Below are 129,139 nucleotides of genomic sequence, written 5' to 3'. Positions count from 1 at the left end.
GTCCTGGGATCCAGTTCATTAAGGTACAGAGCTCAACCCTCACAGCTTCCAGTGTGTCCCCTGCAAAGACATTCCACAAGCTGAGTGCTCTGAATCATGAAGCTCTTTTTAAATCCCAGTTATTTTTATTTGTAGCCAATTTTTCTCCCCGTTGGTTTCATGCCAACATTGTCCTTATGTTTAAATCAATGTCTCAGCTCCCTCTTGGGTGCTTTCCTGTGTAGCAATCCTACCCCTTCTGGCCTTTGTTTTGTTAGGCTAAGTAAACTGAGATTTGTCTTCTGCAAAAGCTGCTTTTCTCCTTGTTATGCTTCTTGTCAAGGAAGCATCTTAGCCATCCATAATCTTTGCCCCACAAGCTCTGTGTGTAAAGCCTAAATGTGGCCACCTAAATGCCATCAACCCCAATGCCATCAACCCCACCTATTTATGAATGTATGGGCTGGATGTTGGGAAAGAAGAAAAATCACAGACATCCAAGTGAAAAGCTTGGCTGATCTACCTGGGAGGGTTATAATTCTCCAGGGATGTTAGGGCTTTGCCTGTTGTGCTTCACAAAAGGGCTCTTGGAGCCTCAGCACTGGATCCTGTGATTCATTTGGGTCTCTGCTTTGATGTTTTGTTGAAAGCCTTCTTCAGTGGTCTGGCAAAGGGATACAAACCAGCATGGGTCTGAACCACTGGCTCAGGAGTATCTAGGTGGAAGGAGTTTGGCAAAACCTTTCTCTGCACCACAAAAATGTTGCTTCAAGATCTCCCACCAGTCTGGGCCTGAGTCTGTTTAGCTCCTACTTGCTGATCTTTGATAAGGAACTAAGAAAATATTTTGTGTGTGTGAAAATTGGTCGCTTTTCATCTTACCCTGCACACCAAGCTGGGGGTCCTCTTGCCATGATTCCCACAAGACCAGTGGTATTCCCGTCAGCCCTGCATGTTCCCAGGGAGCAGCAGCTCTCTGAGGGTGGGGGGTTTAGTGGGCACCATTCAGGGAAGAGGTGTCAGAAAGAGCTCAGAAACAGTGCTGGGACTTGATGGGCAAACGTGCACCCTGCTGACCTGCAGGTCCTGGAAATGGGCCTATAAAAAGTCTTCTTGTTGCAGGAGCCTGGAGCTCTTATTCTGGGCAGATCTGTGTTATAAAAAACAGTTGTGCTTTTCATAGCCATGTGTGTGTTTGACACCTGGGCAGGAGATATCTGAGGGCTCAGACCCTGTCCTTATCCATCCTGAGGGGGCTGTGGGTGATGCTCAGAGCCAAGGAGCTCCCTGACAAGAACCGAAGTATGTTCCTCCATCTGAAAGGAGATGGGAAGGGAACTGAGGACAAAGAGGGAAAAGAGTTGTGGTGAGGCTTTGTTCAACTTGGGGGTCACCCTGCTGTGCCTTAGGGCTTGGTCTCATGCCCCCAGCCACGCTAAGCCCCCTTTGGGCTCTGCTGCTGGAGAGATGGCCCTGAGGATGCCCAGATCCCCTTGCTCCCCTCTGAAGCCTCTCAGCACAACCCTGGCACCAGCACCCATCCTCAGCACGGACAAACCCTCCTCTCCCTGGGAGCAATCCTGCACCAAGGATGGGGAAGGTTCTGCAATGCCTGTGGGGTTTTTGGAGACCCCCAGGGATCCCAAGAGAAGCTGGGCTGGCAGCAAGAGGCTGAGGCAAGACCTGTGAAGTGCTGTGGCCTCTTTCCTCAGCCCCCCATCTATGTGCAGGAAGGACAGTGCCACACCAGCACCACTCAGCCCTCTCCCTCCTAAACCCACAAGCTCCTTTTCTCCTTCCCAAAGCTGCCCCATCCCCTTTCCCCCTCCCCAAACCATCCTACGTACCTGGGCACGGTTGGGGCTGAGTAAGGCTGACTCAGAGCTGGGTTCTGCCATCCCCTGCCCGTGCAGGGAGAGGACCTGGAGCGGCTCCCACCCCGTGGCATTCGCATCTCTCCCCCCCGACTCCTCCTTCCCCATCACCCCGCACCTCCGACTCCTCAGCCCCGCCGGGAGCAGCAAGACCGAACTGGTCTCTGCATGCAGATCGCCTTTGTCTGCTGTGGATGAACGTAAACTGCTGGAGGGAAGCATTTTAACGATGAAAACCATGCGGGGCTCAATTGTTCCCTGCATCCCGTGGAAAATTACTCCTGCTCACTTTCCCCTTTGCTTGAGCAGCTCCAAAACATGCTTGTTGGGGAGGGTGAGGAGGAGGAGGAGGGAGGTGTGTGTGCCTGTGGGGTCAGAGGTGCTGCTGGTTGGTTTTTGTTTTTTTTCTTTCCCACCTCTAAATGATTTATTCTGAAAGCCTCTCTTGCCTCTATGTCATTGGGGAAAATACGCAGCAATCAGCAAGCATTTTGGGGCCAGCCATTTAAATGTCACTGGGAAAAGAATAGAAATAACGAATCCCTGACATCCCAGGGATGCGGCTCCCTCCCCCATCCCTTCCCCCCCCCCTTCCCATCTGGCACAAACAAAAGCAGATGGGAGAGGTGGCCGTGGTGGAGGGTGCTGGTCCTGTGGCCCCCGTGGGCTTTGGTTCAGCACTGCCAGTCCTGGGCACCTTCCAGACAATGGGGACACTTCCAGGGGGAATGGGCAGGGATTTGGAGGAACATGCTGGGCACTGGGCAAGGTGGGGGCTGTGGGCACTGCACTGGTGCTGCCAATCTCCATCCCATGAACCCACCCTGGGAGCTCTGCAGTGCTCTCCATCCATCTGTCCCCTCCCTGGCTCTTATCCTTCAGTGCTGCACTCTCCTCCTGCCCCCGCCCCATGGATTGGCCTTGCCATGGTGCTCCATTTGCCTTTTTTTTGCCTTTTTTGTACCTGAAATTCTGGCTCTTTTTCTCGATCCACATCCTCGATCCTTTTCCTTCTCCCTTTATGTTTTCCCCCTCCCTCCACCCCCAGCACTTCCCAGCTTCCCTCTGGATCTCCAGCTCTTGCTCTCACTTCTTCATGGTCCTGACAGGAAGGTTTCCAGGTATGAGAAAGGAAAATCCCAGCAATATGTGGCTGCCATTGGTGATCAGGGCTCACCGAGCCAACAATTCTGTTCCCTGTGCAAATCCCCAGCTTCAGTTATCTGCTCTGCAAGAATGGAGGTGGGAAGGATCTGGGCAGAAACCTTCCTAGGAGTTGTCTCTGTGCTAGGTCTGGATTTGTCCCCAAAAACCAGGGAAGATGAGAGCAGATGTTGTAGGTCAGCTGAGCAGTGGGGAGGATCTAAAGGAGGAAGGCAGGGACACAGGTGATGTGTTGTGAAAGGGATGAAGCTAAATAATGGAAATTACAGGCTGGGTGTCAAGGATGATTTCTGGCTGTGGGATGTGGATCATATCTTGAAATGAGGAACACAAAAAACAGCCATTTGGAAGCTGGAAGCTGAAACTGAACAAAACTCTGGAAGTTGAATAGGTGGGGATGGTGGGTTTAGGGTTAAACCTTGCAACAAAAATGCAAAGTATTCTAGTAAACTCATCTAGGATCTTCTGGTGAATTTATTTATCTTTCTGTGATGTGGGGAGCATGGCAAATATTATTCCCAGAAGCTGCAGCACTGGGAGGTGGTGGGATTGTCCCCATCAGAGCCAAAAGCAGGTCCAGACTTGGTGCTCAGCCTTGGTCAGCCTTTGGCTCTACCCCCAGACCCTCCAGCACGATTTTCTCCACCCTCTGCACTTCAGCCCCATCCTGTTGCAGCCTGACAGGCTGATCTTCCCTTGCCCGTGCTGTGAGCATGTGATTATCTTCAAACATTCTCATTGCATAGGTGTTCCTGGCACCTGCAATTCTTTTCGCACCAGAGAGTCTTGGGTTGGGCTTTTTTGCATATATTTTTGCCTTTTCAATTTGTTTTCTTCTGCTTTGAAATCCCTCTTGTGCAGCTGGTGTCTTTCTAAAAGCTGGTGAGAGCCATTTCCCCCAGAGGGGTGGAAGGGAGGCTGCTTTTTACTCCTGGTACTTCGCAGCCTGGGTCTGCCTGTGGGACACATCAGGGATTGACATAATCCTAGACTGGTTTGGGTGGGAAGGGACCTTAAAGTTCATCCAGTCCCCTGCCATGGTCAGGGACACCTCCCACCAGCCCAGGGTGCTCCAAGCCCCATCCAACCTTCAACACTGCCAGGGATGGGGCAGCCACAGCTTCTGGGGGCAACCTGGGCCAGGGGCTCACTAGTCTCACACCAAAGAATTTCTTCCTAATGTTTCTTCCCTTCTTCCAGTTGAAAGCCATCACCTTTCATTCCATCATTCCAAAGTGTCCAAAGTCCCTCCCCAGCTTTCCTGTAGGGCCCCTTCACATGAGCTGCATCACTGCCCCTCCAGCTCCTTTCTCTCTCCAGCACCCAAATTCAGGTTTGTTGAAAAGTCCTGATTCCTACAGGGACTGAGGGAAGGAAAGGAGGTGACATCATCTCCTGGTACTATCAGGGAGCTGATCCTGTTCTCCTCTATTTGTTCACCTTTTTTTTCTCCAAGACCTTGAGCTGTTTCAGCTTTTTCCACCCTGGCCAGGCCTGGCCAGGACAGCAGGGAGCAATATCTAAAGGGTTTATGAAACTGCAGGTGAACCTGAGTGGCTCTGCAGTGACATCCTCTCCCTTCTTAGTTCTGAATTCTTCTGAATTTCTCTTTCTATTCAGAGACTCCATCAAAGATGTCTCCAGCCACAGGTTTCCATGGCTTTTAGGTACTCCTCAGGGTCTCAAACCTCTGGTTTTCTCACAGTTGTTCATGAGGCACCATAGTGATGGTGTGGGGAGGGAGGGCTGGAACCAACCTCATCTTAGGTGTGGCTCCCAAGATGAAGATGATGCCTTTTTTGCAAGGAGTTGCTCACTGTAGCCTCCCTGCTGCCTTCCCCACAAACCTAGCAGCCTCTCCCTTCTTGGTATTGGAAATTATTTCACTCAGAAATCAAGAATCATGAAACTGAGGTCATGGGACCAATTAGTTATATGAAGGGAAGCAATCCCACAGCATTTTTTCCATATGAATAATACCAAGATTCCCTTCTTGGGCACACATTGCATCCTGCCATGGGCACAGTTACACTGAGAGGGATGCAGAAAGTAGGAGCCCCAGGGAAATGGAGAAATATTCCCCAGCAGCAGGTGGGGTGCAGGGGGCTTGGTATGGGTGTAAATCCAAAGTAATTCTGTCAGTTCTGGGGTTAGACCAGAAGTTTAGTCCATATCACTGACATAGCAGCCTGGACAGCTTGACATCTTGGGTTAGAAACCTGCTGGCCATGTGGAATTTAAGCCAATAAATAATTTCAGGGGTGTACAGGACCAGGGACCTTTCCTCCAGGAGGCAGGGAGCAGGACAGGAGCAAAAAGTTGCAGCTGGAGCAGAGTGTAGGTTAGATCCTCCCATCCTCCACTACCCAGGAGTTTGTTCACTGTTTTCTTAGCACATCTCCACCTTCATCTCCTGTAGTTTGTAAATCACCCTCCTTTTGCACAGCCGTTGTATCCCGAGTTGGCAAAAGTTCCACAACTTCACTGCTTCTGCCATTTCCTGGCCTGTTTATGTCCCGTAAATTATGTCAGTGATGAGCCTGGCATGAGATCTGGAAGGTTTTCACAGCAGGATCAGTTTCACCCCTTTAATTAAACATTACAGGTTCCTCATGAATCATACTTCACGCTGTTAAACTTTTATGAAAAGCCTTAACGTAGTAATTTATGGGGAATCTGTTTTGATGTGCAGAGCTGGGCCCTGCTTCTAACCTTGGACACGACAGCAAAGCTCCTGTAAATCATCAGCCTTGGCCAGAGCCACAGCCACCCCGTGCCTGCCCCGTGGCTACCAGCTCCCTCCACTTGGCTCCCCAGCCTTAACCTTGGCTTTCCAGTCTAAACCTTGGTTTTCCAGTTTTCACCTGGGCTCTTCAATCTAAACTTTGACTTTCCACTCTAAATCTTGGCTTTCCGGGCTAAACCTGGGCTCTCCATCCTAAATCTGGGTTCTCCAGTATAAACCTGAGCTCTCCAGTCCAATAGCATGGACTCATACTCCAAGAGGGTTTTTAAAGCCTTTTCTAAATTTTCTCTTCTCTTGGCTCCAGCTGCATGCTGTGACACTGAGAGCCATGACTCTCTGCAGGGAGACCTTTGCTGGGTTTCAGCTTCTGCTTCTGGAATCCCAGTTTTTGTGCTTTCTGAATTGGAAGGTGACCATTCCCTCTACAGCAGCTCTCTCAGGTTTTGGTTTCTCTTCCATGCTGACATTTTCCTCTCTTCCTCCTTCCACTCTGCCTCACACAGTGCCTGCTCCCACGCCCAACCCTTTTCCTCCCTCATCTCTGTCTTTTTTATAGGTGGCAGTGATTGAGGTGTGGGTGCAGAGGGGATTTCTGCAAACATGGGATGGGTTTTTCTAGCATCATCTCTGCAGCACTCACAGCAATGCCTTTGTACTGCTGTAAGCCCCAAGCTGACATTTGCACAGTTACATCCACAGAGACTCCAAGGTCTCTGAGCTTTCTGAGCTCACTTCCAGTCTGGTACTGCAGATGCTTTTTAAAGAATGAAGGGATGTGTGGTGATGTGTCCTGCCACCTCACCCCTCCTTCTAACAGCACTGACCACCAAGAGGTAAACTGGCAGGAGGGATAAATGTCCCCAGGGTGGATGTTGTTGCTCCTGTTTGAGGGGAAGAGGGAGGTGCACATGTATGTGCAGAGGCAGCAGAGCTCCTTGTGCAGTGTCCCTGCCAAAGATATCCCTGTCCACCAGTTCTCCTGCTGCTCCTTGTCCCTGCCAAGGGACACACGGGGTGGTGGGGATGGGGACCATAGACAGAAATGTGTAGGAAAGCTCCTCTGGTACCTTTGGGCACAGCAGGAATTGTCTCACTTTCTGGTTTGAGCGATACCAAATTCTAGCTGCTGTCCTGGTGCCTTGGCCCACATCTGTCCCTGTCCCCTGTCACTGGGCTGGTTTCAGACAGATCACTGCTCTCATCAGGCCCACGGGCCAACAGGCTGAGCTCCCAGAGGGGTGTCCAGAAGGTGGTATTAAAAACAAAACAAAAAACCCTCTTTGTAATGTAAAACATCTGCTCAGCAGGGACAACCACACGTGTCCAGTCCCATGCAGGTGTCAGATCATTCCCACCCATTTTCCACATTGGGGTTTTTTTGCCTGTTATTCCCACAGCCTACTTAGTCCTATTTATAGAGCTCCTTTCATCGGAGTCTCTAGGTTTTTAACCTTTATTCTTGGAAAATTATTCACTTCTTGGACCTGCAGTGGAGCAATTACTCACCAAGGCTCCTCCCCAGCCTGGCTTTAAAAGAAATTCCCACGAGGCAGCCCAGAACCTCAAACCTCCCTGCAGCCAAACCCCGGCTCTGCCTTGTGCCACAACCAGTCTCAGCTTGTCCCAGCCTGGCTCTGTGGTTCATTCACCTGCAGAAATGGTTTGCTGCCTTCAATGCTTCTCTGATGAGATCACTCATCCCTGAGTATGGGAGAAAAACACTCCAAAAGGGATTCTGGCAAGGGCTGATTGGTTTCTCCAGGCTTCTTCCTCATTCTCTTGCCCATCACCTGCTGGGCCATCACATCTGTCTCTGGGCACTGTAGGACAGATGCTCACCAAAGAGTGAGCTGGTCCCCAGCTGGGCAGAGCTTCTGCAGGTGTGATATCAACATTCCTGTAGCACCCTCCTTACCTTAGGTAGGGTCAGAAACAATCATAAGATCATGGAATGGTTTGGGTGTGAAAGAACCTTAAAGATCATCCAGTTCCAACCACCCTGCAAGGGCAGGGACACCTCCCACTAGCCCAGGTTGCTTCAAGCTCCGTTCAACCTGGTCTTGAACAATTCCAGTGTTAAAGTAGTTATTAGAGGTGGGAGTCGCTGCCTGGTGGGGTGTGGGATCCATCTGACATTGCACGTGGGTGATGGTGACGGAGGGGGCTCATCCATCCCAGAGATGGGTGCTGAAGAGATGTCTTGTGCTCTTCTTGCTTTTGCTGTTAAAATCCCTGTGCTGTGCCAAGGAGACCTGGAGCTCCTTCCTGAGCCTGGCAAACACCACGAGGGAGGACAGGGGCTGCTGCTGCCTCAGCCTCCTGCAGCATTTCCTATGGAAAGAAAATCCTCTCGTGGTTTTGATCGGCTAATTTGGGGCCTGACTCGGGCCTTGAGGAGGAAATTCCTTCAGGCTGTTGTTTGCATTTCACTGGAACAAAAAATAAAACAAACAGGGAAAGGATTCAGCTGCCTTTCCTTTCCTACAGCCCAGCGTGAGGCAGGCTGGGCACATGTGGGGTGAGGAGGAGGGAGGGGAACTGATGAAACCCTGGGGTTGTCCTATTTAAACATTTTTCTCAGGACATCCCTTAAATGGGCTTCACTCATGCCCTGAGGCACCACTCGAGGGCAGCCACGCTTCAACCTCCGACGCCTGCCCCAGAGGTGGGAAAGGACAAAGCAAATCCTGCCCAGTGCCCTGCTGAAAGCCCTCTGCTAGCTGCTGGGACAGGATTTCTTCCCAGAATGGAGCCTGCACCTGGATCCAGGTCCCTGGTCCCTCGGGATGTGCAGCCAAAGCCACAAAATCTTCAGAGGTCGCTTGAGGAGTCCTTGGGCAAAAGAGAGGGGATGGAGCCTGGCTGGCGGGATGCTGAGCCCCATCCTGCTGGGAAAAGGCCATGGAGCAACTCATCTCCTCCTTTTCTGCCCGGTTCTGCACTCGGTGTTGCCATTTTTTAATAATTCCATCATCACTTTAAATAGCTGTTACTACCAGAGCCCATGGGCCCCTGCCCGGAGTCCTCACCGGCTGCGCACGCACGCACGCAGCCAGCGGCACGCTGCCATCTCCAGTGCCTGTCTCTGCACCTCCCTGCCCCGTCCCGGGGCACATTTCATTACTTTGTGCCTTTTTTGCCAAGAAATACCAGACGGGTGTCGTAGGCAATCATGGGAACTAAGTCAGTCTGTGCCGAGCTCTGCGGCTGTGATCCAAGGCATGATCACAGAGGGATAGGTCCTGCCCCAAAATACGGCACAGGCTGAGAAAAACTGAGGGAAAGTGAGGCTTGGATTCTTCAGGAGGGAAAAGAGAAGGGTCAGGAGTCAAAATAATCCTTGGCGCTCTCATTACCATGGAGTACTGGGGAGAAAACAGCATAAAAACTGTGGACAAGGACACCTCCCACCTGCCCAGGTGCTCCAAGCCCCATCCAAACTTCAACACTGCCAGGGATGGGGCGGCCACAGCTTCTGGGGGCAGCCTGGGCCAGGGGCTCAGCACCCTCACACTAAATCACTCTCTAGACATGGGCTGATTGCTTTTGGAACAGCTGCTCAGCCCCACAGGGGCTTCAGTGTTATTAATGCAGCCTGCAGCCCTGGGTCCTGCTAAGCTGGGCAGGACCTGCTCTCCCCGAGCCTCAGGCACAGTGCAGGTCCAGCAGCAGAGCTTTCTCCCTCTGGGTGCCCTGTATTGGTTGCTTGGAGCAGAGGGAAGTGTCTCCATCACTGAGTGGAGTTTGGAAAAGGAGAAACGGGGTAATCTCTGCAGCATTGGGGGGGGACCAAACCTCACTCAGTAAAGGCACTAAGGAACCTATTGCTGCCCTCGCACAGGAAAGTCAGACCAGGGAAGATTTGTGTTCATGGGGATGTAATCCTCAGACTGCCCCTTACCCAAAACTTTACTTTCCCCATGACCTTCTTTTGGCTCAGTTTCCCCTGATGTGGCTGTTTCAGATTGATCAAGGGACAAACACCATGGCTGCTTCCCCCAGCCCCAAATGGCACTTCCAAGGGCAGATGGTTTGAGATGTCGTGTTTCAAGCACAGTCGAGTACTTGCATTCTCCCCGGAGGCACCAACAGCTGTAAATCTTCAAAGAGAATAATGATCAGCCCTATGTGGAGCTGGGCTGTGAGAAAATGGATCATGGAACAATTACTGAAAGCAGCCGAGACCAAAAGTAGCATTTAATGGGATCCAGCATCTTCTGTTCCCCCTGACCTGAATGCTGCTCCTTCTGCCAGGCAAAGAGAGTGAAAACCTTGGAGATTTGTAAATCAGAGTATTTAGGTCACACGTGGATCAGAGTGTGACCAGATTGACTTTAATGTGGAGCTGCCCGTGGAGCCATGGATCACACAGCACTCTGCAGGATCAGTCCTTAGAGACTGCTGAAGGCACCAGGGGGGTTGTACCAGCTGCCAGCAGTGCAGGCCCATGGGGGGGTGAGCCAGGGCTGGAGACCTCCCCATGCCCTGCTCAGCCCTGCTCAGACAGTGGCACCGTGCAGGAGGAGGTGCAGGGCAGAAGGAGCTTCCCATGTCCTCTCTGTTGCCTCTTCTTCTTTTCACAGAGACCCAACAAGCTCATTTCATTTAGGAGCTCACCTGCACAGCTCTCAGCCAGGGACAAACACATTGGACAGGGTGTTTTCTGCCCCTGCCAGTCTGATCTCTTGGCATTATGCTGAGTGACCCAAGCTCCATCCAGTCCTGGGGCTGAGGTCTGTAACAGGACCATGGCCACCTGCTGGGACCAGAACCTCAGGACTGAGGTTGCTTCTTGTCCTGTTCAGCTCTGCCAAGCACTGTCCCCAGAGCAATTCCTCCATCACCACTGAGTGATGGATGGTGACCCCAAACCCTGAATGTGACACTGCTGCCAGGTGGGTCTATGTGTCCAGCATGGCTGTTGCTCTGTCCCTGATGGACATCTGACCAGCTTCAGCTCAGGTCCCACACTGGAGTGACGTGGGAGAGTTTCTCTGATGAATGTGATCACCTTTGCTGGCCTCAGCTGAAGTGCCCACAAGCTGGTGCTTGGTCTGCAGCACCATGGTGCTGTGTTCACCCAGCCTGCTCCACAGCCAGGATGTCCACTTGCCTTCAAACAGAGACCCGTGGTGTTCCTGGCTCTCTCTCCCACCGTGTTCATCCACAGACAAAGCTCAGGGTAAGAGGAAGAGGAAGATCATCAAAGATGCTCCAAGCTGTGATTCCTTAAACCAGGAGCTGGCCTGAGGTAGGACCTCTCCTGCATTGCTCCTTTCTTCTCCCTTGCCCATTCCACACCACATCAAACCCTCACACCAGGAGAGGAGGCAGAAGATGCCCTCTGCTATGTTTTCCTAGCTAACCACATTGTTCAAGCTACAGAAAAGGGCCCAGGTCTGACTCCTTGTAGCCATTCTCTGCTCTCAGATGCTTCTCCTTAGCTGAGCAGAGCTGGGTAGTGACCTGCAGGCATCTGGAGCATCTCACCAGGGCCACAGAGCCTGTCCAGGTACACAGAGGATGCTCCATCTCTCACTGGCTCTGACCAACACCACCCAACCCCACTGCAATGCCTGCTGGCATGAAGCCACAGGACCATCCAGCTTCCAGAATGCTCCAGGCTCTCAAGGAGCTGCACCTCCACAAGGAGATTGCTCAGCTCAACGTTATCTAAATGCATGATTTGACAGGAGAAGCAGAGCTGGCAAAGACAAAACATCTCTTCATTTCCTGCAACTTCCTGAGCACTTCTCCATGATGCCAGTGCCTGTAAAGCTCTGTGGTTCCTGCAATCTCCCCAGCTGACACTGGTGTGTTGCCACCTCAGGGGAAGGAGGCAGCAGCTGTGTTTCGGCACCCAGACCTTGCGCAAAACGGTGAGGATGGGAAGAGCTGATGTGTGCTGGAATTTTAGGTCAGCAGAATATTGTCAGTGCTGGGACATGGCCAGGTTGCCATGGGGACACCCATGTCTTTAGGTTTTTAGTGGCACGAGGGATCGGGATGCCCTTTCACCTCATTTCTCCATGAAATCACCATCCTGTGATCCTCCTCTCCAGCCGCCAGCCCCGCTCCCCCTCCAACCACATCTCAGCCCAGTGGCATCCTCCAACCACATCTAAGGAAGGGTGGAGGGCTCTGAGACACAAAGCACCTACAAGCCTGTGCAGCACCTGGTCCGAGCACCACGTGCATCTCGGGCAGGTCTTTGTTTGGTGCCAGCAGCTGCCAGGCAGCACATTGAGGGGGGGGCACTCACCTATCTACCCCCTCTCAGCTGGCACCCATGGCTGATGTAAAGGTGACAAAGCTCTTGTGGGAGCAGGGGACAGACTTACAGAGCTGCTCTTGGCCCAGGAGATGTGGCCTTGGCAGACAACATCTAAATGGCTTTAGACTGGAAGAGGGGAGGTTTAGGTTAGAAGGGAGGAAAAAAATCTCTGATGTGAGGGTGCTGAGCCCCAGGTTGTCCCCAGAAGCTGTGGCTGCCCCATCCCTGGCAGCGCTGAAGGTTGGATGGGGCTTGGAGCACCCTGGGCTGGTGGGAGGTGTCCCTGCCCATGGCAGGGGGGAGGGACTGGATTGTCTTTAGGGTGCCTTCCAGCCCAAACCAGTCTGGGATTCTATGAAATTCTTTGGGCAGGAGCCCAACCCTTCCTACGTGAGGGGCTGGAGGATAAACACTGCAAGGGCTGGAAGAATATTTTAGATTCCCAGGCCTTGGGAACCCAGTCGGATGGGTCTGGTGGAGCCAGAGATAAAATCCAGTGGGAAGACCTGCAGCCAGCCCAGTGAGCCAGGGAAGTTGGGCTGAGAGCAGGGGCAGCAGGAAACCCACCTGCACAACCAGCCCCAGCATCTGCTTCCCCTGGTACCTGGGGCAGGAGGAGCTGGGGTCAGGCTGGGGCTCCATGGAGGGGGGGAATTGCAGGGAGAAAAGGCAAATTCTTCCCCAAAACTAACCTGTGCCAAAAATAATCAGTGACTAATTTGTGTCTTTATGATTGCCTTTTAACTGTGAGTTATTAAAGACAGGGAGAAAGAAGATTATGTCCTGGTGGGAGGATAAATGAGCGTTGCCATGGAAGCAAGGAGATGCTGCAGCACAACTGGACCACAAACCACAAAGCCATGGCAGAGACTCAGGGGTGGCCAACGTGGCCAGAGACACACTCAGGTGAAATTGAGGCAACCTGAGAGCTTGGCAAGTCAGAGAAGAGAGATTTCTGTTATCAAGCCAAAGGCAGAGAGTCAATATTTAGCCTGGACATGGAGCTCAGCCTGCGTGCAGCCGGGCCCCCATCCATCATTCTGCTCCATTGCCCTGCCCAGCCCCTCCACCAGCAGCTTTCTCTCTGCCTGGTCTCACATCCAGATCGAGTTTCCCCCCTTCTCTCTCCCCTGTCCCAGAGATACTTTTCTCAGTCCTAGAGCAAAGGAGAAACCAGGATTTGGGGGGTTGTGGGATTAGGAAAGAATTTGCCTCTGGGAATCTCTTTCCTCCATCTGCCTGGGATAAATTGTCTGATGGAGGTGGAGGCTTTGCAGCTCAGTGGGGAACTGCTCAGAGCTAAACATGTGGAGGCAAAAACACTCCCAGTCGCTCCCCACTTCAGGAGTTGGGTGTTGAAAGGTCCTGGGAAGGGTGGGGAGAGCTCTGGCCTCTGGATCCACACTGGGACAGAGTGGGAGGATGCTTTGCCTGGGCTCTGTGCCTGCAGACCTTGCCCCACCAACCCCTGGGTTTTTTCCTGGGAGGACCAGCTTGCCCACGGGAGGCAGGAGCAAGCTGATGAAACTGCAAGCACCAAGAGCAACGGGATTAACTGTAAGAAGAAAGGATTTTTATTTACTCTGCTTATTATTTTCTGCTTTCATTATGTCCTTACAAAGCAAACATGCCTGAATAACAGCCCTGAATAAAAGGGAGGAAAGGACCCTTGGCACGTGCGCCTGCAGCCCTGGCACAGCGTGGGGGCTGTTTCCAGCTCCATCCCTCCCTCCATCTGTGTTCAGCATTATTTATACCACAGCAGGGCTTGCAGCGTGCTCGGTCCTGTTTCTGCCAAAGAGGGGAAATCCCTGTCCTGGAAAGCAGTCAACTGTTCTTGAGTTCATTTGTTGCTCAGTCCTAAAGCAGGACCCTGACCCAGTCTCACCAGGTGCCCTGGAAAAAGCCCCCTCTGGTATGCCTTTCACCAGATCCTTTAGATCTTGCACTCAAAGACCTTTCACACTTCTGCTACAGAAAAATGCCAATACTGCAGAAATGAGACGTCACATTTTCAGGGTTTTTATTAAACCTGGAGCTTTTCAGAAGCTGTTCTCTGTAAGAGAGAACTCCTCAAAGCAGGATGCCTGCAAGATATGCCATGGCTGGCACCACGTTCCACCTGAGGCTGGACCTACCTGCACTGAGCTGGGAGCTCTGGGTGACCTTGAACAGGCAGGGCCAGAGCCCAAGGTTGGGCCCTTTTGGTTCCTCAAATGAGAGATGCTTCATCTCCTTGCTACCTCCTGGGCACTGTGCTGTGGTGAGGACCAGATCCTTCATCAGGAGGTGCCCTGATGTGGAGCTGTGATTGCAGGAACAGAGAGCACAGGGGAATCCAAGGGCTCCCATGGTGAAGGACCTGCTCTAAACGATGGCAAAAAGAGGTTTTCAAGAGGGTTGTCAAAGCACTGGTGGTCCCAGCACTGGATGCTCCTCTGTCTTGCTCCATCCATTCCTGGAAGGGACTCTGCCCCTTCACATCCCAGGCCCCCACATCCCTTCCTCCACTCCACCACTTGCCCACAGCTCCCGGCTTGGGGAGTGAAGCTCTCCCTCCCCTCCTCATGATCCCTTGAGACCGGTGTCCCCCTGCACCCACCTTGTTTGGGGCAGCCCCTGCTGTGGGTGCCCGGGGCTCAGCTGCCTTTTCGGCTCCCGGTGATTGGGCGCTATTTTGCTCCGCACGCTGGGGCAGCTGTTGCTGTTTATTACCCCGCAGAGCCGGAGCCAGCCGGGGACTGGAGACGAGGCAGCGGCAGTCGAGCCCCAGGTACGACTTTCTGTGGCTTTTTAACCCTTTCCTTCAGCTGCAGGGCAGCCCACGGGCACGGCCCACGAGGGAAAGCTCAGCAGGCTGTGGGCTGGCAGCGGGTCAGGGGCCGCTGGACCCGTCCCGGTTCTGCCGTCTGAGCACACACAGGGGGAGCCGGGCGAGCAAGGGAACTATTTTTGGAAGTTTCTTTGATGTGAGCCAGTGGTAGAGGCAACCTCGGGAGCTGGTGCAGGAAAAATCCCGGAGGCAGCAGAGGGGAGATGGTTTTTCATTGAGCAGTTTTGTGTCTGTAAAAGCAGATCTGGCCCGTGGAGGCTGCATCCCAGGGAGCAGGAGCCCCGAGAGGGGATGGGGCTGAGCAGATGCACACAGAAGGTCTCTGGTGGGGGGATCAGAGTGAGGGAGGGCTGGAGCTGGACTCTGGGGTGCTGGGTGACCAGCCGGCCATGGGCAAGCATTACCTGGGATGAGCAGCCACCCCTGGGCTCAGTGGCTGGCCTTGGTGTGCTGGGCCTGGGCAGTGGCTGTGCACTTGGTCCATTGGTGCTGGAGCCGGTCCGATAGGAACCAGCTGTAGGAAACATGGTCCTGCAGGTGACACAACACATCCTGGAGGGGGATGAGAGCCCCCAGAATGCCTCATCTCTGATGTGGGGAGAACAGCCCCAGACATGGATCTGGTCAGCTCTTGGGATGGGGTTAACACCCTTGGGTGTTGGGGGAGGGTGGGTGTCTGCCCACCCGTGGCACGGCTGTCACACAGCCCAGCAGCAGCCATGGCCAAGCCTGGACATGTGCCCAGGGGATAGAGGTGGTTTGGGCTCATTTGTCTGGGCAAAACCCAAGGGAAGGAGGTGTGGGAACAGCCCAGCACCCCCCAGCAGGGTGCTGAGGTCAGCCAGGGACCACAGCCAGGACTTTGTATCCATGGGGCACTGCTGCCCACCTGGTGTTTGCTTTATCCTTCTGGGTTTAGTGAGAGTGTCTTGAAGTGACATGGCAGCAGGTCCCTGTGAGGTGTTGGAGAGAGACTTGGGATGCCATGAGGCCACCGAGGAGCTGCCCAGGCAGGTGGGGAGCGCTCAGAGGCAGCCAAGGAAAGGTGACAGAGAAGGTACCTTGTCCTCAGCATGAGCTGGTGGCCAGGAGGTACCAACTGTGGCTGTGCCAGAGCTGCTGCTGTGGGGCCTGGGGTCCCAGCAGAGGTGACTCTTGGTGGTGCAGTGAACTCACAGGGTGACCTTGGACACCAAGGGGCTCCCATGTGGCACCAACCCTGTGGGGACATCAGCCATGGCTCAGGCAAGACGAATGGAGACTTGTGTCCTCCTCTTTCTTCTTTGTGTTCCTCTCTGATCAAAGAAAAAGTATGAATAACTGTGTACCTCAAAACCATGACAAGCACTTGGAGAAAACACTTTTCAAGGAAAAATTCTCCATCTTTGTGTTATCCTTGGGGCTGGGAATCTCCCCCAAGACAATTCCAGAGCTTGGGGCAGCTCCTTTGCTTCCCAGCAGGGAATGGACAAGACTCACCATCACTGCAACAAAACCAAAGACTTTCTTTTGATTTACAGTTGAAAGCCAAGACCTTTCAAGGCACAGTTCCCCAGCCAGAAGCTTCCTCTTATTTACTTGCTTTGCTTCTACTCTCAAGTCTTATATTTCATTCTAAGAACTGGCATTTTTTCTCAGCATCCATTCTTCCATGGAGAGAAAATGAACCAAATCCAGCTCAAAGGAGATGGAAAACCCTCCTGCTGATGAGAACTTACAAACATGCAGCATCCAGAGCCCTGCACAGTAAGGGTTGTGCTCAGAGGGGATGAAAGCTGAGATCACTTGGCACAAAGATTGTGCTGAGCATCCTCACCCCCACAGCTCCTCCCAGACCCAGGGGCACAGAACCCCCCGACACTCTCCCCAGCCCTTCACTGGGTCAAACTGCTGCAGAGCCCTGGGGTCCTTTGGTTTTCTCTCCCACTTCACAACTGGGAAAAGCCCTGGGAGTCACTCCTGAGGTTCATGGTCCTCTGGGGTGGCTTGAGGTCTTCCTGGAGGTCTGGCTGCTCTTTGAGGTCTGGGTACCATGGCACCCAGATCTTGTCTTGTTGTCTAGGCTACAGCCTGAGCTACCTCCAGCCTTCCATACATGCACATCCTGGGCTGTTCATCCCCCTGTGCACCTTGGCAGGGAGGTCACTGTCCCCCTTGGCTGCAGCTCCACAGGGGTATCCATGATGGCACCATGGCAGCCCCCAGCATGCACAGTGATGCTCTTCCACCCTGACCTTCCCAGGGGCTTCCAAAAACGCTCCCCTGGGGTGACCTGGCTGTGCTGGCCACAAAGTGCTCCATGAGGGGGTGGGTAGCAGTGGAATGACCACGTGCATCCAGCCCCTTGTGATTCCCACCTCTGTGGATTTGTCACCCACCAGCCTGTGCTGTGTTTGCCTTTCACAGATGCTGACGCCCCGGTGAGCAGCAAGAGGGACAGCACAGAGCCCATGTAAGAGTGCAGCATCCCGGGGGCTGTCGTGGTGTGGGGACTCAGTGGGGTGAGTGTTCAACCCAGGAAGGCTCCACGGGGCATTGCACCCTGCCTGGCCCCAGGGGAGGAGAAGGCCATGTCCTTCAGCTGTCACTGTCACTGATCCCTGGTGGCACCGATCCGGTGGCACTGACGCAGGCCAGCAGCCAGCCCAGCCCCAACAACCCCGTGTCCAGCAGCACCCAGCCCAGACTCTGCAGGATGCATCCTGTGTCCTCCCTCTCCCCCCAGCACCCTCACCTCACCAGTGAGCAAGGCTGTGGAATCCCTTGTGAATCCATCCCTGAGGGTTACTCTGTGGTGGGATTGCCCAAATGCAGCCCAGAGGTCACAGCCCACAGCCCATCTGCTCTAGGGCTGCACCCCAACACCAGCTCTGCAGCATGGAGCCAGCTAGTGGAGAAATCCATTTTAGCAGGGAAAAAACCCAAAAAAACCCACAACACCCTAATGTGTTTTTTAAAAAAATCTGTGCTGTGAGAGTGGTGAGACTCCAGAACAGGTTGCTCAGGGAAGTTGTGGCTGCCCCATCCCTGGGTAAAGGTTGGATGGGGCTTGGAGCACCCTGGGCTGGTGGGAGGTGTCCCTGACCATGTCAGGGGAGCGGAACAGGATGAGCTTTAGGGTGTCTTCCAACCCAAATAATTCTGTGATTAAAGCTGAGGATACAAATGCACTCCCTAGGGTTGTGTGCTCAAGGAACCTGGTTTGTGCTTCTGGTCATCCCTGGGATCCTGGGGAGCATGAGCACAGATTGTGGGGTGCATGGTCTGAGTCCCTCCATGGCTGCTCTGAGCACCCTTTGTTTTGGGAGGGGACACAGATGTGCCCCATGTCCCCCATCCCCACCCATGCTGCTGGCTTTCCCCTGGGGGACATGCGATGCTCTTGCACCCCAGCCACCCCCCTGGCTGTCCTCCCCACAGGGACTAGAGGAGGTGAGGACCTGGCTGGGCATCTCTGAGCAGGACCCAAACAAGCTGGAGCTGAGGATGCCAGAGCCAGCAGCGCTCAGCGGGGACAAGAAAGTGGTGGAGAAGAAGCGGGCGGAGGCAGTGGGAGCCAAAGGGAGCACGGCCGGGGCTGCAGGTAAGGGTGCAGGAAAGGTTTGCTCTGCCCCAAACCCCCCAGCATGGCCCCAGGTGGCTGCAGACCCTTTTCTATGTTGTTGGGCAGCCTGGGAGGCATCATCTGACCATGGAGAAGTGACAGGATATCTGGTCTCCACAGTGCCCTGGGAGCTCAGTGACACGGAGATGAGGTTTCTCATCCACCTGCCAAATCCCTCTCCTCCTGCTCTCCTCCCTGCCCAGATCTGCTGGGGGGGGGAGCAGCAGAGCTGGGGTACAGGCAGAGGTTCCCCCCCTTGAGCCCCGGGATGCTAAAACACCATCGTGGCCCAAACACCTTGGACTCAGCCCCATGTGTCTCTCTTTTCCCCACCTCTGTGGTGCAGACACCTTCATCTGCAGCTCCTGCCCCATCCCCTGCCCTGGTGGGTGGGTGTGGGTGTGGGTGTGGTGTGGGTGTGGGTGTCCCAGAACCCTTTTGCCACTTCCCCTGGTAACACTGTTTTCCTTGGGGGTCTCCAGTCCCCAAGAGCCTCCCCGTGCAGAAGAAGGTGGAGCCCTCCAGCCTGGACCCTGCAGAGGAGCCTCTCCTCTGGGAAGGGCTCACCCTCAACAAGTGCATCCTGGTGGCCTCCATCGTTGCCCTGCTCAGTGTCACTTTCCAGGTGCTCCAAGGTGAGCCAGGGGCCAGCAGAGGGGGATGGGTTGGACAGACCCTGTGGCCACCTCCAGTGTCCTCTCCCCTCCTCTCTTCCAGCACCATGCTCCAAGGAGGGAGTCAGCCGTGGCAGGCAGGAGCCTCCACCACCTCCCATTCACGGTGGGTTGGGATGCTCTGAGTTGTCCCATTACCCCAAACCCATCATGAGACAGGGCCACATCCCAGAGTGGGATGGCCCTGGGATCCCATGGCTGGGATGTAACACCCAAACAGCCTTGTCCCTGCTGATGGTGGCCTCTCTCTCTCTCCTCCCCCCAGAGGTGGTCAGTACCAAGGAGGAGGTCCCAGAAGTGGTGACAGCTCAGCCAGCGCAGCCCAAGAGCACCATGGTCAAGGACGATGGTGGTAACCATGGTGATGACAAAAGTGATGACAACGAGTATGGCAATGGTGATGACGACAGTGATGATGACAGAACTGCTGACAGCAACCTGGTATGGGGTCCAGGGTTGGGGGAGAAAGAGCATCCTGGGAGATCTTGTTCAGGGAGGAGAATCTTGTCCACAGGGGGGGAGGGATAGAAAGGGGTCTTGGTCCCTTGGGCTGTGTCACTTGCACCTTGTCCCCTCCATATCCCCCCTAGGGAGAGCCCTGGATCTTCAAGAAGTGGTTCGGCCGCTCAGTCCCAGAGGATAAGGATGAAGAGAAAGGGGATGAGAAGGAAGGAGATGAAGAGGACAGGGATAAAAATGGAGGAGATGAAGAGGACAAGGTTGAGAAGGAAGGAGATGAAGAGGACAAGGATGAGAAGGAAGAAGATGAAGAGGACAAGGATGAGAAGGGAGGAGATGAAGAGGTTGGGGATGAGAAGGAAGGAGACGAAGAGGACACAGATGAAAAGGGAGGAGATGAAGAGGTTGGGGATGAGAAGGAAGGAGACGAAGAGGACACAGATGAAAAGGGAGGAGATGAAGAGGATGGGGATGAGGAGGGAGGAGATGAAGAAGTTGGGGATGAGAAGGGAGGAGATGAAGAGGATCAGGATGAGAAGGGAGGAGATGAAGAGGACACAGATGAAAAGGAAGGAGATGAAAAGGAAGGAGATGAAGAGGATGGGGATGAGGAGGGAGGAGATGAAGAGGACACAGAGGAGAAGGAAGGAGATGAAGAGGATGGGGATGAGAAAGAACAGGATGAAGAGCTCATAGATGTCCCTGAGGTGCCACTAGCAGCATCAGAGGTGAAGAAGAGCTGGGAGAAGAAGCCAGAGAAGAAGCTGGAGAAGAAGGAGAAGAAGCCAGAGAGGAAGGAGGAGAAGAAAAGGAAGAAGGAGGAGAAGTTCCGGGAGGGCTGTGCCACCCAGATGGAGCGGAGCAGCCGGAGGGAAGCGAGAGCCAAGGACAGGGCACAGCGGGACAAACCCAGCAGAGCCTCCAGAGCACTCCGGGAGCTGGAGCAGCCCCAGAAGAAGCGGGGCTGGGAGAGGAAGGAGAGACGGAGGGAGAGGGATGAGCCCAGGAGGGAGGGGTGGAAGGGCCGTGACAGTGCCCGGCAGAGCCCGAAGCGGGACTGGCGTCAGAAGGGCAGAAGGCCCTGGGAGCAGGATGGCACCGCCAGGCACAGGGAGGGCAAGAAACGTGACTGAGGCCGGGGCCACTGAGGGGCTCGATGATGCTGAATCCAGGGGGGTCCAACCCCACCACCCCCAGCATGGACACTCTGCCATCCCCAGAGACATCCCCGGGGCTGGTGCCACGGGCAGGGTGGGCAGCGCTCCGGGATCTCAGAACAGCAGTGGAGAAGCCCAGGAGCCTGGCACCAGCCTCCTGGGGACTTTGGGGCCCCCTGGATTAGAAGCACAAAGGCGACCTGAAAGGACCAGGGGAAGGAGCTTCTCTTCATCTGGGCTTTGCACTAGTTCTCTGTTCCCCACCCCAGAAATTTTTCTCATGGTTCATTTTCATTTGTGGCCACCAAGGTGTCGAAGCGGCACAGAGGGCACAGGGGTCCCAGTGAAGAGAGTTTGTCTCCAGACTGTGAAGCTTTTGAGTTCAGTGACTGGTTTTATTTAAAGTAAAGCAAGAGAAAAAAGTGTATTTTGGATTAACAAAGCCAGGCTGCTGTCATCCTCAGAGGGACATCAGGGGAGTGACCACCCCAACCTCACCGGGCCCTGGTGCTGTGGCTGCAGGGTGGTGTGAAGCTTGCTGGTGACAGGAGAGGGCTGGAGAGCCCATCACCCAGGGGTCCCTTCAGGCCTTGCCTTCACAGAGTCGCTTTTAGGAACGAAACCCAAGTGCACTATCACACAGCTCTATAGCAACTGCAGGAGACGTTCACAGCCCCAGCCCACGGCAGGTTTCAGTATTTGCTAAATCGATAGAGGTTCAAATAAACTATTTTCATTTTTAATAAGGTATTAAATTGAATGTTTTAAAAAGAAAAACAAGCAAAACACCATTGTCGCTGCTCGTGTTTGTACGGCCTCTGGACCCTTCCAGCCCCAGTGCAAGGTGGCTCAGAGCTTTCCGGGGTCCCCACATGGGTCAGAGTGTGACAGCCTCCAGCTGACAGCCCCCCGTCAGCCCTGGGGGACACTGCAAAGGCCAAGTCTGATCCCAGCACTGGGGTGCGCGGCTGGGATGAACCTAGGAGCTGCTTTTGGGGGCTCAGACCCTTCAGCAGCCCTGGTGGGGCTCACTCAGGGCTGGGCTTAGCTGGGAAGATGATCCGGGGGAGGGCTGGCCCGCTGTGCTGAAGCGGTGGGGACGCGGAGCAGGTGCTTTGGCAGCAGTTTGTGCCCGCTCCTATTACTGGTGTGAGGTGTAACAGGATCGCTTCACGCTCTCACCCTCCCTCCCCTCTCCCCCTGGCTCTGGCAGCGACCCGGGAGGGGGGGACAGAAAAGGGGAGCGGGGAGGGGTGGTACAGATGTGACCTGGCAAGGAGCCCCGAGCCCACCCCAGCAGCTCTGCTCGGTCCCGGGCTCACACGGGGACACGTCCCAGTTGATCCTTGCCGGGGTGGGGGGAGTTTACTCTTGTTAAGCTCGCATGGGTGATGGGGGCTTTGTGATGGGCCGTGAGCTGGGAAATGGCCAGAGGATTCTGCCAGGGAGCGGGGGGCTGGAGGGAGCCAGGGTTTGGAAGAAGCAACAACCACCCTACCCAGCTGCTATGGGAGCAGGTTACATGAGCATGGTCCTGGCCAGGTCCACCAAGCCTTGTGGTCTCACGGTGGTTCCTTGGTGCCCACGTCCTGGCGCGGGGTCAGAGCCACGCAGCAGCACGGCCCCACCCACGGGCACCGCGGGTATCCCAGCCCCGGGCAGGGCGAAACACTGGGTGTCCGAGCAGCCCCCAGGGCTCAGCACAGCTACAGACAAACCCAGAAGCGGAGCGACGCTATCGAGCCAAACCGTGGGGAAAGGACATGCAGAGAGCTCCCGTCTCACAGAGAAGCACCAGCTCCCGAGCTGTGAGGGCAAAGTGGGGAGGGGGAAAGGGGAAAGGGGATGAGGACGAGCAAGGAGACGGGTGGGAGCCTCTACCGACAGCCACACTCCTCTGCCACCATGTTGGGGAACTTGCGGACCTCCAGCCCCTCCGTGGAGAGGCTGATGATGAGCTGGTCGGAGTAGCGGACGGGCACGCAGCAGGGAGCCCGCTGGAGGGGGGAGCCCCGCTCCTGCATCCCCAGCAGCAGCACCGTGTGCGAGTAGTAGCTGGGGACGCGGGTGGAGAGGGGCAGCTTGCAGGGCCCCTCGCAGTTGTTGGCCGCGTAGACGGTGGGCATGACGATGAACTTGCGGTCGTGCAAGTCGATGGTCAGCTCCTGCAGGCGGCAGTGAGCCTGGTGCCGAGCGCTGCGGTTCTGCCTCTGCACCTTCCTCCTCTCCTGCCACCGCGACCGCACCGTCTGCAACGCCTTCAGCAGCAGCAGCGTGTGCAGCTTCCCTGAGCTGCTGGGCTCCTTCCCAGCTTGATCCTCACCCGGGGCCGGGGGATAATAGCAGAAGCTCAGGAGATGCTGGAAAAGCCCCACGTTTGCTTGGAAAGCGGGGATGTCCCTGAGCTCCTGGATCACCGCCTGGAGCTTGCCCATCAGCAGCTGCAGCACGGTCCCCTCCGGCTGCCAGTCCCCCAGGTGCTGCTCCAGCACGGCTCCGCTGTCCTGGGGGAAGAGCAGCACCGAGGGCTCTTCCGATTGCACCAGACGCTCCAGAGCCGCCTCCTCCGACAGGTTGAGCAGCTGGTGAGGGAGGGTCTCCATCACCTGGAAGTCCAGCCAGTGGTGGGTGCTGGGCTGGGTGGGGGGCTCGCTGGAGGGGCTCAGGACCTTGCGGATGAAGTGGGTCAGGATGCCCAGGAACTGGCGGCTGCTGCCAGGCTCTGGGGACGAAGCGTTGCTTTGGTTGGGGGACAGCAGCTCCTCTGTCCCAGCCTGGGGTGGGCTGCAAGGAGAACACAGGAAGGGTCAAGGGGACCCCTTGTGCCCCAGTGGTCCCACCAGGCCTTACCCACATCCTCCTACAACCATCCCAGAGCAGAAGGGCTGGGGCTGCCCCTCTTGCCCCCCCTCCCTCCCAGCTCCCAGCCCCCATGCTTTTCCACAGCTGTGGTGAGGACCACAGACCTGAGCCATGGGTATGGAGCCACGTCTACCACCCCATCGGCAGAGAGGTAGGATGTAGGGGCCAAAGCCACCTCCTCCTCCTGCCGTGACTTGGCCAGCAGGAGCAGCACCGGGGTCATCCTGGTGAAGCATTTGTCATCAGAGCCGAAGAGGAGCTGCTGGGTCTCCGTGGGGGGCAAGGGGGCACCTGGTGGGAAGAGGAGTGGTGAGGATGGTGGTCTGGGGTCTTTCACATCTCCCCATAAGATCTTGTTACATCAGCTTTGATATGATCCCAGATACTCCAGGGGGTACAGATGTCACCTTCCCTGCCACCATGGGCTCCCCTTGTCCCTACCTCCCTCTCCACGACGCCTGATGGCCAGGGAAGCCTGGAAGCTGAGCTGCTCACTGCTGTGGGTGACAGACGCTACCGTGGCTCCCAGGACCAGGTACTGAGTGTCCCTGGCCAGGCAGATGCTCTGTGGGTGGAAAAAGACACGAGAACATGGATGAGACATCACGGGAGCTGGGGGGCACTCAAATGAGCCCCCCCTGGGGTCTCCACTGCCTCCAAGATCACCCAGTCCGCGGTGACTCAGGGAATAGGGAAATGGGAATAGAGCGGGCAGGGGAGCTTCAGCACCCATCCCCAGAGCTGCTCCACGGGGTGCAGGGAGCCCCACAGAACCCCTGGGTGGGCAGAAAGCCCCGAGCAAGCCCGGCTCAGACCCGCCTCTCCCGGCAGCGGTGCCAGGGCTGCTACCCCCGGACAGGCTGGAAGAGCCCCAGGACAAGGGGGGACAGGACCCCCAGAACGGGATGAGTCCCCAGAGCTGTCCCGATGTCCTGTCCGGGAGATGGGGACAGGGTAACAGCACCATCTTCAGGCATGGCTCGGGAGGGTGCGAGAGGCGGGGAGGCTGGGAGGGGTGGGAAAGGGACTCGGAGAGGGAGGCAAAGGGACTGGGAGGAGGTTATTAAGAGACTGGGAGGGGGTGATTAAGACTGGGAGGGGGAGGTCAAAGGACTTGGAGGGGTAGCAAAGGGGCTGAAAGGAGTAGCAAAGGGACGGGAGACTGAGGAAAAAAGGCTGGGAGGAGATGGCGAGGAGACAGGGAGAGCCCAGGCCAGCAGAGCTGAGAGACCCCCACCCTCTTCCCACCCTTCCTGCACCCAGGACCGGCCCCCCCCCCCCCAGCCATGGTCACCCACCTGCTCCTGCTCCAGCCCCGGGCCGGTCACCAGCAGCTCCTGCCACTCCCCAGGGCTCCCGGACCCCGTCCCTTCTCTCCTGCCCAGGTAGAAGAGCAGCAGAGCCACCCGCAGCTCTCCCAGCAACCGGCCCACCTCTGCCTGGAAAACCAGCTTGAACCACAGCTTGGGCTGGGAGTCCCACTTCACTGGAAAGGAGAAGACAGAGGGGGTGAACCCCCTGTCTGGAGGCTGTGGGGCTCCTGGGGGGGTGATGGGTGAGGAAGGGGCTTTGGGGCTGAGCACTGGTCCCATGGGGTGACCAAACACCTGGGACAGGAGCCAGCAGGGTAGGGGGATACGGCAAATCCCTGTTCCCATGGGAGGTGGTCAGTGGGGCAAACCCTGCAGCTCTGGGGAGGGATCTGCCCCCCACCCAGAGCAGCTCTGGACAATTTTCCTGGGCAGGTCCTCATGAAAATCTCTTCTCCTGTGGCAGCTACTCCAGTGCCTTGGGGACATTGTGTCACAGCCCAGGGAAGAGCTTCTTCCCCAGCTGCCTGGCACCTGCAGCTTGAGCTGGAAATCCAAAATTCAGGAGGGCAGGAAGAGATTTCAGGAAAAGAGGAACAGCCATGACTCTCTTGCTGCACAGGATTAAAACCAAGGGATCAGCCAGGGTGTCCTCCCTCAAACACAGCCCTTCCCACAGAGGTGGCACAGGGGGTGCACAGAGGGGTGTATGCCACTGTTTTTTCATAGAGTCATAGACTGGTTAGAATTGGAAGGGACCTTAAAATCATCAAGAAAGGCTGTAACCACACAGGCCAGCTTAGGGAGCATGAGGAATCTGCACCAGCTTCAGCCAACTGAGAGCAGCTTAGCTCACACCAGAACCAGCCAGGTCCCCTCATCCAACCCTCCCCTCTCTTTTCCCAGCCAGGTTTGGGACAGGGTCCTGAACCATGTCATGAAGACAGAAAGTGAGAAACACTCATAATGTCTAAAGCAGAAGGGAAGCCATGGAGACTGAGGCACCCTGGTGTTAGTGACAGGCAGAGACAAGGCACCTTGTTGCACACAAGTTGTTGTCACTGCTAAAGCTTTATAAAAACATACCCAGAAAGACATTTTACTGCACCACTTTGCTAACTTTAAAAGGAACCCAACCCCACACATTTAATTCTGTGTTTAAACATCTGATTTTGGGCAAACAAACAGCATCAGCCTCCCTGAGTCCTGCGCTCACCCCGCCCACCCTCAGAGCAGGGATTTTGCACCAACCTTCATCCAGGTGCAGGACGAGGAATCGGTCCTGGCCCGGGTCCACCAGGTGTGTGTGGATGTGCAGCAGGGGCTGGAGGGCAGCACTCGCCTCCCCAGCCTTGCAGAGCCCAAAGGTCTCCAGGGAACTCTCATCCCAGGCCGTGCGTTGTCTCAGCAGTTTGATGAAGTTGCTTTCATAGTGGGTGAGAACACCCACAACTTCCATGTGCCTCGGGGTCAGCCCATCCTGGTCCATTTTCACTCTGCAGATGGGTCCTTCCAGCCCCCCGAGTGGCCACGGCTGCAGGCTGGAGCTGGACCAGCCCATGCCCCCACCCTCAGCCTGCCCTGGGATGCATCTTGCTCCTAGCTCAGGCTTAGGCAAGAGGTGAGTAGCAGCAGTCAACCTTGATCTTCCCAGCGAGCTGTGTCTCACTTTTTCCAGTAAACTTGCATTTTCTCTCTTTCTCTCCTCTCCTTCAAGGCCCAGCTCCTCTGGCAGGCTGAGCTCCAGCCTTTCCTCCACTTTCCCCTTTCTGGGAAGTGCTGCAGAGGGGAGCAAGAGCAGCAGGCACAGCAAAAGCACCCCAAGAGCAGCCTTCATCTTCCCACTTCAGCTTCTCCCAGCCCAGTCGTTCAAGCTGCTTTCCCTCAGCATCCCAAAACACTTGGGCGGAAGGGGAGGACAGAGTCTCCCTTTTAAAAATGGGTGGCCTTGAGAAGACAACACACAACACACCTCCCCTGAGAAACTCGAAGGCTGTCATGCTGGAGAGGAGGGAGGGATGTTTCAAAGAAACTTTTTTGTTCTATTTTTGGGTTCACATCTAGTATTGGAAATGTAAAAAAAAATAAATAAATTAAAGCTGTTTCTCTTACTAGTAGGTATGCACGTCCTTGACTTCAGATGTTTCCTGAAGGAGGATGGATGTCTAGACTGGGATCTTCCCATTAGAAGTGAAACACCAGGAGGAAAGAATAAGCCAGACCAGGAGGAGAGGGATAGAGACAGATAAGGAGCAGAAACTAAGTAAATGTATGGAAAGCATTCTCCTGGCTTCACTGGAAAGCCTCTCCTTGGGCTGGAACCTCAGATGCTGCTGTTTGGAGCAGACACGCTGCAGGTCTCACATCTCCTCAGCCTGGGAAGGGGAATCTCACAGGGTGCAGCAGCAGCCTGGTGATATTGGGCACCAGCCATGACTTCAAAAGTTCCACGTACACATATTACAAGTTCTCCCCTATGAGATGCCAGTACTCACTCTAACACTTGGAACTGGCAGTGCCACCACTCCACCCCACTGACACCTCCTCTCCACCCAAGGTACCTTGTTTTCTTGGTAATGGAGAGCAAGGAGAAAAATATCTGCACTTAACAGTCTCAATGCACACTCTGACCCTTCTCTGGGTTTGCAAGGCTTCTCCAAGACTTCCGCAGGAGCTGTGACAAAGGGGAGAGCCACACAAGCTGGTTCAGGCATTGAAGCCCCTGTGCTGCTGGCACAGTGGTACAGCCACATTCTGGGTGACACTGAGTGGGACCCATGTCAGGCCAGCAGAAGAGGCAGAGACATTAATTCCCACAGCAAAGGGACAAGCAGCTGAAGGACTGTGATCAGCACAGCTGCTCCCCAGTCCCCAGAACAAGCTAGGCACTGGGGTCAGGCAGCCCAACCCCCCCAAGCACCTGGGTACCCCACGGGGGATACCCCAGGTCAGTGAAATGGACCCTGGGAGGACACAGAGGAGAAATCTCAGAACTTCTCCTTTTTAATTGGAACAAATCAGTTGTTGGAAGGTGACATTTAGTACAAATAAAACCACAGAGAACTTACAGCTTGCCAAAACAAGTCTACTAATGGGAGGAGAGATACAATCCAAATCATATGTGACAGCAGGTGCTTCCTAACTGTACAGAAAACATTTAATGTATTATGATAACAAACTAGGAACTGGCAGAGCAGTTCCTATCACTGCAGCTTTGGTAATTTGACTAAACATTCCCAGAGGTCTCTGCCAGTGCCCCAGCCAAGAGTTTTGTGAACCCATGTTTGCCATAAACAATCCAGCAGGCAGAGCCAGGCAGCTGTGGACTGGGGCAGGATGATTCCAGCTGAAATCGTCACTGTAATCTTGTCTGGCACTTCTCAAGGCCTCCTGAGCAGCCATCCAACCTGATTTCCTCCACAGATTTATTTCCAGCTTTTAGCTGGCAGTGTCTGAGCTACACAGTGCAGTGCTCTGGCACTGGGAGGAGAAAGGAGCAACCCAAATTCAGCAGCAAGACAAAGAAAACTGGATTTAGAAAATTCTACTCACCCTCTATTCTGCCCACCACTTATCACCAGGGAAACAGGAACAGAATCCTTTCCCTGTGCCCATGACAAGTCTCCCCATCACCAAATGAACAGCTCCATAAAGGATTTCAGTTGAATAGCAGCTGATTAACCAGCTGGTAATTGATGGGTTACCCCTCGACATGCAAAGCCAACACAGCTGAGGCTGATGTAGCTATTCAGTCAGGAGGAGGTGAGGTGCCTACAGATCTCCAGTCCTCTCACTCCTTTTTGGATACTTTCCAAAATGTAACCAGATGGGAAATGTTTTACATATCTGAAAGTTGAAGAAAGTTGAGCACAGAGCAACACTTTGAACCAAGACACGGGAAAACAAGAGAAAGGAAAAATGAAAACCTTTTAATGAACCTACAGGATTTAGTCAAATTCACAGGCGTACAAAACAGAACTATTGCTCTGGATCAGTCGTGATCTGCATATAAAAAGATAGAAGCTAGAGGAGTCCAGCAGGCTTGAGTCCAGGAGGGGCTTCAGTTGGAGGGAGGCGGAGGGGGAATAGTGCCTGGTCCCTCTGTGGGGAGAGGTGGCCTCATCATGGGTGGCAAAGGAGCAGGAGGGGGGACACCAGGAGCTGGTGGCAATTGTGGTGGCACTGGGGGTGGTGGCACTGGTCCAGAGGGAGGCATAGGAGGCAGAGTCATGCCTCCTGGGGGAGGTGGTGGCATGGTGTCAGGCAGAGGGGGCCGGGGGGGGAGGCCGTTCATCAGCGGAGGAGGCGGCGGCCGCTTGACTGTTGGAGGTCCTGGTGGGAGGTTTGGAGGTGCTGGGGGCTTCTCCATCTTGAAGTGGAACTGAAGGAAGAACTGGGGAGGGGAGAGGAGAAAAGCAAACAGAAGGGAACAATTAATCCACAGGACAACCCTGTGCCATCATACAAGGCAGCTGCTCTGCCTGTGCTCCAGCACAGCTCAGACCTCTCCTGACCCTTCAGCCCCGCATAACCCCGGCTGCTGTTCTACCCCAGCACCACCCAGGATGTGCACCTCCTCTGAAACTTATCCTAAGCACTAAGCTATCCATGATAGGGTCAGTATCCCCCCCCTGTGTGTTCATCCCTCCCTTCAGCTGTGCTGCCCAGTGAGCAGCCCCACACGAAGGGCTCAGTAGACAGCGGGGCACAGGGGGAGCTTGGACTCAATGATCCCTGAAGGTCCCTTCCATGCCCTAACATTCTGTGATTCCATGTGATTCTGTGAACAAGCAGCCAGGAGCCCCAGGGCAGACGTGTGCTGCACATCTATGCACAGCTCTGCAGCTGCTAACAGCAACCAAGGCTTCTACCTCCTGGGTTCAACTCTCACAAAGACACAAAAAAATCATTTTGTCAGAAGAAGTCACTGCACAGTTGCATTGACTGAAGATTCTAGTCCCAAAGCCAGCTGGAGTGTCACTGATGAACACCCTCCCTGCTCTGCCCTCCTGCTCCTTCTTCAGCCCTGAAGACAGACACTGCAGAGCTCCAACTACCTGCTTGGTTTCCCTGTTCCAGTGGGTCCAAAACTTTCCTTCTGCTTTGTCTATTTCTCTGCTTGGCACCTGCAACAAAAAAGAACAAGGAGCTATTATTAGCACCACAAGATTAGCTCAAAGGCCCATTTTAGCACCAGAGCCTGCAAGATAAGCACAGTTATTCCAGGTTTTTGTGAGATGTGCTTGTCTTGGATGTTATTAGATAGAGATGGGGGCAGGAAAGAATTAAGTTACTTCCCTATCGGTCAAGGACAATCGTGCTGGCAAAAAAACCTCTTTTAACATCTGCACAAAGGCTGAGGAGCAAAGCCCAGAATGCTCCTTTCTGTGCTAGACACTGAGAACTGAATGGCTCCCCAGAGCTCAGCACACAGCCCAGTTCTCATGCCAGAGTCCTCTGCTAATTCTCAGCAGGGTTTAACAACTGCCAGTTCTGTCTTCCTGACCCCCCTCCTCTTTCCACTCCATTAACCCCCTGGAGGCCAGAGCAGAAATGTATTATAAATGCTCACTGGCAATTAAGGTCTTGGAAAACACAGGGAGGAGCTTTCCCAATAACCAGTTAATCACAAATGTTACCTTGAAGGCTATGGTCTCATAGGGCTCTGCAGCCATCAGGAGGTATTGCCAGCGCCTGTCAGGGGGCTCAATCCTCTGCTCGTAGGCGGACATGAAGCGATGGCGAGGCATGATGCTCTCTGCAATCTCAGGGTAATCAATCTGTTGGGGTGGTACTGCAGCATTAAGAATATCCCCTTTCCACCTCTTCAAACAAAACAAATCCCTCAACCACACAGCACATCAAGAGAGCAGCTCCAAGCAGGAGACTTTGTCGTCCTCTCCCCCCCGGCCCTGCAGAAAAGAGCTCAACACCAGCGCCCACGGATTGGTGTGACAGGTTCAGCAGCACAGGCCTAGCAAGGTAATGCTACTTCTTCATCTCATCAGTCCTGCAAAGAACTGCTCATTTAGCAGCATTTTTACCTGAGTAACATAAACACCAAGAGTTTTAACAGTGCCCTTACCTGGAAGAGAAGGCTCTGCTGGCCTGTTTCTGGATCTCTCTGTTTGGTCACTGTAAAGAAAATAAGCAAGCTGAGTACCTCACACAGCAGACACACAAAGCTTCCAACAACAAAATATTACAAGGTTTTTCTCCCATATGTCAAACAGAATGCCACTCTGTCTTTAACTGAAGCTACTACTGGGGTCACACAACAAGAAAGATGTTGAGGGGACGGAATGTGTCCAGAGAACATTCCAGAGCTGGAATGTTCCCCCAACGGAGCTGAGGAAGGTTCGGAGCACGGATCTGCTGAGGTGCTCAGGGATATGGTTTAGTGGTGGACTTGGCAGTGTTTGGTTTAGAATTGGACTTGAAAACTTAAAAGGTCTTTTCCAACCTGATTGATCCTAGTAGGGTCCTCTACCAAAATCCAGCTGGCATGAGGCAAAGACACTGCTCTGCAGAACAAAGCTGAGTTGTGTACTGAAGGCCAAAACAACATGAGGGATTCAGGGTAGAAAGTTGAGCTACACATGGAATGAGTGATTTATGAGCATTAGTGAAAGATGGTGGAGCACAAAAGGAGAAGAGGGACTGGAACAATGTCACAATCTCCTGCATGACTACAAATAAGAGCTGAAAGACCGAGACATACCAATCTATTACTAAAATGGTTCTCACTTGACTGTCAGCAATAAAGAGCTGTTCCATAGGTAATTTAAACAATAAAGGACACCAGGAGATAAGCCCATATCTTATTCGTGGACAGATCTGCTAAAAAGACTAATTAATAATTCATATCCCCAGGACTGCACTTCGGGCAAGCCCCAGCATCTGGGTATCTCCTCTGACAGAACCCCTGACACACCTTTATAACCAGGCCGTCCAATTTTCACAAATTTCTTCACTTCCACCTTGACTTTTTCTGGTGCTGGCTGGGCAGGGGCTTCCTTGGCTTCTTTAGCAGCTCGGCGGGCCCTGGATTCATTTGAAATGTGTCAGATTTCAAAGGTTATCTATACTTCTCTCTAAAGGATACACTGGGAGCAGTTTGAATCCCTCACCACAGAATACTCAACACTTGACAGAAAGGATGCCAGGGAAAGCTGCAGTTTCTCTGCCACACCCCCTGCTACAGGGTGGCTGCATCCAAGCCCTCCCCTGCCTAAACTCTGTCATCACAGTTATCTCATCCACCCCCTGGATGACCTTGGTGCCTGTCTCCACAGACAGATTTGAGAAGACTGACTTCTTGAAATAAAAAAGAAAAAGCCCCACGAGCTAGTCACTGAAACTGAACCAAACTGGGTTTCTTAAAATAAAACTTACAACCTTCTCCCAATCTGTATGCAAAAAACCTGAAAACTAAACTCAGGCAGTTTACTTTTAAAATTCTTTCTCCCCCTTCCTTCAGCAATCCCACAACTGGCTTTGAACTTGAGCTCAAAATGGAGCTCATCAGCACCATTTTTTGGAGCATATCTGGTCTGTACTGCTGGCTAGTGCCAGGCTGTTCACTAGGAAACAAACACAGTGAAAGAACATTCCAGCACAGCATCCTATTGCATAAGAGAGTTCAAGATTGCACACAATCATCATATTAAAGTGCTTAGGTAGCAGAGAATAAAGCTACAGTGGAGAATGACTTACAAATTGGTCTGATGCTTCTTCCCCTGGGTATGTGCTAAGTAACTCCCCTGAAATAAAAAACAAAGCAGAAGAAAGTTAAATGAAGACAGGCTTGTTCCTACACTGACAGCTACTTGTCACAGAGCAGAGACTACATCACAATCTGACAAGAACATTTTAATTCTTAGCAGAGAAGAATCTTACTCAAAAATGGCAGATTGCTTTCAACTGCTTAACTGTCACAAACTGTCAAGTTTGTACTTGACATATACAAATCACACCCCAATCACCAGCTCCTCAGCAGTCAGTCATCTGGCACATCCCAGGTTCTTGTGCTTGAAGTTACTATTATTCTAAAATACCTGCTGCCTAGATACAGACAGACAGCTGCTCAACTCACCTCATTGTTGTGCAGTGTTAGGCACAGCTTGCATTCATAAGAGCCCAAGTGATTTTTCATAAAATAAGGGTCCTAGGAAGAGAATTGTTTAAAAGTTACATGCAAGATACATGGCAAAACAACAGAATAATCAAAATTCTGCTAAGCTGCTGCTCTACTGGAAGAACCAAGTTTGTAGATTTCAACCAATGGCTCAACACTCTGCTTTACAACTATGAAAAAGTCCCAGTCCTGTGTGTTAGGACTATGAAAGCAACAGCAGCTTGGTGAATCAGTGATGGCAACACAACTACAGGCAAGAGACAGCAACATAAGAACCCATCCCAAGAAGGCTGAAAATAGTGTCCAACAGCCACCTGAACACACACTGGCATCTGTCCTGCCAGCCCTGCCAGAAACGTTTGTCATTCAACTCCCACATAACTGGAAACAGAAAAAAAACCCTACTTCAAGTAGTTTCCACTAAATCTCTTGGTGTTTTGCTCAGGTGAAGCTCTAAGCCTTTCCCCCCAGGGCAGCAGCTCACAGAGGCCAAGCCTCACCTTGTTGATGTCGATGGTTTCCAACGCCAGCTGCCGGAGCCGCTCCCTGCGGTCCCGGTTGCTTTCGGAGGCAGAGGCTACACCTCCACTTCCAGTTTTACCACCAGGACGATGCTGAAAATCCATGGTGGGTATTTCTGTGCCTCAGCTACTTGTGGAGAAAAAGAGAGTCTGGAAAAACGAGGAAAAGCAATGTGAGTGATAACCTGGAGCTTTTCCTAACCTGGAGTTCTGAGTACGACTCAGACCCATCAGTAAGGGCACAAAGCCTGCCCTGGGCACTGGAGATGTGATGCCACTTCAGACTGAGCAGGTCTTGTACCACTGGCTCCATCAACTGGGTAGAAATAAAAGGACCCAGAAGAACAAGCATTCAAGGCCAGCTTGGATGGGGCCTTGAGCAACCTGGTCAACCTTGAGCAACACAGGGAGGCATCCCTGTCCATGCAGGGGTGTTGGAACTTCGAGGTCCCTTCCAACTCTATCCATTGTATGAACAAGCCCCCAGAGCTCTTCCCATCTCCTCAGCCCCATCTTCAAAGCAGAGATGTAATCCTCCCTTCCACCCCCAGCAGCTCCACCAGTGACTCCCCTCAGCACCACCACCACCAGCAGCCTCCAACCCCCCCACCTCGACAGCAAACAGCCCCAAAACCTGCCATGGGCTGAAGCCCCTCTCCATCACTTCCATGTTCCCCCAAGGCCCCAGAGCCACATCCATGCAGCCCCAAACCTCCTCCACCCTCAGCAAGGTCAGAATCTCTGCACATTGTCCCCAGGGAGATCCCAGAATCCCTCCCCTTCCTTCTGCAAGGGACAGGAACCTGTCCCCCCAGAAAAAGACACGAACATGAGAGCTCCCAAAGGGTGAGACCTTTGCAGGATGCTCAGAGACCCCCAGGCCCTCATCAAGAGTAAAAACCCCCTTGAAACATCTGACAGCATGGGGCAACCCCCCCCTAAAAAACCCCATCGCCACAGCATGGGTCAACCTCCCACAACCAACCTTCAGAAGTATCAATCCCCCCCACAGAACATCCCACAACCCTCCAGCAAAGGTCAAAGCCCCCCCAGTCCTTAAAGTCCCCCCCAAACACCTCCCAGCCCTTCACAACGCCATCAACCCCTCTCAGCCCCTCTTCTAACCCCACAGCGAGGGTCAAAGACCCCCGGAACACACCCCGAACACACCCCGAGCCCCCCAGAGCTGACAAGGCCCCAGAAACCGCCCCCCCGCCCGGATCGATCCCCCCAGCCCCAGACAAGGCCCCAGAGCCCCTCCAACCCCCTCCTCCCGGCACCGATCGAGCCCCCCCGCCCCTACAGGTCCCCAGTGCACCTCCCCCAACATGGATCGAACCCTTTCCACCCCAAAAAAAAAGCCCCGCACCCTCCGGGCCCTACCGGCGCGCGCAGCCCCGCACCCCACTCCCGCACGGCGCATGCGGGATTCCCCTTCCCTTCCACCCCCCCCACTCCCATCCCGAGCGGTTCCGGTTCGGCCGAGAGCGGTTCCGGGGCCATGGGGCGGCAGTGAAGCAGCTGTGGAAGAGGTGGGGGGTCGGGTGGGATTCGCCATGAGGTACAACGAGCGGGAGCTGCTGTCCCTGGCCCGGCAGCCCGCAGAGAAGGCGGCAGAGATCATGATGCGGGTGCCCAAGAAAGGGAGCGGTGAGGGGGATCCGGGACTGGGAGGGAAGGGATGGGGTGGGTGGGGTGGTGAGGGACGGACGGGGAGAAGCTGTTGAGGGTGTGGGGGCCAGGACGGGGGTTCTTGAGGGACAGGGAATGGAGGGAGAGTGGGGGAGAAGGGCTGGGAGAGCAGGGACCCTGAGGAGCAGGAGACTGAGGGGCTGGAGTGGGTCCAGAGAAGGGAACAGAGTTGGGGAAGGGTCTGGAGCAGAAGGAAAGGGTCTGGAGAAGTTGTGAGGAGCAGCTGAGGGCCCTGGGGGTGTTGATCCTGGAGCAGAGGAGGCTGAGGGGAGACCTTGTGGCTCTCTGCAACCCCCTGAGAGGAGGTTGGAGCCAGGGGGGGTCGGGCTCTGCTCCCAAGGAACAAGGGATGGGACAAGAGGAACTTTTGGCACAACTCAAGTTGTGCCAGGGGAGGTTTAGGTTGGAGCTTGGGGACAATTTCTGCCTGGAAAGGGTTGTCAGGGCCTGGCCCAGGGTGCCCAGGGCAGGGCTGGAGTCCCCATCATCCCTGGAGGGGTTTCAGAGCCCTGGGGATGTGGGGATGAGGGACATGGGGTGGGGGTGGCCTTGGGAATGGTTGGACCTGATGATCTGAAAGGGCTTTTCCAACCTAAACGAATCTGTGAGTCCAACTCCACACCCTCTGGGGCAGGAGTGGCTGTTCTGTAGAAACCTGAGGGGGAAGGGGGGCTGGGCTGGGTGGGCAGGATTGGGAAGAGCCTGGGAATGCCTGCAGTGACATAGTCCAGGAGGACAGGATTAGAGAGGCAGGATCTGGACAGCAGGGATGGAGTGCAGCTGGGGACAGTGTCAGAGCTGCAGGGGACTGGGGGACCAGAGGAAGAGGCTCTTCCTGAAATCTCCTGCTAAATTTTCTTCTAAAGCTTCACTGGAGTATGAGCATTAAAGAAACTCCCTTGTCCTGGGCCTTTCCTCCACCCAAGGACCTGCAGTGTCCTGGTAGACCTTGTCCCTCAGAGTTGGCATCTGTGCTGACAGCTCTCCTAGGATTTGGAGCATTTCCTAGGGGTGCCTGAGGTCCCATCAGCTGGTTCACCACATTGTGTGTCTGTCTGTCAGTGACATGGTGCCCAGGGCTCTTTCAGCCCAGAAACCACTTGAAAAGCTGCAAAGTGACTTTGTCACCCTGTGGGTGTGCTTTGGCCAGGGGCAGCCTGGCAGGGTTGGTGCAGAGGGGCCCTTCCCAAGCAGATGGGGTGCCATAAGCTCCCTTAGAAGCAAAAGTCTAAACTAGACGGGAGCTTTTCTGTTGGTCTGGTTGATTCTGTGCCTTGGCAGCTGCTGAAGGGCTTTCCCTCAGCTCCTCTGTGCAGCCTGCTCCACCCTTCTCCCCCCAACACTCTGTCTCTTTGCAGTGTTGAAGAAACGCCTCGTGAAGCTTGTGGTCAACTTTCTCTTCTACTTCCGGACAGACGAAGCAGAGGTATGGAATTCTTTGGTGTTGCTGTTGTGGTTTGTTTTCCTTCCTCTTTCTTTTTCTGTGAATTGATTACGTAGGCATTGTAGAAGGGCACAGGAACAGGCTGCCAGAGCCTGGTCAGAGCACCCACGGTTTCTCTTCCATCTACTCAGCAAAAGTTCCTCGGGGTGAGGAGCAGCACTGGCATCTACCCACACACAGGCACAGAACAAATCTTTTAAACATTGCCCCAAAACTGACAAATGTGGAGTCTGGGGTGTTTGTAGCTTTATCATGCCAAACCATGAGGTTATATTATGGTCTGTTGGGAAAAGAATTAGTGTTGTTTCATCTTTTTTTATGCCAAGAGTTGTACTTGTTTACAATATTGACTGTTACTGGGAAACATTTGTATCCAGACCCTGTCAGTATTTATATTTTGGACAAACAGAACCTGTATTTGGGTCTAGGAAAAAACAAATGAGGGGTGGGACCTTTGGGTTCTGTTTCTGGCCTTGCCACTGGGGAGATGTAATGATTTTTAATGAATCCCTCAATAACTGTTGCTGAAGAGTCTCTTCTTGGACAATAAATACAAAAGCAATCTTCTGATGGAATGCTGCTATGGGCATGCTGGTGCTAGAAGCTGGAAAGCTTTTAGTGATGTTTTAGACTCATTCCATCATAAATATTTTACCCTGATCCTGGCTGAGCTGCTGCTTTCAGAAATCCTCCACTCTCCCGTGTGCCAAAGTGCAGTTCCTGGTGGCTCTTTCTCTGAGTAGGGCTGGGACACTGCGTGGTCACCGTGGTCCCCTCTTTGTGCACAGAGACAGCTGTGACTCTGAGCTGGTGTGGGATGAGGCTCTGAGGAGACAGCACATCTCCACTGTCTCCTTCACTTCTGCTCGGCTGTCTCTTCTTTTTGGGGGGTTATTTGCAAGCACTTACGTGTTCTGATTGAGGGGATGTTCTTGAATGGATCAAAAATAATTCAGCAGGTAGGTGGAAGGTGCTGATGCAAATCCATTGTCCCAGAAATACGTGGTTAAACAGGTTTTTCAGTATCTTCCCTGCTGCTTTATATGCCTCACATTTTGTTTAGCTTTGACGAAAGAATTTGCTTGTGGTTTGCTGGTTTTTATGGCTTGTGTCAGCCTTTGGTTCTCATGTCCTTGCTCAGTGTGCACTGGTGAAAAAATAGTACCTCAGCAAGTTGGACCTTAGCAAGCAGCACCTGCTACTGGTGTGTATCCTGGGCTTCTCTGTTTTACCCACACACTGTTCTTAACCCCTTGCAAGGTTTTAGGACTGCCCTCATGAAGGACAGTGTGAGATGTTGTGTGTGCCATGTTAAATATTTCATCTTCATTTGACCTGCTGAGCAGGGAAATGAACAGCTTTGCATCACAGAAACAAATGCTAAAGCCCAGGCTGAGTCTGAGCAAACAAAACACTGAACACCTGACTGATGTGTGCAGAGTGTTAGAGGTGAGCCCAGCCCAGTGGTGTCAGGAGAAACAAAAAGGTCAATTAGAAGAACTTGGAACCTTCCTGCAATCAGACTTAATTACTTTTAAAAGTAGCACCAGGTTATGCAACTTGTTCAAAAGGCCAACTTGGGCACTGCCTCACTAGGGACAATATGAGTGAAACTCTCTCTCCATGTCTTTTCCAGCCCATTGGAGCTCTGCTGCTGGAGCACTGCAGGATCACCAAAGAGGAGGAGAATGTCTTCTCAATCAGTGAGTTCTGCTCATGTCTTCCCTTTGCATTCCCCTCATGGCAAAGTGCTATATAAAGGGAAATGTTTTCCTGCTTCATTCCTCCTTTTCCCTCTGTTCCTCTGGCAACATGGGGGTTAGTGGGGTTAGTGCTCCAGAGCCTTTCTGCTCCTCACTGGGGCTGGTGCTCCTCAGCCATTCTGCTTCTCACTGGGGTTCATGCTTAGCCCTTTCCCTCCTCAACTGAGGTTAGTGCTCCTCAGCCCTTTTCCTCCCTGGGGTTGAGGCTTCTTAGCTCTTCTGCTCCTCCCTGGAGTTGGTGCTTCTCAGCCCTGTTCCTCACTGGGGTTGGTGCTCCTCAGCCCTTCTTCTCTGGAGCTGCTGGCCCTTGCTGTGCCCATCCCAGGGACAGGGCTATTTCATTGCTGGCTGACCCAGCTCCTGGGTTTGCAGAGCTGCCCGTGTGGAGGGAAGCTGTAACAACAGCCAGGCCAGGGCTTGGTGCTGGTGGCAGTATCTCTCTGGGAGGATTCAGTACTGACAGATTGCTGCTTCTGTGCTGTTGCATTTTATCACCAAAATAAAGTGAGCCTCAGATAAAGCATCTGTGGGGCTAACCCAGCACCAGTCCTCCCGCCACACTGTTTGTCCTTGTGTTGATAGCCAGGGCTCCAGCTGGCTCGTGCTGTGCTGTCCTTTGTGAGCAGCCTTTCATCCAACAACTAATCATTGTGTGAGAGGTATGTGGCAAAAATAACAGGATGTTTCTCCAAGGCCATCCCCATATCTTTTGGCCTGGCTGTCGTGCACAGCTGCTTTTCTGTGCCTCGTCTCTGCTTTTAGCCCAGAGAGGTGATGTTCTTACTGTCTCCAAAGGACCCTCAAACATCTCAAACATTCCTTGATCTCTTTTAAGCACCATGCTCTGAATTTTGGGGGGTTCAGGGCTGTCAGCAGCCCTGGTGGATGAGGATTTCTGAGAAAAGCATTCAAACCAGGAGCAGTTGGGGTGGGGTGGTGTCCCCACACGGCAGCCCTCTTGGGTTTGGTGCAGTCTGACCCAGTTATGTGCAGCAGCCTGGATCTCAGTGGACTGTGTACTAAAGAGCAGAGCTCTGGGGACAATGTAATTAATTAGATGTCCTTGATTCTGTCTTGGTAAAGAACTGGAGTTGCATGGGGACTTGCTTTCCCCTGTGCACAGTACCAAATTCCCAAAAGCCTGGAGCAAAGACAGGTCAGTGCCTTCTCTGAGTGCAATTTAGGTCCTCAGACAGCTCCATACATCGAAATCTCTTCCTCAAGGCCATTTTCCACTTTGATTACTGAGTTTCCAGTGACTGTTTACAAGGAGACTCTGGGAGTTTTGGTCCAGAATCTGGCCACGTTGGTCTGCTTGAGCTCTGAGCTGTTGCTCTCAGTTTGAGAAGTTCCTCTTTCAGGAGTTTTAGGCTGTTATAAGGTGACATGCAGGCAGCTGCTGGGACCAGCCTGGAGCCACCCAGGGTAGGGGAGAAGGGGCAGAGCCTGAGTTACCAGCTTGTTCACACATCATGTTAATTATCAGAGGTGCTAATTGTGGTCTGGCAGAGTGAACGTTGCTGGGGGGGGAGCCAGGATAGCACAGACAGCTCTGCCAGGACCTCCCTTAAAGCCTTTTCCTTATCCCTGTCAGGTTTCATTGAGGAGCCAGAGAGGAAATACTGCTTCGAGTGTGCCAGTGAGCAGCAGTGTCAGGAGTGGATCGAGGCTCTCAAGAGAGCCAGGTAGGCTGAGCCACTCCTGCCAGCTCTGCAGTGTGTGCTCTGTGCTGTTTGCTTTCTGGGATCAGCTTCTGTTGTCTCCTCCCAAGCAAGCTTCCCTTCAGCTCTAAATAGCACCTGAAACTTCTCCACATCCTTTTCTGCTCAGCTTGCCATGGTCTGTTGCTGTCTTACAGCTATGAGTTCATGAGGAGGAGCTTGATCTTCTACAGGAATGAGATCCAGAAAATGACAGGGAAGGTGAGTCCCTTGAAGTTTGTTTGTCATGTGTTTTCACCCACCTGCTCCTGTGCCAGAGCAGACTGAATCCAGCCATGAACTTGGAGCTCTGCTGTGCCCTCCCCAAAGGCTGCACCACTTGCTGCACCAGAAACAGCAGCCAGGGACTCGATGGGGGCAAATCCAGGTGATGAGTGGGCCAGGCACCCACCTGCTTGAGGGACAGAGAGTCCTGCTGGCCTCTCCCCTCTGTCTCACTGATGCCTTCCCTGTGCTCTTGCTGCAGGACCCCCTGGAGCAGTATGGGATCTCGGAGGAAGCCCGCTTCCAGCTGGGAACACGCAAGCAATAATCCCCTCACCTGGGCTGAGATGGCTTCTGGCCCCAGGCTCACCCCAGAGGGTCCCCCCAGAGCTCCCTCCCCGGGAAGAAGAGCAGCAGTTCCCCACAGTGGTGACCAAGTGACTTTTTAATTTATTAGCCAGATCATTTTGTATGATTTTTTTAAAAAAAAAAAAGGAATTCACACACATTCCCACTTGCCCAGCTGTGGAGGCAGCCAGTGGCAGCTGCTCCCTGCAGACTGTGTGCCCTTAGCAGAGACAGAGCTTGAGCAGAGCTGGCAGCCTTCTGGCCTGGAGCTTCTGGGACAGGCCCTGAGCCAGCTCTAGCCCTCCTGTTCCTCCCTTTCCCTCTCCTGCAGGGAGATGCTCAGTTTTTCTGGCTCAGGATCTTCCTGCAGTCTCCATCCCAAGGGTTGTTCATCCCCTTGCTGTATGGATGCTCCAACTGAGTGCCTGTCTGTGCTTGTGCCCTCTCCAGAGGCAGCACCAGAGTGTTGAGCAAGGAGGAGCAGGAAGCCTCTCACCAGCACCAGCAGAGCTCAGCCACAGCTCCAGCTGACAGGGGGGGATCATCCACTCTCCCCTGTCAAGGCAGCAGTGGCTGCACAGCCACTCACCCCTGCCTCTTGGGGTGGTTTTCTTTTTCCTCTCACTGGGCAGGTGGTGCTAATCCCTAGAGGCTTGAAGTCCACAGCAGAGCTCTCCCACAAATGTGTTAAAAAAGCTGCAAAGCACAAGGGAGCAGAGAGAGGTCTGAGGCACCTGTGTGGTGCTCCTGCCTCCTGCTGCAGTGCTGTGAGCTGGGCTAAGCTGTGCAGTTATTCAGTTTCCCAGAGAGGAGAGCCAGATGGAGAGGTCTGCATGGATGGGATCTGCTCAGCTTTTGGCTTTGGGGCATGCAGAAGTTAAGCCCAGGGAGTGTGTGGCAGCTGGGCATTAACAATTCATTCCCCAAGCCCTTGCTGCAGCTCTTTGTGAGTATCTGAAGGAAAGAGCAGAAAACTGCCAAGGTCACAGTGAGCTCCCAGGGAACAAGGGCTGTGAGATAAGGATTAAGGAACGTTTCTCCTCGAGGCTCTGCACCTTCAGCCCTTGCTCTGGCTTTGGGAAGGAAAACTGTACCCAGAGATAGGATAAAAAGACAGCCCTCAGCCTCAGGAGACCCAGTGTCCTGACTCCTGCAACAGGTCCCCCTGGAACTAGACCAGGAAAAGCTCCAGGAAAGGCCTTGGGTAATGTTTTCAGGCAGCTGATGGCAGAAGGAACTCAGCTCACTCCTGGGGCAGGTGAGCACAGCACAAGGGCTTGGGAGTTGCTGCTCCAGGCTCTGTTCCTCCTGGCTGGCAGGAGGCTGCTCTGCAGGGAACCAGCTCGTGGTGAGCAAGGTGGGGCAGAGCAGCCTGTGCCAGCAGCTGGGCTGGGAGAGAAGTTCTGGGTCTCTTTGGGTGGGAATTAATGCCAAAATGAGAGCCCATATGTAGCTTTAGTGGCCTGGCCTTTTCCTCTTTACCTCATGCTGCTCAGTCCCCGGAGGGTGGCAGATGTCACTGATGCTTTATTTTTAACCTCAAAGCCAAGACTCTTCCTTTCCCTCCCCAGATCCTCCCTCTCCCTTCACTGATTCCAGGTGCTTGCTCCAGAAATTACCAAAATAAGCAGAGGGACAGCTGTCCTGCATAATAAACTGAGGGCATGACAGGGTGAGAGCAGAGAACAGGACAGATGGCAGCTCCAGTGGAAGCAGCAAGGAGGGATTAGAAGCAGGAACATAGGAGAGCTTGTGCTCTAGGGAATCAGTGTCCTCAGATGACTTTAAAGTGCATTTTAATCCTCACAAGCCTCATCTGCTTTACCTCAGCACAGGGCATGTTCCTGCCATGCTGGTGGCATACACAGCAGCTTTACTTACTGTGAAAAAGAGACTTGGCTGTCTGGTCATTCACAAGAGGGCAGAGGGACACCCTCCAGGCTCAGCAGGAGAAGCAGAGCTGTGCTGCAGCCCAGACAGACCCAGGCTCCCCAGCACTGCTGTCCCAGCTCCTCAGCCTTGGCCTTGGCTTTCCCACAGCTCCTGCCAGCCCACATCAGGCAGAACACATCCCAACTCAGCTCCCCAGGGTTCAGCATCAGGGAATTCTTCAATCTGCAAAGTCAGCCCCCTTCAAAACAAACCCCCTGGGAGTTCTGCCAATGTTGGGTGGTTTCTAGAGAACAGAACCCTCGTGCTGGAGCCTGGCTCACCCTTCCTGCCACAGCTCACAGCCCGGGTGCCTTCCAGGGCTCTCCCTGGTGTCCTCTTCACACGCCTGCCAGGGCAGAGCTGACACCCAGCCTCTTCACTGGATGTACAATGGGCATTTTGTGTAGATCTTATGGGGAACAGTTGGGTGAGCAAGAGATAATCCAAACACTTATTTAAGAGGCAACAATGAAATTTCTTAACTGAATGTAAGACAAATGCTGTGAACAGTTTACACAGGGCAGCAGCTGGCCCAGTAACTTAGATCAACGTCCAGACTAGCACTGGGACACTGGGTCAGGTTTCAAGCTTAAGGGAAGATGGTACTGCTGTAGATACTTTGAGATCTGCATCAACTGCTGGTGATTTGTAGACAATTGTTCAGTTTTTATGCTCTGGTCCCTGTACTTTTTGTATTTCAGTGGCCTGGTCCAGTGAGTGCTGGGTACAGGCTCCCTGGAAGTGTACTGAACCCATTTATCTCTTGTACAGCCAACATTTCCAATAAAAAAACATGTTTTAATCTTTGTGGCAGTCAGATCTGTTCTAAGAAACCCCAACCCATGGGGAGTGGTGGCTGTAATCAGCTCAGGGTCCAGTGCTGCCCCAGCAGGTCTGGGGCTGACTGGGTGCCCAGCTCCTGTGCTGGAGGTGTCAGAGCAGGGATGGCTCAGCCATGGAGAACATGGGGCAGCAGGAGAAGCAGCAGGGTGGCAGCTGGAGGGGACTTCAGAGCCAGCTGCTGACAGCTCCACAAGATGATTTTTTTTTTTTTTTTTTGACCTTTTGCTTGAGTGACAAATGTGTTCAGGAAGATGAGCTGGCTCCCACCTTACTGCTGCAAACTTTCCAGCATTTAACAACACCCAGAGCCTTCCCCTGTTCCCTGAGCTGGGCAAGCAGTGGGTGACAGTGGGGCCTTTACCTCATTTAACAATCCTACAGTGAATAAGCTTGGGAAGAGCTGTGGCCATCACTGCCAACATCTGAATACCTCACCTGGCTGATTCCATCTTCCTGATGAACTGAGGCTTAAAGGGGAGGTGAGAGATGTCAAGAGGGTGGCCAGTAGATCAGGAGATCTTCTTCACCTTCTTCTTCACCTCTGCTCTGGTGAAGCCACATCTGGAACACAGCAGCCAGTTCTGGGCTCCCCAGTTGATGGAGGACAAGGAGCCCCCCAGTGATGAGGGGACTGGAGCATCACCCCCAGAGCAAAGGCTGAAGCCTGGAGGAGACTGAGGGGGAATCTCAGCAGTGCTTATAAATACCTAAAGGGTGGGTGACAGGAAGATGGGACCTGACTCTTCCCAGTGGTGTCCAGGACAGGACAAGGGACAATGGTCACAAACTGAACTCAGGAGCTTCAACCTACACATAAGGAAAAACCTTTATGGAAAACTGAGGGTGAGGGAGCCCTGGCCCAGGCTGCCCAGAGAGGTTGTGGAGTCTCAGTCTCTGCACAAAACCCACCTGGATGTGTTCTGTGTCACCTGCTCCAGGTGAGCCCGAATCCAGCAGTGGAGTTGGACTACAAGGTCCCTTCCAACCCCCCCAGTTTGGGGACTGTGGGTCTGTGATGTCATCAGGACACCAACACCTGAGAGCTTCACTGTCCCCAGAGCCCAAGCACTGCCTGATCCTGGGGCTCTGTCCCTGCCTGAGCAACCTGGTTCTGGTTTGGGCAGTGGGTTCTGTCCCCTGTCCTGCTGAAGCAGTGAAACTCCACAAGAGCACGGTGTATTAAAATACATACACTTTAATATAAAGACAAAACTTCAAAGCATTGTTTCAATTACAAATCAAGGTAAAGACACAAGAAATTAAGTGGAGGGAGGGGAGAAAAAACCCTAACTCTTACATTGTGGAGCATTAGAAAGGCAGGGTGGAAATATATATATTATACATACATATATACACACCAGAAGAATTCACACTACGTCTATGGAAGAATGAAAAGGAATGACAGGACAACTTACTGGTATATATATATAAAAAAAAAACCAAAACCAAAACCCAAAACCAACAACATCAACAACAACAACAAAAAAAGATAAATTAGGGGAAGTTTGAATTTTAAATAATTCAGTTTAATAGGCTAAATTATATAAACTAATTCCTATTCACTAGGAAACATCCCATATCACTGTTCTAAGAAAATGGGTTTTTTAAAAAATCCATTGAAAAATGGATTTTCAATTAGTAGTTAAAAGATTACTAATCAATTCCTGAGCAACAGCAACCTCATAATCTACTGCTTTCCCCATCAAAGTCCCACTCAGCAAGGGCAGGTTCTCACTCCCTAAAAAGTTTCAGTAGAACAGAGACCTAAGAAGTTGGGTTTTAATTTGATATTGATCACTTCAGAGATTAATAGGTTAAAAAAAGCCAAGCAGGATAGACCAACCCATTCCAATTTTTCCTCATTAACTCCAGAAATGAGACCTTCAGAAAGAATCATTTGATGGCACCAGAAAAGCAACCAGATGTACCTCAAAAAAACCCCAAAGGCTCCAAAACTTGAGAACTTCAGGGTCAGCATCGTAAAACTTTGACTTTTAAGATGTGACTTTGTTTGAAACTACAGAAACCTCTTCAGAAGAGTCACCAACAGCAAATATTAAAAGTATTTCCCATTTTTTTGTCTCGGGCTTAAGCCCTGAAGTTCACAATAACAGCATCTTTCATTGCAATATTCAATCTAAATAGATATTATATATTTATAATGCATAAGGATAAATAAAATATGGCACAACAAAACTTTGAAAACTGGTAATCCATTTTTGCTTTTTAGTGAAAACCTGATATGCAAGCTATGGAAATGTTGTAGGAAAAAAAAAAAAAGGAGGAAAAAAAATTTTAACAGTCATAAAACTTCAAATACTCAAATACTTGTACACTGACTACACATCTGTGCTTCCAAAACACCCAGTTCATGGGATTTTTCCTCAGTGCTGCAAAGATAGTTCACAAAAACACTGTCTAGTTTCTTCTCCTCAAATTGTGGTTCATAAAATCCTTTTTAGTTTGTTTGCAGCCCACAGCACAACCTCCAGTCCTTAACTGAAGAAGCCACCATTTGGAGCTCCCAAACCTTAATTCCTCTTGATGGCTCAGGCCAAACAAGAAGAGAATTTTTCAAGTCAGCCACACGTGTGAGCTGGGATAACTCCAAGAAAAACAAACATCTCCACTCTCCAGGTTCCCATACCCTGTATTAAAAAGATTGATTTCAACTCAGAAAGCAAATGGGTTCTACAAAGGACTTGGTCAACCAAAGATGCTTCTGTTGTCATGAAGACAGAAAGTCCAAGTCCCAACCAAAGGCTCTTCCACCACCAGCAGCACCTGGGATCAGCACCAGCTGCTCCAGTGACCCCAGGCTGGGGACTGGGGACAGGAGTGTTTGTTACTGCTGCTTGGAGGTGATGAGCACCAACTCCAGGGATGGGACATTGGGAGGTCTGAGCCAGGAGGGGATCCCCAGCAGCAGCCTAGAAAGGAGCTCCCAGCACCAAGTCTCCTCTTCCAGCAATGGGGCAAACCCCGAGGGGGCAGGGAATGACTCCCTGAGGGAAAGGTCCAACCCTGCAGACCCCTCCCCATCAGCAGGACTGGACCTGGAGCCTTCCTGCCTGCAGCAACACGGCTGCTGGGGGAGAGCCACGCCAGGAGTCCCTGCAGCAGGGACATTACAAAGGGCACAGATTCCTCCATCTTCCTGCCAGGGCCACCAACAGATCCACAGCAGTCACAAAGAGCTGGGCTTACCAAGAAACTCAAGAGATGAAAACTCATGCTGGTCCTTAAACCTCTCAGAACAATTCTGTGTCCCACCAAAACCCATCAGCTGAACCAGAACCAAGTCCACCCTAGTGCAGGTACCAGCTCTGCAGCCACTGATGCTCTCCCTGCCTCAGCCTCTCCTCTGCTGGGCCTCTCTTCCAAGGGGGAAAATAACGGGTGGGGGGAGCAGATGCTGCTTTACACATACAAAATCCTAGCAGGAATCAAACCCCACAGGTCCCTGGAGGCAACTCCAAGCTGCCTGGCCTCCTTACTCCTGGAAGGGGAAGCCCAGCAGCACAGGCAGATCCAGCTTCCACTGCAGGGAAGGCTGGGATGAGGGAGTAAATCCACCAGAGCATGGAGCACCCAAGCTGCAAATGTTGTTGTAGCCCCCTCTGTGCTCTGCAGGAATCTGCAGTAGAAGCAGGCAGGGCAGAGCTGGCTCACTTCCATCTCCTTCCTGCTCACACCCCACCCATTTGCTCTCTGCAGCAAGGCAATTATCCCCGATCTGTCTGCAGAGAGAACACAGTGGGTTGGGTAGGAGGAAACCTTCAGAGGTCATCTAGTTCAGCCCCAAAAGAAGGAAGCTGAAGAAGAGTCACCAGCACCAGTCAGAAGGAAATTCTTGTCCCCAGCAGGGTGAGGGCAAGGACCCACACACCTGAGCCATGCACCAAACCCTGCAGCCAAGCAGCACTAAAGCCATGCTCCAGCTGGAAACACAATTCAGATGAAACAAAAGAGCTTTCCAAGCCTGAAACCCATCTGCTCAGCAGACTGCAAACCAAGAAGTTACTTGCTTGGATAGTAAGTTTGACTTAACAAGGAAAAAGGATACTCCAGGCTTGGTGATTAAGTAACCAATTGTGACAAACAGTTGGACAAGTTTCAGGCTGAGGAGTGTCAGGTCCTGGCGATTTGAAAGCTCCTGAGTCACAAAATCAGTGATCCCAACCAAGGGATACAACCCTGGGGTACTTGAGTAACTGTACGTGCAACCACAGACTCAGACCCTACAAGCTGACCTTCATCCCCACCTCCTCATCCTCATGCCTAAAGTCAGGCTTTAAGGGCTCTGAGCAACCTCATCTCTTGGGAGGTGTCCCTGCCTGTGGCAGGAGGGCTGGAACTTTAAGACGATTGTCTTAAAGGTCCTTTCCAACCCTGAAATTTCTATGATTCTATGAACCTGTTGGCAAGTCCTGGCACAGGGGGAATTCAGGCTTCACAACGCTGGAGCATGGGGCACTAGAAGAGCTATCAACACCAGGAAAGAAGGAAACAAGGTGGAAGCACAAGAAAACTTTGTCTGGGCAGAACAGTTTGACCTCCCCACCATCCTGCACACCAGCAACCTGAACCTCCATATCCCCAGCAACACCTTCCCTCTTTGTCCTTCAGCTCCACGAAGAGAAGAAATCTGACTGTGGGGTGCCCCTCCACCCACCCCTCTGGCTGAGGGGAGAATTGTTGCTGAATGACTAATCCACAGCAAACAGGGAGGTTGGGTTCAGCTCTTTTGGAGGCTTCCCAGCTTCCCAGCACGGTGGGTCTCAGAGGACTCAACCCAGTAAGAAATCACCAAAAAAGGAAGAGGGAGCAAAGCTTGTTCCTCAAGGCTGACATTTAGCAGCAGGGTACATGTTTTGCTCAGGAAGTTCCTTTTATTTTTTTTTTTTTTTTGCAATGAATGTCCTACAAGATGTATTTTAGCTTCCTGATGTGTCTCTTCACTGGCAGCAGCAGCGTGGAGGAGACGGAACACGTGTGACAGCCACGGCACGACCGGACCCAGCAGGATGTGGTAAGGCAGAAGGAATTCCTTTTTGGAACAGGCTGTTTGGCTTTGATTACTCAAAAATATCTTCAATTATTGAAAACAGGTTTCAGACCTCTGGCCTAGCACTCCTACAGTAGGGTCAGGAGGGTTTCAGTCTTGTAGCCATACGGATCAGCTCTGACCATCCCAAAGCCATTCCTTCAGCAACCATACAGCAAGGTAAACACTCTCTCAGGTTTGCAGAGGAGAAACAAGTTGAACTTGCTCTAGACTATGGCAAAGAGGCCAAAGATTAGGAGGCAGGGAAGACAACAACACCACAAACCTCTTGGCAACATCTCCCAGCTGACCCAACACGAGGCCAATGGTCCAAACCCTGCACTGCCTGGCTCCCACCTCACGCTGCTCCTGCAAGCACCAGTTTATCAGGTATCTCCCTGGAAGCACCAGCTCATCAGGCACCTCCCTGGAAGCACATCTTGGGGGGAATTACTACAAAGATGTAGCTGGAGCCACCACACAAGTGAGAGGCTTTGCTATTACACAAAGCAATGGAAGGTGAAGGTGCCAAGGGTGCCAGGTGGAAGACACTGAGAAGGTCAGAGAAGCTCCAGACTCCTGCAAGATGGGAACAACAGGGAATGACAGGTCACTGAGAATGACAGCACTGAGGTGACACAGAGGTAGATGAAAGCCCAGTCCACACAGACCCCAGGAAGCTGAAGCAGATGTTCCCCAGGTTGGCCAGCAGACTGAATCCCTTTCAATGAAGTCCCAGCTGTGTGTTTATTCCTGGCTCTGGTTTCCTTTGGCTTTCCTGGATGACAGCTGGAGAGCTGTAGACTCCAGAATGCTGGTAACTGGAAATGTCTTGATAGCACCCACGTGCTCAGCTACAGCAAGCAGGCTTGTGCTGCCCATTTGTGCTGGCAGCTTGTGGGCAAGTCCTGCAAGAAACACTGAGGACTTCTGATCCCCCCCATGGAGGTGACACTGAGGGACCAAGGGGATTTTGCTTTTCCACAACACCCGCTGGAGAACAGATGACAAACTCCTTGCCCAGAGCCTTTTCTCCAAAGGGTCAGATAAATCACAGGATCATTTAGGCTGCAGGAAGACTTTTAAGATCATAACAGCTCCCATGTCCACCACTAAACCACATCCAACAGTTCTCTCTTTCTCCCCAGGCACTGATTGCTGAACCTCAGGCCAAAGCAAGTCATTCCCACAAGGACCTGGCTCTCCTCTTCAGCTGAGGGACACTGGGAGCCAGGTAGGTGACACAGCCCTTGAGCACGTGGAAAGCACAGTAGGTTCTCCAAAGTTCTGAAAGTCAGTGCCTTCTCCAGAGAGTCCTTGTGAGCACTTTGGGAGTGGGCAGAACCCAACCTTCCCCATTCAGAACAATTGCTGGTGGACAAGTTCTGCTGCTGGATGTCTTGTGTGGTTTGAGATGAAGGGAGGCACAAGAGGTCCAAGGAACACTGTATCTTGGTCACTTTTCAGAAAAGGTGAGTGAGTAAAAGCTTCTACTTGTATTTCTTAACCTCTCCCATCAGGGATATAACTGAGAGGGGGGAGATGTAATTAAGGCTAATGCCCCTCCAGCAATCGCACAGGCACAGCCTTCCAACTAAAGCCTTCAAAGACCTGAGCACTCTGCCCTTTGCTGGGAAGGATGCTAAGGCAGCTCTGCAACTTCCAGTTATCCAAAGAGCTGGAAGAAGTTGGAGCTGCCCAAGTCCCAGCTGCAAAACATCTGGGTTACATTGTCCTCCTGGATTCCAGGACATACACTGTATGGCTTCTACTAGAAGCTACTGGATGTTTCTCAGCTCTCACCCTCTGAGCACTTTTGCCCTTCTCCAGGTTTCCACGACACTGTTAGTAACTCAGCAGGGCACACTGCTGGCATGTCCTCTCCTACATGCAAAGCAGAAAACAGTACCAAAATGCCCCCAATTTTCAGGGCTATCAATCCCTTCCCTTTCCAGTGAACAAGAAGGCAAAGTTCAATTAACAGTTTCTATGCACAAAGGCTGCCTATGGAAGACACACTTAGGAATCAACAAAATAACTGCACTTTGTCCTAAATCTCTATTAAGACTTCCAGGGAAGAGGTATAGAGAAGGGCCTGACTGAAGGCTGTAGAGGGTAAGAGCTGCTATGGCACCTCACCCCCACATTCTGCTGCTCACAATAATTCCTCCTGGACCTGCTCAGCAGGAAAACCACACCAGGGTAGAGATATCTCAGCTACACCAAACACAGAGGCAGGAGTGGGACAACTCCCACATTCAGCCAGCTCTTTGTGACCATGGGATGCTCCATGTGGTGGCTGTGGGGCAGGGCTCAGGTCAATGGGGAACACCTGATAGCTGGAGGTGGAGACTCCTTAGGGAGCACCAGTGGCCTCTGCCCTCAGTGCTGCCCCACAGAGCACTGAGGTTTGCAGGCAGATGCTTCCCCAAAGCTTAAATGTGTTTTTTTCTGTAGTCATTTTGCTGTTCTAATTCCCCTTTTCCTGTAGTTTCCTTTATCAGTGCTTGGTCCAGGCTGGTACAGACCAGCATGACTTCTATTTCATGGATCGTCCTTCTCACTTTGTGCACTCAAATAAATAAGTTGGTTTTTTTTACAAGTTTACTGTGCATTGTACAATCTAAAAATAAAGGAAATAAAGTATATGAAATTTATAATTTTTCATCACATCTCTCCCAAACACAGCTGCTGCTCTCTGTACACAGAACACCAAGTCACGAGACAATGAACTGCACCAGTCTGATGGTGTGGCAGCACAGGAAGCTAGATCGTGGTGTTTTTGTGAACTACCTACTTAAACCAAAGAAATACAAAAGCAAAATGCACTTCATCAACAAATATACACGGCCAAGCCATTTCTGAATCAAGTATCAAAAACTCTACTAACAAAATACATTGTACTTTAAACAAAAACAACAAGCTGAGAATATCTGCTACCTGCACCAGTACAGAAGCACTAAGTTGAGTCTTCCCAATGTTGGTAAAAAGGGCCTGACCAATACCAGTGATTATACACCCTGTTCATATGCCAATGACATCCCAAAACAAGTTACCAGACTAGCTACCAAAATTCACAGTGACTTGAGTGCCACCAGCAACTGCAAATGGCTCAGTGAAGTAGTTTGAATGGGGCAGGACTTGAATTTCTTCTGTTCAAACTGTGCCTGCATTGGCTGAGCTCACCTGGGCCACCCCAGGCACTGGCTGCCACTCCAGAGGGGAGGGATTGACATCTTCTGGGTCATAAACACAATAATTAAAAACCACCCAGTTAAAAGAGTGCCCAGCACAGGTCAAATTAAAACAAACCATGAGATAGAAGACTGCTTCTCTCTGCTAAACCAAGTGGGGTTTGGTATATGAACAGAGCAAGTAGAATAAATAAACTGAAGACCTTTCTGAGAACTGGGTTTGGCATTGGTCAACCCTCCAAATTCAGCACCAAGGATTCAAACTAGAGGCACAGTTCTGACGGAGGAAATAGCACCGAGAGGAGGCTCTCTACATCTCTGCTGGTGTGCCAGTCCTTTAGTATTCAGAGAATTCAATAATAACTTGTATTCATGGTTCTAGGTGGAATAAAATAAGTCAAAATTGTTTTTACTTTAAAAAAAGATAAATACTTTATCTAAACTATTGACAATACAAACTGGAGCTTTAAGCATTTCTTTTGCCTTTTTTTTTTTTTTTTTTTTTTGCCTTTTTAACTCAGATTCACAGTAAATATTTTCTCGGTTGTTTAGGTCTTTTTATGTTATTATTTTGTCCAGTAGTAAGTGAGTAGAAACCCCTGCACAGGCCAGGTGAGCACCTTTCAGTGGAAGGCGAGTGAAGTTGGTCCACGTTGTCCTTGCATAGGTCACATTGGGTTGAGGTAGAAATCCTAGTTACCTGCACGACAGGAGGAGAGGAAGAGACTCATCTAAATAAAAGACAGAAATCTCCTGTGTGTTAGAAGTGTCAAATCATTTCTACATTGCTCCAAGACCTCGTTAGCCAGCAAAGAAAGAGCAACTCTTGATCCAACCACAATCAGACAGCAAGGATGCCCCAGGACTGACCTGTGGCCACTCCCAGCTATTGCAGTTTTTAAAGGTTTTGGTCAGTGAAACCACATGGAACTCAGTCCTCCAGTGACTGACCTCGAGTAGGAGGGAAAAAAAAAATTATTTCCCCACTCAGTACTTCACCTTCTGTAATCTGCTTGAATTTTTCGTTACCTGGGGGAGAAACATGACGAGAAGCAAAGCGGTTTATTTCAGTCCCCAGATTTCAACCAAGGACTCTGAGCAGATGAATTCACACACAAGTCAATGAAACCACTCAAACATTTGACCTATGTTCAAGAGCCACAGGGAACAGGACCACAACTACAGTACATCCATCACACCCCATCTCCAGGTAAGGTTACTGCTGCTCCTTTGCTCCTCAGTCCAGCTTTGTCACCCAGCTACTTCTCCCCATACGTCACTTTTGTGCCTGTTTTGCTCAGGACCTTTTTGTGACAGGGACCATCTCAACCAAGGGGATGGAGTCCAGCCCAGCCTGGCCTAAGCTCCAGGTGAGGCAGCTGCTTCAGCAGAGGTTTTCACACTGTTCTCATTGGAGCTGCTCACATGTACAACACCCTCCTCATCCCTTCTCCCACATCTTCATTCTATTCAGGGGCTTCCAAGCCCATTCTGTGACCACATCACACTGCTGGTTGCTGGTGGCACACAGGGACCATATTACTCAAAACCTTCCTCAGCTTCACTTTCTTGTATCAAAGGGCAGAGACAATACTTACGTGCCTCACAAAAGCCTAACAAGGATTCCTTTGTGTCTGTGGAGCAATTTGTTGATGAAGACACTATACACAATGCACAGTCAAAAGAATCTCTCAGGTATATTGTAATTGAGTCATGTTTTATAAGAGGCAAAGAGTATTCAACCACATATCACACGTAGCTTCTGCAGCAGGGCACAGCAACAACATCAAAGGCCTACAAGCAAAGCATGAAGCAAGCTCTGGGGCCAAAGAGACTGCTTTAACTTTGCAAGCACGAGTTGTACATCAGGATGCAACAGTACCCAGCTCTGTGGTGGTACACTTTATTCTAGAGTTGCTCTAAAGGCATTTGAATACTTGCTTCAATAAGGATGTGTACAGTCTCTGGAAACTCTCCTCTCTTCCACAGCCCCAGCTTTTATGAAGCATGGAGCACAGTTCACCCTGCAGCTTCCCTGTGTTCCTGTTCACAGTCTAACCAGTAAAACCAGTGATTGCCAAGTGAGCACAAATACAGCACCTGATGGGACCATCAGCCCTAGCAGGCAAGTCCAGTAAAGCTGCAGTGCCTGGAGGGGACATATTAACTGCAATGCAAGACCAGTGTATTTGCCCTCCAAGACAAAGTTGCAGCTTGTAACCTAGAGATTTTTAACTTTATGGTTATTTTGAGCAGCTGTCATTGACTGATGGTAAAAACAAGACCACCACATTGCCACACAGAGTCAGGAAGCAGCACCAGCACACAGCCTGAGGCTACACAAACACGGACTCAGGGAGATGCAACAGTCTGAACAGTCTGTGTCAGAGAGCAAAGAGAAGGAAAGGGGGGGATCAAGTCAACAACCACTTCCAAGAACTGTATAAAACCATACTTAAAAATAGACATTTCCTCCTGACTGCTGATCTTCAGAAATAAAACATTTTCACAAAGTGATCCCAACCTGCACATAATCCTCATGCCAGATGAGAGCAGAGTTACCACTCTGAGCACTCTTTGTCGAGAAATCCTGACTCCCAGAGCAGAGAGAGCCTTAAACCCTCTCCCTCCTCTGCCACCAGATCATTCACTTCCCCAGCTTTTAGAGGACTCACTGTTCCACAGAGCCCAGCCCCAGCCTAGCTCTGAAAAGGAAGCAGCGTCATTCAGCACCTGGTACAAAACTCCTCTATTTTGGGGGGTTTTTTGGTTTTTTGTCTCTATCCTTACCTTACAAAATAAGAACTGTTAGCTAAGCAAGCTCTTTATCGTGGCTTAACCCCCGAAAGGTGCGAAGCGTAAGGAGGCTGCATGCCAAGGGTCACCCACATAGCGGACGTGCCAGCGGCGTTGGACTGGGTGATGATGGGCGCCGCCTGTGCCAGTGCCAAGCGGGGCAGAGGTGGGTGATGGACTGTAAAGGAGGGGCGGGAGGTTTTGTGCTGGAGAGAAGCAAGCTTAATAGACAAAGAAGCGTTAGCAGGTTGGGCAGAAGCAGCAGAAGAAGAGGGCAAAAAAGCTTCGCCGGGCGGGATGGACGGGAGGTTCTGCAGAAGCGCAGGCTCGGGGTTAGAAGCGAGGAGTGGAGGAGGTGGGGGCAATGAGATGTTAGGAGGGGGTGGAGGGGAATGGAAAACAGATTGCACTGGCGCTCTGTTGAGGTGCTGAGCAGGTCTAGTCTCACTAGATGTGACTAAATTAGAGGAAGGGGGTGGGAAGGATGAGGATGAGGTGCTGGCAACAGCCTGCAGAGGGTTTAAGCTTAGCACGGTGCTGCTAGAGACAGCACTGCTGCTGAAACTGGCTCCAAACTGATGAGGAGAGGAGGCAGAAGGCACCACATGGTTAAAAATACCTGCAAACAGGAGAGAAAAACTCAGCTTCAACAGATGGGCTTTGTACAGTCTCAAGTGACAAGAGAAACAAACCAAAACACAAATAAATAAAAAAACAAAAAAGAAAAAAGCAAAATTATAATAGTTACAGCCCCATACAAAAATATGCAGCATGAGAAGGCAGCAAGCAATGAGAGATAATGGTGCAGGCCAGGAGGTACAAAAGATTTCACTTACCTTTCCTACTGCCAACCTCTAAATGCCACGAGGAAAAATGGTCAGACCCAAGAACTGTCAGTTCTATACCACACGGGTAGACTTTTGATGAGATTACGTGGTCTCTAGAGTTGTTTAATCTGAAGACTCAAACTGCTGCTCTTCCCTCCCCACCCTCCTGCTTCCCCACTTACAGGGCAGCAGAGGGGAGATTGTATTTCCAGCAAATCTACGTGCTGAGAGATGTGAGAGTTAGGATTTCCCGACATGGTGCCTGAATGATTATGGACAGGTAAGAAAAAACTGCCTTGGACATTTAGGTACGGCAGGTTCAGACTATCTTCTAGTCCTGCCAGCTTGTCTTCAGTTTGGGCCACAGAAGCCAAGCCTGTGCAGAATCCCAGAAGTGCAAGGTGCATATGGCATTGCCCTTCCTGGCAAAGAAATGCTCTTCGTGTCCATTCAAGAGCCAGAATGCTACGCAATTCCCAACACCATCTCCTCTGAAGAGGCACTGATGTGTTGTTCCTCCTGGATCATGCTAAATCCATTCAAGGCCTAACCTCAACCTTTACTCAAGTTGACAAGTTAGAGATCCTTAGCTTGGTACCACGACAAGTTAAATCTTTTACCTGCAGGCAGACCTAAGTTGGTTCCAACACAGCAACATCTGAACAAGCATACATTATGAAATCACAAAGTCTGGGTGTATTCTTTCATTAAGGTGATACAACAAGCTCATCTAGTAGACAAAGCTCATGGGATTTCAACTCTGGGGAACTGAACCCCATCCTAGCATTTCCGAGAGATAGAGGAGAGTGGTTATGTGGGACAGATCTGCTTCACATCCTGCAGAAGTGAAAGGGTTTCACCCCTGGAGAGGCAGTGTCAGACTTTCCTTTAGGCCCTGTCTTATACCAGAGAAAGAGTTCTGCCTACCTCCAACTGTTCCACCTGTAACCCCAGGAGAGAAGTTCCCCATAGTGTGAGAATTAGTCAGTCTGGTTGCAGCTGATGACACGTGGACCAGACTGGCAGCAGCTGGCATTGAATTAAATAAAGACTGCAATACTGAGGAATTTGTCACCGAGTTGAGGTTTGCTTGCAAAGTCATGGGGCCGAGGGGGAACTGTGATCCAGTGGTCAAAGTGTTTAGGAAAGGATGGTGTGTCTGAACAGAAGATGCTGGGTTGCCTGCTGAAGAAACAGCAGTAGAAAGGCTTTTCCCATTCAGAAGGCCACCAGATGAAACAGCAGCAGAAATGAAAAGGTTGTGGCCATTTTTAAACTCCACATCTCGGTCCCTTCCTTTGCCAACCTTCCCGTTATGCTGCAAAGAGTTTTTTTCAGAAGAACCCCCAGTACGAATGCTGATTTCACTCATCTCTTTGCCTTTGACCCCTGGTCGGTTTAAGTCTTCTCCTTTTGTGCTGCTGAGGCCCTCGAGTTGCCTCTTGTTCAAGAACGGATTCGTTTCCGATATCCCCACCTCTTTGCTTCGCTGCGACGGGAAACCCAGCGAGCAGTTGGAAGGTGCCAGGTCTGAAGCCTTGTGGGGAAGGGAAGCACCATCAGTAAAGCTGTGTAAACCCATCTCAGAGGACAGGCCTCCATTGTAGGTGAAACCATTAGTGGAGTTTGTACCAGGGCTGAGCCCCTCCGCCCCAGAGGAGGCCATAGTGATGCTTTTCCTCGCGTGTGCCGAGATCTTGGCGTCGATGTCCTCAGAGGATGGCCTGAAGGCAAACAGGGAATTCTGGCTCAGAGATGAAACTGACTGCAAAGGACTATCTGTAGTTTTGGTCAGGTTGATGTCAGATATTGGTGAAAAAGTAGATTTCCATTTACTGCTGTTCATGTTCTCGTTGCTTTGTGATTGTTTCCTCCCAGATAAACTGCCGCCTGGTTTGGGATAGAAATTTATAAATGTCAAAAATCTGCATTCACTGCTTGCTAGGAATATCTTCCAGCACCCACAACTTATCAGTCTCGACTATTTCTGATCCAAAGGCAGAAATAATTGTGAAGTCACCTAAAACTCTAAAAAAGTTTGAGAATGCTGATCTGGTTTTCCCTCAGCCTTTGTACTACAGATACATCCCCAAATCCTGAACGTGTGAAAAAACCCAGTTATATCTTTGGTGACCTATGACTACTGAACAAACTGACCCAAAATCTGTAGTTATCAGCCACCTATTTGATTTTACAAAGCCCTGGCAGAACTGCACTCTGCTCAGTCCACTGATGATTAACAACTGCAGCCTCTGGCAGACACCCACTCCCAAGTCCAACCCTTACAACAAGTTATCAACATTTCTCACACCTACCATTTTCAACAGTCTTCTGTGGAGATTTGCTTTCCAATGATATTGTTGCAATTTTCCTCTCAATTCTAGTGGGAAAATAAAAAGGTTATAGCATTTGTTGCAGACCTTTTGTTGCACATTTACCCTCATAACTATCTTCCTCATTTTCATGCCTTAGCAGTTGACTAGAATACAGAAAGCCAAGACAGCTGCATGTTACTTAAGAACTTAAAAGCATAATAAAATCCACCACAATCTTTAAGTAGAAGCTATTACTGAATTACTGCTCTTTGTCAAGACTAGTCCATATTGAGAAGACTTCATTACTTTCCTTTCACCATAAGAAGCAGGCTGCTGTTCACCTTTATAGTGATTGCTTTTGCAGCATCTTAAACCAGAAAAAAAATTGCTCCTCAGGAGCAGGCAGGGAGCCACAAGGGTGACAGGTACTCAGTTTTCACAGCAACACTTTAACAGTATGGGACAAGAGTAAAAAATTTTGTATCAGGATGAAACTGGGAGTGAGAGATTGTTAAAGATTAAAGGGCAATGTAGCAAAAAAAATCATTTCTACATTAGCTGTTTCAGAGGCCAGACAGCCAGCCTTGCAACCACAGCAACAGTAGGTTCCCAGCATCAAGTACAACTTCCAAAATACTTTCCTTATGCATAATTCCAGCCCTAAGGAGCTTAGCATAATGGAATCAGCCTCAAAGCAAAGAAACAAAGGCTTAAAACATCTTTCCAGTTTAGAGCACCTATAAAACCCCTGTCTGTGTATTCACCTGCTGCTATTGTGCTCATCTTCTGATCCCTGCTCTTCATCTGATGTCAGAGGAGAGTAATGAACACCATTGGTCTGAATGAGGGGCTTTTCCTTTTTCAGAACTGGGGGTTGGTCATTGTCCTGGTAAGGAACAGGAGAGTTCTTCAAGGAGTTTTCAGGAGAGGAAATGGCTGTTATTTCTAAAGGCTGGTTAATGTTATTGACCTGGGCAAGAAGGAAAGAAAGCAGTTACAGATAAGAGCATCCCTTTAGGAACAAGGCACCTTAAGGATATTAAAAGCAGTCTTAACCTGCTCAGGATATGCCAACAGTTGTTGGTTTAGCCCGGCCACTGTTACACTCCACCATCCTACATTGGAGGCTGGGATAAAAGCTTTACTGTAACTTGGAAAATACATACTTTTCATTTTTCAATTTCACATTTAAAGACAGAAATGCAGACACAGGGTAATCACAAGCTATCATTGTAGAATAACACGAACACTACTTATATAGCTGCCTTAATTATTCAAGAGTGCCATATGCTTCTGGCACTATAATGCTATTTAGTCAATCTTAGATTAAACTATTTTCAAAATATTTAAAATCAAACTAAAAGGAAGAGATTAGTTGTAATTTATAACGTTCTGACAGCAAAGAACTCTCCAAAGATGTTCTACCTATACAGGAACAGTCCACCAACTTTTCAATAATTCTCTCACCCTTCAGAGGGGTCATTTTTAGGAATTTTCTTTCTGCCAGTTTCAGTACCAGCCGTGTACCAGCCCTAGAGCATGCTAAAGACCCAAACAGTTGAAACTTATTTCTAATGCAAAGAGCTTTCCCTGCCAGGCCCTTCTCTTGCTAGAGCTCTTTATTTTTGCCCTTACCATGGAGTTGATATTGAGTGGTGAACCTGATGGTTGTGTAAAGAGTCCAGACACAGTAGGTAAGGATTTACGTTTCGGGGAGACCCCGGAGTTCCCGCTGAGGTTCCCGGTGGACGATCTCTTCCTCCGGCCTCGTTTCTTCCCATCCTGCACGTGTGCTTGGCCACAGTCCAGCCGAGTGCTCGTGGGCAGAGGACTGTGCTTGTTGGAAGGGGATTGTTTTACATGTCCTGTATTAGGAGAGATTGTAAAGATGATTCTTCTCTTGGTCTCGTTCTCAGGATCTGAAAACGCAGCCTCAGACTGAAGATCCCCCTTTGTTCCTTCGGCAAACATCTTCTGAGCATCTGCATATTGCAATACCCCTACCAGGCTCTGGGAGGTGCCATTTAACCTGGGGCTTGTTGAGTGCTGGTGAGCAGGGGAGTTTTGCCCAGAGTTCCTTGACTGCATCATTAGCAAAGGATGTTGTGGAGTGGAACTCCGAGACCCTACTGAGTTAAACAGACTCCCAGAGTCGTCCAGAGCTGCCTGATCAACACTATGGTTAAGATGGGCTGGGCTGTTTGTAAGATTTCCATTGACTGCCACGGAGCCAGAAGAGTAAGAAAAACCTGTTGAAAGGGAAAGTATACATCATTGCTCCTGCTGAGTGAGAGTTCACAGTGCTAGATTGCTGGGGTGGCTGGGAGTGGTTTCAGCTCTGCCTGGATGATCAGCCAGCAGCCAGGTTCTGCACAGGGTGCTGGGCAGCTGCTTTTACACAGAGAGGTTGAGAACGTGGCTCTGAGTGCTGAGAGCTTCAGTCTGGGGTTGGGGATTTTCAATACTCAGTTGCCAGCTCAGGGAAATTCATGTTATATCCTTACACTCTACCCGTTTTTTTTAAATGGAATTCAAGTGTAAGTTTCTTTTGAGCTATTCTGCTTTTTGAAATCAGGGCTCCTCTACTCTCAACTCCTTCCTATGGCCAAGGAAATAAAATGGTAAAATTCAATCCCTTTCCTTACCCAAAAAAGAAAGGACTGTGTCATCTATACAGCCCATCTTCTCAAAATGAAACAAAAGGCTGAGGCTTAGGGAGTGACAGGGGATCTTCAAAGAAACTGTGGCAGAAGAATACCACATGGGAGGAAGCTGGGAAAGGGAATTAAGCATTTGTCATGGTGTCTCCTAAATGAGCTTAATGCTCTAAGCATGACCTTGGCTCTGGGCTGCCTAAATGAGAGGGGTAGAAGGGAGCATGGTACTGTTTTACAACAAGGTGTTTTTCAAAATACTTAATCGGTTTTCTAGAAAACTGCAGCCAAGCCCTTCTTTGCAAAACAGATGCAAGACAACACAAGCCCCTCGAGGTGGCAAACACGAAGAACAAATGCACTCTTTGATGAGGGATCAGCTGTAGAACAGCTTCTGTATGCCAGAACCTGCTTTCCTGGTCCCAAGTATTTCCATGTCCTGAACAGTGGAAGGCCACAATTTCAACAGATGAGCAAGTTCAGAAGTAATGTCTGCACATAAAGGTATCCCTGCCCTCTCCCATCTGACATTTCTTCCTACTCAGACACTTGTGCCTTTACAAGTGCTCATGAGGCACCACTGGAATCTGCATCAAGAAATTAATCATCAGCTCATAGCACAGCTCTGCAACACTTTGCTGGTTTGTCACCTTGTAAAGGCAGGAAGCTTTTAATCCACAGAGAAGAATTTACAAATGAAATTATTTCTTTACACTGCAAGGTGCTGCAGTTCAGGTAAAGCATGTCAACCCAGTACTTTGTCAGAGCACCTGTGTGTAGATGAGGCTGTTACCTGAGGTAGCCAAAGCCAGTGGCTTGTTTCCAGCAGCATTGCTTATGCCATTATGAGAACTAGCACCAATCTGCTTTTCAAGTGTCGATGAGTCTCTACTCTGATGAACTGGGCTAGGTGTGCTTCTCTGGGGGGGGAGAGAAACAAGCATTTTAGTACAGGGAGTAGACTCCAAAAATCAATAGTTCAAACAAAATTCACATGCATTAGTAGATCTACCAAGAACAGTGGCTTTACTTCCTAAAATGGCCCAGATTTTTCTTGTTTTGAGAAAAACAGAGATCAGCATGTTATGGGACAAAAATAAATATGGTGATTAATTATACTGCACTAGTATCTAGCACACAACAGATACCATGCAGACAGAGGGAGAAAAGGCTCATTGTCCCAGAAAGTTTAGACTGAGGACAGCACTGCAGTCAGGGAATGAATGCCTCAGTCCACTGTTTCACAAGCAGCCAGAAAGGAAACAAATGGTTGTATCATGTCATGGCTCTGTTCTCTGGTGCACTGAGGGTATGACCAACAAGTGGTGTTTTCCTAAAGCAGACAAAACAATTGTGAAATGGTGGCCTGAATAAAGTGTTGAAGTGAGAGACACCATCCAGAGCATCCTCTCTGAGGACACAGCTAGGACCTGGGCAGACTGTAGTTTCCAAATATGGGATTGCAAGGCAGGCATTTGAGGATGGATTCTAAATTCACAGTTCTCATGTGAAAGCAGCAAATGCTTCTCAGTTCTGTACTGTAAAACTTCTGGGACAAACGTGTGAGAATCTGGGCCAAGCTTTTTTAAGCTCCTCTGCCAATGAGAGCAGAATGGTCTCATCAGGGTTTCAAAAAGAGAGGGCCCCAAAAGTTCTCTCGTTGCTCTCTGCTGCCACAGAGCAATCACTCACACATTAGGTATAGCCTCAAGGCACTATTCAAGTTCATCCTGCACATCTACAGGGTAAAGAGAGGCTACTCTGGGATGACCAAACTGACTCCAACTTCCTCTCCCTCCCAAGGTCATGGAAGAAGACAGGGGCTAAGAACAAACTGCACTTGATTCTCCGCTTTCACTGCCACAAACTCTGGGACTGCACCTTTTCCACCCAGCCAGATGTTTAAGACTAGGATCTCTTGAGTTATGTGCTTTACTTTTCTTCCTGGATAAAAAACCCCAGACCAACAGACAGGAGTGGAAAAATCTACAAAATAAAGAACCAAGAGGATGCATCCCAACAGCAGCCTCCCCCAAAGCATCAGACATTGGAGCTTAGCATCCCACTAAGGACTGTGGTGCACTGCACCCCATTACTGCCCAGTGTGATTTTAGTTAGGGATGGAAAGTGTTGACAATCCCTTACTCACCACCTTCTCAACACGGCTAGGTAGGACTACGCTGGCCAGAGGGATACTAACAGGGAGTTTATTGGGCTGCACTGTGCTGAGAGGAATACTGATAGGTAGGCTGGTGATAGTTTCTCCATTACTCACAGAGGTTCTCTCTCTCAAAACCTGTAAATGCAAGAGAGAAAAGAATGTTCTTAATTGTATGCTATTAATGAAAAGACCTTTTCAACTAATGGCAACCTGCTCAGTTATATTTTGTCACACACACCCTTTTTTTTTTTTTTTTTTTAAAGAATTACACAGTCAGAAGTGATGACTGTCTGCCTGCATGGAGCAGTTCTGTTAACAACACAAATTTACAGAGACAGCAATATCCAAAATATCCAACAGCGTAGTAATACATACATTAAAGCTACTGCTGGCCCCAAGCAGAAGGCAAAGGATGCCTTAGGCAAGCTCATTTTCTAGTGCTTTTGTTAGAGCTCTGTGAAAAGCACTCATCTGACAGCATTTGTAGCCTGAGGCCCTCTGTACACAGAAGAAGTGGCCAGAAATATTTCCATGGTAACCTCCTATCAGAGGGCACCCATTTGCTCTGAAAAGAGCACCAATATGGTTTAGAGCTGGATCAGTTATGAGGAGAGTTTTTTATTATTTTAATTATGAAACAATCTCCTTTTTAAGTCTGACTAGACACACACCAGATCAAAAAGAAGTCCTGCTGCATCACTGGCACAGTTCATATGCAAACCAGTAACTCAGAGGGAAGCACCTCTTTCACTAGCACAGTATTCTCTCCATCCAGCCAGCACCTTCTTGTTATTGTACCACAACTACTGTATTTTGTGTTATGTTTCTATGCCAAACTGACCACAGAAGGGACCATGCCTGCCTCCAACTTTTTCTTTTGTTCCACCAGGTGTGACATCTGAGCACTAGCACACCTCTTACCTTCTCGCCTGCAACTGGTAAGGCCGCTGGGGAAGAGGGCCGAGTTTCCTGAGGACTCAGCTTTATGCCATTTGCAATACCAGGGCTTGGATATGTAAGGCCATTCTCTTTGACATGGTCAGCTCTGGAACAGAGGTGGATGTTTGTTAGAACACAAGTGTATGCATTTTTCTATAATCCAAATGAATCACTACTATTAAAACCAAGTTATAACATTACCCCTCCTTTCCCATCCTAGGCAACGATCACTCTCACCTCTGGATCTCATTAGTTGTTGCTTTTCCATTGACTGCATGGTCTTGGTTCAAGTGCCTCCTAAGTGCTATTTTAGCTGGGGAAAACCTGGTATAATCAGGTAAGGACAAGCTTGTCATTTTGTCCGTCTTCAGTCTGCTGCTGTGGTTTGGGGTACAGGGAACTATTTCTTGGTCCAGGTGAGAGGTCGTGTACTGAGGGGTGTTCTGCTTGGAAGAGGGCCTGCTAAAAGTGTTATGAATTTCATAAGGAGTAGCATGGCCATTCATGGACAGTTCAGGGCTCATGCCATTCACGTGGGGCATAGGAAACTTGGAGCATTCAAGCTCCAGCTGGAACCTGCTGTGATCAGCCTCAGGATCACGGCTCAAATGGGTTTTATTGCGTAGCTGTACTGACAGTGACTCGTCCGACGGCGTGTACGATTTCAGCTGCAGGAGCTCCTGCTGTCTTTGACTTTTCTCAAGTTCCACAATGCTGATCTTTAAACGAAGAGAAGGGCAATGATTAAAAACCACACTTAACCATCCTACCACAGCGTGGAGCTTTGAATGTCTATGCCTCTAAGGAAAAGCGGACCTGTTCCTGGGAAAACGCAGAGCAATTGGTTCACAATTTGAGAAACAAATTTCAAGGCCTTGCTCCAAGCCTGACACCAAAAGGTGCAGAGAAGGGCAATGCTCAGAGACTCTTAGGAAGCACATTTCAGATCTTGAAAGCAAAGACAAAATATTTCCAACTTATAGAGTATGGAGTAGGTCAATACTGACAGTCATTGAGGGAAACAGTCACTCCATGTCAAGGCATGCACCAAAAAACTTCATTAGCTCTAGTGCTGAGAAATAAAATTCTTCAGTCACAGGAGTTTAACATCTTTTTCACTATGGCAAGAGACATTCTGTAGGAACTGATTCCTGAAGCAAGAAGTCTGAGCACATACAAGACATCATCATGAAGCCACATTTTATACAAACAAGCAAGACCCTTCTTTTCACCAGGTCATGCTTTTTAATTATATGATAAACAATGATTCCTTCTTCCACAGCTTTACCAAGGAATCACAGCATAGCATCTACTTCCTTTAAAAGTTAACTGTATCATCATTTTTTCAAGTTTACTAAAACTCTCTAATAAAAAGATTAATCTCCAGGGACACAGAGAGGGGGAAAGGGGAAGGAGGAAAGCCAGCTATCTAACTTATCCTTGAACATCATATTTAGTCAAATACCCCTTAACTGGCCTATTACCCAAGGGCTACCCCAAGGTAGTGACTCCAGATTGGTTACTTGCTCTTTACCTGCAACTCCAAGCAGTGCTTTTGTTTCTCAGATATCTGATTCTTCAGCGCCTGCTTCTCTTTCAGCAAGTTCTCCAGTGACAGTGTTGACCAATCCAGCTTCAGTTCTTCACACCGTGCCTTAAGCTGCAAAGACAAAGGATAAAGGGATCAAAAGATAAAGGATAAAGGGATCAAAAGACACCTTTCACCACTTCACACCACCCGCCCAAGCTGAAAAGCCATGCACCTTTTACTATGCTCAAGAAGCTTCTCAGCCCCTTGAAAACTCCTCTCAGCTGAAGCTAAATGCCACTAAAATGGTCCTGTGACCTCCATATCCTGTGACAGAAGACAGACTGGTTCTTTCTGAAAAGCAGCATTATCACTCAGCCTCCCTACCTACTTCCACATCCAGATTCACCCCCCTCACCTACCTGAACAGTTTGAGTAACCAACACAAGAGTTAGTGTTACCACAAAGCACCTGTACAAACTCCTGGCCAACAAGATCAAGAGTCAGCAGCAAGTGCACACAGAGGTACCAAGCTGTTCAGAGGACATAGCTGAGGCCAGAGCCAACTGCCACCCCAGCATTTTCCCCCAGCATTTTCCTCTGTGACAGAGATTTTCATTTGTTAATATACCCTGAGGGCAGAGGCAGCCCTTGGCTCATGACCTGTCCTCTTTAAATAAATAGGAGTATCACCCTGCTACTCATACACAAGCCTTGTACACACCAGCTGTAAGCTCTGGTTCCTGAGTTCACTGTTATCCTTCTCCAGCTGTTTTGTCTGTTCTTTCAGCTGCTGATTGTGAGCAGAGATTTCCTTCTGAGCCTGAATCAGGTCATTGTAGGTTAGAGCTTTAACTCCCAACTACAACATGAAGAGAATAAAGAGATCATTCAACAAGGTCTTGACACCCTAATTCCAGACAACTGTTACATTCAAAAGTGACACTGAGGAGACCCACAGAACTTGTGTGGCTCACAAGAAGTCCCCCAGCATTCTCCAAGGCATGTTGTCATTGCTAGGGGATAATGAGAGAGGATAAAAGCACCTCACTTGGAGCTGCTGCTCCAGAAATTCAGTTTAAAATCTGACATTCAGTTCCTGGGCAGCCAAAAGAACACTGGTTTTATAGAGAGCCACCACATTTCTTTCTGGGAACTTGCACTGGTAACACAGTTTGTTCAACCAGCAGGGGATGCATCCTGTACAGACATCCCATGTCTGTCACCCCCTCCCCTTGGATACAGAGTGGCACAAAATAATTTCAGCAACGAGGACAAAAAACCATAACCAGAGTGTGGTACAGATTCCACATTATTTAGCATGATCTGCTGCAAAACTGAGGCTGAAGACCTGAGACTTCTCTGGTCTTACTTATTTTTATCAGAAGTGTTTGCATTCAGATGACTAACGAGCTGCCACGTGCACCACACCAGGGTTACCTCATCAAGTTTTTGCTGAAAAAGACGTTTGATTTCCTCTTTCTGTGCCTGGCAGTGGGTGAATAACTGCTGTGCTGTCCCCAGTAGCTGAGCATTCTTTTCCTGGAAGAAGGAAGAGTGAGAAAATACATTTTTAGTGCCAGCTGCAGGCATGGTCCATCTTACTAAAGATGTTCACATCTAGTTCATAGAGAAAGTTGGGAGGGAATCTGAGCTTGGAGAGGAGATGTGTGAACTATTCCAGCTTTGTCTCAAACTGCTGTGAGCCTGTTAATGTTCAACATCAGGTGAAGTTAGGTAACCAGCAAAGAGCTTTTAAATAGCTTTTTTTCTGCTGTATGGTAAAATATGATCAGAACAGTCTTAAAAATTCATTTTTATTCTCCTAGCACACTGTAAAGAAATCGTAACGTTCACATCCTACACAAAAATGGAACTGCAAAAGATTATCTGTACGAAATCCGTTACTAAACAGGGAACAGAATATAAATCTCCAGAGTCCTAAATCAATTCTCCTGCACAGCAGTCACGGAAGGCATACAGTAAGGAAATTACACTGTGGGGGAGGCAGGAGGAAAGCCATAAATAAAAGCCAAACCACTTGTACTTCCAATGCCAAAATCACTGCAGTGGGCCACCCAAACCTTCCATTCACAGAACATTTCCTGCCCATAACATTCCTTAACTGGACACTTTCTTACTTATTTCATGGTCATGCACTATGTGAGCAGCAAACTATGGACAGAACTGGCTCCAGAAACTCATTTGTTCAGTTCCCAAGTGAAAGATCAGTGCAGCAGGAGCAGTGGCTCTGGAGGTGACACCTCCCTCCATCTTTAGCTGCTGAGGCCAAATGGGAATCGTGCAGAAACTGAGCCATCACTCTGGAAAAGTGGAAGATGAGGGGAGAAAGCATCTTGAGCTTCCAAGCAATCCATCCATGGAGTGAAGCAGCAGGGCTGGCACGTTTCACATGTGTGAGGAAACACAGGCCCTGGCGTGCAGCTCTGGCTGCAGCTCATGCCAAGGACTTGGGAAACCAAGTTGAGTCACTGCAATGCTAAACGTGCTGCCATAGGTGATGCTGAAAAAAATCAGCTCTGCTTTCAGCAACAGTCAGTTCATTCAGCCTCCAGGAGCAGCAGAGGTGCTGACAGCTCCATCTAAGGGTAATCTGGTGAACCAGCAGCTCACAGCATCTTGTTTGTTTTAAAATCCTATTACAGAAACCTTTTTCTTGTACTTAAAAAAAAAACAACAACAAAAAACCAAACAAACCCACGAGAAACATTTTCCTTAAAAACCCAGGAAGTTCTGCTTCTGTTTGTGAAGTTTAACTTGCCATGCTCTCAGTGTAACACTCCATTAAAAGTATTCTTATACTGAATTCCTCATTTTGATATCTTAAAGTATGAAACTGCTGTCAGACAACAACATGAAGTGATTACTCTTCCACACTCCCCATTTATACTTCCAGCATACAGCACAATACTTGCTGTACCATTTCTCATGCTATTTCCTGGGCAAGGAAACATTACTTTATGCTGACTTTCCTGACAAGTACAGGACAAGCAGAATAGCATGCTGAGGAAAAAGCTGTAAATTCAAAATGTTGTTTGCTGTGACAATGAAAGCAATCACAAAAAGAAAAAGGTTTGCATGAACACCACATCAGTGTCAACTGATTCTCAGTAATCAATGGGGTGGCACAAGTTAGGATCTCTTATCTGGAAAACCAGTTCCTGTTATGGAAACCCCATGAAACAATGCTCCAGCTTTATGCTGACACTTTCACAAAGGCCACATGAAGAAAGGAAAGCTTCCACAGCAGCTACCAAAAGCTGGAATTGGACAGAAGTTAAAGATTATTGTAGAGCTCTGTGAGGATGAATTGCTCCAAAGCAGCAGCAAGCACAGTCTCCCTCATCAGGACTAATTTATAAAACAATGCAATTCTTCACAATTGAGGTAAAGCAAGACAAGAAGAAAAGGTGCTTAGCCAGTAATCCTCCTCCCTCTGCTGGGGAGATGGCTCCATAGCAGAGAAAAATGCCACACAGAGCTGCAGGATCTCATCACCTTCCCATCAATTTCAACTCTACATTTACACTTTGCCCACCAGTGCAACCTGAATGAGTTTAGGTTATCAACACTAAGGATGGCTCATTGGGTTTCTCAAGTCAGTAAAGACAGTTCAAATTTCTTTAATCCCATACTTAAATTTGTTACAAGTCCAGTGGGCCATCCTGATGCTAGAGAACTCAATTCCTCTAGGCTTTGCTACAGTGGGAAAAGAACAGGATGTTAAAAATCAGGAAAATTCATCTCCAAGGAACTGGCATCTGTATGTTTTTCAAGACAGTCCTCATTCAAAGTTCCTACAAGCTTTATCACAATTTAACTATGGAAGAGCACCCTGACCAGCAGCTGAAAGGCTGTATCCAAGCAGGGAGGACCCTCAAAGTGGAAGGTGGGAATGTATTTGGGCTGAAGAGGTTGATCACCACCTCTTGCTCCTGTGACCCATGAGATGTTCAGAGAAGAAAAGCAGCTGCCAGTCCCAAACGGGAGAAAAGAAAAGGAAAACATCTTCCTGCATAGGTGGACACAGCTTTGTACCAAAGCAAAGGCAAAAAACATACACACTGCAGTAAGACTTTAGCAGGTGGAGGGGAACCAGAGGGAAGAGGGGGGTGCAGCTCTCCCAGTTTGCAGATGGGAAATTTAAGCACACAAAGATTGACCAAGTTACCAATAAAATCCCCAGGTCCAGTCATTCAGCCTGGGAATTACTCTGCTAGAGCCTTTACAACTGGCCTGGTGCAGTGCTGGTGTTAAGTGTACACAGCTCCCATCTTCAGCTTTTTTCCCCTCGCATGGAAGGTATTTGGGAGTCTGGCAATTTGGGTTAGAAATGTTAAAAATGAGACTTACCTTTTCTTGCTCCAGTAACTGTTGCAGACTTGCCTTGTACTGAGGAGTTTTCATGTATGCCATGAACTGCATGTACTGGATCTTAAAGGAGTCTGCAAAATAAATAAGGAGATGAGTGAGAGAAGTGAGAGAAGGTGCAATGCTCCTATTTACCCCTATTTGCTCCCTTGGCACCTCTCCCCACTTTGCTCCCTCTTGCATTTTAGTTGGACTGTAAGTCAAAGCAAGCAATTAATGATCAATTTAGAGCAGGCTGAAAATCCCTCTTCTGATGGCAACTGAACTCTTAGATCCATTAGTACATAATAGGTACCCCAGAGGAAGTCATAACAAACACAGAGGAAGATGATGGGTGCTAATGGTGTGTTTGCATGATGAAAGAAAAGCTGAACAGCTTTTAATGCACTGTAAATAGAAACAGCACAAGAGATGAGCTGAAGCAGCCACAACCAGCCCTGAGCTCTCTTCTCCCAGCCTCTCAAGACCATTCTTGCTGTACTTCTGCCTCCAGACAGACAGATGACAAGCTCTACACCCATTTACTCTACCCTCCAAGGAGCACTTACTTGTCCCTGTCCCTCCATCTCCAGCCTATTACACAATGAACTTTCCTTCTTCCCCAGCCCTCACCACTGGGGCCTTTTCACCAGAAAAGAAGCACATGATTAAATCCAGTCTGCTGCAATCACAGACAGCCAAAACATGCAACAGAGGGTACACAGATTGTTGCAGCAAGATTTACTCCAGACAAGCATCCTTGCTCTTCCCTTGCTCTTTTCTCCTTGCTCTTCCCTGCCCTGCTGACATGGAACATCCTTCTAACTCACTCTTTTTTTTTTTTTTATCTACAGTAAGAAATCAATCATAACTATAAGACACCAAGAGAGCAGGAGCTGAGGACATCACAGATGCCCTTGGTCTCTACATAGACAGGAACATTACATCAGATTCCCACATGATTCTGGACTTGCTCATTCCTAAAGGCCAGAAAGAGATGGGAGGGACAGGGAGAAGGAACAAAACCAGAAAAACCACCCTCAGAGTTCTTCCTTAAATAATTTCTTAAATGTGGAGCATATTCTGCAATCATACTACTTTTGTTATCTCTAAAACTCAGACAGCATCTCATTCACTTTGCTCTATGTTTTGCAGAGAAAACAGAGAGGTCTTCTCCAAGTTTTATCACTTAAGAATAGCAGAATGGTTTCATTTAAAATAAAAGTTATTTCTGACTAGCCATTTCAATTTGAAGTTATTTTGGGTTCTTGCTAAACCCAAGTTTATTTCCTTTTGTGCCAAATGAGAGCTGAAACTGTCAAAAAACAAATGCAGACCAGGACAACTTTGGCAGCAAGCAAGACCTTGTGGTAGTGCCAACTGTACTGGGGCAGGCAGGGCAGATGGGGTAGAAGTTATCCATCTCTCCTCTTTGTACTGCTCTCTAGAGTGGTTGTCTCCAGTAGCCCTTTGATTTACCACATCATCAGAAAGCTGAAAGCAGAGGTTGCCCATGCCACCAGGGTCTTACCTAGCAGCTTCTGTAGTGCAGGTGGAGTAGGTGTCACCAGGAGCTGGTTAGATGAATGCCGTTGCACTTTAGGAGGTAGTTGGTAATATGGACTATGAGGTGACTTGTATGCATCTGAGAGAAACAAAGATAACCTGTCAGTTGATCTAAGTCAGGGGTTTTGGCTTTCAGGACAGCAGAAAGCATGTCCTTTACAATGTGAGATACAAGAACTCAGGTGGATCAACACACTGCAATAAACTGGTTAGAAGGACATCTGCAATTTATCCTTAAAGCAGCAGAGCCAAGATACCAGCCACAGCTCAGCTTCTGCCCAAGTACCTACAGATTTAATCACCATCTTCTCACAGAGGCTCTAGACCCACGCTCCAAGGAGAGCTTTGGTTTATGCCAAGGGAGAGGTTATGACACCAAACCAAACTCCACTGAGCAGAAAAGGAAGAACAACCTCCAAGCATATATTCAGAGCCTCAGATACTTCTCTAGGCTCATGTGGCAGGGGGAGGCTTCTTCCACTGCCAGCTTTGAACTCACCCTGAGGAGAGGATGAAGATGTCTGTGACACAGTTTGGGCATGCAGAAGTTCTAGTGCAGTTTGGTTCTTCTTGGTCTTGCGCTCTGTGTTTGCAGTGTTCATTTTCTTGGGCCGTCCTCGTTTCCTGCCTGCCATTTTCCTTCCTTTTTTACTCAGCTTTTTCTTCCGTGCTTTGGAGGGAGATGGCTTTTTAACAGAATTTGCCCCAGCCTTTTCTTCTTCAGCACCAGAATCCTGTGATATTGTTAAAAGCCAAAAGCTCCTTTGTTATTTCTACCTACATTTGCAGCATCCCTTTTAAGCAAGCATTAATAACTTTGTTTAATAAGTTTATGAAAGGAAACCAATGCATTGTAGTTAAATAACTTGCTAGTGAAATAAAGCTGCTGGGGATAAGAGCTGTCCCCAGCATCCAAGAAGCTGTGCTTATTCTCTTCTGGATTTACTTATTACCAAAAAGGAAATCTGTAACTTGCCTAAGAAAAGCTGATTATTCAACTCTGTATTGACTATGTTCTTCAACTGAATATCATTAAAAAGTCAAAGTACATTCAACACTTCCTATTTTTGTGCACAAACAGTCACTGCCTTTCCAACACTATTATGCAACTGATTGGAAAGGAGATGAGTCTTTGCAAAAGAGACTGAGCACACTTTGAACTCCACTCAATGGGTTATGACCCAGGGAGGGCTCTGCAAGCTGATGCTGAAGCTGAGGGAGGGTGGCCAACCAACTAACTATTCTATTCCTCTTACAACACCTTTTTTTTTTTTTCACCCAGAATTAGTGGTGCAGTTCTCAATTGCAGCTCTTATTAAACCACTCCCTCATTTTTGTCCCCAGCAACAGCTATCCCAGTTGCCATGTTCAGAACACAGTCAGTCTTCTCACAGAATCGTCAGGTCTTTCCTGACACAGATTATGAATATGCACAGCTAATGAGAAAACACATTTTCTTGATGAAAATGCAGCACATTCACCTTGTTTTCTTGAACCTTGGTTGGAGTAGTTGTGTTGCTCTTGTTTTCTCTTTGCTGACGACGTCTAGCTGCCTCTTGTTCCTCCTGGAGAAACAATTTCATAGACTCATTATTTGGCCATATATTTCTCACTTTTTAACACTAAGGTGGGATGTGTTTCCCATCTTAGTCTTCTCCAAGAGCTATGTGCAAGTGCTCTTATCACACAATGCCTAATTTAATAACAAACCCTTTTGTTATCAGCAAGGGGGAAAAAAAATTCACCCTGCTCCAGGCAACACAGTGGGAGAAGGAAGGCAAGAACCCATCATCCTTTTACACTGCATTACCTACTATAATGGGTTTCAAATATGCAGCCACAGGGGAAAGGAGATCAAGCTCCAACCTCCTCCTTTATTCTGTCCCTCCCAACTCCACCCTCCAGATCACAGACTGGTGTTACAGGTTTAAGATTTTTCTGATTTTTTTTTTTAATAATTAAATATTTCACTAGCTTTACCTATGCCTTCAACATCTCGTGTGTTGCTACATTACTTTAAAAAAATCTTACAAGACTTGAAATGGCAAAGCCATTAATCATCATCTAATTCAACTTTAGCCAAGTCTGCAGAGGACAAAAAAAAAAAAGAAAGAAACTTGGCAGTAAGGACAGGAAATGTCACCAAAAAAACTCACTCAAAGCCTTAAAGCGTTTCTTGTACCTGCCAGGTGAGGTTTAATTTGCATAAGAGTTCTGGCAATTCCAACCCCTCTGTAATTTAAGCAAGTTATCAACTAAATCCTCTGAGTGGCAGATTTAAACAGCCTCACCATTAAAAGCAGAGAAGTCTGAAAGTACATGGATGCCACCCTGGATGTTTCTTTTGGCTCTGAGAAGTCTTTTTTTCTCCCCAGTTGAAATTCAGCAGTCTGAAAAAGCCCAGTCTCCAAGCTGCCATCAGTCTGGTTTCAACGCTTACTAAATGAATCTCTCTGCAGATCAACATTCACCTCAAGTTTTAATTTAAGTGGCCTCCCTTCATTCTCTGACTGGGAATATCAGCCCCACTGGTAGTTTCAGACTAATCCAGCCCAGCCCCATCTCAAAAATCCTCTGGCATTTTAATTCCACATTTGAGAGCCCAGCCTGCAGCAACTGACAACACATTTCATGTCCCAAATAGCACATCCCAAAGGTACCATCTCAGAGCACTCCTCATGAACACTGGGACAGATTCAAATGATCATTTCTCCTTTAACCTCAGTTCTTTAATGGGCAAATAGCTTCTTACAGCCCTGCAATGCAAGAGGAAAGCATCTCTGGCTGCCCCATTAGTTCTCTATTAGAAAGCTCTTGAACATGATTGCATTAGTGCTTGATAGCATGTGATGCTTCCCTTCTATTCAGCTCCACACCCACATTCCTTGCTTATCAAGAAAATTGTATTTCCTATCCATTCTGTACATCTTTAATAAGTGACTGCATTCCTCATCCTGACTCCTCCATTATTTTGAGTTTTCTACAGAAAATTACTTAAACTTACCCTGAGTTTTGGATTTTTGAGACTAGAAAAATAGTTTTCAAGCTGCAAATAGAAAAACAAGATAGTCATTTTCAAAGTCATGACAGATGAATACATAAGAACACAACAATGGCTTGAGACAAATGCAGAACTGCAGAAATTCTGTTTTTCTTCTGATAAGCTACATCAAGAAGCCACTGACATTCATACATCTTTAATAACACAAACATGTTGTGTAGCAGGACATAATCCAAACCTCAACAAGGTTTTATCATCTTCACCACTGCCTCTCCTTGTTTTAAAGCTTTGTGCCAGATATCTCCACTCAGCAGAAAGTTGTTTTCAATGCAGCTACTTCCTACTTGTACCCCACTAAAATATTTATCTGCTCTCTAGCATATTCTTTAACAAAAGCATCATTAGACTACAGCAGACTTAGAAAAACAGCCTTACAGTCATCTTGCAAAAAAACCCAGTGTGAGAATAATTTCTCCACAACAGTGTGCATTTCTACAGGGTTGTTTCTATTTTCATTAATATAAAAAAAAAAAAACAGTGAATGCATCAGCATTGTTAATGGAGCTTTGGCTGGTTCTCCAGCAACTGAAAGTTAACTAAAATTGAGACTTACTGCTTGAATATGATAGAACGAAAATGGTCTGTACACCACAAAGGAAACTGAGGAACTGAAGACCCAACAGAGTCTTTACTCAGTGGGGGAACAAAAGACCACCATTCTGCATAGTTGCATATTCTGAAGCATAAGAAGGAATTATAGGGCTAAATCTATGTCCCTTCAACAAATTAACAGACTATTTAGTACTGTCCATACTGACATTGTTTCTCTAACATCCTGCACTGAAGCAGCCAGGGGCTAAGCCATGCATCCAGCTCAACCCAACAGGTAACTAAGGAAGAGCACCTATCCCAGGCAGCTGTAAATACACACAAGAACACAAATACTCCTCCCCTAAGCACGGCCCTGAGGTTGGCATGTTGATTCCTGAGCAGGTAAAGCAGTCAGAGATGTATTAGCTCACATTTATACTCACTATGGTTCGGTCAATAGTATGCAGGTAGTAAGAAACTGGTTTCCCGGTCCATGACACAGACCCTTTCAGTGGTGATAGCTCCACAACTCTCATAATAGTGCCAATATCTAAAGGAACAAAGTCAAGTTAGGGAAGCAAAGTTTGCTAAGTTTCTTAGTTGTACCCAGCTGTGCAACAGGAAAGACATATTCAAGACAAAAATACAGGTTTTGCTCTTGGATAGTGATGTCCTTGAAGAAAGTGAGTTTAAAAAGAAATTTCTTACTCTCTTGCTAAGTGCACTCTACAGAAACCACTGAAAGATCTACCTTTCATTTCTTCAGAGTCAGTCAGAGTAAAATTGTGCCAGTGCAAGCTTTTAACAAACAGAACCTCCCCTTGTCTCAGAGACATTTTTTACAAAGAACTCAGCAACAACACATCTGTAGCAACAGGCAGGATTTAATTAGGTAGAACCAGTAACAGCACATCATTACATCCAACCCATGTAAACTGTAGCTACACTATATTTGGACTGGGGACAAACATGTTTTATATTTGTTTTCTTGCCTGTATTTGTTTTGTTCCCTAGAATTAATAGGTCTAGGATGTGTTAAAGCATTTCCATAACCACTGAGCACTGAGTGGCATGACTGCAGAAAAAACTGTAACACACTTCTAATTAAATAGAAAATTATCCAGAAAAGTCAAAAAGCAAGGTTTGGGATTCAGCAACTTCAACCACTATTTTAACCACATTTTAATACTTGTTTTGGTTTGTCCCAACTCTTTCCACATTTCCATTTCTTTCTCCAGATGGAACTACTAAGGACAGAAATGGCACTGAGAAAAAAGGGCTGCCTGTTGTTTAGGGTTTTATCTTTTCCACTATATATTTTTAATTATTTAACTGTTCATACTTCAGATCAAAATGTGAGATAGACAGGCAAGCCAAGTGACTCCAATCATACTCAGGCACAAAAAAAAAACCAAACCCACTGAATAAAAATACAATGAAAACCCTTGCAGGGCAGCAGCACAGCGGAGAGGAATCATCTCCCACATGTGAAGGACACTGCTCACATCTGATGGCACGAGCTCCAAGGGGATGACATTTTCCCTGGAAGTGTCACTCAGAACATGCCATTGGCAAGGACTGGCTTGAGAGCAGCCCTGAGGAAAAGGACTTGGGGGGTTCTGGTGGTGGAGAAGTTCAACGTGAGCCACCCGTGTACTGGGCTGCATCAGAAGTGTGGGCAGCAGGGAGAGGGAGGGGATTCTCATGGGACCCCACCTGGAGTCCTGTGTCCAGTTCTGGAGCCCCTGCCACAGGAGGGACATGGACACACTGGAGAGTGTCCAGAGAAGGGCCAGGAGGATGCTCAGAGGGATGGAGCACCTCTGCTGGGAAGACACTGAGAGAGTTGGGGTTGTTCAGTCTGCAGAGGAGAAGGCTCTGAGGAGACCACATTGGAGCCTTCCAGTGTCTGAAGGGGCTACAAGAAAGCTGGGGAGGGACTTTTTGGGATGTCAGAGAGAGATAGGACATGGGGGAATGGATTCAAACTAGAGGAGGGAGATTTAAATTGGATGTTAGGAAGAAGTTCTTCACCATGACGGAGGTGAGACCCTGGCACAGGCTGCCCAGAGCGGTGGTGGAAGCCCCATCCATCCCTGGAAGTTTTTAAGGCCAGGTTGGATGGGGCCCTGAGCAACCTGAGCTGTGGGAGGTGTCCCTGCCCATGGCAGGGGGCTGGAACTGGATGATCTTAAAGGTCCCTTCCAACCCTGACAATTCTACAATTCTATGACTAAGATTGGAACAAGTCCCAGGCCTAATACATCCCATGGGTGTTCATCTGATATTGCTATTTCCCAAATACAAATATGGCCACAGAATGGGATTAAGACCTAAAATTTATTCCCACAATTTTCTCCTCTCTGCAGTGTACAAAGGTAATTTTCTTTCAGGATCTCTTATCCAAATCTCTGAGTTTACTGTTAGTGGAAACTATTATCTATTCTGATGCTAAGCAATCACATTCACCCAAATCTTAATTAGCTATCTCTATAATATTCTAACTAACATTAAGCAGTAAATAACAGCATTTTATATGGAAAACTTAGAATTCTAGAAAACATGCCAAATTAAGCCATACTGGGGTGAAAGCTGAAATAGGATAAAGAATTAGCTGAATTCATAGCTATAACCAGGGCTTTTATTAGGTGACAAAGCTGATACACCCTGGTCACTTTGCCTCCAGCCATGTTTTTAATAACTGCAGCCTCCCAAACCTAGCAAAGAGAGAGATAACAAAATGGGACTTAAGAGGGGGGAAAAAAGTGCATTTATGTAGGCAGTTCTCCTAATTGAAACCTCAGAAGTGCCTTCTTGTATTTTATCTAGTGTGGTGTAGAAGAGGCTTTACTTAGGCACCCTTTGTCTATTAGCAAACTGACAGACTGAGCTCACCTCTCTGGAGGTTTGAGGATTTCCAGGAATACCATTCTCCCTTTTTTCCCCTTTTATTTTCAAGTATAATGTCTACAAAGGATTGGCAAGGCATGGCTGAGTGCTTACTAAAGGTTCAGATGCCACAGGAAAGGTTATCAAACGGGAAGGAAAAGGGCAGTTTGGGGTGTCTGATGCACAGGACATTCACAACAATAAAAGCTCAGTAAAAATAACTCCCAATGGCACAATTTCAGTGAAATTACTGGGCTTGAAAAGCAGTTTACCAGGAGTGTCAGGTCAAAACCAGAACACACAGCTTGAGCTTTCTAACTCAGTGTGTTACTTGCCATGTTTGCACAAGGAGGGGGACAAAGTGTATTTTAAATTTCAGGAATGTTTTGCACTGGACACAGTAAATATGTAGAAAACCCAGCTTGGCTCATTCCTCTGCTTGAAAAATGTCCACAATAAAAACTGAAAAAAAGCTCAAAAGCAAACCCAACACCACAGAGTGTTAGGAATCTCAAAACCTCACGAAACTGCAGCTCGCATCCTTGAAAAGGACAATACTGGCAAACCCCAGGTCTCCTGTGCTCAGAAGAAAAGCACAAAACTCTGCTGGCAATGAAAGAGAAACAGCAACTGGGTGTGGATGGGATGGGTCCATTTGATCAGTTTACAGCACAGGAGACAGGGCATTCAAAATTGAACATTTCAGCTTCTAAGCCTTACAAATCCTGACTGGGGGGGATTTCCCTGCCCAAATCTAGCCTGGGTGTAAGGAAACTGTGTGCAAGTCAGTCACTGCAGCTCTCTGCAGTTAAAGAAATTAATCATCCTTGAAACACCTTATTTCTCTTCAACTCCAACACACCCTCAGCCAAGGAAACACTGACATTAAAGACATCTGAACACAGCAGGGTGAACCCCATAAACAGTGTCTGTTTGTTCTAGTGATGGGTGGGATTTTCTGTGTGTTTGATTTAAATGGATGTTGCTTGGGCATGGATGCTATCATGTAACAGGATTTTTTACTTACTTACACAACTCTTTAAAAACAACAAACCCCCACTCCCAACATGTTCAGAGAAGGAATAGAGCATAATTGTAATGAACAATAAAAAGGGCAATCATACCACTCAAGTTTCGACTGTTAATTCTAAAATTTAGAGGTGCAAAAGGTTTTGAGGACACAATTCTCCCACCTGGAAAAAGAACACAAAAAAAAGAAAGAAAAAAAGAAAAAGGCAAATTCAGCATAACCCAAAGATCAGCCCTAATAAAGCTATCATTTGTGTATCATTTAAAAAAAAAAAAAGAATTATTTAAAGCTCATTCTGACAGCATCCAAGAAAGTCAATCTGTCCCAACAGCTAGCTAGGAGGTGACACCTCAAGGATCACTTTAAGATGACTGATCTTAAACACTTCAAAAAAAAGAGTACATTAATTCTCAGTGGCAATCCATAGAAATTTCTAATTAGGAAAACCTCTGCCTCATTCCTACCTGGTGCCTTTTATACACAAACCCCCCCAAAGCCTTTTTAAAGGGACCCTGATCTCCATTTCACAGCAATTTGCAGTCATTCAGTCCAAGGCACAGAGCCCAAGCACCCTCTGGGAGGAGAAGCAAGGTTTCTCCATTTTGCCCCCACATTGCCCCTTCTCTCAAGCCACCATTAAGCAAACAAAAGTTTGTTTTTTTTCTGAAAAGAGACCAGCTACTAGAATTAAAAGCAGCTTAAATTCAAGGGGTTTATGGTTTACAGCAGAACCCAAAACTCACATTATTTACTTTAGAACAAAGCAATGGGAAGCCACAGCTGCTTTTGTTCATGCCATACATTTTTCTTTTTAGAAATATGTACTTTTGGAATTTCTGCCACAACTAAATAAAATTGTTACTTGTCCAAGATGAAAGAAAAAAGACACCCTGGGTGTGTAGGGCAGCAGTGGGGTCACTGGTGTCTGCAATGCAGCTTCTCAAGCAGCACGCAAGACACCCAGTGACAGTGTCCCCAGTTTAATACTTATTTATTAATTAATACCCAGTACTAAATGTAACAAATTTAAACTGGAGATCCCAGTAACTGAATTCAGTATCCCAATTCCCTCTCTTACAGAAACTGGATGTCCAAAGCCATGTCCCTGCAGTCAGGAAGCTCTGCAGCCTTGGCCTTTGCCTGGTTTGTTGGCTCCCTCCATGGGTAAAACAGGACCAGAAATTCCTCCCACCCCAGCAGAGTCCCCACCTGCAGAGCTACCCCCAAGTTATCAGAGTCCTTAATAAGATAGGAAATAAAAAGCCCAAGAAATACCCCTTGTGGTACAGATACTCCCAAGGCAGAGAATGAACCCCACCAACCTGATGGCTCCAATCCCACCCCCCATCCCCCCAGTGAGCAGGAATCCAATGGGAAAGGGTTGGAGTTGGCTTTGTTACCTTCCTTCATGTTGGCAAATCTCTCCTTCAGTTGGTGATCCACCTCAGGACCAAAGGCAAAATTATTCACAAAGATAACACTGTAAGATAATGGCCCAGTTAATGAAGAGGGACAGGCAAATGGCACCCAAGTACAGACACCCACCTACACCCCAACCACAAGGCAGGCACAACCTTTACAGTCACAGAACTGAAAGCCCTGCTTGTCCCTGCCCGTGCAGCTCCTTCCAGCAAACAAAATTCTTTCTTCTTGCATAGTGACACAAAACATCACCTCCTCATCTTCAGCATCCACAGACACTGCCCACATAATCACATTTTAACAATCTTTTAAGGTATTTTGCTCTGGCAGTTCCTCTTGGCACAGAGCTGAGGTTTGCACCCTAAGTTTCAACATTAAATAATGAACAAAATGTCTTTACCCCTCTGCCATGGTGAGACCAAACACCAACACAGCAACTACCAACACACAGCAGGTCAATCCCCCCATGAGAAGCAAAACTCCATCACATACAGATACAATTTATGCCCTTATTTCTTCATATGCATGTTAAATATTACAGCAAATTATCAACATATATTTGTTCTTCTAGCTCTAAATTCCCCTGTAATGCAAAAAGACAGCTGACATCTCTTGGGTTTTCCCTGACATAAACCCAGCATTTCACCCTAACCCACAACAGAGGATTTGCATCTTTCTTTCTGGGTTAGGAAATCCAATAAGGGGGCTTTGTTCCAGGAAAAAAAAAAAACAAAAAAAACAACAGTCATATGGAAACAAAGAAACCTGCACATAGGCAGGATCACAAAACTGATGAAAATGTTAACATGTCACAGTTTAAAAAAGAAATATTCCTTCATTTTCAACAGCCTGGGCCAGGTCTGATTGTCCCTGGTGCTCATTTCCCACCAGCTTGCAACAAGAATCCTCAACATCTCCTGGAAGCTGCTGAGCACCCTGCACACAGAAACTGTGAAAGCTGCTCTGGTGTATTGTTCCAACATGAAGAACTGATTTCTGTGCAAGAGGTCTGTTTGAAAACTCCCCTCCTAGTGCCTCCACACATGAAACATGTTCAACGAGGACACTGAGTTTAAGAGCAGCAGCCAAAGCTATTAAAACCACAGATGAAAAAAATGTTTATACACCAAGAAAAAAAAAAATAGTTATTCTTGCTACGCCTTGCTCTTGGAAATTTGGGAAACCCTGCCTGGCAAGTAAGGCTAGCAGGGGTTTCTTCTTCCTCCTCCTTCTCACCACGTGCCAAAAAAGAGGCCTTGCAAACAGCCAAGCACATTAATGGGACGAGAAAACATCCAGGAAAGGAAAAAGCCAGAGCCTGCCAGATCCAAATAATTTCAGTGTTCGTTCTGGCACAACATTCTGCATGCACATGACAGAAGCAGAGGAGCCCCCAGCCCCCAGCTTGCTGCCAGCATCTCCTGCTCAGCCACAAGAAGTTCTAAAGGGGGACACTGAGTGCTGCCCCCTCAGCACTGAGCCACAGGGCAGAGCCTGACCACCCCTCTATGCTCAGGGCAGGGGTGACACTCAGAATTCTTTCCCTTCTAAGATGGGATGGCTCCAAACTGAATTCCTCAGACCACAGGAAAGCTGAGGTGGGCTTTCCAGCAGAGAGGAGAGAAACAGGACAAGGGGTAATGGTCTGAAGCAGAAAGAGGGTTGATTTCTTTTCAATATCAGGAAAAGAAGATCTTCACCACGAGGGTAGTGAGGTACTGGAATAGGTTGCTCAGGGAGGTTGTTGATGCCCCTTCCCTGGCAGTGGTGAAGGTCAGGCTGGATGAAGCCTTCTGCAGCCTGGGCTGGTGGGAGGTGGCCCTGGCCATGCAAAGGGCTTGGATCTTAAAGGTCCCTTCCAACCCAGAGCATCCTGTGCCTATCTGCAGTCTCATTAGACAGAGCAGACACTGAACAGTTGGCACACTCGGAACAAACAACAATTGTGAGCAAAAAACTGACTTCTTTTTGAATGTCTGTATCAAGAAAGCAAGGTGGCTGTGGAGCAGGAGTCATCCAATTAGCTGCACACCATACAAAATCAGCATTTCTGCATGCAGTTAAGATGTACTTCAGCTAAAAATCAAATAAATAAAGTGATTTGTTCCAACAAAAGCAGCACAGATGGCAGAGGAGTGTGCATGTGGAATAGCAAGCAACAAATCAAAACCCTGCTATGCTGCAAGACTGGGATAAGTCTGTCCACAAATGAAAAGGCACCTTCAGAAGTTTAACTGAGGTCCATAATAATGCAAAAGTCATCAGCTTGGCAGATGCTTTCTTGATGGCATAGTCTTAAAACAGTTTCTTGGGAGCAATCCATAAATTGCCAAGATGCTGATGACTTTCAAAGAGCCTCTTTAAGGACAGTCTTCCATCCCCCAACATCAGAGAGTGGCCCAAAGGGTCATAAAAAACCCAGACTTTTCCTTCTGTCCATAAGGCTGAAAGAATACAAAGCTTTTAAAAGTACAGAAGAATATTTTACTCTCTCCTTGCTACCATCAAGAAGGAGTGTAATCCTCTGTACAGATCTTCACAGAAATAAATCTTAAAGACAATCAGCTTAAAATGAATTCCCAGTTTAAGTTGGAATAGACTCTCTTGGGTCTTTTTTTTTTTTTTTTTTTATGAAAAGTGAGCTTAGCTGTATGCACCAACAGCCAAGATAAAAAGTGTTTTGCCAAAATGACTGATACAAACTGGAGGGATACACAAAACAACCAGAGGTTTACCCTTCTCTGTGTAATCAGAATTTATCTTGGATACACTCTTGAATGTAACAGCATTGGACATACATTTAAACCCATTCTTCTAGTCAGAAAACAGGATCTAAAGTGGCCAGTAGAAAAGTTGGCAAACAGACTTTTGGTATTTGCTATGGAAATTCTATATAAAAAGCTGGCCAGCCTCCCAATTTCCACTATACAATTTCCCAAATATTCAGTTCATATAAAGCAGCATTCAATTGCTGTACTGTACCTTGTGTTTGCAATTCTCTCTCTCCATTCTTCTGAGAGGAAGTCACCTCTTTCCAGCTTAAAGAAAAAGAACACATAAACACACAAGAGTTAACCTTGTTCCTTTCTGCTCCATATCCCTTTTCCTTTAGATGCTTTACCAGCTCAGTGATAATGACTACAAATAGGGCCACATCATCAAAAAGTCAGGATTGTTCAGCCTGGAAAAGAGAAGGCTCCAGAGAGACCATAAAGCACCTTCCAGTCCCTGAGGGGGCTCCAGGAAAGCTGGGGAGGGGCTTTGGACAGGGGCCTGTAGTGACAGGATGAGGGTGATGGCTTTGAATTGGAAGAGGGGAGATTTAGTTTGGACATTAGAAAGAAATTCTTTGGGGTGAGGGTGCTGAGCCCCAGGGTGCCCCCAGAAGCTGTGGCTGCCCCATCCCTGGCAGTGTTGAAGGTTGGATGGGGCTTGGAGCACCCTGGGCTGGGGGAGGTGTCCCTGCCCATGGCAGGGGAGTTCAAACTAGATAATCTTTATGGCTCCTTCCAATCCAAACCATTCTTTGATTCCATCAAGTCTTTAGGAAATTATGAGGAGATGAAGCAGGCAGAGTTCAGCCCATTCCTTGGATTCCATGGAGACCCAGCCATGCTGTACAGCACCTCTACCAGAGGCAACCACTGAATGTCACCTCAAGTCCTTGTTACCCTCTGTGGTTTGCTCAGCCCTACTCAGCAAGGGAGGAACTGAAGCAAAGAGATTCAGCACTTGCCAAAAAAAGAAAAAAAAAAAAAAAGAAAAAAAAAAAGCTGGTAATTCAGGCTCTTGCTGCAACAGACAGACAAGCATCTGATTTTTCAATGGTGCTAAATATAAATCTTGAATGCTTCTAAAACTATCAAGTTAGAAATCAAGTCACATAAAGGCATAGTTTGAAAACAATTCCAGTTGTGACTTCAATGTCAATGTTCCCTTGCTGATGAAACCACCTCAAGTCCCAGGTTAATACCCATAATTACACAGCTTTGCCACAGATCAGTGTTTCCTCACTCATGCTTTTGAAATGAGTGAATCTATGGACCATGTTGTTTTGCTGTGCCACAAGTAAGACAGAAGGAAGGCTGGGGGAGGGAGATAGGAGGAGCAAAAAAAAAAAAAAAAAAAAATTGATTATATAATTAATGATGGTGACACACTTTGAAGGGCAAGTAAGCTGCTGGCTTGTATCAGAACCTCAGGAACATCAAAGCAATGGCAGTGACTGCTCAGCAGCTTTCTTCTGCATATATATCCCTTTGTATGGAAAGAAAAGAGCATTTCACATGCCAGCACTTACTCCCAGTTAGTGACAACTCAAACACAAGTGTCTGCACTGCAATGCAGACACACTCAAGCTATTTCCAGTCCTCACTAAGCCAAGCCAAGAAGCCTGTCCCAGAGAAGCACCAGAGCCTGGTGTCCTCCCCTGGAGTTTTCTCAGCAGTGCAGCAGGAAGAAAAAATAGAAAACCCCACATCCAAATGCCCTACTGCTACATACTGTGCAAGAGAGCTGAGAAAAGCAAATGTGAAGGGTTCTTCAAGAGCTTTGGAAAGAGTCTTATGTATTAGAAACTAACGTGCTGAAAACTGCAGGTTAGAAGGACTCAAGTAAGTCAGAACTAACTCGTCTACCAAACAGCTGGGCTGAAATAAGATTTTAAAACAGAATTACTACCTGTGTTTTCACACCTGTGGGCAGAGGTGAATGCTTTGATAGCCCCTCTACAGTAACAACAAAGTGTATGTTGGGGACTGAACTCTGAAAGGCACAACCTAACAACATGAAGTAGAAACTCAATGCAGCATCAGAACAGTTCTCAGTACTGAGTTTCTCTCTCCTCATAAAAAGAAACATTTTTTATTGAGATTTACATGTCCTGTTTGTGACTGGATCTAGATCTCTAGATTAATCTCTAGAATATTTCTGAGAGATAATTTTGTCTCCAAGTTTTATTTGTTCTTGTACTTAATAGTTTCATCATTGAGTAACCAAGACACAATAAAGAAAACCCAAAGGCAAGACAAGTATATTTTATAATAGATTCTGTTTATATCACAGTCCTCCACACCACTGAGCTTCTCATGTGTACAGAAGGTTTTCATACACTAACAAGGAGAAAGAAAAATATGGGAGAAATAAAGCAGGATGATTATAAAGCCATGGTCTAGCAAGAGAACAAAGAGCAAGCAGAACATAAAACTATTTGGAAATACTAAGCTTATATATAAAGGTCTTGAAATCTAACCTAAGGTTGTTACACTTCACTTGGGTCTGGTTACACCATATGTCTGTCCTGCCTGGGTAATTAGGAAGAGCAGGGTTAGGATCAGAATCTGCACTTTAACTGGGATCTAACACATGGAGGCTGAGCAGACTTTTCCTCCCCCATCTACTCCTGGAAGACACAGCCACGTTACCATTCAAATGAACCACAGCCCTCTTTAAACCTATTTTTGTATTGTAATGCTATCCTGGCCCATTCTAAGCCAACAGTTGAGGGGAAAATCTCACCAGGAAAAGTACTGGAGTACAGAAATAACCAGATGGTCAATTGTGGCTGGGAGAAAATTGGTTATTTTTTCTTCTCTGGAAGCAAGGCAGTGATTCCTGGAGCAGTGCTCTGCTAAACCATTCAAAACAGAGCCCAAAAGCTACCTGCCTGACTACTCCCTGCAACCACCTCCTGTACTGGGGGAGCAGTGACCAATAAATGATGGCCTAAAAGGAAGCAAGCAGGACCTTTCCACTCAGCTGGCACTGGGAAATCCAACAAAATCCCCCCCAAATCCCAGTCACCTCTGCTTTATAATAATTTTGAAAGCAAAAAAAGAACTGGTAAGGAAATTCCAGCTTACAGGAACTGCAGTATCTGGACCAGTAGGACATGGTCCATTCTAGTCATGGAGGGAGAAGGTGGGATGCCTGTGCAGAGCAGCAGTGACAGCTCCAGGGATGCACTTCAATCTCTTCCCATCAGTGTCCCCACCCCCATTGTGTTTCTCCTCTCTCTGGGAAACTTAATCTCCTTAGTGAATAATGAATGGAAGGGACCATCTGTAATGCAGATATTTTCATCTGATTAGACAATGCAGGAGACCTGCTTTATCTAAAAGGATAATTAGCTCAGTGAAATCCTCTTCAGAGAGATGCCAGCTTGCATTGTTTCTAAATTTAGAAGCCAAAACAGGGCTTTATTCAGGTTTTTTCAAATAGATAAATTTGCCCTACAGAGACTGCAGAAATACACTCAATCCCTTCTGATTCCTGCAACTCTTCCTGTAACTTGAAGCCAACTGGCAGGTCACCCCCCAGGGAAGCAACAAGAGGGGCTCCCCAGTGCCTGGGGGTTCATCAGCAACAGCTCCTGAAGGTCAAAACCCCCCCTGCCCTGGAGCAGGGTTGAGTTCTCACCCCAGAGCTGGGCTGGGAGTCTCTGGTCTGGCTCTGTTTGATCAACTCCACACAGCCATAAATTCACACAGAGAATACCTCATTCCAGCAGCCTCTGTGCAAGCACTTGGCTCACAAAACCCAGTCATTTCTGCCTGGAAAAGTACACATGGTTATTTTTAGGTTCCTGTTCTTTTCAAAAATAACTGGAGGCACGAATCCAGACCTCCAAAATGTGGCATCATTTCAAAGCCACAGGGGACGTTTGGAGGGCTTTTCAAATACCAAAACATTGAGTTTCCCGCTGAAATGAGGCCTTCAAAAATATCTGGGACAATCAGATACCTTAGCCCTGTCCCCAGCTCCAGTGTTCTGCTCAGCAATGCAAGCTTTTAAGGATGGGTGATGCCAGTTATCCCCTCAAACCAGAAACTGGTATCAGGCAACAAGAGACACTGAAACTCCTAAACAAATCCCTCTGCTTCTGCCCTGAGCAGAGGCTTCCAGGAACACAACCCAGACAGGGCACCCTAAATTCAGAGCAAGACTGCAGGCTGACAGATCCCAGGCTTATACTGATTTATGTGCAGTGCAAATCACCTCTAATCCACAGGGTGGACCATGGAGCATCATCATTAGAAGCTCCTGGGGTCTCCTCTGAGCACCTCTGTGTCAGAGATGTCCATCCAGCCTCAATCCCAGGCTCTAGCAATGCTGACCTGTGTGCTCCTGTAATTATTTTGAAGAGTTTCAGATGATTTCCACCTGCTGCCAGACCAAACTTTGTGCAACAAGGGAAGATATTCTGTTATAACAACCCTGAGTAAACAAAAAATAAATCACATCCTTGCCTTCAGTAGAAATCCAATGTGTGACTGCAGCTACCACCAACTTCACTTGCAGAGATGTACTCTGATCTATGACTGGCAGAATACTTTCCCCTAGTAGAAGAGTACAACAGGTAGTAGGCACTGAGGACACACTGAAAACTTTCTTCAAGGGTACTCTGGGAAGAACACTTAAGCACTTAAGCTACGTGGCAATCTCAGCACTGTGCCCTAGATACCTGGAGATGGCTCTGATTTTGAGGCCACATGAGGATATTTAGAGTTAGAAACCATGAAAACCCATCTGCCTCTTAATTGCAAGGCTGCCTTTTAATTGGATGACTGCACATGTGCAGAAATTCCCCCAGAAAGACTCTCTAATTATCTAGGCCTAATGACCTTAGAGAAGTTTCCCATTTCCTTCAGACACAAGTTTTCTTGAAAAGAATGCAGTTCAGCTAATCTTGGAAACTTCTGAGTTCCATGGGAAGACAAAGGAGAAGATAAAAGGAGCTGAAACAACGTGAGATGTGCTGGAAGTAGGACACATTCTAGTTCAAAAAGCCAAAGCAGCTGATGATGATGAAAAAAAGAAGAGTTTTGTCTCTGAATGCAGAAGACTGGCAAAGAATGTGATTATCCCCAACAGATTAGGAATTAGGCATCACGGAAGCTGAGGAGCAAAAGAATCTAAACAACCATAGCACAGGGATGTAAATATTTATAGCCAGTTGAAACATACAGTTGAATATAAATACCAAGAAAGATTTTTATCAGAAAGTGTTACTCTCTTGGGGTTGCTTTGGTTTTTTTCCATGAGACTGAGCAGCATGGCATTTGAAATGAAACTCAGTTCATTTAGCAGGATTATGAGATGCTATTAGCTACAGTGGCTGGAGATCAGGAGACTTACAAGCTGATGTATGAGCACCCTTTCCCCTCTCCTCTCATGCCCCAAATGGATCTTCCCACCCTAAAGCTGCAGCCATGAACCCTTACAGGCAGCTGGAGCACTGCAGAAGCTTTCAGCATCCAGCATTCCTCAGGACACTTTGCCACCAGCTACTGGAGAAGTTTAATGTGCAGTTAGTACTGAAAAATGTGTACATATGTGACTGCCTATTTTGTATGGAACCATTTCTCAACAAGCTTCTTTTTCTACAGTTTCAGACAAAGTAGAACAGGCAATCAGGGTTTATTTTAAATATTTTCACAGGACCTTGCTCTTCAGAATTCAGAACTTCCAGGAGTAATGAGAATATTCTGGTGGGCAAGGCAAGGAGTGAATCTGATAGTCACAAATCTGGTAAGGACAAGCAACCAAAAGCACCAAAGCACTGTTGGCTAAAACACAGGACTTCAGACAAGCAGCAAATGACTTTTCAGTGAGAAATCAAAAATCCATTTGGAGTGGAAACCTACAATTACACTAGGCTGTTAAATAAAAAAAAGTACCCACAACCCTGCAGGCCCAGCTCCAGGATTTCTAGCTGCCTCATGTACCACAGTTTTTACTTTTACAGCAAGGCAGCTGTTACATGCATGAAGTCAAAACCACCATCCCCATTATTCAGACAAAGCTGCAGGTGGGATCTGAGACTTCCTCCCACTGAACTTCTGCCAAGCTTTCCTCCTCCAACACTTCATTCTTCTCAAAATATTTGTTTTTCATATGATTGCCTAAAACATTCGAGTGGAATTCACAAGTTAAGCTCTGCTAATGACAGCCTATCTCACTTTCTGCTTATTTTGTCTCCAGCATTTGGATTTTTGGGACTCCACTGAGCATTCTGCAGGGACAAAGTTATTTTCCAGGAAGATAAAGACATCAGGTTCCTATTCCTGTGCACTGCCATGTCTTCTAGATGCATTAGGAGACAAGTTCCCTCTCTGCTCAACAGCAGTCACCTACAGAAGATGCTGCCTACAGAAAAGAAAAAAGTTTTGGCAAAAAAAATAAAAACAAGGAAAACAACAACAACAACAAAAAACACCAAAGCAAACAAAAAAATTAAATAAAACCAACACAACAAATGTAAGCCCAGGATGTTTGTGTGTCTAGATGCTAAAACACCATAATCTATCTTCAAGCATCACCATGACAAGGTGATAGGAAATCAACTCCCCTTAAGACAAGAAGTGCTGCAAGTGTTCAACTCTCCCCAGAAGAGCAGACTGCACACTTGAGAAAGAATTTCACTCCCAACACTTTTCAGAAAACAGAGCTCCAGAAGCCAAAGAACCTAGCAAAAAAGAAGTAGCTTTGTTTCAGTACAGTACCAGGCTCTGTCACTTGGAATGCACAATATGGAAATGCTCGCTGCCTACGGCAATCAATATGCTTTCAATATTTGAGTCCAAGTTCCTACCCTATTCTTGAAATTACCCAGCTCATAAGCAGAGTATCTTCAGTAACAATTCCTTTCATGTAATGCCAGCTGGGTGACACAATGGAAAAATGCCATATGGCCACTTCATGAAAAGTAAAGCACTCCCAGTGTTTCCACAGCAGGAAAGAGTTAGCAGCCTGATATCAATCCTGCTCCAAACCAGTCCCCCAGCAGGCCCACCATCCCTCTGCAGGAAATCACTCTACAGCAAAGCCATTTCAGGAAGAAAGTGCACAGAGGCAGGTGGCATTATCACCTTCTCCAGCCTGCTTCCAGAAGGGAGAGTTGTAGCATCCTTTGTTCCAAGATAAGCCCTCTGAAGAGCACGAGGTATCTCAGCAGAGACAGAAAAATGGGAAATAAAGGTTGGCCACTACCACCTGCCATTTGATCCCACACTGCTGGAATGCTGAAAGCCATGTGGTTCAAACCATCCCAGGAAACTAGCAAAAATGGCTCTGTACAAAAGGAAAATGAAGTAGTTCCCCCAACACTTCCTCACACTTTGCCAGCTGCAACTTCTGAGCAGGAAAGTCACCAACTTCTCTGGGAACTGATGGAACAACCTTCTCCATCCATCCTCTTCCATGACCATAGGGAAGTGGGAGGAGGAACATAACTACATGGAGTTTCAAAACTCCCAGGAGGTTCCTATTGTTGCACAGTCATACACGTTTCCTCACTGGAAAGTGATTAACTAGGGACTGGGTTTTCTGAATGATATTTAAGAAAGGAGAGAAAAGGAAAAAGGGAAGGAATGACACAAGGTAGCACATGACTCTATCCATGCTCTGCACTAACATTACAAAGTGGAATGATCCACAATGATTAAGTGACATTTGGAGGAAGGGAAAAGCCATTTGAAGATGTGTCCCTAGCCCCAGGTAGAGAAGTGCCCTGTGACAACCCACTTACTCCTCCTGCCCTCACTCTACCTTCAGATAACCTAATTCCAATCCTTGACATTCCTGAGCCCATGCCCCTACCCCATACCTCCAGCCACAAACCATCAAGCCTGTTAATTGGTCCTGGAGTTTTCTGCTCTCATCTCACAGTGCTGGCATTCATCTAGAACTTCAGTGCCATGCATCCCTGTGTGCTGAAACCCCTGCCAGCCAGCCCATCCTCTCCACCCCCCATATTCCAGGTGACCACACCTTCATCTGCTTGCAGAACCAAAGCTTCAGCTTTTGTTTCAGAAACCCAAGGAGGAGCTGCCATTTTCAGCAGTCTACCCATTAGAAGCCCCACACCATGGAGAAAAGAGAGGGGAGAACAGAAGAAGTAAAAGAGATTTAATACAAATAGAAGACATGTGGCAGTTAAAATGACATTTTAGAGGAATAAACCTTCCAAGAGCTTCTGAAAAGACCTCAAAGTGCTCCAAATCACACCATACCATATGTCAAGCAAAGCAAAAAGAGGACCCTGGAAGGATGTCTTGGAAAACAGCATCCTTGGGATCAAGATAAAGCCAGGAACCCACTATGACCCACACTGCTGCTTGGCTGGTGAAAGGCTGAAGAGAACTTTGCAAATTCTGTACATCAGCATGGAAAATAGTTATTCAGCTGAATTTCACTCACTGTGTATTCTGCATGTTTTTTCCCATACCATTTCATCCACTTTCTGAACTCTCTGTCCATCGTCTAGAAGAGGGAGGAAAAAACAAAACCATTAGGACATCCCCTGGTACCAGTTACACTGCAGTAAAAGGAGGTGCTGCTGCTCTGACACTGCTCATTGACCCCCCCAAGACCTTTTGTGTGTTTGGGTGGATTAGGGTTTAACACTCAAAGGATAGGCAGGCAGACAACTATTGTAGTTCAGCTTCCTTAATAAAAAAATTTATTTCACCAGGGCCAAGTCAAAGCCAGCACCTTCTGTCCTCCCTTTCCATCAAAGTTACATGTTCTAAGCAAGGCAATCCAAACTGATGCTGCACAGCACTAAAAATGGCACAGCCTTAAGTAGCTCCTGTGTTGTGTCACATAATCCCCTTGGTGAGGAGGAGGCACTGAATGCAGGCAGACTGAGCCCAGGGAGGAAAGGAACACATGGGGTAAAGTCAGGTCTGGTGGGGTGAGTGAGAAAGCAGAAAGCAGCATGTAAAGCACTGCAGCAGCAAACAGGAGCTTTGCTCTTGACAGAACAGCCAGGAAAAATGCTTCAAACTGCATCTTGACAGACTGGGGCTGCAGAGGATGGAAGGCTGCTGCTCCCCAACCTGGCACCTGGCACCGTTTTTTCATCGCTCAAATATAGGAGAAAAGACCCAAAAATCCCATACACGAAGAGAACCTGGTGGCTGACAAATATGCAGCTCCACATGTACCAAGCTTTTGTCTCTCATCATTATTTCAGTGGCAGTGAGGGTCAAGCTACACCTACACAACACGTTTGAAAATGACATTCTGGTGTCTTGAAAGACTGAAAAAAACCCTCCTGATCTTTAGGATGTGACTCCACACATGGAAAGGAGAGAATCACAGCAGAAATTCTGACTTCACTGGCAATTTGGAGATGGCAGAGACCTCCATCAGCAGGTCAATAAACAGTGTGCATTTTAAAGTTCTTTACACTTCAAAAGCACTCCAAACCTTAGTAGGACAACTCACAAAAATCTTCAGTATTTTCACATGCTGTATGAACTTATATTTTAATTTTTTTAAGACAGTTTAACTAAAACAAATCCATAACATCCTTCCTCTTTAGCTGAAGCTTCTCAAAGTCATCTGTATTAATTATCACAGTAACCAAAGATGTGTTGCCACAGCCAATCTTAACTAGAAACTTAATCCAATCCCTTCCACAAATGTTGCTCAGAAATGGGGAGGAAAACTGGTCCATTACACACAGCACAAGATGAGCTGTACACAGGCAGCTTCACACATTCTGACACTACAGCAGCTGCTTAGTTGTTAAATCTGACAGGATACTGTCTGTAACCAGAAGAACAACTCAGGAGATTTTGTTCATCCAGTAATTTTATGAAATACTGGTGTAGTTTCAAAACTAAAGGTCCCCTCTGTGAGTTAACAATCATCATGATGAACTCGTGGGTAATTTTTTTGGTTACTAACCCTCTTCACTAAAGCCTGGCATTTCCACAATTACTTCAAGGGGTATTAGTGACAGTGAGACTTTGAATTTTCTCTCTGTAGCACTGATCTTTAAAAAATCTCACTATTAAAACAGAGACAGGAGAGTCCAAGCCTTGCAAGCAATTCCCTAATGAAACCAGAATGCTCACACAGAAGGACTGCAAAGAGTGCTCCAGTTGGAAATTTCCACTGGGTCATGGCAGGGGAAACAAAACAGATTTTTAGATCCTTGTCTGATCCTCTTCACCACTGTGTTTATGCATTTTTGCCCACACCACTGGAAAGGAGGATCAAGGATTATTTCCCCCCTGCCTCCTTTCAGAAGGTATAATTTTCTAGCCTGTACAGACTGAGTCAGCTTGTTTTAACAATACAGAGGGATAAATTTCTGTTCAGTCTACTGAATAAAGTAAACTTCTTTTGGTAAGGCATGACTAACCTTTATTGTCTGCTTCTAGCTCGTTTGACTTGGAACTGATTATCTTTGTGGGTCCCCATTGGCACAGATTTGGAAGAGTAAAGAAAACTGCCTGCCTGACTAAACATTATGGTTTTCTTAGAGTAAGATTTCATTTTGGTGCCTGCTAAGGAGTTGTCAGCCAGATACCCAGCAGAGGCCTTATCATTTAAGCCTACAACTATTAAATTCCTAAGCTGAACTCCAGCTTTAGGACACCAAGAAGAGGAATCACCACCGTAAACAGAAATACAGCCTTTAGGAACCTTTAAAAACTCCTTGTTTGATGAATTCATTCCTAGATTTGCTTAATGCCATGGTCTCTGGAAGCCCTTTGTTAGAGCTATTTCAGACAGAGGATAATTGCAGGTTCTCAGGTGAAGCTCACACTGCACTTGCTTTTGAATAGAACCTATGCCATTACTGGTTTAAAACAGCTTTACACCTCCTGGTCCTGAAATCTCTTCAGAAAAGTGTTCATGTTCCTTCTCTGCACTCCACAAGCACTGCCAGGAAACCACCAGACACACATTTCTTTCCCCAAGCACAGACTGCTCCAGGTCTTACTGACCCAAGAAGCAGAAGCAGCTAGGACTGAAGCTCTGCTTTTCTTCCCTCACTCATTTAGCACTAATCCTGAACCACTGGGTTAGCCTCCAAATTAGGCATATTACACACAAGTCACTTCAAAAATCACTCACCTCAGCATATTTGGCTGGAATATCAGCTTTCTCCACACCATAATGATGTTTGCAGTTTGTGGCTGCAGCCACTTGAAGCACCACCTGACCCACACCTGCAGGAAGGAAAAAACAATCCTGAGAAGAAGTTTCAGTAGAAAAACCACGAGGGAAAAAGTGCAGGTAATGTGTGGGACCAGGCTTCAGGGTACAATTTCAAGTCCCAGTTGTGTCTGACAGTTCCCATGTGAACTCTCCCTGTCTCTCAACTGAAAAGCAGTTTCAATCTAATGGGTTTAATGTCCCGTTTCCCTACAAGATGTGAAATAGTAAGAACCTGTTTTCCCAAGAAAAAGAGTTTACATTCTAATTACAAAGTGAGCAATGCAATTTCCCTTTTCTTACAGAAAAGAATTTCCAGCACTGTGATTTGGAGCTTTAAATTTTTCAATACATTGAGCACTTGTTACACTAGCATAAAACTACAACAATTACAGCAATGTTCATATTGATAATTATTAATGGCTCCTTGTATTCAATATTATAGGCTCATTTTTACAAATTCACACAGGTTTCAGAACAGCTGTGTTTAATTTTTTTTTTCCACATATTTTATTTGCATTCCAACAAGTCCACAGATTTTTATACTGTAATTGTCTATATAATTGAGTAATTCAACAGCTAGACAAACCCTGCCACATCCCAAAATAAATACTTTGAGGTCACATACCTTAGCCATTAAGGATTGGGCTAGCAATACTTTTACTGCTTTTCACCATGAAATGCAGCAAAGTCTGAGAACATGTAAAGCTTATTTAGATATGAGCTATTTTAGAATACTATTTTAGGAACCATTCTAGGGCTCAACACTCAGAATTTCAGAAGGAACCACTCTGATGACAAGACTCAGCATTACTTAAAAATGCATGAAGTTTCCATCACTGAATTCTACTTGCATCAGATCCTACCAGCAGTAATCAGCTGCCACTTCTACACCTTGCCTGAACACATTTCCTCAGAAAAAAAAACCATTCATGTTGATTTCTTTCTGTACCAGCAACCCACATTTGGCACACACACCGTGGAGCAATGTCCTCCCCCATCTGTCCCACTTCAGATTTCCTTAAATCATCCAATATTCATCAACAGCAGGCTGATGCATCACTTCTTGTCTCTGACTCCAAATGCATTCCTGTCTCACCAGTGCATTTCATCATTCTGCAGATGACCACATGGGAACCAAGAGTGACTGAGAAGAGGAAAGCCCATTTGCACAGCAAACATATTGCTCTTTTCCATGCCATTGCCTGCCTGCAGGAAGCAGCACTGGTAATTGCAGGGGTGGAACCCCTGCATTTAAACCATTACCACCAGAGTCTTGGCTGGCACAATGAGCACAGTAGTGCTGACAGGGGGTTTTGTTCTTGGTTTGGGGTTTTTTTTGTTTGGTTTTGGTTTTTGCCAATCCCCATCTTGCACACACAGGGATATTTTACACCAGTGCTGATCTGGGGGTACAAATTGCTGCTGAGGAAGAACGTGGACAAGCAAAGACTGAGCCTGAGCTGGTTTGCTGTTTCTTATTTATGAAGAAAGGAGGACAAAGACAGATGATATGGAATACAAAGTTATTCATCTTGTCCTTCTTTGGCTTTTCTTTTCACAAGAACTTAACCATCCTGTAATTTCCATGTGCCTAATGATGATCCATACCTCCATAAATTTCTCCTGCAACAAGCCACATGTTCCTGGCATCACACACAAAACTAACAAGAACAGCCACAGCATCCTGGTGGGAGTTTAGCCCTGCTGTTCAGCCACTGCTGTCTGCATGTACTTATTGGAACAGCATTAAATTTACTGATAGAAATGATCTGCCCTGACAGTGATTTCATTTCCACTGCACTCAATACTGCCTGGATTACAATTTACAAAAAAAGTTCACTCCTTCAGTGCAAACTCAACAGCTATGTTCTGGTTTTAATTGTTTCAATGCTCCAAACATTAAAGGGCAAAAGCTTCTGAATGTAAACCATTCATACAGGCTTTTTAGACTGGGAATTTTTATACTGTTGGTCTATCTCCAACATATGAGTGGGGAGGTCAGCAATAAATACCTGGTTTTATTTCTGATGATAGCAGGTAAAGTTATCTTACATTTGAGCTTGTTAAATAATCACCAGCACTACAGGACTGCAGATATCATCTCCTTTAACCTTCCTGAACAAACAATTGCAAGCATCTATGGTAATTTTTTCCTTCCAGATGGAAAAGAGTTTGCCTGATCTGATGCTTTTCTAAATGTCTCATCTGACCATAAGTCACTGAAACAGGAAATTTCAGACATAAGTCCCACTGAGAGAGGAACCATGGGGTTAAGAAAAAAAAAGAAGAAAATTCACTAAAGATCCCTGACTGGAGAAGTATTGCATTTTCAGGGGGAATGGCAGTATTTAAAATATATTTGTTTTTTCATAACCAAATGTATTTTTCCCCAGAAGTCCCATAATCATGCCAGCAGTAAAATCAAAACATACTTTATTTACAACTTTACAACCCATCCAGTAAAAGGGGAAATTCTTTCTATTCCTTTCCTGCTCTGAAACAGATTTTAGGAACAAAAGGAACACCATCTTCCTACTCAGTACATCTCTTCCACACATGTTTGAGTCATATCTGGTTTCTTTACCAACTGGAAAAATCTCTTTCCTTCTAAAACTCTGATCTGTTCAAGAAATGTTGTTGTAAGACTGTAAGCTAGATTTTGTGGGGTCTCACAAGGCAGCTGTGGAAGTGAACTATAAAGGTTTTTTTGACACACTGAAGAGTATGTTAGAGAAAAAAAACTTAATTTTCAGATTTGACACTGGCATGGGAAGGGTCAAGAAATCCCAGTCTCAGACATGAAGGGCATAAACTGAATCCTCTTGAAATGAGATGAATCCTTAGAAATGGAACTGCTATTGTGGCCTCTAAATCATCATTTTTAATATTGTTTCTTCTTTCTAAGTGTATGGGCCAATAGCAACAGAAACCAAGAGTTCTTTGTAACAAGGGTTTATTGCATTTGTAGACCAACATTTCACTAGCAGCCTGGCCCATCCATTTGCTCTATTTAATCTTGTCATAAAAAGCAGGAACATCCATGGGGATTATCTAGAAAAGGTGCTTATCCTGTAATACAATCCTTAGTCCCAGTTTACTTTCCAAGCATGAATTTCATTATTCATAAAAGAGGAAAAGAAAAGAAGTTATTGCTTGCTCACTTACCACTGCCCAGGTCAACAAACAAATCATCCTCTGTCATTTTAATTTCATCTATCATTTGGGCTACCAAGTCAAAGGAAGTTTCTCCATAAACCTCTGGGGAAAAGGGCTCATAGTTGTTGAGTTTCTCTGGGTCAGTCACTGAGTGGTTGTACACTTGCTGCAGGATGTGCCGGAGGAGCCCGTTGGAGGGACGAGTGTTCAGCTTCATTGGTTGGGTGGTTCCCTTCCACTAAAGGGAAAAAGCAGGAAAGAGACATGACCCCAACATCAGGACAAGAAAACCTCACCAGGAGAAGGCTGCACTGGCACAGTGGAGACAGGAGAGAACCCCCCCTCCCATCCCCTCTCTCACAAGCTGCTCTGCAGGGGCTCTGTTAAAGTTAAAACCAGCGAATAATACAAAAAAATAAAGAAAAAAAAAATCACACACCACCAATTGCTCAATGCTTTGCCTCCCCACAGCTTGGGGGTAATCTCAAATCTGCCTGCTGAAGATGGGTGGTGAGAAAATTAAAGAAATTAAAATGAAAGAAAATTAAATGGGTGGAGGAAATGAAAGAAATGCAAAAATCAGTATGCAGTGTAAAGTTTCATAAGGAATATCATTGGAGTAGGGGTAAAAGTTTAACTCATTTTGTATTTAGTGCTCACCACTGAACTCATGTTGACTGGGATGTCAACAGAAGAGCAGTTCCATTCTCTTCCAGAAACTGTGGGATGGGAGGGATCATATGTACTCAAACAGGGAGTGGCAGGAAAGAGATGGAAATCAAACTTCCTTTTTTCTTCAGATAAAAAAAATGTCCTAAACATAAATGTTTTTAAATTGTTTACCTCTCCCTTTGATAAGGAGAAACAAACAAAAAGGGCTAACTCCAGGATCCCTCCTAAATATTCCTGTTTGGGATTTAGATAGCAAGAAGAAAATGAACCTGATCAGATTTGCCATTTCAGGCAGCAATTCCAAATGCTGAATATCTTAACATTTTTAGCTGTTAACCACCATATATGACCATACACATTAACCAGTGTACACAAGACACCTGAATCAAAACAAGAACAACTTTCAGAGATTTGTAGACCCAGAAAGCAAAGCAAAGCCTGGAAAAAAGTCTTGTTGCCATAAAACTGCACGCTTCAAATAATTCCCACAAGCAGAGAAAAAAACCCAGCTACACTTTCCAACTTAAACAGAATATTAACATTAATTCATTTTTTCTGTTTTGCTTCCTCCAATTCAATGTTTTACAGGGTTAAAAAGAAAAAACAAGCCAAAAAGCTTGTTAAATGGGTCTGAAAAAAGCTTACATTCTAGTTTTGCCAGAGTGATCCCACAGAACAGAGCAGCTGAACTGAGTGGCAAGCAAGGAAATTCCTAAGCCATGGATCACTTCCACAATATACAGGAGAGTTCATATGGATTATTTAAGTACCCATAAGCCACAGATTTCCCCATGCAAATGTAAATCTAGATGATAAATCCCTGTGAAACATCTATACACTAAACAGAAAACCTTACACAGATAACTCAGCTATTCCAAAGTGCCAGTGGTGCCAGAACTGCACACTAAAGAGCAAGAGCTTACAGATTTGCCATTTTGGGGAATTATTTTTTTCTTTTCTTTCTATAAGAATATTCCTCCAATGCTAACTCCTTGATTACCCAGATGTGATCAAGAAAATAAGGTTTAATATCAGACCAGTAACTCCCCAAAAGGGTTGGAGAGCTGAATACTGGTGATGCAGCTAAAAACCAACAGAGATAATCCAGGCTGTCAGTCCCCCCTTCCTGGATATTATTCACTCTGTGTGAATTGAAACCAGCTAGATAAACAAAGTTAAACACATACCAACTGATGAATGCTATCAATGGCTCGGTTGTACTTGTCACAAAGCCTCTGCATGCTTTCAAAGCTGTGTAGGGAGAAAGAATGCAGGGTCAGTTAAAACCAAAATGCCCTAAAAGGCAGGTTTAAAGGTAAAACCTGGTTTTTTTTATCCTCATCCATACTGGGAGTAGGTGGCTAGTTAGGGTTTGTTTCTTGAAGAACACTTACTGACAGACACAACTTTAGGACTTTATGTTTTCCTTTTTAAAATTTCCCCAGGTAACCAGCAATATGTGACAAATTATAGAAGTTTCTTTAATTAATGGAAACTGAACTCAAAGCATGACTTATTAGAAAGTTGTGTTTTCTCACAGTCCATTGCTCCTTTTCCATATTCTCAGCTGCACAGAAAATGAAGAGATTCTGTAAGTTTTTCTGCTTTCTTCCATCATCTCCCCATGATAATCTGTCCCATGACAAGCAGCTACTTTTGTAGAAATTAACTCTGGGACTGAAAATACAGAGAGATCCAGGAAATGATATAAAATTTCACCAGTACTGATTACTTCATGGCTTGGTTGGGATTACAGTCAATTCAGGCAGATGCCTTAATGACAGAAGCTGAGAGGATTAAACAAATTCATCTCAGGCCAGGGAAGAAAACATATTACTGGGAACATCATCCCCTGAGTAATCAGACAAAGCAACAGGAAAATAAAAAAAAAAAACAATCCAAGGAGTTTCAGGAGTAAGATCATTAAATCATGGCCACCCACAAATGAGGAAGGAGGTGGGAGGACCAGGGGACATCAGCAGGGAGAGGCTCTTCAGTCTCCTGTGATCCTCACTACCACTGCACTGGCTGGGAAAGCTCTCCAAGGAGCACTGCTGACTGCAAGCTTTCAGCTGCCCACATTTGATTCACACCAAGACAAAGCAAAAGGCTGGAATGCATTTCTGTAATCTGCTGCTTTCCACTCACCCATGTGTCAGTCTACCTGCTACAAGCAGGATTTCTGATTCATTTCTTCAAAGGAAGTAAAAAGATAAAAACCATTACCAAAATGAGAGGTTTTTCTTGGAGAGCTGCAGAAAGGCAAGCAGAATGTGACTTTTGGGAGCTGGTGGGTTTCTCTTTCATTCTGTATTGCTGCTGACCACACTGATGCTACCCAGACAAACATGCTCAGCAAGGATGCCCTAACTACAAGAGTTACAGCACTGCAGCCCTTTGGGTAAGCCACAAATCCAGACTAAAAGATTTCATGACAAGGGATGCTGGACCCTGATTTCTCCCTTTGACTTTTTCATGAGGAAGAGAGGGACTAACAAGTCTTGCAATGAAACAAGAGGGGAGGAAGAAAGTGGACTGTGATACAAGTATCTGGTGCTCAGGACAACAGCAAGTGATTAATGAGACCAATGCAGTTTCATCTGTAAACCTCACTCTGAAAGTTAAGTCATGCTGTGGACTTGAACAAATTCTGTCTTTCCCATAAAAGCAACTCAGGAGAGTTTTGTGAAGTGCAGCTTAAGGGCTGTGTCTTTTTTCAGCCTTAGCATAGCTAAGGCCATACACAGAACCTCAGACCCCTCCCCAGGTAACTGCAGGTCAGAATCTGCCTCTCCCAGCCCCAAGGTTAATGTCACACACTCATTTTAAGCTGTTTGTGGAATAGGTATTCACATGTAACCACAAACATCTTAAAATTACTTCTAACTGCCCAGCAGAGCAGCAGCAGTACTTTGCCTTTTAATTTAGCCTCCACCCAAACAGATCCCACTTGTACTAAATCCCACCCAGTGGAGGGATGGGAAAGGTTAAGCTCCCACAGTCACAACATGCAGAAGCCAGGAGGGCTGACAGACAGCCCTGGCATCCCACTTTCCAAACAGGAATTCTTAGTTACTACAGAAGTAGAATCCTCTGTGCCATTCAGATTCCCGAGGCTGGCCGCAGTCCAAGGGTGCAGATACCAATCATTGTTTGGGAGTGAGTAATTCCAACACACACCAGAGCTCAACTTTCTGCTGTGTGGAGTTTCCAATTATGTCCTTAATCCAACAGCCTTTGCCAATATTTCTGTTACACATTTCCTACCAAAATAACTCTGCAGCATCTGAAGCCAGTTCTAACAGAAAACTTCAGTTCATGGTGTCTACGAACAACCAGTTACAAACTGGTCCACTAGAAACCATGCTGGTCTGTCCTCCTGATGGCAAAAAACATTCTTCTCACCTTTTTGTATCATAGTCTATTAAAACATAGTTTTCCATAGCAAGCTTGAGATCTGGAATTTCTTCACAGACCCACCTGGAACAAAAGAAGAAATAATGAGTAAAAGCATCTCCAAGCAAGTGTAATAAAGCAGTCTGCCTCAGTTCTAGACTGGCACTGCTCTATGTTAAGTCAGAATACTGCAGCAGACCTGAAAAGAAAAAAAAAAAAATCACAATATTTTTAGGAATAAGCCAGATATCAAACCATGCTAATTGGAAAGCTGCAATAGTTCACATTTGTATTGAATAAACAGCAGAGGAGCCTGTAGCCATTGGCAGTAGTATAAAGCTCTTGAAATGGCACAACTTCAAAATGAGGTGATAGATGTAGTCAACACATCTGAAAATACTGAAAGCCATACAGCAAATGGCTGATGCTGATCTAACAGAAAATGTAATGTAGAAGTGCAGTGTTTCAAAAGAATTCTGATTCTCTAACAAGCTTTGACAAAGCTGAATGTGAAGACTTTTCCTACAGCACTCTAGAACAATGCCACTGACAATGCACTGCAGGGATATTCTCCTTTATGCAGAGCTCTAAACTGCTCTTACACCTTACATGGCCCAACCCAAAAGGGATTCTGAAGAATTATTTGATGAAAGATCCCTTTTACATGCTGGTCATTAGAAAGGGAAAGTGCACACCCCCTTGCAGATCATCTGACAAGGACATCTCACAGAGGAGATCTTCTATCTTGGAATGTAGGAAGATTAAGTCTTTCAAAGACAACTTAAAAGCCACAGAAGCTTTTGTACTTTCCTCCAAAAATAGGAAAGCCCCATACACCACAAACCCTCAGACCATGCCATAGGATGCATTCCAACAGGAACACCAGAATTTTTTCTTCATGTACCCTGATGCATGCATCACTTTTAGAATGGCAGGGGGAGATCCAGCAGCTCTGATTCACCTTTATCAAACAGATATATTATAAATGAAAAAAGCAGAACTTTTACATCTATGGCTGACTCTCTTCTGACTATTATTATTATTATTATTATTATCTCCCTAAAAATGTTAGGACTCTGATATCTCCAAAATTTTGACCTGGCTCAGGAAAATGGGAAGACAGCAGCTGCCTACCACTGGCTGGAAGAGATAAACACTTCTCTGCATTCCTTTAACCACCATTTTCATAACCACATTACAGTTCCTTTGCACAAGGAAGGCAAAGGCAGAATGAAAGCCTTGGAGCACATTGTACTCACTGCAATCACACTTTAAACACAGTTGTCAAAAATTACTTTGACCCAGATGCTTCTAAGAGAATTTTCTCCCTGCTTTCAGCTAGCACAGCACAGAAAGCACCAGTATCAATGCCTGGCAAACGAGTTTCAGCACCACATCTGTTTAAATGCTGAAGTGTCCAGAGAAGGGCCAGGAGGATGCTCAGAGGGATGGAGCACCTCTGCTGGGAAGACACTGAGAGAGTTGGGGTTGTTCAGTCTGCAGAGGAGAAGGCTCTGAGGAGACCTCATTGGAACCTTCCAGTGTCTGAAGGGGCTACAAGAAAGCTGGGGAGGGATTTTTTGGGATGTCAGAGAGAGACAGGACATGGGGGAATGGATTCAAACTAGAGGAGGGAGATTTAAATTGGATGTTAGGAAGAAGTTCTTCACCATGACAGAGGTGAGACCCTGGCACACGTTGCCCAGAGAGGTGGTGGAAGCTCCATCCATCCCTGGAAGGTTTTAAGGCCAGGTTGGATGGGGCTCTGAGCGACCTCAGCTATGGGAGGTGTCCCTGCCCATGGCAGGGGGCTGGAACTGGGTGATCTTAAAGGGCCCTTCAAACCCGGAAAATTCTATGATTCTAAATCCCTTCAGAAAGGTTCTTTTTTATAATTATACTGACAAATGGTGCCACAAGTTCCCAAGGTGCAGAAACAGTACAAGTGAGCTGGAATTAGCAGTGGCAGGACATCTTGTATCAAGGTTTTCTAGTGAGAAAAAGATATTTCTTTAGGGGAAACATTCTCAGCTGTAGCTCCACTACACATCATTCCCCACCACAGACCATGAAAAGTGCTATCATTTCATGTATATGTGATATTATTAACACTACCATGCAAGCCCTTGGCTCTCACACTCATGCTGGCAGCAAACAAGGCTCACTACCTGTTCCTAGGCTTTATGTGACTGAGCACATTTCAAGCTCAGGTGGCTGTGCCAAGAAAACACTGTGCATTGTACCACGCCAGTATCTCCACCATCCAGCCACTAAAACCCACTGGAGATACAGCCCTCAGCCAAGGGAAGCCTGTATGCTAAGGGCCTAAAACAGTTAATGAGAACAGCTTTTAAACAATGCAATGTGGATAACACATTAACATGCCTCAGGTGTTTGGGGAGTGTGTGTCAGCATTTAACAAGATTTGTTGTACAGCAAGTCACCTAATCCTGCTGAAAGAACAGCAAGCCATGTCTTAACCACTGCCTGTGTTGGGAAATGCTCAGACCTCCTCCCCTTGCTTTTTGTCTTTCACCTTTATCCTCCTATTTTCCCCACATTGGTCCAACTCCAGCAGTAGAACTAAGAGGAATGCAAACAGGGCCATCATTCCCAAATAATGCAATATCACAGCACAAGGGGAAAGGAAGAGGGTGGGGAAGAGGGTATGCAAGCCCAGAATGCAACACATCATGCCAGTGATGTTTTCCTAACCTTGCTTTACTAAAAACTGACTACAGACCATTAAGCCCAAGAGCTGAATATCCCTGCTCATTTCTTATTCTGTCCAAAAGAGAACAGAATAAGGCAAGTTGAAACAAAGCCTTTTTGACAGGGAGATTTATATTGCAATAATATAAGTTCAGCTTAGAAAATAATTTAGAGCTGTTAAATTATAATTATAACCACTGCCCTCCCTTTCTATCTTGTCTCAAGACATCCCATCCATTCACTGGGCTGCAGTGAGAGACAGGAGAGCTCTAACCAGGTCTGCACTGAACACTTACCGAATTGTCTCAATAATTTCATGAGCAGCATCATGGTGTTTGTCCTGAAATAAAAAGAGAAGAGATGTTTTCACAGAGTTGTCAGATGTGCTGTTTGTCAGAAAATTACAAGAATCACAATGTTTTTAAGAATAGCAACCAGAGTAAGAAAGGAGACTTCGATTACCACCCAGGCCATTAAATCCATCAAAATGAGCTATCTCCAAAAAAAAAAAAAAAAGATGCATTTTTCAAGTTTCTGTGGACTAGCAGAAGATTTACATGGAGGACCTGTCAATTCTACTTTCTTTGTCATTTCCTGAAATCAGGAATTGTGTAGCTGATACCCTTGAGAATTATTGGTATGCAGTAGGCACTTGACTGCAAGTTCCACAATGAACAGCTGATTTCATCGACCCAGCATCTGGTACGTGCTCACATCTCCATATGGGCAGCAAGATTCTAGCACAGTGAGTAGCTTTCTAAAATAAAGCATCAAATAAGCAGTAGGAGTGGCTATCAGTGGAGAAAAAAAATACCTAAAAAAAAAAAAAAAAGGCCTGAATATGCAGATCTTTTCATGAACTGAAAAACAAAACACACATGCACAGAGCAGATGAAAATTTCAGCATGACAAGTACACACTGTGAGGCACAGATGCTTGTTGACTTTAATTTGAGAGGCTATGCAGGAGCAAGAGAAGCCATTCCAAATTCCTGCTAATAAAGCCCTTGGAGCTGCATCTGTATGTACTATGATGAAAAAAAAACCCAAAAAACCATTTTAGCAAAGTTCCAATATATACTGTTGTGTCCATCTTGTGAAGCCTTAGTTACCAGTGTCCATCTGCCCAAAGCTGAAGTTATCCTTAGACATTTATTTCTTGAAGTGGCTTTGACCTTTTAATTAGGAATCCAGCATCTAAGGACATTCCAGAGTTGGAAGAGTAAATGCTCACTCTCTCTCTAATAATTTCCCTTGTCTTCTGCTACAGCAATGTCACTTCTATAGAGTTATTGAGGGAAATTCTATAGAAAATGGCATAAAAATAACCCAAGGAAGTCAGCTCAACCTTATCCATACCCTACCAATTTTCACCTTTTGCTACACACAGAATAATCATAGTAAAAAGCCCTTGGGCTGATCAAGCTCTTCCAGTAAACTGTGTTCATCTGCAGTAAGAATGTGCTTTATCAACATAAGCACATTATACCGGAAAAGTGAATTCATGCTTATTCTGGCATAACAGTTCCTCTGAAGCTGTTAATATTCTTCATTGATGGCTTTGGACAGTTTCAGTGCTAGCAGAACACAGGGGAAAAACATGTGTCCTCCAGGTCTTAATGAAAACACCCCTCTAAAAACTGCTAAATTAACAGACTGCTTTGTCTCAGTTTAAAAAGTGAAAAATAAACTTAAAAAATGAAATTACAATGTACATCTGCAACTACAGATCATCCAATTTGAGTGAGTGGTTTTAGCAACATAACCATATGGAAAATCCAGCCAGAAGGGTCCTTCCTTTACTGCTGCTTAGCTTCTCATGTTGAAACACTTACCAAGTTTACTGTACTCTATAACTAACATATTTTGTTTGCAAGACTTGCATGAGATCTTGGGTGCTTGAACAAAATGAGAGGTGATCTAATGTTTCTTCAAAGTGGAGAAGGTCATGGAGAATGGAAAAAGGAAAGAGAGGGGGGAAAATCTAAAGGAAAGTCAGTCCCATTTGGAGTTAGTCCCATTTCTACACTGGGTTGTAAGGTTTAATATGAATATTAAGCAGCACCAGTCTCCCAGCTGTGTTCATGCCATTGTTTATGACACTGATAGAGTCTCCAACAACTCAGAAGGCAAGCTGAACAAAAACCTCACCAAAACCACAGGCTCTAACCAACACCAGCCTCTGCCCATCTTCCTTCCAAGCAGATGCTCTGGGTTTGGCCAGACACACCACGGAGCTCAGTGGAGCAGCTTTTACCAGGATCCTTTCACAGACCCAGTGGCTGAACACAGAAAGCTCAGGAGGGACTCACAGCTCTGCTGCAATCAATCTGCCAAACCTCACACCTAGCTCAACCAACAGTAAATCCAGCTGAAGATGGCCTGGAGCATCTCAAATTCAGTCATTTTATTTATTTTTGTATGTATTTTTTAGTCTTGCAGGGGGGGGGTTAACTTTTTTCAGGCTGCAGTGACCAGCACACAGCTACACCTCTCCTGCAGGCACATGATCCCAGCAGGTCCTGTTGTACTTTGGCCAAGAGACACCCCTGAGAGCACAGCTTTCTGCTGCATCTGCACTCCCAATGCTTGGGCAGTAAAATATCTGGTGAAGAGCCTCCTCCCAGCAGACTGCCCATCAATCATCACATCCACTCTGCAGAAGCCTTTTGGAAGAGCCTCAAGAAGTGGGTCTGTCCTGGGTGCAGTCAGGAGGTGATGCCAAGGTGCTCTCTGTCACCAAGAGCAGCTCCATCCATCCTCCAGCTCTGCTCCAAGCTCTCCTCCCTCCCTCCTCCCCTACACACTGATGTGAAGCACACTACGTGCTGCTCCTGGGCCTGGCTGTACTCCTGCAATGATCTGGTATTTCTGGAGTTTGAGGGGCCCTCAGAATCATCTGGGCTCCATAAATGGAAGATCTTTCCCGAGACAAGACCTTATCTCTTTAATATGGGCTGTGCATGAAGTATTTAAAGTAAAAAGTTGCAGTCTGTAGTAATTAGTGAGAAGACCCCAAGCTATTCCAGTTCCAAAAAGTAAAGCAAAGCAAAAGCAAAACAAAACACAAACCTAAACACACATTAAAGTGTAGTTATTGCAGTCAAATTCTCTCCAGCTGAACTTCATAATAAAAGGTTCTTATTTTCAACCTAGACATCCAATATAAAACTGAAACGTGAGCTCCCAGAGAAAATTCAATGGTTTTTGCCAAGATGTGTCATTGGAAACAAAAAAAAACCGAAAAAAAGTGACTTTTTTAAAAGTTACTTCTAAGAGAATCCAATTTCCTATGGAAAACAGCAGAGAACAGTTTCAGCCAGCAGGACTGAACAGCTTCACAGTTCTGATTCTTACAACAGATTGCTCCATCCACATGTTACTACAACTCTAATCACTGGAGTTAAAGAGTTTTAAGCCAAAAACACACCCACTGCTATTACTTTTAGTTCACTAGTGCCAGAAGCAACACCAGCATGCACGACTCCTGCTCACACCACACCAAACTGCATGAGCAGTTTCACCCTCTAGGACATGGGGAATAGGTCATGGAGCAGAGTTTAAGAGTTGAATCTTTCCCTTCACCTCTTCCCAAAGTTTTCCACCCAATTTTTCTGCTGGAGTCAGCCAGCCCTCTTCATACAAAAGACATTTTGTATCTTGCAGTTAAGAGAAGCCCTACACATGGCTTTGAAGGCCAAATAAAACAGTGCTCCAGAAGTCTTTCCAAATATGTGTTTTTGTGCAATCATTATAATTTTCTATAATCACATCCTCTTCGTTAACTCAAATTAAAGGAACTCACCACTATGACCAGACCTCCAGAGTTCTCAGCAGTAATCATGGCTATTTCTGTACTACCTACAGAAGAAAACTACAGGACCCCAATCCCACTACATCCTATGAGCAGTACCAGACCTTTTAGTCATCAAAATATAACTTTGGTCAACACAGCACCCAATTTCTAACAAAAGCAGCTGAATAGGATTTCTGCAGAACACTCCACAAGATCCAGGTAAAGTGACAACACCAATTTATTACATTTTTGCCCCAACACAACCTGGCTGTTCTCAGGGCTTGCAATTCCCACTGAACACAAAGCACCACACGCTCTTCCACCAGGTGTGGATGTTTTCACTACATTATTTTTACAAGTTAACATCCCTCAGGATAGCTTAATGGTATTGTTTTGATATAATTCTGTAATCCAGTCCTATATACTAAACCCTTGGGTGTATTTGTACAGGACCAGTTATTTCACAGTGCAACAATTTGTACCCTAAAGTGAATCTCTACCCTAAAGCAACAGATTTAAGCATTCTATCTTTTTTTCCTCAAACAAAGAAGGTGTTCAATAAAGCTGGGCAGCCCTCATTGCCTGGAGTAAGGAACAACACCCCAGTGCCCTCCCAAATTCACATCTTTTTATATTTTAGGTCTTCTTATGCTTATCCTGCTGGGGCTTGGGGGTTAGTGATGTATTTTCCTAAACTTCATTTCTAGACATGCAAAAAACCCCAAAAAAAAACCAACCAAACAAAAAAGGATCCCTGTGAGATCTGATGAGTCTGCACAGTGCTGCACAGCAAAGGCAGCAAAAAGCCCAAACCTGCAAACCTGAAGGGACAACAAATGGTTTGAAAATCTGGATGAGGTCTTGAAAAACAAAAAAAATAAACCCAAAACCAAACAGCTCATGATGTGCTTTCTATCAGTAGCTCTCAGAGCACCCAAGAACTTTAGGACTCCTTATCTGCTCTTCAAAGATAGGAACATTTTTGTGCATAGTTCAAGTGCTCAAGAGTAAACTGTCCCTGAGCAGAAGTAATTCTTACCTCTGTGGGACCAGGCTGGTTCTTGGCTCACTAAATCCACACTTCCTCCCCAAAACCAGGCTGGGTGACCAAAGCAGCCTGCAAGCAAACTGTGGACAAGCATTTGCAAAGCAGAAGGAAGAGATCTCCTACAAGCTTTTCACTGCCCACCGGATGAATCCAAGCAATTCAGAGAAAACAAACCATGAAACAAGCTAGTTCTAAAAAAAAAAAAAAAATGTCAATGGCAACACTACCTTTTAATGATTCTCTTTAGATACCATTCTACTTTCAACACCTCAACCATGTAACATTGGCTCCCAAGCACTGACTCCACCCATGTTTTAACAGAAGTCATTTTGATTTGCCAAATTCTGATCTGCAAACGATCTGTTTGGCTTGCAAAACAAACGAGGTCAACCTCACCAGCCTCTGGTTTCAAAGAGCAGCCTGGCTGCCTGTAGTGGCAGCTCTCTCTCCCCAGGCACTGGTCCATAAAGCCAAAGGAGAGGATATTACAGCTGGAGACAAGATGGTTAGCAGAGATCAAAAAGATGGATTAGGAAAAGCCAATCAATCTTGCAGAAGAGTAGTGGGACAAGTGCCTCTTTAATGCCCCCTAGGTTTCCTCCATCTGTGGAGGATGATAAGCATTTCTCTAGACACCAAGCAAGGCAATGTGAGCTGCTGCAGCTGCAGCTTCCCCACAGGAACCAGGAAAGCATCCAGCAGGCTGCATGGCACACAGATGCCCTCTCAAAACCACTGCCTTCAGCCTGTCAGAAGTTTGCCTTCCTCCTCCCCCCCCCCCCAGGGTTTCACTTAATTTACACCCTGTCTAGAAAGATTCACCAGTACAACTTCTGTGTCCAGATCATGTCCATATTCAATACACCTGCAAACAATAGCTGACAAGACCCTGTGAAAAGCTGAAACCAAAGTACTTCCAGCTGCTGCAGCAGCAGAGAGCAGCCTGCAGGCCAGCTGAACAAAAGGAAAGCTCTCAGCCTCCCCAGACCTGCCAGGGCCTCCACTCACTGGGCATTTTATATCCATTGCCTCATGCTCAAACACCAGTTAGGCTTTGGGTATGGAAAAGGGAAAGTCTGCCCCTTGCAATCCTTCATATTGTATGGCTAGACTTCATTTAATATCACCAGATTTTACCCCAAATCAAGACGCTGTCACTTAGTTTCCACAGCAACAACCTGTGTCTTCTTATCGGGTGAGAAGAAAGCCGAAAGTCTTCTTTCAAGCATCAAGAAAGTACAAGGAAATTAAAAATATACAGGTACATACAAAAGGAGATCTCATGCAGTGAACAGCTTGTGTCTGTTCCTTTCCTCCCAGCCTCAGAGAAACAGAGGGAACCAAGAGATACCAAGACTGCATTTTGAAATCCATCTCCCACACAGCAAGAGAACACAAAAGTCTGAAGCTGTTTCAGTGGTTGGTAAGTTTACTGTCACACAAAAGCAAATGGAAAACATGAAGGGCTTTATGGCTATAAAGGATTTTAAAAGAAAATAAAAGTTTGACCCAATGTGCAAAATATACTAAAACTACCAAGGTAACAAAGGGAACAGGCATTAGAAAAGAAGATCCAAACTGTCCCAGGTATCCCCAGGAAGCATGACCACAGGTGATTCAGAATCTGTAGGCAAGAGCTGTGGATGAGGTTGCACCAGGGACTCATCCTTTCACTGCAGCTGCCTAAACCAACAAGAAAACCATTTTGCCTTTCCACACAGCAATTCTGACTGTTGCTACGGACACTGCACACAGGCAAGAGGGAATGGTTCCCCTGATAGCAGGTAGGAGGGGCTGTATAAATATATTAACATCCAGTCATTCTGCAGGAGTGTCTAAGGCAACACCCACAGGGACAGTTCCAGCAGGATGGCCTCCTGACTTTGTCTGCAGAAACCCAAGTAGTTCTGTTATGCAAAAAAGACAAAAAAAAAAAAATCCCAAATGTTTGTAAGGGAATGCATAGGGGAATGCAGCTACTCTGGTAAAATGGTACCTTGCACTGGCATATCCTATTGCCCTTCAATTAAATTTTAGGCAATTATAAACCATTCCCTCCATGTGACAGCTGGAGGGAGCACGTGGATGCTGCAGTGATTCCAGCAGCTGAAGCAGCACCGTGCCCTCATGAGAAGGAGTCCAGTGTGTGCTTATTCTGGGACAGAGCAGACTGCTGGGCTTTTGTTCCAGTCAATAGGAAAGGCATCATTTCAAACAGTTTCAACCAATGCAGCTACCTGCCTTGCCACTGCTTCCCCAGAAGTCACCTCTTGCTTTGGGCCAGCAGTGCCTGTGCACACATGCAGTGAAGTCAGGAATGGCTTAGAGCTAAAACTTAAACCTTTCTGGGGTTCTGGCTTTATTACCTTTCAACCAGGCCAGTTCCCCACCCCACTGGAGAAACACACTGTTAGGTGAGGGAAGCTGAAATACAGCAGCAAGTGGAGAGAGATGGTGAGAGTTGTTTCTACTTCCACATCTAAATACAAAGGAGGGAAAAATTAAAATAGGGCTGGAGTAGCTCTTCTATCAACCCAGGCTGAGACAGTTGGGGTTCTTCAGCCTGGAGAAAAGGAGGATCTGGGCAGATCTTACAGGGGCTTTTCAGTACGTGATGGGGGCCACCAAGAAAGCTGGAGAGGGACTTTTCACAAGGGCATGTAGTGAGGGACAAGAGAACATGGCTTAATAGTAGAAGAGGGGAGACTTAGATCAGACATTAGGAGAAAATTCTTCCCTGTGAGGGTGCTGAGCCCCAGGCTGCCCCCAGAAGCTGTGGCTGCCCCATCCCTGGCAGTGCTGAAGGTTGGATGGGGCTTGGAGCACCCTGGGCTGGGGGAGGTGTCCCTGCCCATGGCAGGGGAGGAGGAACTTGATGATATTCAAGGTGCCTTCCACCCCAAACCATTCTAAGTTTCTATGAGCTACCTACCACTTTTCAAGTTTTTGTGTAACCACAGCCTGTGTTAATAAATAAATAATCCTCCCATGCAGCAGTAATGGGAGAGGTGAAGGAAGCAGAAAACAGCCACATACATCCACCCTGCCAGAAACAAAACCTAAGCAGAGGGTTACTGCTCACAGAAATGAACACTGAGTCCCAAAATTGCTATTGCTGAAAGTGGCTGCCATCTTTTTCTCACCAAGCCCACAGTCCTCCCACATCCCTGGTGGGTGCTGGGATGAGCTCTCAGTCAGCATTTGCTGATCCTCAGCTCCTGCACAGAAAACTGGCAAGCCAAAGGGAACAATCCTGCAGGGCACTGGTAGGACAATACCACCTGAACCAACCATTTCACATTCTGCAGACACACTCAGTCTTGGACAGCTCAGACATTCTGCTCCTGCTGTACACAGAAATGTTCTACATAACAGAAAACAGCAATAAAACCTTGTGTTCTTTCTAAAGCCCACTTAAGTTCTTTAAGAAAGATGTTTTGTGAGGGACAGAAACAAAATACAAATGGTTGTTATGGATTTCCCCTCATGATTTCAACTTGTGCTGCAGAGGAGTGATACCAAATACCCCCAGGGCAGATTTTGAACAGTTCAGGTGAACTTCAAGTGTCTGCCATTTTTAAAAGCTTCCATTTTAGAGACTTTTAAGTGACCCTACAATATTACAATGTATTCTTCATATGTTGCAAACCACTGTGTTTTAACAGACAGGGACAAAACCAAAGGGAGATCAACACAGGCTCCAGTCCCCATCCTCAAAGGGTCAGAGCCCACCCTGATCTCTCAGCACGAAAGGACTTTTTTACCAACAGAGCCACAAACTCAAGGGCATTGCCTCCAACTCAACAGAAATACAGCTGAGAAATGAAAAAGCAGCCTTAAAAGCTCAACTTTTTTAGAATTTCAGAAGTATATGATGCCAAACAAATAATACTGCTGTGCTCCAAGAAGTAAATGACAAATTGGTGCCAAAAAGTCAGGGAAATCACACTACACAGAAAACATCAAAGTTTCTCAAATTCAGAAAAAGTATTAAAACCCAGTAATTTTTACTAATAAGCTTAATCAGAACTTTCTGGAGTGTTTTGGGTTTTTTCAGTGTCCAGTGCTCCATTTAGCCATCTTCACTGATTCCTTATATTTTTCATCTAAAATCTACTTTTAAGCCAAAAGTTCTTTCAGTGTATATTTTTAGGAAACTCATTCACTGATGAAATGAAAGAAAACAAAATACTCATACAATAACTTTTTTATTATTCATAGGTCTGTTTATATCTAGGAACCCATCATTTCCTGCTGTAAAATATACTCACCCTCTTCCTATGCTCTAAAAATAGAACCTACTCAATTTTATATCTGTAGCAACATGTGGCAAATATTACTGCCTATTCAGTTTTATTTCCTGATCCTGTTCAGGGCTGGTTTTGTCCTATGTTTAATATTTACCACAGAAGTAAATACACTGTGTTCACAATTCCTAATATGAACTTCTCTTGCTTATGTGTATCCTTCTGCTAGGAAGGAGAAAATAAATTACATTAAAATATTTTGTGTTTGTGAGACACTTTCTCATCATCATTTTGTGATAAATACACTCTAAGGGGGAAAAAAGCACCCTACCCCTGGTCCTTATCCTGATCATTAGGGTAAAAAGCTTTAATCAGACAGTCAAAGGTTAACTCAAAGCAGAAGAAAAAAGCAAGGCAGTATGGAAGGGGGAAAAGAAAGAAGAGTACAAAAGTAGACACATGGATGTCTGGGGAGAAGGGTGATTAAATTTCCCATAAATCTTGCATACCAAGAGGCAAGATATTTTGCCTAAATTCCCAGGAGAAACACAACTCAGTCACTTATCCAAGACTTGAAAAGATAACCATCTCCATATATATTAAAGCTGCCATGAAGGACAAGAGTTGGAGTTGCAGGTGGTGGCATGGATTTCCCTTGGCACACAAGAAGCTTCCAATATTGTGTCCAATTGTGAATTTCAGGGAGATAAATTTGAGCTGGAACTCTGGTCATAAATCCTCACTCATCTGCTTGTAATAAAAAAAAGCAAAATTAAAAAAAAAGCAATCTTGAGAATCTTGAACAGCTACTCTGTCTTTTAACAACTACCTTCCAGATAATTCAGTTATATAAAAAAATAAAAGAGTACTGTGGTCTTAAGATGGAATACAAGAGAACAACTTTTATTTTTCATACAGAAAAAGCTGGAAAAAAGTGTCTGTTAACTGAACTCATGATTTATATTGTACACAACGGGTCAGTGCTCTGAACAAAAGCCAGTCTGAAAACTGAACAAGTACCAATTGTCACTCATGGCAAGTTCTACTTCAAAGGGGAAAGCCCAGAAGCAAAGTGCTATTCTGTACTAACCACGTGCTGCACAATTAAACGCTGCATGGTTATGGTCTTCCTCGCCTTGTGAGGTCACCTCACCTCCCAGCACCACATTGCTGGGTTCCCTTTGGCATTTGTTAGAAAAAAGACAGAAAAAAACCCCACCAACCCAACTGCCAGTTGCTTCTGTTTCTCCACTGGGCAGAGAAGCCCAAGTGCTTTTGAAATGACGGGCAAATATTTGCCAATTTTTCCCTCTTCACTCTCATCACTCCCCATTTGTTGTTCTGGGGTTTCTTCCAGCTGGGGAGGGCAGAGGAGTGTTGAGAAATCGGAAATGTGCTAAAACCTTTTCTTCACTAGAGAAGTTTCTATAAGTAATTAGAAACATTTCCCAACAAGCTGCACCGACAGCATCTATGAAATCAAAGAGAAAATCCCCTAAACTTCTGCCACCGCAGCCGAATTTCTGGGCGATTACTCAGGGGGGGGGGGAGGTTTTTTTGCCTGGCAAAGGCAGCTCCATCGCCGCCCCCTCCTTTGTACCCATCCGGGCTGCCCTGGGAAGGCGGCATGAGTCAGATTACAGAGCAGGGTGGAGGGGAGAGGAGGGGGGGCCGGCTATGAAAACACTGGAACATTTTTTTTCCAGCCCAGATATTTGCAGCGATCCGGTTCACGGAGCCGCCCCACACACAGCTTCAGAGCAGAGAGGAACTGAGGTTGGCAGCTGAAAGGGGGGGGCTGACCCTGTCCCCTCCTGGCATTCCCACCTTCTACCTGCAGTACAAATGGATCCAAGGGTAACAACACCCAAGTGGTGAAGATGTTTTCCTGCAGCTCATCCTGCTGGGGTGTAACGGGGGATGGGGTCAGGAAGGGCTGGAGATGTTTAGGGGCCATGGTCAGAGGCACAGGGCCAGCAGATGAGGGGCAACACCAAGGGGACCATTTTGGGTCCAAATTAGGAATTCCCAAATTGATTTTACCATACTATGGCACTCAACTTCAGCAACTGCTCTTACATCTGCCTGCCTGGCTGAGAAGTCAAAGTTAATCACCAGAAAAACTATTCCCTGTAAAGCTGAGTGACACACACACACACAAAAAGCATTACATTCTTAAACAAGGTTTCTCATTAATCTCTCCTGTTGATCTTTAATTTCAAAGGTGACACTCCTGCCTGGCCTTGAGCTTTTTGTGCATAGCACATTCCTTTGGTGACAGAATGGTATCAGCTGTACCACTGAGCAGTGGAGAGAGGAAAAGAAAGGAAGAAAAAGCCCCACACACACCCTGCACCCTTCCACTGTACAAAGTCAGTGTCACCAGGCTGGTATCCTGTTGCTCCTCAGAACAGACACACAGACACCTCTCCAACAGCTGCAGGGGTGACAACACTCAATTAGCCAACAATCTTTTGCCATTACAGCTGAGTGGAAAGTCAGCAGCAAAGAGGAGGAACAAGACAAATGAACAAATTATTCAAGGCAGACTTATCATCACAGTTGCTAATTTGGAGGCTTCAAGCTTCAGCAGCTCATGGGGGAGGTACCTTACTGCACAAGGGCGCAACCAGGACTGTCCCCTCCTGGGACAAAGTAGAGGCTCTGAGATGTCCAGGTTGAAATTGGGAACATAAGTGGTAAAAGATACCCAGAGTGTCAGCCTACTGGGATCCACAGGTGCTTACCTGGCAGTGGCCTGGGCTGCAGGTGGAGTTCCCAAGCACTATCACTACAGGATTACCTACTCCCTACAAGTCAAACAGGGAGGGGAGGGAATGTGACACACAAAAAACATGACAGACAGGGGGTTTGCAGTTATCTTTTGGGGGAATGCCATTCAGCAGGCAAACAACGGGAAGGTCTACCAGCTGAAAAGAGCAAGGCAGGACAGGCAGATGTCTAATTCTGAAACTTGAAAGGACTTGCACACTCTTTAACATGACAGGCAGCAGGTCATTTGCAGAAGGACTCAGTGCCACAACAGTGTCAGCCACTCAGAATCAACACCAGGCCCCCTCCCATCACTTGGCTGTGCCTCTGCCTCCCCTCCCACCCTTTGATCACACTGCAAACCCCTTCAGTGCAAACCTAAGGGAGAGGAGAGAAATGATGCACATGCTACCAGAAAACAGGCTTTTCCACATTCACAACCTCCAACAGCTCAGCAAACACCAGTTTTGGTGACAATAATCAGCTTCAAACAGCTTCAGCAGCTCTTGGAGTCTCCTGTTGCTCAGTTCTGTAGGCAAGCAATCCCCCACTGGTGCCAGTGATGTATCTGCAGAACTGTGCCAGACCAGACTGAGGAACTGATCCAGATTTAAAAAAAAAAAAAACAAAACCAAAAAACCCAACCCAAGACCCCCCACACACCTTTCACACACAGTAGGCTGGGACTCCTTAAGCAGGAACTGTTGTCAAGGGGAGTTCAAAGTACAATCTCAGATGCCTCACAGATCACACAGAACTTATCACAGTGTGAAAAATCCTCATATTCAAACCTAACAGCTATTAAGATTTGACTACAGTAATAGTCAGAGACAACAGAATGAATCAATTTTAAGGATAATTCTCTGGAATAAACCTAAACATCTGCAAGTCTTAGAACTACAAGGGCATTTCACCCCTTGTATTCATCAGATGCAGCTCCCAAGTATTAAGTACCAAGTTGAGCACATCAATACTTGAACTACGACTTCAAATGTCACCACCTCCTATCAGCATTATTTAAAACCACCTAGATCCATTAACTCTGCTCACTCGCCCATCTGAGCACATAACACACTTCCTTTATCCAGACCTGTATCTCTCACAGTATCAAAAATATTTTTTAATGCATTATCACTGGCCTCTGACAACCTAACAGGAGCAAAAAAAGGGTCAGGTATGTGGGAGTCAAGGAGTTAAATGGCACACAAAAGAATAAACTCACTTCAGCTCTGATTAAGCAGGGCACTCATAAAAACAGAGGTCAACATCAGAAAATATTTTGTGAGTCATGAGGAGAGATTACTCACCATGCACTATTCAACTTACTCATCACAGTGTGCTAGGGACAGAACTGCTCACCATGGATTCATTAGGAAACCGTGGCCTTTCCTTTGAGAGAAGCAGAAGGCGGGGGCTGGAGTCATACTTTCAGTTTTGTGTGGAAGCCAGTGGGAGGCTGGATCTGCAACACCAACGTTCTCTCCTCCCACGGCCCTAATTAGACTCGAAGGGAAATACATGTTTCACACCACCCTCCCAGGCTCTTTTAGCATCCCAACAAGCACCAGTTTGTCAGCTGAGCTATTATGCAAACTCAGCAGTCTGAAGAGACCCCACTTCTCCTATTATACATGAAATAAGCAGCAGTCCTGTGACAAACAGACACATTATTAATCCAGGCATCTATTAATATGGACCCTTAGCCCTTCACGCAGCAATACTGACACTGCTAATTTAAGATGTAGTAAGAGCACAAAAATAGCCAAGTTACTCAATGCAGGGTTACATCACACCGTGGCACTCATCAAGCAGCAGGTCTACACCACCACTCAGCCTCTGATGTTGGGAAAGATGATTCCCTGCCATTTCTGGCACTCTCACCAAAAATAATTAGCAAGCACTGTGAGCTTCCCCTCCCCTTTCTCACCAGCTCTCTTAGGAAAATATATCTCACAGCATACAACAGGAAGCAGCAAGAACGCTGCTAAATAAAACTACTTGAATTATTTATTTCGTTTCCCCCCCAGGTATCCCACCTTGCTTCCTAGAAACAAAGCAGCAGAAAGAGTGGTGAAACTAAGAAATGTTCTGCTTACGTCAAACCGAGCCGAGCTCCAAAACCACAACGGTACAGAGACCCTGCTGCCAGCTCAACGCTGAGCCAACCAGGGGAAGAAAAGTCGACAGTTCAGCAGAGTACAATGTCAGCAGGCTAAATGCTGCCATGTACCAAGAGGAGGATTTATTTCTAAAGCTCCAGAGTTCATCTGCTGCTGGGAAGGCCAGAGCTGCAAGCAGTGTGTGTGTGTGTGTGTGTCCCTATGCCTGCATGCCCACGCAGGCGCACGCTTCGGGAATATGCGGCGTGATCCGTTCCCCAAAACTGCAGGACAGAATATTGATTGGCTCCAGATCAACCAGCTGCTCCTGCACTACTGTGGAAAAATCTGCAAGGCAGAGAGGCTGGTTTAATGACAGGGTTGTTTGGGTTCCGGGGTGTTTCTTAACGCACGCAGAGAGCACACGTGGATAAGCACCCCCACTCGTTGCGTTTGTGATTAACTGGGGAAAAAACACCTATGAACTCTGTCATTTCAGAACTGGCTGCTCAAGTTTCCCTAAATTAACCAGATGTTGACTTCCTATGCTGCAAACAGCGATAAAACATATTTTTTAACCAGGGGACAAGAGGGGGAGGAGTAGGAGGGGAAGGTTGTGGGGCTTGGATTTTTTTTAAGCCTGTAAGAAGTTTTGTGAATATACATTAAACCATTAATTGCTTCCCAATTAATCCCTAACCTATGTAATCTTGAACCTATACTTAACACAGCTCGCCCAAGACACCTGAGTTAATATTTGGCTGCATGTAGAGAACTGAACTGGTCATCCTTATACTTTCAGTTTCTGACAATTTTAAGTAGAGCGCGCGCGCCCGCGAACACCCAGACAGGAATGACAGAGCTGCCCAAACAGGAAAGGCTGCATTAACCACTGTGTGCTGGAGATTCCAGCTCCAGGAGCAGCCTGGATCAAAACAACACGCCAGTCTAAATGGAGGATGTTTTGGAAAGCACCGCTACAGCACCAAAAGGGAGGGGGACACACACAGCCATCTCCCCTGCCACAACCGATATATTCCTAATCATTCACACACAAGAGCCTCACGACTGCCAAGCCAGCAACGAGATCAGCAGCCCCAGCCCGTGCGTCCCAGCATGTTCTCCCCGCAAAGCAGCACACGTACAACAGCAAAGCCTGAAACGCAGGGATTAATCAACAGTACCCAGGCCAAGCAAAACAGACAGGCATTTTTCCCTTTACAGATTGTTCTCAGAGGTGCTACAGACAGGGGGGGAGAAGGGGTACAAAGCCTACGTATAACCACTTTAAAAAAATAAAATAAAATAAAAGCCCTCCCAAGCCTTTCGCCTCTCGTGAGGCTAATTTGAACATGGACACTGTTATCAAGGTCACACATCTCTCACTCAGGGCTCGGGAGAGGCAGGAAAAAGTCAGGCAAGTTAGGGAAAAAAACACCGCTCACGTAACTGAACAGGGACAAGTGACATTTTATTTGAAAGCATGCGGATTACGGCTGCCATCAACTGACAAACCTGACTTGAATTCTGTTCAGACTAAATAAAAGAGAAGCTACAAGGGCACTCATCTGAGGCAAACGTAGGCAGCAGCACCAGCCCCACCAGCACGTACTCAAGGCAAAGTCCTTTTCCTCTACCCACAATTAACGCTTCTCCTCTGTTTATTTCCACTCCTGCGACTGCTTTTTGGGGGGTCCCCTGAGCACCCGAAGCCATCGATAATTAAAGCGATATTTCTCAGCCAGAAACCCCTCTCGATTTCACCCGCTCGGAGCGGCGCCGGTCATTAACCGGTTACACGAGTCGGGCTCAGGAAAACACGAAAACTTTTCATTAACCAGTCCTCCTCCTCCCCGCCCTTAAGTTTAGTCAACCAATTATAAAAAGAAATTGGGGATTTGACTTCCAGGAGAGCAGCAGCACCCCGGGCTGGGGAGCCCGGCAGCCCCTCACCCTCCGGCCCGCACCCGGGGAGGGGGGGGGGGTTCGCTCCCGCTCGGGAAACGCCGCCGGATAAATAACGCCAATTCCTGCCGGGAAGGGCAGGCGTTAAGGGATTGATTAACAAGTGACAGAAAGCGCTCGGCGGGAGGGATGGGGGGGAGGAAGCCACGGCGGGCTGGCGAAGGGAAGGGGCCGGGGGAGGCGGGCTGGGGCCGGGGGCCCGCCGGGCTGAACGGGGCCGCCGCGGGTGGCCGGGCCCGGGGAGCGGGCGGCGCTGACAGGGAGCGGGGCAGGTGCCGGGCCGGGGCCATACTCACGTAGACGGGCAGCGGCCAGGGGTAGACGGCGGGCTCGGCTCCCACGGGCGACTTCAGCCGGAGCTCCAGCCTCTCGCCCATGTCGGCAGCCGGAGGAGGAGGCGGCGGCGGCCCCGCACCATGCTAGAGGGGCCGGCCGGGGTGGGGTGTGGCGGCCGGGCCCGGCCGGGGGGCGTGTGCGAGGTGCGGCGGCAGCGGCGGGGGAGAGGAGGGGGAGGGGGGGTGCGGCGCGGCGGGAGAGGCGGGGAGGGGAGGGCCGGTGCCGGCGGGGGCGCCCGTTCCCCTCGCCTCCCTCTATTGTCGTTAGCGGCTCGCGGGGCTCTCCGGCGCCGCCGCCATCTTGGGCCGGCGTGAGGCGAAGCACAATGAGGCGCCGGGGCCGGGCCGGGCCGGGCCCGACCGACGCGCCAGACGCGGGGGGCGGAGGCGGGCGCGGCCTCACGCTCCCTCCCCCTGTCCTCAGCTGCCCTCCCCGCGCGAGCCCCCGCCCCCGCGTGGGGAGTGGGGGGGGGAGACGGACTGTGGGGGTGCGGGGATGGAGCACCCGAGTGATGGTGCAGGAAGAGAGCACCCATGAGATGGTGCAAAGCTCACATGCAGCATTCAGGTGGCCGTGCAAGGCTGGCACCCTCTGTGTGACAGAGCAAGGCTGGCAAATCACACACAGGTCACAGGCCAAGGCTGCAGTGCCACACGCATGTGACAGCACAAGGCTGGCAGGGTGCTCAGGTTGCCATGCAAGGCTGGAGCACCCCATGTAATGGTGCAACATGCCCTGTCCCTCCTTCCTGGAGTGTGGAACATCAGGATGCCCTGGGCTGTGGGTGCTGGCTCCCTCCTGCTGCTACCAGAGCCCTGAAGGTCACCTCACCGGTGCCACCTTTGCTCCTTGGCAAGGACACAGTGCACCCCGACCCAATCAATGGCTCAACCAACCCCACAAAGCTGCCACTGCCTCACAGGGTATGGAACCAGAAAATCTCAGAGTGTCAGGTTGGAAGGAACCTCAGGGACCAGCTGGTCCCACCCTTCTAATATCATTGCTTACCTGAGATGTCTCAGCACCCCGTTCCCCAAATTAGGGGAATCCACCACTTCCCCTGGGACACCATTCCCATGGCTCACTATCCTCATGGAGAAAAATTTGCTGGTGTGTGCTGGGGTCACACTCACATGATCCTACCTGAGAAATTGGGTGATGAGAAATTGATGATCTTAGAGGTCCTTTCCAACCTTAACATTTCTAAATACCTGTCCCCAAAGGGCAGGGTACCCTCCAGAAGCTGGAGCCAGCTCAGGGGACCTGGTGTCACCACGTCGTGACACCTTGAGCTGCTCTCAGTTGCCAGATGTGGTCCTTGCTCAGGGAAGGAGTGTTCCCAGCTGAGCAGGGACAAGGCATCCAGAGCTCTTGCAGGTGAAGCACCCTCAGGTCAGTTCAGGGTGCAGCACCCACTTGCTCCTCTGTTGTGCTTGAAAGCAGCCAGTTTCCTCCCAACAGGTGATTTTTATGTGGTGATTTTTCAGCCCATAGGACACCAGTGCATTGCCAGCCTGCAACACCCAGCATATCAGGGCACTCCAGCCCCAAGTTCGGCAGTGGTTGAGGAAAGAGCACCCAGTGTCCTACAGCACCCAGACCCTCGCTGCCTGCCTTCACTTGCACCCCACTGCTGGATGGGGCAGGGGAATGGCCTTGCTGGGTGCTGGTGTCCATTTGAGGGCTGGAAGAGCAGCAATGAGCCCACATCTGCTAGGGATGAGCATTCCTGTGGGGTAGGAGCACCCTGAGGAGGTGCCTGAGGCATCTCTAAGCCCAGGCTCAGTGGCAAAGCCCGACCTGCAGCTGGGTGCCCTGGAGCCAGATGGCTGCTGGAAGGGAATCCAACCTTTCCCATGGAAGTGGTGCTGGGAGCTGCTGCCCCACGATGCAGGCATGGGGCAGGTAACACTCAGCCCAAGATAGGTAAACATGACTCGTGGCAGGGTGCTCTTGCCATCTGTCTCTTTTGGCTGTTGTCCTCCAGTTTATTAATCCCATCTCCCTTTTATCCCAACAGAGAGGATGTGGGTCAGCTGCAGCCATGCTGGGAGGTTGGCGGATGTCTGCCATGGTCTCAGGCTTCAGCTCCAGCCCCCTGGGTCCCTGCCTCAGTACTCATCACATCCACTCTCCTCCTGTGATGGGTTGCAGCTCTGGGGCCAGGCAAGGCCACCCATATTCAGTGTGTGTCTGTAAAATCCTTCAGAATCCTGTTCTCAGTGATGCAGAGATGTCCAATATTTGTGCTGAAAACCAGCATCACAGTTGGGGTCAGCTCCTGGCCATCCTGTTCCTGTGCCCATCACCCTGACAGCAAGACATGGGAGGGCAGGGGAGATGCAGCATTCCTGAAACACATCTCAGAGCTGCCACATGCCAGAGGGGGATGTTTTCTGGTGAGGTATTTTGTGCATTATTTAATGCCTGTGTTTCTTGACAGGTAACTTCAGCTGAGACCAGCAGCCATTTGCTGGAGGCAAGTGCACAGGGTGGTGATGGAGACCTCAGGCCCTCATCCAGAAATGCCTCAAAATCCAGATCTGAACTTTGCTGTTCTTCTCTTTGTGTCCTTTTCCCCCCCCTCATATGTCCAATATGCAGAAAGCTCCATAACTAGGAGCCCTTCTCTAAAGAAAACACTAAAATCATCAAGTCCGCAGTGCTTAAACTGCTCTGACTGCCTCTTAAATAATCAATTCATATTTAATTAGCTTACCACAAAAATTCCATTAAATTTAAATAAATAGACATGGCAGGAGTTCTCCTAGGCACAGCAGGCTCCGTTTAAAGAATTCTCTTTGAGTTCCTTAGGTTGGTCTTTAATCAGGCCATCATCAAAGTCCTTGTGTGGCCCAAGCAGACTCTTGGGCTGCCAATGAAGAGCAATGGAAGCTCCGAGGGTTTCCTGGCCCCTGACCAGCCAGAAGGCTTCAGCACCAGTGTCTGCTGGCAGGTCACAGAGAGCAGGTCAGGTTTGAAACATCTGCCTTGTCCAGGAGATCTTTTTTCTCCTTGTTTCTCTAAGTTTTCCATCTCTGGCTGGGGAGGGAAGCGAGGAAAGGCAAGAGTTTGTTTTCTGCCTCCTCAGTGAGCTGAACTGGCCACTGAGATGGGAGCAGCCCCAGGGCTTGTCTGGAGCCTCTGCCCCCTTCAGCAGCTCTTAAATTTTGGTTTTTTGGGTCATCTTTGCCTGCTTACCCCCTTGCAGTGCTGAGTTAACAGTTGGACTTTGTGATCTTAAAGGTCTTTTCTATCCCAAAGGATCTGATGATTCATTCCCACAGCTGGGGGCTGCAGGATGGGTTCCTTGCAGCAAGATGTGTCTGCACTCAAGAGTGCACCCAGCTGGGTGTCCGGGCAGTAGGAGGATTCAAGTCTTTCTTCATGGTTGGCACGGGGGGGCTCAAGGTGCATGTCAGCTTTGCCAAAAACTTGCCTTTTCAGTGGTGTGTCATCTTGAGTATTGACCCAATTTCGTTGACAATAACAAGTTGGATCACGAGGCGGGTTAATGTGGGCAAGTCTGTTCCCATCAGATTAAATATTCCAAGCAGAGCCCTGTGCCCTTGCCCCTGTAATTTGGGGCAGGAGGCTGGTGGTCCTCAGCCCAGGGGACAGGGCCAGCTCCCTGCTCTGCCTCCAGATCCCAGCTCTGAAAAACTTTCCTTCATTCTGGGTCCCCCCAATCTTTCTGTTTACTTCTACCCCTGGCTCCCCAGGGATGGGCTTGCTGGTGCCCTTTGTGGTACGTGGTTTTTCCTTCTCTCCCCCTGAAGCCTGGAGAGCGGCCAAGCTCTGTTCACTGTTTTGTGGTAGGACCAATAAAACTCGGGCTCTGCAAATGGCTCCCGTTGCACAGCTCGTTTCACAGAGCAGTGAAGCTGTTTAACCCCAGCTGGAATTGCACGACTCAGTCCCCCCTTAGCCTCTCCATGGCCCCAGGAAATGAGGCAGGACATTTGACAACACAAATGCAAACCTGGCCCTGCAAAGCCTCCCTTCCCCTCCTTGCAAAATGGCCCACCTGCAAATTTCCAAGCCCTGTTTTAATTTCCCAGGGTCAATCCTGCACTGGGAGTTCCTTTCCACATGATGGAGCAGCATCTGTCCTTTCCATCTGTCCCAGCAGCTCCCTGGGCCAAATCTCTCCAGGGATGCTCTGACTGCAGTTGCCACAACAACAAAACGATGCAACAGTTTCCTCTCAGGATGCAGAAGTGGTGGTGATACCAGGGACAGCAAGAGGTGCTGCAGCTGCACTGGTGCTGGCAGGGGTCTGGAGAGCATAAAGCCCTTTGTGGTTGTGAATGTGCCTGGTTCAGTCCTGGAAATGGGTCTGAGTCCAATTTGGGGGCTGGAGCTGCCCTCACGCAGGGATGGGAGAACAGAATATCAGGAGGCAGAGCCCCAAATTCACCAAAGAACAAGATGGGAAATGCTGGAGGGACTGTCAGCTTCCTGCTGCCCCGGGCACAGACAGTGTCAGCCAAATCACCACCTCTGCTCAGCTTCCCCAGGCCAGACCCAAACCCCACCCAAGTTAATGGAGATGTTTCCACTGCAACAAGCCCAAACTGATCCCATCTCCAGCTGGCTGGGTGTGCAGTGCCCTCCAGTGCTGTATTCCCCTGGCTGGGATGGCCACACACACGCCCAGGAGGGCTGCCCTGCCTGTCCCATGTCCCCTCTGCTGGGGCTGTAGGACACCCATGGGTGCTGTGGATGCTTCAGCTGGGGGGGTGCTCAGGGTTGGATGGAAGCTCCCAACCAGAGCCAGTGTGGGCTGCGGGAAGCACTGCGACTATGGGACATGATCACCTCTCAGCCCACCCCACCACACACCAAACTCCAGCCCCTTCCCCAAGAACCACCCTGGCTGCCAGTGAGTGCCAGTCATCCCCTGGGGCTGCAGGAGCTCCACCCAGCTTTCTCCTTTCCACTGCCTTAGGGCAGATCTACAGTCCCAGCATTAAAGGATTTGCTCCTTGGCCTCCTCAGGGGATAACCCCCAGGCTGGAATGAGCACCCGGAGGACAGGGAAGAGAGAAATGTCCCCCGTGTTCATCAGCCTCCTCCGGGCTCCAGACCTTCCCTCCAGCCTGAGGGAATTTGCCTCTGAACTGGAGGTTCTGGTGACAGACTCTGGAAGGTGTCTGTCAGAGCCCTGCTTTACCACAGGAAAACATTAACACCAATATTGTCCTTTTAGGCTCTGCTGGAGCTCGAATCATCCAGTGACATGACCCTGACATGTGTCAGCAAATGCCACGCTGCCAGAGAGCTGCCAGGGCCATGAGATCCATGTAGGGACCCCCTGCCCTGCTCCAGCCCCTGGCACAGCTGTGACCCCTCACAGGGACAGAAAGGCCAGCCAGGTCCCTGCAGCTGCCTCCCACCTCTGTCACCCTTTTTCGCCCCAGCATTTGGGGCTTGCAAGCTCAGAGCTGGTTCAAGCAGCTGGAAGCTTTTGACTCCAGAGCACCTCCTGGCCAGGCTCAGCACCCCCTGCCCTCCCTGCCTGCTCTGTGCAAGGCAGATAGGGCTGGGGGCACCCAGCGCTGAGATATCTGCAGGGTCTCTTGGGCTCTTCCCAGCCTCTGCTTGCCAGGCTCTGCCCATTCCAGTCTGGAATCACTTGCAACCGAGGTGCAGTTTTTGGGTACCGTGATGTGTAATCCTCAGGCTGCATCCCCACTCCGGGACAGCAACATCCCGGCTGCATCCAAACAGCTCAACGCCTCTGTTTCAAAGGGGACTGTGGAGGGACAAAAGTGCTGGGAGGGTGGAGGGTGAGGGGACTGTGCCAGCTGCACGTGCAGCCCGGTGCCAGACCCGAGTCACCCACCACGGGGCCCGGAGCAGCCGAAAGCAGCCGCAGCGCATGCAGCCGCCTGAATGGGTCCCTTGTCCCCGCAGTGCTGGCTGGCCGGGTGCCCTGCTCCGTGCCTGACCCGGGGGGGCACCAGTTGCGTCTGCAGCCAACACGGGGCATCCACCACCCCCCTCCAGCATGAGGCACCTAAACCTGGGGCACCCATCTCCCAAACATAGGACACCCATCACCCCTACCTGGACGCAGCTCAACCACCATTCAAAAATGGGGCACCCCCTACCCACCCACCCACCTCCTACTATCCATCTTCCACCGAACCTGGGACACCCACTGCCCGAACCTGGGACACCCATCACCCCCACCCAGACACAGCTCACCAATCGCCCAAACCTGGGCACCCACAACCCAAACCGGGGACACCCCTGACCCCCAGTCCAGACACAGCTCACCCGTCGCCCAAACACGGGCACCGGAGCACCTATCACCCCCACCCAGGCACGGGGCACCCACTGACCAACGCGGGGCGCTCCCTGTCCCCCCGGGTCGGGGCACTCTTAGCGGGTCCCCCCCCTTCGCTGTCCCCGGCAGGTCTCGGGTCCCTCCTCGGCTCTCCCGGGCTGCCGGCGCCATCTCGTGGGGACCGAGCGGGAGGGGATGGAAGAGGGGTCGAGAAGGGCCGGGAAAAGGGTGGGGAGAGGGGGGCAGGGGCAGTCAAGGAGAGTCGGGGGTCCCCGGCTGCGGCGGGGGTTTGTGCCGGGGCAACACGAGCACCCCAACTTAGGGCACCCTGCCAATGAGCACCGTGACACAAGCACCCCAAAAGAGGCACCCCAAGGCAGGGCACCCGGGCATGGAGCACTTCAGCACGCAGAGCCCCCGGTGGCAACCTCACACGGGCATGGGCACCTTGGCGTGGGGACTGCACCATGGGGCACCCCAAACTGTGCACTCTAATACGGACATCCCAACAGGGCACCCAGGGATGGGTCACTGAAGCATTAGGCATCCTGAAACAGGCACCCCAATGTGGGCATGAAGACCTGGGTACCAGTGGGGACAACAACATGGGGTGATCCAGTATGGGCACCCAAGCATGGGCACCCCCTTATTGGCATCCTGGCATTGATGCTTTGAAACAGGCACCCCAGCATGGTCACCTGGGGACAGGGCACCCTGGCATAGGCACCCCATCACAGGCATCCTCTCAAGGACACCCCAACATGGGGCACCTCAACATGGGCACCCATCACCCCAGCTCAGGCATCCATCACCTGGCTTGTCCCAGGGCCAGCAGCAAGGGGCAGGGATGTGCCACTCCTGACAGTGCTGGCCGTGCTCTGGCTGCTGCAGCCCTGGCCTTGTCTGGGCACCAGGCAAACCTTGTCCATGTCTGCTCCTTGTTTGGAAACAGGACAATGGAGATGCATGGCCCTGGGACCTGTGACACTGGACCTGGCAGGTCCAGCATCACAGTCCTGAGGTCAGTCCCATTGCTGAAGCCCAGCCTGACTCCAGCTTTTGTAGAAAATCCTGTTTTTGCCCTTGGGGGCTGAATGGCATAAATTTAGTGGAGCTTTTTTTCCCTTTATCAGTTTACACAAAGATGCTAATTAATATAATACAAGGCAAACCTTGTTCAGCCTTGTTGGGACAGAGTCTGGGTAGTGAGTGAAACCCATGGAGCATTTCAGGTGCCAGGAGAGGTGAGCCCCACAACAAAACCCCTTAGAGTGGTGCCCTTGGTATAAAAGCTTTATTGGGGCCTGAATGAGTAGCCCAGGTTCAGCTCCATCAGGGATGTAATTGCCAAGCTGGTGTTTTCCAGCTGACAGCCACCAGGACTCCGTGGCTGGCTCCAAGAGCTCTCCCATGGCACAGTGTCCTGTAGGGATGCTTGTTGCCAGCAGCAGATGTAGCTGCAAGTTCCTTCCCTGAGAAAGCTGAAGGCGAAATTGCAGCAGCAAAAACAGGAGGTGGCGTTATGGATTAAAAAAAAAAAAAAAATCGGAGATGCAAAAGCTGTAACAGACAAGAAGCTGGGAGTTTTACGTGGTTTAGATATTGCCTATGACAACTATTAGGTTACAGCTTAGAGGAAGAGTGAAAAAGTCATCAGTGCCCCTAATTCTTAAGTCTGAACAAAGTCAGGCCACACCTGGAGGAGAAATCCTTGGAAACTCAGTGTGGAGAGATAACGTCCTGGGTCTGAAGTGGTTTATTAGGAGATTTTCCCCATGCACCCAGTCCCCAGCACCCTGCTCCTCCTCTGCAGCACGGGGCTCCTCTGGGCTGGAAGTGGGGAAGTCATTGAGATGTTCATCTCCCAGGAGGGGCTCCCAGGCCTGGCCCTGTCCTGCAGGTGTGACAGTGTGTGGGGGTGTGACAGTGTGTGGGGGTGTGACTGTGTGTGAAGGTGTGACAGTGTGTGAGGGTGTGACTGTGAAGGTGTGACTGTGTGTGAGGGTGTGACAGTGTGTGAGGGTGTGACAGTGTGGGGGGGTGTGACAGTGTGGGGGGGTGTGACACTGTGTGAGGGTGTGACTGTGAAGATGTGACAGCGTGTGAAGGTGTGACTGTGTCTGAGCCTGGGCTCCAACTGAGCCCCTGAATTGTCCTGGGTTAAAACCAGAACTTTTTGCAAGGTTTTTGGTGGAGCCCCTTTAGAGAGAGGCCCCAGCACATGGACAGCAGCCAGGGACAGTGGCAGTGTGGGTGGACACAGCCACCCCATCCCAGTCCCTTCACAATCCACCACCTCATCGTGGGTATTACTGTACCACGTGGACTCCTATGAACAGAACTCTTCCCTTCTGACTTTTTCCCTTAGAAAAGGAAACCTGATGTGCAGGGGTTGATGTCCAAAGCTATTTCTGAATAAAACAAAAACAAACCCGTGGGCATTGCTCCTCTCCAGGGGTCCAAGAAAAACAAGCTGTGAGTTGGGATCTGAAGAGAGAACAAAGGGGAAAACTGCTGGAAGCAAAGAGAAATCCTTTTCCTTCCCCCTGGTGTAACACAGCTCAAAAGCCCAAGCTGATCTTGGCAACGTCACGTCTCTCTCTCTTTTTTTTTTTTTTTTTTTTTTTTTTCTACAAGCTGCTTTCCATTTATTCCTGTCCTTTCCCAGATGCTGGAACTCTGCTCTGGAGATGAAGGTGGGGTGGGAAAGCAGCTCCTCTACATTTTCTTTTCTCTTTCCTGTTGTATGGCACATGGTGGGACAGCTCAGCCCAAGGCAGATGTGTTCAGGGATGATGAGAGTGCTCAGCTCCTC

The 129,139-nt window shown here is 48.1% G+C and overlaps 5 protein-coding genes across 14 annotated transcripts; 2 read left to right on the top strand and 3 right to left on the bottom strand.

Annotated features, from left to right (window-relative positions):
* The first annotated feature begins 14,753 nt into the window (after window positions 1–14,753).
* Window positions 14,754–21,507, top strand: LOC103532655 (acidic repeat-containing protein). 5 transcript variants are annotated; one of them, XM_030466520.1, is made up of 8 exons: window positions 14,754–14,810; window positions 17,277–17,371; window positions 18,291–18,453; window positions 18,957–19,109; window positions 19,192–19,254; window positions 19,414–19,589; window positions 19,739–19,867; window positions 19,928–21,507. In XM_030466520.1, exons 3-8 carry the CDS (start codon window positions 18,357–18,359, stop codon window positions 20,738–20,740), a joined length of 1,431 nt encoding a protein of 476 aa, XP_030322380.1. In that variant the 5' UTR covers window positions 14,754–14,810; window positions 17,277–17,371; window positions 18,291–18,356; the 3' UTR covers window positions 20,741–21,507. The 5 variants fall into 5 exon arrangements, with proteins under 5 accessions (XP_030322380.1, XP_030322377.1, XP_030322378.1 ...); XM_030466517.1 differs by having other exon boundaries at window positions 19,898–21,507; XM_030466518.1 differs by having other exon boundaries at window positions 19,739–19,951; window positions 20,012–21,507.
* Window positions 21,508–22,641: 1,134 nt separating this feature from the next.
* AMH (anti-Mullerian hormone) lies at window positions 22,642–26,773 on the bottom strand. The gene is made up of 5 exons (XM_008498413.2): window positions 26,188–26,773; window positions 24,925–25,112; window positions 24,068–24,191; window positions 23,731–23,917; window positions 22,642–23,548 (listed from the first exon to the last, which is right to left on the bottom strand). The coding sequence occupies exons 1-5, from the start codon at window positions 26,771–26,773 to the stop codon at window positions 22,642–22,644; spliced, it is 1,992 nt and encodes a 663-aa protein (XP_008496635.2).
* A 2,069-nt stretch (window positions 26,774–28,842) lies between these two features.
* SF3A2 (splicing factor 3a subunit 2) lies at window positions 28,843–35,024 on the bottom strand. The gene is made up of 9 exons (XM_030466431.1): window positions 34,978–35,024; window positions 33,574–33,744; window positions 33,032–33,103; window positions 32,653–32,699; window positions 31,871–31,980; window positions 31,022–31,071; window positions 30,576–30,716; window positions 29,994–30,062; window positions 28,843–29,329 (listed from the first exon to the last, which is right to left on the bottom strand). Exons 2-9 carry the CDS (start codon window positions 33,697–33,699, stop codon window positions 28,997–28,999), a joined length of 948 nt encoding a protein of 315 aa, XP_030322291.1. The 5' UTR covers window positions 33,700–33,744; window positions 34,978–35,024; the 3' UTR covers window positions 28,843–28,996.
* A 36-nt stretch (window positions 35,025–35,060) lies between these two features.
* PLEKHJ1 (pleckstrin homology domain containing J1) lies at window positions 35,061–43,504 on the top strand. The gene is made up of 6 exons (XM_030466430.1): window positions 35,061–35,244; window positions 36,645–36,712; window positions 38,367–38,433; window positions 40,088–40,178; window positions 40,352–40,415; window positions 40,681–43,504. Exons 1-6 carry the CDS (start codon window positions 35,151–35,153, stop codon window positions 40,744–40,746), a joined length of 450 nt encoding a protein of 149 aa, XP_030322290.1. The 5' UTR covers window positions 35,061–35,150; the 3' UTR covers window positions 40,747–43,504.
* A 1,214-nt stretch (window positions 43,505–44,718) lies between these two features.
* Window positions 44,719–120,153, bottom strand: DOT1L (DOT1 like histone lysine methyltransferase). 6 transcript variants are annotated; one of them, XM_030466529.1, is made up of 29 exons: window positions 119,990–120,153; window positions 104,064–104,107; window positions 101,065–101,139; window positions 98,847–98,910; window positions 96,997–97,225; window positions 93,748–93,842; window positions 91,072–91,134; window positions 82,855–82,910; window positions 79,851–79,930; window positions 78,545–78,613; window positions 74,975–75,081; window positions 73,944–73,985; window positions 72,421–72,504; window positions 71,439–71,673; window positions 70,905–71,018; window positions 69,377–69,468; window positions 66,443–66,544; window positions 65,727–65,864; window positions 65,009–65,134; window positions 63,712–64,193; window positions 63,457–63,580; window positions 62,524–62,670; window positions 61,168–61,294; window positions 59,356–59,969; window positions 58,485–58,690; window positions 57,721–57,785; window positions 56,333–57,295; window positions 54,573–55,197; window positions 44,719–52,482 (listed from the first exon to the last, which is right to left on the bottom strand). In XM_030466529.1, the coding sequence occupies exons 1-28, from the start codon at window positions 120,068–120,070 to the stop codon at window positions 54,608–54,610; spliced, it is 5,214 nt and encodes a 1,737-aa protein (XP_030322389.1). In that variant the 5' UTR covers window positions 120,071–120,153; the 3' UTR covers window positions 44,719–52,482; window positions 54,573–54,607. The 6 variants fall into 6 exon arrangements, 5 of the variants coding, with proteins under 5 accessions (XP_030322389.1, XP_030322385.1, XP_030322384.1 ...); XR_003988640.1 differs by lacking the exon at window positions 54,573–55,197 and having other exon boundaries at window positions 55,415–57,295; XM_030466525.1 differs by lacking the exon at window positions 54,573–55,197 and having other exon boundaries at window positions 119,990–120,109.
* Window positions 120,154–129,139: the final 8,986 nt, after the last annotated feature.

Source organism: Calypte anna, chromosome 28 (genome assembly GCF_003957555.1).
Source record: "Calypte anna isolate BGI_N300 chromosome 28, bCalAnn1_v1.p, whole genome shotgun sequence".
In the NCBI taxonomy this organism is placed as follows: Eukaryota; Metazoa; Chordata; class Aves; order Apodiformes; family Trochilidae; genus Calypte; species Calypte anna.
Note: the sequence above shows the minus strand (reverse complement) of the source record. Positions and strands in the feature narration are given on the sequence as shown.

Coding starts and splice junctions, on each gene's coding strand:
- LOC103532655 (XM_030466516.1), top strand. CDS start 18,357: ATGCCAGAGCCAGCAGCGCTCAGCGGGGACAAGAAAGTGGTGGAGAAG. Junction 19,255..19,413: donor TCCACCACCTCCCATTCACG/GTGGGTTGGGAT, acceptor TCCTCCCCCCAG/AGGTGGTCAGTACCAAGGAG. Junction 19,590..19,738: donor GAACTGCTGACAGCAACCTG/GTATGGGGTCCA, acceptor TATCCCCCCTAG/GGAGAGCCCTGGATCTTCAA.
- AMH (XM_008498413.2), bottom strand. CDS start 26,773: ATGAAGGCTGCTCTTGGGGTGCTTTTGCTGTGCCTGCTGCTCTTGCTC. Junction 25,113..26,187: donor CGTCCTGCACCTGGATGAAG/GTTGGTGCAAAA, acceptor TCTCCTTTCCAG/TGAAGTGGGACTCCCAGCCC. Junction 24,192..24,924: donor CGGGGCTGGAGCAGGAGCAG/GTGGGTGACCAT, acceptor TTCCACCCACAG/AGCATCTGCCTGGCCAGGGA.
- SF3A2 (XM_030466431.1), bottom strand. CDS start 33,699: ATGGATTTTCAGCATCGTCCTGGTGGTAAAACTGGAAGTGGAGGTGTA. Junction 33,104..33,573: donor AAACCATCGACATCAACAAG/GTGAGGCTTGGC, acceptor TTCTCTTCCTAG/GACCCTTATTTTATGAAAAA. Junction 30,063..30,575: donor ATGAGACCATAGCCTTCAAG/GTAACATTTGTG, acceptor TTTTTGTTGCAG/GTGCCAAGCAGAGAAATAGA.
- PLEKHJ1 (XM_030466430.1), top strand. CDS start 35,151: ATGAGGTACAACGAGCGGGAGCTGCTGTCCCTGGCCCGGCAGCCCGCA. Junction 35,245..36,644: donor GGTGCCCAAGAAAGGGAGCG/GTGAGGGGGATC, acceptor GTCTCTTTGCAG/TGTTGAAGAAACGCCTCGTG. Junction 38,434..40,087: donor GGAGAATGTCTTCTCAATCA/GTGAGTTCTGCT, acceptor TATCCCTGTCAG/GTTTCATTGAGGAGCCAGAG.
- DOT1L (XM_030466529.1), bottom strand. CDS start 120,070: ATGGGCGAGAGGCTGGAGCTCCGGCTGAAGTCGCCCGTGGGAGCCGAG. Junction 93,843..96,996: donor GTTTGTTGACCTGGGCAGTG/GTAAGTGAGCAA, acceptor TCCTTCCTGCAG/GTGTGGGTCAGGTGGTGCTT. Junction 82,911..91,071: donor AAAAACATGCAGAATACACA/GTGAGTGAAATT, acceptor TTTTTCTTTAAG/CTGGAAAGAGGTGACTTCCT.